Consider the following 144179-nt stretch of genomic DNA (forward strand, 5'->3'; position numbering starts at 1 on the left):
CAGAAAGCAAAATGGTTTTGAAATATGTGGTGAGGTAACAATAATCTCCAGGGGTGCTTTGGGGTTTCTAATAAGAAAGGAGCAGAAGGGAGGTGTAGCTAAAGGCCTAAAATTCTGGCTGTTCACCAATGGAAGCATCAGATTGACCTTAAATGGAAGATGGACATAGCTTGGTCTTGTATAAAGAAAGGGACCCCAAATTAAGAACTGATTTCCAATTCTATTAAAACAAAAGTAGCTGGTGACTAATTTTATATCATGCAGTTCTGTAGAATTCCACCACTGCCTAACATCCATGAGATGATTTAAACATTTGAGATACCTCCAAAGCGAAGGATTCAGGTGCTAGATATAGCATTTCTTTTGGAGTATTAGCCACACTGATGACTGTTGTCCTTTAAGAAGAATGTTTGAATAGATTGAAGAAAAGTGCAAATTTCACATCTCGAAATACATAAATGGAGGGGGGGTGTCCTTCAAATGCATAGCTCCAGATTTTATTCTTACATTGATGCAGCACTTCTGAATGTGCTGTTACAAGTCAAATGTCTTTTTTTTCCCTGACCTAAAGTATAAGCAACGGATATTGCCTATATCAGTTGAGATGACCTTAATGGACAATTGATAAACTGGTTGAAAATACTACCATTAGCATTGCACTGCTGCATAATGTGCATGTGTGAGAGAAGAAATCATGGGAAGGAGACTGTCTGAAGACTGGGGATTATAACAATGTTTTTTGGGACTGACTTTTTCATATAGATCAGGTTTTTTTCTTAATTGGATGGCAGTCTTCAATCCATTATCCCTCTCCTATTCCATCATGCTTAAAGTATATACAGTTAGGGTTTAAGTAAGCCTCATCTTCCTCGCTGATTTCTCCTGTTTTGCTGCCTACTTTTGTTCTATACATAACTTAAAAATATCTTTAAAAAATTGTGACATAGAATGCTTAAGCTAAAAACTCTGGGTAAAGAATGTTTACAGTACTTGATCAGCCTTGTTCTGATGGAGAACAGTATTTAGATGGAAAATCTTCAGGGCTTAGGCTAGGTTAGGAAATTGAAAAAAAATTATCATCCAGAGGAAGACAAGGGTAAAATTCTATTGTCAAGAAAAGGAGCAACGCTCAATTTTATAACAAAAAGGTATTCCAAAGGTGCTTTCACAAAGGCAACTGAACTTTCTTTGTTTTTTTTTCCCCATGAAAACATTTTGCTTCTGATCCAACAAGCTTCTTCTGTTTTTGGATGAGAAATGAAATGTTTCCAAGTTAAAAAAACAACAACAAGAAAGTCTAGTTGCCTTTTGGAAAAGCATCTATGGAACAACCATGTCCTGGATGATTGAGAATCTTCATAGACGAATAAAAGATATGTTTTAAGATATATTTTAACATAGACAATATATTACCTCCCACTACAGAACAAACAAAATTAATAGTTGCTTGATTAATAATACCTAACTTTCTATCAATCGTGGAAGTTCATAAGCAAAACATTTCTTTTACCATTCCCTGAGCATATAATGTTTGTGTTCTTTTAGCTAGTCTCACATTTTACTGCCAAACTAACAATTACTCAAGCAACAAAAGGAGAAATATTTTGTGGCTTTACCAATTGAACATACAAGTTGTTTGTGTGTTTTTTGTCCTACAAGACAATACTGATTTTTCTCATTAGTAATTATCCCTTCCTTCTGAAAAGTTCCCAACATTTATTACAGGTTTATTTAGATCAGGGGTCTTCAAACTTGACCCTTTTATGACTTGTGGACTTCAACTCCCAAAATTCCTCAGCCAGCGTCCCTGGCTGAGGAATTCTGGGAGTTGGTCCACAAGTCATAAAAGGGCCAAGTTTGAAGACCCCTGATTTAGATGGATTTTGTCTATGGAACACTTCAAAATAATTGTGGATCACATTGCAGTAATGTTGCTTAGGTAAGAGAGCTGAGCAAATATATATGTTCTCTCCAGTTATTAGTATTTGTGTTAGATACTGTATTTTTCTGATAAGAAGATAGAACTGAATTTAAGGTAACTATGTGCTGGAGACTGTATAAACCAGATAAGTGTTTTTCAGACTTAGCAACTTTAAGATGTGTGGACTTCAACTCCCAGAATTCCTCAGCCAGGTGAATTCCACACGTCTTAAAGTTGTGATGACTTCTCTGATCTCTTCCAACTCTATATTAGGAATCTATCTCTTTGCACCCATGAGCTCTTTTGACCACAAGGGTAAATATTAAGAGATTTAGATAGAGACAGATGGGGAAAAAGTCTTTCCCATGTCTATTTCTCACCTGGCCTATTGTTAGTTAAATTAGCCTTTATATATAAGAGACAAGGGAATATGTTCTCTTTTGGTCTTCAGAAAGTAAATTAGATTGAAGGAAGGTTTTCTTGTCTTATGTGTTTCTTAATGAATCATAATTTTACTTTACGTTTACTTTAAATATTATGAATATTTGCTAGCATTCATTAATAGCCGGGCTAATAATGGGCAAAATAAATACAAAGTTCTCAAAATAACATTAATTAATTAATTCTGTGCTATTGAATACTTTATATCATTTTAAAATTATAGAACATTATTAAGATTAAATCAGTGACAGTAATCAACTTAGTATATGTGAAAATGAAAGATTGCCATCTTATCTAGTCAATAAGAACTTTATCCTTATTTAACAAATTTCAGTTGTGGTATAAACCCAGAGGTAGAATAATAGTCCAAAATTGACTTCTGCATTAAATTAAATTCTGTATAGATTTATTTTTAAAATATGATGCTATTTTCAGCATAGAGACATACTTCCACAATTTAATTTCCCTTTCTTCTACTGAAGGAATTTGGACGAGGGGATAGATTTGGACAAGGAGATAGATGGAGAACTCATTAAATTTGCAGATGACACCAAGCTGGCAGGGATAACCAACACTCCAGAAGACAGGCTTAGGATACAGGTGGATCAGACAGACTTGAACACTGGGCACTATCTAACAAAATGAAATTCAATGGTGAAAAAAGTAAGGTTCTACATTTAGGCAAGAAAAACCAAATGCACAGGTATAGTATAGGGGGTACCTTGCTCAATAATAGTAACTGTGAGAGGGACCTTGGAGTCCTAGTGGACAATCACCTAAATATGAGCCAGCAGTGTGCTGCAGCTGCCAAAAAGGCCAACACAGTGCTAGGCTGCATGAACAGTCGGATATAATCAAGATCACGTGAAGTATTAATACCACTCTACAATGCCTTGGTAAGGTCACACTTGGAATACTGCATCCAGTTTTGGTCACCACAATGTAAAAAAGATGTTGAGACTCTAGAAAGAGTACAGAGAAAAGCAACAAAAATGATTAGGGGACTGAAGGCTAAAACATATAAGGAACGGTTGCTGGAATTGGGTATGTCTAGTTTCACGAAGAGAAGGACGAGGGGGGACATGATAGCAGTGTTCCAGTATCTCAGGGGCTGCCACAAAGAAGAGGGAGTCAAGCTATTTTCCAAAGCGCCTGAAGGCAAGACAAGAAGCAATGGATGGAAACTAACCAAAGAGAGAAGCAACGTGGAACTAAGGAGAAACTTCCTGACAGTTAGAACAATTAACCAGTGGAACAACCTGCCTCCAGAAGCAGTGAATGCTCCAACACTGGAAGTTTTTAAGAAGAAACTGGACAGCCATTTGTCCGAAATGGTATAGGGTTACCTGCCTGAGCAGGGGGTTGGACTTGATGACCTCCAAAGTCCCTTCCAACTTCTTTCTTCTTCTTTCTTCTTCTTCTTCTTCTTCTTCTTCTTCTTCTTCTTCTTCTTCTTCTTCTTCTTCTTCTTCTTCTTCTTCTTCTTCTTCTTCTATTATTATTATTATTATTATTATTATTATTATTATTATTATTATTATTATTATCAATCATCGCACAGTCAGCCAGATGTTCAGACTGGATTTGGCATTTTGTCTACCTATCGAGTCCTTACCCAGGACCTGGGATAGGCAGATGTGGATGTTTGATGGTATTACAGATATCGTCGCAGGATGGAAGCAGTTCCTAGTAAGGCCGCCTTTTGCAATTGACTAATAGCGAATTTGTCAATGCCAATGGCAATTATTATTATTATTATTATTATTATTATTATTATTATTATTATTATTGCCAATGCCTATTATTATTATTATTATTATTATTGCCAATGCCTATTATTATTATTATTATTATTATTATTATTATTATTATTATTATTATTATTATTATTATTATTATTATTATTATTATTGCCAATGCCTATTATTATTATTATTGCCAATGCCTATTATTATTATTATTATTATGGATCATCGCACAGTCAGCCAGATGTTCAGACTGGATTTGGCATTTTGTCTACCTATTGAGTCCTTACCCAGGACCTGGGATAGGCAGATGTGGATGTTTGATGGTATTACAGGTATCGTCGCAGGATGGAAGCAGTTCCTAGTAAGGCAGCCTTTTGCAATTGACTAATAGCAATTTGTCAGTGCCAATGGTGTTCAAGTGGTGCTCCAGTTGTTTTGGGATTGCACCCAAGGAGCCTATTACTATTGGTACTACCCTTGCTTGCTTTTGCCACAGTCTTTCTATTTCTATTTGTAGGTCTTTGTATTTTGTTATCTTCTCCAGTTCTTTCTCATCTATTCTGCTGTCTCCAGGCACTGCCACGTCCACTTTATTATTATTATTATTATTATTATTATTATTATTATTATTATTGTTGTTGTTGTTGTTGTTGTTGTTGTTGTTGTTGTTGTTGTTATATACTTTGCAATGAGGTTTTTGGAGCATCCCAGCATCTATTAACATATACAAAGCAAGTTTAATATACTTCATTGAAATACAAACTTTGATAATATTTAATAGTTGTGGAAAAAAATCTGTGAGTGCTAGGAGTTGACAGTAACTTAATGACACATAATCCATCAATCAACATTTAATAGGAAGGTGACAGGCTGAAAAGAGAATTGAATTTTCAGAATCTGTTTCATTCTACTATAAATCATTTTCCAAAACTTTATAACATTATTTTCAAATATGGAAGAAAGATAATTATATTTCAAATAGTTTTTAGAAAATGAATTATTAATTTTACCAATCAATACTGAAGTGATATACCATTGATAACATACCAGCTTCTTTAAGTGTGATATTCTCTCTAAATTTAATATATCACTGATTTTTTTCATTGAAATTCCCACTGTTGTATATCAATTATTCCATCTAAATTCTGTATCTATTTAATCATAGAGACTTTAACCATTCAGTTTCTGATTTTTATTTCACCAGTAATTTATAAATAAGAGCCAGGAAATTCCTAGGTATGTAGCTTTCTATTAATAATGTTAAACTCCAGGTACTTACTGTAGATACTGCTTTTCTATTTCAGATAAGTTTCATGTCAGTATTTGACTGTTATTCTTATTAAACTGATGTCCTGATATACTGAACCATATTCACATTCATAATGAAACATTTTTCTTCATAACTGGATTTTTTGCTTCTTAAATACTTGGTATTTTGCAAATGTTCAGGTGCATATTCTCTAGCAAAGACTCATATCTGATTTAAATCTACAATCTCTATTCCCTCACAAAGCAAGTTATACCAAAAGCAAAGACTTGGATTCTTGGGTAATGTCCAGGTTCTGATCTTGTCACCTCACGTTCACTAAGTCCTTCTGAAGCCAACCTTGGAATCCCCCCCACAAAATGTGGCACTCATATTTATGTGTATCAGTGCAGACTAATTGGAGGACATTCAAAAGGGCAGAAATAAAACTAATATTAACTGAATGTACAATTACTAATTAAAATTAATTGCTTGTTAAATACAGCATCCTAAATGCAAAATTAATCTCCATCTATATGTGCATGAACAACCAGTCACTCTCACACATGATATGCATACCCAAAACACTTATAGGCACACACACATACACTTCTTCAATAAAAAAAAGAGAGAAGATGGGTGAAGGAAACAGCTATGCTGGAAAGGGAGGAAATGGGAGAATTCAAAGAGAAATGAGAAGAAGATAGGAAAGGGAAGGGAAAGGAAGGGAAAGGAAGGGAAGGGAAGGGAAGGGAAGGGAAGGGGGGGGTCAAGGTACTTCTATGCTGGATTCAACAAAGATTAATTGATATGTACGTTCTTACTTCCAGACAAATACTTTTTAAAAAACTCATCCTGATCAATTATTATGAAATCCATCTGCAATCTTCTCCCATAAAAATTGGGGTGGAACTTGAATATATTAGCACAATTCCACTCCCTCTCCATCTTTTATGTGTAGAACTGAGAAGTGAAGCAGGAGATGGGGAGAAGTTGCAACCACTGTCGGAGAGGATGCTAAAAAAATGTCCAGTGGAGTCCATTGAAAAAAATATGCTCTCTGTCCATGGAGTGGATGCACTTTTCTAGAATCTTCATGCTTATTGAGGAGCTATTCTGAAGATGTAAACCAAGGCTCCCACTTCCACAGATATTATGGAACTACAGCTTTTGCATAAAACCACAATAACATTCTTCTATAAAGCTCCATGGCTTTACAGAAGATTTATAGAAGATTCAGGGGGAATAGGATTTTATGATGGTCAGTTTCTACTCCTTGGGCCTTAAATAAATCTTCCATGGCTCTTTCAACACCTACTCTTTTAAAGTTCCATGGAACTCAATGAAGAATAACCCTAATCAACCCAAATAGTCTATGATGATTTTCTCCTGAGAGAAAAGAGAACTTCCTTGGATGTAATTTTGTGAGTAGAAGAGTCATCTGGACTATTTATTGAAGATGCCAACTTGAACCTCTTAGCTTTATAAAAGCTCCATGACCAAAAGATTTTTTGAACTAAGAAAAACTAATACCCTGCCAACTGCAGACTAGCTTATTGTAAATTGAGGGATTTATATGTGTACCATCCTGTCCTCTTCTGAAGACTTTTACACCATTTTAAGAGCTGGACTACATTTTTCTGCCCTTTGGGGAAATGACTTAACATCCAACACCCTTCTTATTGGGGAGATGGGTACCAATGTTCCAATGTTCTTGATGTTCTCTACAAACCATTACATTCTAGTTAATATTCATCCTTGAGATTCATGAAATTCGAACTGGAAATCAGATTTAAATCATTAGCACACATCAATCTTTCTTTTCTTCTTCCTTCCCCTATTTAATTCAGTAACTTAGTCAATCAATATTACTTGAGCTCAGTGTCTCTCAACCTTGGCAACTTTAAGATGGGTGGACTTCAACTCCCAGAATTTCTCAGTCAGCTGTGCTGGCTGGATAATTCTGGGAGTTGAAGTCCACCCATTTTAAAGCTGCCAAGGTTGAGAAATAATGCTCTAGCCCAGAGATAGGCAACCTTGGCTCTTTTATGACTTGTGGACTGCAATACCCAGAATTCTTGAACCAGCCATGCAGACTCAGGAATTCTGGGAGTTGAAGTCCACAAATCATAAAAGAGCCAAGGTTGCCTACTCCTGCTCAGGCCAAAACAGACCTAGACAAATAAGGCCAAATAGCCCATGTAAACGCATCCTTTACTGTTGCCAGCCCTCATCAAACTATTCCAAGATAGGGTATATTTGTCTTCTAGGTCTATGACTATTACCATCCCTCCTGCATTAGTGATATGGAGCTGAAAACCATCTAGAGAAGTTGATGGCAAGGAGACTTGGCATGAAGTTGGTAATCAAGCTGATCACATGATCTGCAGGCCATGTACATTTCTCACCTTACTGGAAAGGACTGAATTGTAAAGCATGGTTAGTAAAGCATGGTTAAGTCATCCATTTCTGTTGATTGTTTAGAAAACCCCTTATGGATCATTTTAGGATACAAGATGCATTCACCCAGTGCAAAAGGCTGTAATCACAATATGAAACAATGCAGTGACCTGGAACATTTCTATGGATGAACAAACATATCCAGAAGACAATTCACTTGCTTCGTGGGGAAGAAAATTTTCCATGTGCTCTCTGTACCTGCAGTACAAAATAATAAGTAAAAAGGAAGAGTCACAACAAGGTAAGAAATGTCTGCTGAGTGTGGCTTATGGTGTTCTTTCCAATTCCTGTATTTTCTTCTATGCAAAGCAGTGTCTCTCTGTGATGTTCTCCTCTTGTGTTGTATGCATTTGTGTCTGAGCAAGTTCTTTATACTCTGATTTGTTCATATGTCTGGAAAAAAAGGAGGAGAGGAGAGAGCATTTGGCAACATTTCAAGCCACTACCAATTGCATTCCCATAGGAATGCATCAAGTACATTTTTCTGGAAGTTTTATTTTTCTTCTCCATAGCTCTTTACCTGCTCTATTTTATTTTGAAACTCAACATTTCTTTTGCTAGCTTATCCCCCCATGCCATATTTTATCCAATTCCCTTGTGGACAGGCAGATAACAAGGACTATCTCTTCTCAGCTAGGACTCTAACAAAAATAAAATAAATATTGTTTAGTTACTCAAATTTCCAGAGTTAAATCATCAAAGCAGAGAACTTGTAGATTCTTTGGAAGAATCCAGTCCTGTGTATCGTAGAATACAATTCTGTACCCCAAAAGAAGAGTCCCCCTCCAGGAGGCAAAATTTTGCATACCTAAATTAAATAGGGATATGCAGATTTTGAAATAATTGCAAAATTTTCTTATTTTAACCTTGGTCAAATGAACCAATTTTATATTCCTTCATTTTACCTCTGAAAATCTTAATCTTTAGTTCATTCAAATATTGTCACAGGGAACAATCTCTATTCAATTTTTCTTTGTATAGATAAGTATAATGAAATATGGGACGCATCTTCACAAAATTCAGCAGTTTTTTTTTTAAAAAAGCAACATAATTGTATAATTGTATTGGAAGTCCACCCACCTATATTTGCATAATGTTTGCATTAGATAAGGGGCACGATGGCTCAGTGGTTAAAGATTCTGAGCTTTTACTTGGAAAGCTGCAGCCTAAGTTCAAGACCCGAGCATGACATGAAGAGGTGAGCTCTCATTATTTGCCCCAGCTCCTGCCCACCTAGCAATTTGAAAGCATGCAAATGCAAGTAGATTAATAGGTACCACTTCAGTGGGAAGGTAAGAGCTTTCCATGCCCTCAGCATATAGCCATGCTGGCCACTTGACCATGGAAAATGTCTGGCTTTCTTGGCTAAGAAACGGAGATAAGCACCGTGCCTTGGAGCAGGGGTCTCCAACCCCCAGTCCGTGGACCGGTACTGGGCCGCGGCATGCCACCCATGGGATGCAGGCAACACACAAAGCCACGCACTCTCCTGTCTGTGGAAAAACCTTTCTCCATGGAACTGGTCCCTGGTGCCCAAAGGGTTGGGGACCTCTGCCTTAGAGTGAGACATGACCGGATAGGGGAAAATGTATACTTTCTTTTTGGATTAGATAATTGTGTATAGAATTATATCTGATTGCTATTGGGTCAACATTTTATACTTAATATTATTTTTCTGTTTTATTTTTCCACTTATTTTAAAGTATTTATCTGTTTTTGATAGCATGTATTCTTGAGTTTTGTTCCTTTTCCTTCCCCCTCTCCATCTTTCTGTTTGTTATTTAAAAGCAATAAAGCAATAAAAACGCCTTCACCAAAAATGGCTAGCTCACCAATCCTCACCGGGAGGCGGACCTCAAATGAATTCTGCTCCTAACAAGCTTTAGCCACCCAAACAGGAGATCTAAGAGGTCTCTTTGAATTCTAGGCACATCCTTTTACTTCCATGTCATTTCCTTTTGTCTCAGTAAATGTTTCATCCGAATCCATAGAAATTAATAGGCTCTTGTCTCAAAGCTGATTTTAATCGCAGCTTTTCTTCACTTTTTAAATGAATATGTCTTCATTGGGGGAACATTATTTTTTCCCTCTCAGTCAATGCAGTCATTTCAAAGTTCTTAAGGATAGTAAACAATCTCAACACAGATGCAATTTTATATATTAGGAGCCCTGTGGGTTAAACGATTACAAAGCAGCTTATCTCAAATGCAAAAGCAATGAAAATAAATTATCATTGGAACATGGGAGTTTTACATTGTTCTAAGTGTTATGCAGTCTTCGGTGGGGAATTCTTTCCAGAAGAGATTGTCAGGTAAAAATCAAATAACGATCTTGGTTGTGTCATTCAGGATTAAACATTCGCCTGGGGGGGGGGTGTTAATCTGCCTAATTCCAGAATGATTGGGAAATTGGTATGGAAATATCTCTAGCAAAAGAATCAGTGGTCATCCTGGAAAATACAAATATAAGATGGTTGATCATAGATGGCAGAAGATGATTGTAAATGAAGCAAGGTATTGAATTATATAGCCTTAATTTGGTTAATCTACAAGGTTTTAATAAAACATATGGGGTAGTGAGACTTGCCCAAGGACCTCAAGGTTGAGAGTTATGCCTGCACAGGTCCCTTTGGCACTTCTTTATCAATAGGCACTTTTGCAAAATCTAACTTGTTCTTTTTATTTAAGCATCTCAGTGGTTCTAGAATCCTCATTACAGCAAAATGTGGGGATTTCATTATAGCAAAAAAATACATCCTAAACCCTTTCTTTTGTATGTTAAGCACACAGCAGAAAGCCATTTTGGGCACATTATATTCAATTGTTTATTTTTCCCCTTTGAGAGCTATGTAGTTGCCTTCCCCCAGGTAGTTAGACTCACAAACACAGTAAAAACGAAAATGCACATCTGGTCATATATCATGTATTTATGTTTTAATTAGTGCTTATTTTCTTTAAAGCAATTTGAGCTATTTCTCTCTCTGGAGGGGAAAAAAACACCCCAGGCTTTGTATCTTTTAAATGGTATAGAACACCATTTGAAGACCAGATCATAGGAGTAACAAAACATTGGGGTATACAAATCAGTTAAGCGCCAGTTTAGATTTGAGATTTCATGATGGCATGGTTCAATTTAATTTGAAGGAATATGATTTGATTGAAACCCATTTGACTAAACTAAACTAAACTATCCATTCATTGTTCCTAGATTTTTTTTAATCTGATACTGCTTGGAGAGTAATAATACTCTGTGAACTTAATCTTTTAGGATGTGGTGGAAAACTCACCTATTTATCCAGGTCTTTCAAGTTTCAATGATAGAAAAATGTCTCCCCATAACTACCTTTTTAATGAATTGATTTTAGTTTTAGTCAATATTGTTATATATTGGTTTAAAATGTTTTAATTAAGTATTTGTACTCTTTTTTATTGTAAATCACTTTGACAAGTGGAATGTAAAGCTACTTAATGAAGTCAATTAACTCAGGAAAATGTTGGTTTTGTCCTGGACCATTTTCTATTCTTGGAGTGAATTCCCGCCAGTAGCAAGGTGGATGAACTCAGTTACAGTGGTGATGGAAGACTTAAAGGACCAGGGCGGACACAGATCATCCTGGAGAAAATCTATCCATGTGGTCACTAAAAGTTGGCCCCAGTTTAGTAGCATATAATCAATTAATTCAGGCAATGCTACTCCATCGTCAGTGGGGGCTCTCCATCATCCCAAAATTATAGTTTTGATTTTGGCTTAGTGTACCATTAATGGGGAAAGCATAGATGTTGAAAGGACTCTGGTAGGAAAAAATTATTGATCTATATTTCTATGGCCTAGAATTCAGGATTTTTTCCCCCTCTTTCAGGCATCTTCTTTGTACCTAGAATTCTTCTATCTTTCTAATGGTACCCTCAATGGAGTAATTATTGATCCATGGTGAAGCAACAGAAGATGGACTGTTGACCCAGATATATTGAGACCACACAAGGGAAATGCATACAAAGACTGTCACAGCAAATGTTGACGTGTTAGAGGAAATTCACAGAGTTTCATCAGGCAAGAAGGAAGATGATGGATGGAGTTACCACCCAACCTGTGACTTTCACCTCCAGTTGTCTCCGCTAACAAATTGCTTCCCTATTCAGTTCAACCAGTTTCTTTCAGATGAGACCCCCTTTGCAATGCTTCTTTCCACAGACAGGATCTTTACTTTAGTTAGCAAAAATCTTCTTTTTCAGAACATCTCAAGGGACCACACCTTCTTCTGCCTAGAGAAAAGAAAAGTTACTTTGACAAGTTTCAGCTGTTTTATAACACATGCCTGTATCAAATTTTAGAAATTTCAGAATAGGTGGCAGTACCTACAATGGGCATCTAGAAAGAGAGTCAAATGACAAAATATGCGTTCTGACATTGTGTTGCATCCCTAAACCACTTGCATTGCAATATTGCACAGAAGCATGTATTGTGCAAAGCTTGGGTTTTGAAAAAGCTTGGTTTGATGCAGGTGCCCCTACCTAGTCCTATTACTAAAGATAATCAAATGCATCTAGTAAATCAATAGGTAGCAGTAATAGTAGTAATAATTATTCCAGAAGGCAAAATACAATTGTTTTGTTTTGAAAGCATCATGAAAATGATAAGGAAAGCAACAAATAGCCAAGAATTTCTGGGGCATAAGTCATGTAATCATACAGGTAGTCCTCAAGTTATGACCACAATTGAGCCCAAAATTTATGTTGCTAAGTGAGAAATTTGTTAAGTGAGTTTTTCTTGCCACATTTGGTAAGTGAATCAATGCAGATGTTAAATTAGTAACACAGTTGTTAAGTGAATCTGGCTTCCCCTTTAACATTGCTTATTGGAAGGTTACAAAAGAGGATGACATGACTCCAGGACATTGCAACCGTCATAAATGTGACTTGGTTGTTAAGCATCTGAATGTAAATCACATGATCAAGGGAATGCTGCGGAGGTCATAAGTGTGAAAAATGGTCATAAGTCACCTTTTTCATTGCTGATGTAACTTCAAATGGTCACTAAAAGAACTGTTGTAAGTTGAGGACTACCTGTGCTTATCTACAGTTTTAAATTGGTTTTGTACTCCACCCAAAATCTTTTAGATAGGGATAGTAGAAAAATATTGTTCAATAAATAAGACGCATATACCAAATCTTCAGTAGGAAGACTAGACTGTACAGTCAGTGCATGTTTTAGACAGAGATCTCTTTTTAGAAGTAGCCTAGATCCAAAAATAGCCTCCTTGCTGATGCCCTCAATGAGACATAACCTTGAAAGTACTGCTATTTATTTCCCATTAATCAAAGTCTTAAATCAGAGTTCTAAATCCCAGGATTGTCTCAGGTGAGTCCCACTTGTGTTTCTCAGTCCTAGAACAATATATAGGTCTATGAAGTGGCCCTCAACACTTAAAAGCCTCAGAAAGAGTTTATCACCTGCAAGTCACAATTAAATGTCAAAGGAGTTACCGGGTATCACACTGCACATCTTAATGAGGAAGTCAGCCATCAATCACTTTTACAATGGGTATACAAAAGATTTCACGGCACAGTAGAATGCTTAGAAAAATATTTGTCTTCTGAGATTTTTTTTTCATACACATTGCAAGAAATGTACGGCGATTTTTCTATAACGATCTACAAAAGCTACTTCCCTAAATCCCTAGTCAGAAAAGCCAAACTTTTTATGAGCTAGTGAGTCTCTCGCTTCCTAATGCAGGTAGCAAAACTCCCTTCATTCAACTATCGCTGGCATATTAAGAAATGAGCCATTTGTACTGGAAAAAACATAGATGAATGTGAGATTAGATAGACGTCTATTAATTGTTTATTCCAATCAATGCTTCTTATGGGGACTGCCTTTGCTAATTATTGATCTGATTTTGACAATGGTTTTAAGGTCCTGAATTGATGTAGAAAGACCAGAGGCTAAAGTTTAACAAGACTCATCAGGGATGTTGATGGTTATTTTTCTCTCCATAAACACACTCACTTTCTGATTACTTGACCTACAAAATGTCTATGTTTTTGCAGGAACAGATGTACTTGGGGGAGTAGCAAATGATTAAGCATTTATATGGTATCTTTTGTGACAGAAATGTGGGGGGGGGAACCTTAATCACCAGCTCCCAGTGTACAGTTGAGGCTGAGAGTTACTCCTAAATATGACCCATTTAGAATGGCAAAGAATGATTTCCCAAAAATAATTTTACTTGACACGCACCTGAAAATAAAAACATACCCCTTAAAGATTAGTGTTTTATGCTTGGGTAGCCAGGAAGAAGGTTGATGCTTTAGGATTACTGCTGGGAAAAGCTTTGCTGCTATGTAGCCTCCAGCTCTATATCTTCTATAAATACATATATTTATCCATTTATCTATATTTTTGGAAGATTATATGGCATTTTTATACCTACTCAGTGTTCAAAGTTATATATCAATGTTTCTGAATGTAGGCAATACCACCCCTGGAGGACCTTTGAATTAATCAGAGAGGTGTTAGACATTAAGGGGATGGGGGGTGGACATTTGATGGCAAAGGGATGACAGAAGGGGTGATTAGGATTAAAATAACAGAAGATTAAGCATAATTTACTCAATACATTTTATTGTGTAACATACACACATATATGTGTATATATGTGTGTGTATATATGTGTGTATGTGTGTGTGTGTGTATGTTTATGTGTATGTATGTATACTGTAAATATAGTAATGAAGCCCATTTATTATCAGAAGTCAAGGAACTTCAACAGCTAGTGCAGTCCTTGTTGACTCAGGCAATAACTGATCCAGTATGGGTTTCTGTTTAGATCGGATTTGACATTTTTGTTCACCTAGAGTCCTCACCAATGAGTTGTTGTCTGATGGTGTTAAATGTTTTATTGCAGGATGGAAACTATTCTTATTATTTTTATCTGTTCACAACACCAACCTCTTTGGGAAATGTTTACTAAGCAGAAGGCAACAGAATTGATTGTGGTTTAAATAAAAGAATTTGGAGGGAGAGTTATGTTTGCATTTACTGAGTGTCAAGTTTGGATGACTTGACATCAGCCAGGTGGAGAGATATGAACATACACAGAAAACTATAGTATTGGGGGGAAACCATACTAGGATTCTTCCTTTGATGTAAGAGTCTAAAGGTTTCCTTTTTGTATAGAGAAGCATTTGGCCACATAACCCCACACTGGCAGTTAGAAGTGGTATGTCCCAGGTCTAGGTTCCCTTGCTACCCCAGCAAGGAGGTCCTCTTGACAATATATGGGTGGGCTTCATTCCCTCTTATTCCCTACTAAGCATGTCAACTATTTCCTTTAATTCTGTATCAATACCATGGTTAATTTACAGGGCAATAAAAGTTAATTAATGCTGTAGTTACAAGCCCGTTACAATGTAATTATTGTTTAATTGGATTATAACTTATGTAATTTTCAACAAAGTGCTTATTGTTTCTGTAGTAAAACAGAAGAAGATATTTACAAAGTGATTAATTGTCACTTTCTGCAAGCAGCCAGTGATGCTTAGAAGAGGCACAAATGCTCTGATTTTGAGTATTTTTATTATTTCAGACAGTAAACCTCTTCCAGACATGTTTGCAGTCTGTTCCTCCAGCTCAGAGAGCAAGTTTTTTTAAAAAATCCATTTCTATTAATGGATTGTTCCTTATGCTAACATATTTGTATACTCCCAGAAACCTTGATAGAGCATTTCCCTTGATAAGTCAAGCTGTTCACGTAATTTATTTTTAGAATCCTAAGAAGTTATTCAAACCGAATCCCAAGTAGTTGGGCTCCTCTCATATTGCTCAAAGCTGATGCATGCATGGACTCACAAGCATATATCCTCGTGAACAGAGTCCAAAGATATTCATGTTGGTAAAAAAATTCCAGCAGGGTTTTTATGCATCTTGCAGTTTCTTTTAGGTCATAGTTGATTCAGATTATTCAAGGAGGAGGACGAGGAGGAAGAAGAGGAGAAGGAGGAAGAAGAGGAGGAGGCGAGGGGAAGGAGAATGGATGGTGTTGGTGGTAAAGGTGAAAGAAGTAATTGATTTTTGTAAGTGCCATATGACGACAATGAAAGAAAGGAAATCTCTCAATAGAACTAACAGTTTTTTACTCAGTTAGACCTTTCTAAATGTATGAGATTCATTACTCATTATGCAAATGTGTCTTGTCCCCCATGCATTAAGAAAAGAAAGAAAGGAAGGAGGAAAGGAAGGAAGGAAGGAAGGAAGGAAGGAAGGAAGGAAGGAAGGAAGGAAGGAAGGAAGGAAGGAAGGAAGGACAACGGGCACAAATTGGGTGATATAGGTAGTCCTCAAATAAGGCCTCATTTGGGACTGGAATTTCTGTCATAAGTTGCTGTGGTCATAAGTCAAATCAACCTGTGACCTGACCTGATTTTTTTTAAAACAAGTTTTATTAGTTTTTTCATTTTACAAACAAGTGCTTAAGAATCAAGATGGTGGCAGGGTAGTCAATTGTACAAAGACAAAGTCATACTCATATAGTTCAAATTAAATCATTAGAAACCCCCTCTCTATTCCCTCTAATAATATATTATATTCAAGTTAATATATTTCAATACAACTAAGTCAATCAAAACAATCATCAATAACATTTCATCTAAATAAGTCCAAATCCTGTATTAAGCTTTACTATTTCAATTGCTATATTCCATATTGCTAATATAAATACATAATTAACACTTCAGGTATCTCTCCATTCCCTTTTTCCTTAACATAATCAATAATCATTTATTAATATCATTACTTCTTTTTTCTTATTCTTCTTCCATTACAAAATAACTAACATTTCTAATAACAAAAATATTAGTTCAAAAAAACAAAGAGAAAGAAAACAAAAAACAAAAAGAAGAACAAAAAAGAAAAAAATACCTTTCTACTCTATTATACTTTATAATCTATCAATCTCTCAATATCTGTGTCAAACTCCTTTAACCCTCTCCCAAAGACAAACATCTTCTTATTAAATTCAAATCTTTAATTAATTTTGTTCAATGTAACATCTTATTTAACTGTCTTAAACCATAAATCAATCCATATCTAATAAGCCTTTTTATACCCGTTATATGGAGCCTTGATTCACACTCTTAAATCTTATTCTAGCTTTCTTTTTATGCCAGACAGGTTTCCATAGCAACGCCTCTAGATCAACGCACGTCATTTTTTGTGCCTTGTAGTATCCTTTGGGTCAAACAAAAGCGACCCCTTTTCTGTTTTAGAGACCTAGCTCCTTTGTAAGTAATCCCTTGTTGTTTTAGAGAGTCAAGTCTCCACATTTGAAACTGTTGAATAACAAACTCAGTTATTTCCAACTTTGTAGTTAATAGTTGCTTATCCAAACTACCATAGTTCTTGGTTAGTTGAGCTTGTCTATCCATTTCTGTTGGTTTTTGGAATTGTAAGTGGTTTAATTACGGTCCGTTTTGGTTCCTCGGAGATCTCATCAGGATGCGTATGAAGTAAAGTGGAATCTTCTTTAATCTTAGTTGGTTCCACTTCTGTTGTTTTTTGGTCTGTAGAATGCTCAGATAGAGTCTGGGGATCAATTTGTAGATTCAAAGAAGAATTTCAGTTTTTTATTGCTATAGTGCATTCTTTTATTTGCAAATGTGTTTGGTCAGTAGCTTCATAAAGTTTTTCCAGTATGAGTTTATAGTCAAGTTGAACATAGGGTTTCTCCATTTTAAAAATAATTAGAAACAGTCTATATGTTTTAGTAAGGGCTGTGTTCCAGGAACATTTAATCAGTATCCACCCCCACAAATACAGCTGTTAAGTTTCTTTGTGTTTTCCCTTTTATGGTAATCTGAAGGTCAAAGTCGACTCACCATCAGAAAAAGAAGTGGTTGCAATTTTGACTTTTTCCACAAGATGTCCTCAGTAAAATATAAAATCTCCTTCCAGACACCAGGAATAACATTAACAAGATCAGAAAACACGCAAAAAAGGAGAATTCTTAAGATGTAGACAAAGTCCAGTAGTAAATTCAATATTAAATTTTTTTTCCCAAGACCCCAAAGTGAATAAAAAAAATAGAAATAGAAAAAAAGTCACTTTAAATTAATTCAGTCCATTTAAGCTTCTTTTCCCACACTCACAAATGCCGCTTTTTTAGAGCAGGGAAATGATTTCAAAAGTGCTTTTTACAGGCACAAAAGAAAAAGGAGAACCAAGAGAGGGAGAAAAAAATGTCTCACCCGGCTCAGCCATGGTGGTTCCTGCACTTAGATGTTCTTCTGACTTCTGGTTACCGCAGCAAAGTGAACGGCCATTTTACTGGGCGGTCTTTCCACCGTCAGCCCAAAGGAGCAATCTCGGGCCGTGGAAGAAGCTGCCACTCTCCCACAGACGACGAGGACTTCCTCAATGGTAGCTGCCCCTCCAGGGTGGCTTTTCGACCCGATTAAGGGTCTACCAGCAGTGGAGAATCAGCTGGTGAAGAGAGCAGTCTCTTCACACAGCTGCATGCACCGCGCTCTGGAACCGGAAGTCTCCTGACCTGATTTTATGACCATATTCAAAATAGTCATAAGTAAAGTCATTTCAGTCATAACTCAAATTTTGTGGCCATAAATATGAATCTGGATTAATCAAAGGTTTCTGCTTGGGGGAGGGAGACTTGGGGCTATTAAGAAAAACTGGGCATGTTTTTCTTCCTCTTTAAGATCCTTTGAGGAAATATAATATTCTGTCCTTTTAATATTTCCTTCTGGGGGGGGGGCTGACTTCCCACACCTGTTTGGTGAGGAGGTGTTCTCTTTTTCAGCCAAACAACAAAACTTTCAAGCTATTACTTCAACATTACTCTGGGAAATTAACAATTTCCTATACAATGCCTGAAGTGCATTGTTGAGTGCATCACCCCTGCCAACCTCCCCTACACCATTTATCAGAAATTCATCCACTTGTAAATATGATGTGTGCTGTTTACTATAAGCAATACTCCTCTGTTGCTTACATAGACCAAGCAAGTCGAGCTCCAAAGAACAAATTGTTACTCACCGTGCATTAGCATAGCCACATTTGAAAATAATACTTTCAGGCTCCTGGAAGAGAGATTTCTTCATTTTGCTGGGTGAAGCTTATTAACAAATTTGGGATTATGGAATTTAGAAGCACATAATATTGGGATGCTCGTTCTCCACCCCCACCCCAAAATGTCTTTTTGCTTGCTTTGCTTTTTGCTACACTTCTATAGTAGTGAATGGATGAGCTATTGCTCTACTTTCACCGTCAGCTGTCAGCCCCAAAGGCCAGACATGTTCAACCATTTGAATCAATGCCTTCAAGAGAGACAGATGCTTACCTGAGGAAACTCATCCTGCCTCTTCCCCTTCTGGAAAGAAAGAAGCCAATATCTTGTTACTAAGGGCCCAAGAAAAATAACTGAGGTAAAATTATTCTTGAACCTCTCATTAAAGTAGGGAAATCCAGAAAAGGGGAAAAAAAGTTGGTTTCAGGAATTATTTTTGTTTCTGAGGACCAGAAAACAAGATAAATTTGAAATCAACATTATAATTTTATGCTTTAGTTCAGTAAATGTGTGTCTGATTTATAAGACCCAGTTGATGTAATAATTAAACACAGGCTAGCAGTTAGGAGACTGTGAGTTCTAGTCCCACCTGAGATACAAAGCCAATTGGGTGAACTTGGGCTGGTCTCTCTCTCTCAGCCTTAGGAAGGAGGCAGTGGGAATCTACTGTTTGAAAAAATTTGGCAAGAAAATTTCAGGGAGAACCAGTCTGGTGTAGCATCAGGCAAAAAACCAGGATAGTGTGAGTTCTAGTCCTGCCTTAGGCACAAAACCAACTGGGTGACTTTGGGCCAGTCACTCTTTCTAGCAAGAAGACAAGGGCAAATCATTTCTGGAATCTTGTCAAGAAAACTTGCCTGAACTAATCCACGTTCTCACCTGGAAATCACTTTACAGTCAACACTGATTGGAAGACAGAAGATGAAGTTGATGATAATGTCTGATTTATAGCCTCGAGTGTTTTATTTTCTCTGGGTAAATTCACTTATTATATGTTTGTTGCATGTTAGATTCTCTGTGCAACAGAATCCCCTATGGAAATTGTCTTTAAGATGCCATCTGTGGTTTCTGCTATATATTTAGTCCCTCTAACAGTGATTGTTTTTCTATACAACCATTTAAAGGTCAAAAGGACTCTTAAATGTCTGTGTTTCTCTATAGATAGTTTTTCAATAAAGATTTCTTTTAGTTAACCCTTGTGAGATCAGTGTAACTCCCAAGGGAGAAAGGCTGAGTTTATTAATCAGAGACCTCAACATTCCATAAAGTCATGCTGCATAATTTATTTCAGCTTTTTAGTTTTTTCTGTTTTATTTGCCAATAAGGCATACAAACTGTGATATGGCAACCTATTTCATATACTAGAATTAAAGGGGAAAATGCTAGGTAATATCATTCCTCCCCCCAAGACATGTATTCAATTATAACTGTAGCTGTGCTATACATCAGTTGGTTTGTTTCTTATAGTGAGATGGTAGTTACATTTGATGTTATAGCTTTGCAACAAATTTCAATGCAGGCAACCTTATTCTGTTGTTTTTGTGTTGTTCTAGATCAGGGGTGTCAAACTGGTAGCCTGTGGGCCAGATGCATCACGCACAGGGCATGCCCACCCCAGTTCCGCAAAGGCAAAAAATGTTGCGATATGTCATGATAGTCACATGACACGATCGAGTTTGACACCTGTGTTCTAGATGCTCAATTGTTCTTCATTTCATTTCTTCTTGGTTTTTTTGTAAAGATTTTATTGGGTTTTTTTTTCATCAACATATGTTAATTTTGGACAGAAAGACCTGGAGGAAGGTTGTTCATGGGGTCGCGATGGGTCAGACACGACTTCGCAATTAACAACAACAAAATGTTAATTTTTCCAGTCAACAAGCTGTCTGGAGTTTGCTATGCTAATACATGTTCAATTCCTAATCCTTCATTCTTTCCTCTAGCCAAGAATAAAATAGGTCCCAAATTTGACAGTAGTCTGTATCTTCTTTATCTTTCAACCTCATAGTTAATCTGTCAATCTCTGCACATTCCAATATTTTCCTGATTATTTCTTCTTCTGATGGCAATCCTTCATTCTTCCAGTATTGTGCAAAAATTATTCTTGCTGCTCTAGTGATGTGTAAGATTAAATATAATTTCTGCTTATTAGTCTTTTCAGGCATAATACCTAGTAAAAAAAGTTCAGGTTTAAAATCCACTTGTTCACCCAATATTTTTTCTAACTACATATGTATCTTTCTCCAATAGGCCTTTGCCTTACCAGATGTCCACCAAATGTAATAGTACGTGCCTATGTTATGTTTACATTTCCAACATCTATCTGACATATTTTTAAACTTTTTTGCTAATCTTGCTGGCAGCAGGTGCCATCTATAAAACATTTTATACAGATTTTCTTTGTATGAAGTTGACATTGTTAATTTGTAGTTTCTCTCCCATAACATTTGCCATTTTTCTAATTCTATATTATAGCCAAAAAAAATTGCCCATCTTGTTATTGTTTCTTTCACTTGTTCACTTTCCATATCCAAAATTAACAAAAAGTTATACATTTTCTTAATTGATTTCTCATCTGAGGTTAACAAAATCTTATCAAACACAGTTTGATCCTTATAAAATCCATACATTTTTACATCTTTTTCATATCTATTTTGTATCTGTAAATGTGCCTGTTATGTCCTGAGCCTGTGGAAGCAGGCTTGGGGCATTGCAACGGTCCTGGGCAGGTGCAAGCTGCCCGGGACCACACTGGCTGTTGCCAGCACTCGCGCGCCAAATGTTGCAGTTTGGCCCAGGAATCGCCTATAAAAAGAGGCAGGGAAATTTGGGCGTTTTCGGCGTCTTGTAACCAGTATGCTGAACAGAAATAAAGAGTTCCTGAGAACTACAACTGCTTCTCGTGTCATTGCCATATCGCGAAGGACTTAACACTGGCGACGAAGGTGGGATTGCCTTGCATTGACTGAAGACAGGTGTAAGCTTACCCTAGAGTCCTGAGCAGTAGGAACGACGTTGATTCGGCAGCTACCCGCCAATCTAGCGAGCATCGGGGGTAGGCTGGCTGATAGACCCTTCCTTTTCTACAAAAATGGCAAAAGTTGGAAGACTTTCAGAATTCAACGTCTCGCATCCGGAAAGATGGGAGTCCTACGTAGCCAGGATGGAAAACTATCTTAAAGTCAATCAAGTAAGAGAAGATAGTTTAAAACCCGCCACCCTGCTGTGCGTTTGCGGTCAAGACGCATTCGAAATCGCTGAAAACATAGCAGCACCTGTACCTCTAGAATCTGTTAACTACACAGATCTCAAAAAACTACTCAAGGAACACTTCCAGCCCAAGTTGTCCATCATCGCTTGGCGCCACACCTTTGAACAGAGGGATCAGCGACCCAGAGAATCAGCCAAAGAATACAATGCTGCGCTGAGAAAAGCCGCTAAACACTGCGAGTTCAAGGATCTAGAAGAACGACTGAGAGACAGATTTGTATGCGGACTGAGGCATAGAGAATTGCAGCAGAGACTTTTTGCTAAAGAAGACTTATCATTCCAAGATGCCTTGAGAGAGGTTACTGCAGAAGAGGCAGCGGGCGGCGCCATCAAGAACATGAGGCCGATCAAAAGCACTCCAGATGCTGTGTCCGTGCACCAGGAAGGAGTACAAAGGAACCCAGAGGAGGATCCTGACGATGAAGTAGACCGTCTCTACCCCACAAAAGAAGGGAAACAGAAGGAAAGCTCTTCAGCTCTCCCCAAGTGCCTCGGTTGTGGAGGTCGCCACAAAAGGACCGAATGTAGATTCTGCTCCACTATCTGCAGGGCATGCGGAAAACAGGGGCACATTGCAGCTGTGTGTCTGGGCCGTCCGAAGGTACAACCTCGGGAAGAATTGCGCCTGAAAGGTACCAGGGTCCCCAGCCAAAACAAGGTGGGTTTCTGTGCTTCGCGAAGAAGCATCTATAGGACAGGCACACACAAGCCCATCAAGAAAAAGCTGTCACTTAAAGTGAAGCTACAAGGGGTTCCATTGGCTATGGAACTGGATACGGGGTCTGCACTTTCAATCATTTCCATGCACACGTTTAGGAAGATTTGTTCTGGCAGCGGATTTCAGGCCAAGCTGAGGCCTTCCGACATTGTGTTAACAGACTTTCAAAACTCCAGAGTGTGAGTTAAGGGGGAGGCCACCCTTAATGTACAGTATAAGGATTTTGAAGGTCCACTAGATGTAATAGTAGTAGGGGGGGAACGAATGAGTCTCATAGGACTCGATTGGTTTGAGGCCTTGGGAATACACGTCACAGGGCTCAATAGCTTGCAAACAATAGACCTACAAGAAGTCTGCAAAGAATTTGCAGATGTTTTCAGCCCACAGCTGGGCACGTACAAAGGACCCCCTGTGTCACTGAAATTAGACCCCACTGTCACCCCTATTAGAATTAAAGCAAGAAGGGTTCCTTTTGCCTTGAAAGGTAAAATTGACACTGAATTGGACAAATTGATTCAGCAAGGAGTTTTAGAACCTGTCGACTCCAGTCCTTGGGAGACCCCCATTGTCACGTCTCTTAAGGCAAATGGGGACATTCGCATCTGTGCAGATTACAAATGCACTCTGAATAAGGCATTGCAGCAACATGCCTATCCTGTCCCAGTGGTCAGTCATATTCTGGCCTCCCTCAAGGGGGGGGTGCATTTTTGCCAAGCTTGACCTAGCTCAGGCGTATCAACAGCTGCCTGTTGATGATGCTGCTGCGGTAGCTCAAACCATTGTGACTCACAGGGGGGCATTCAAGGTAAAGAGGTTACAATTTGGAGTAAATGTTGGTCCTGGGATTTTCCAAAGCATAATGGAAAACACACTACGGGGTATACCAGGGGTTTGCCGCTATTTTGATGATGTCTTAATTGCTGGAGACTCTACACACAACTTAGCTGAGAGATTTAGGGCTGTCCTGCTACAGTTCAGGCAAACGGGCCTCAAACTTAAGAAGGACAAATGTAAAATTGGGGTGCCTTCTACAGATTTTCTGGGATTCAAAATTGATGCTACCGGGATTCACCCTGCTGAATCCAAATTGAAAGCTATTTTGCATGCTCCTAGGCCAAAGTCCAAGGCTGAACTACAGGCCTTTCTGGGCCTTCTGAACTTCTACAACTCCTTCCTTCCAAACAAGGCTAGTGTAGCCGAACCTCTTCATAGGCTCTTGGACAAACAGGCAGTCTGGCAGTGGTCACAAAAACACGAAGCAAATTTCAATGAGGTTAAGGCCTTACTCACTTCTAACAGTGTGCTCACACATTTCAATGAATCCCTTCCTGTGTGCATCGCTTCTGATGGGGTGGGAGCTGTACTGAGCCACCTCAGACCAGATGGAACTCAGGTTCCTGTTGCATATTACTCCAGAACCTTGTCTTCTGCAGAGCGAAATTATGCTCACATTGACAGGGAAGCTTTAGTTGTTGTTGCTGGAATCAAAAAATTCCATGACTTCCTATATGGTTCACTGACCATAAGCCTTTGTTGGGGCTGTTTACTACACATAAACAAACTCTCCAAATCATCTCCCCCAGGATGCTGAGATGGTCTATCTTTCTGTCTGCCTATGATTTTTCCTTACTTTACAAACCTGGGAAAGAAATGGGCCATGCTGACAGCCTCAGTAGATTACCCGTGCCAGTAGTAGAAGCTGACCCTGCACCAACAATCAATATCCTCTCCATTCAGGCCTTGCCTGAGTCCCCTTTAGATGCAAGGGATGTGGCTGCTGAATCAGTCCTTTCTTGGGTTTTATCTGGATGGCCAGAGAGCTGTCCAGGCACTGAGTTTCAGAGTTTCTGGTCCAAAAGGAACGAGTTGTCCACCTTCCAGGGTTTCTGCTTTGGGGGAGCAGAGTTGTCATTCCTGCCTCAATGCTGACTAGGGTCTTAGGTTCCCTCCACAAGGGTCATCCTGGCATTGTACACATGAAGGCGCTTGCGCGCAGCCATTTGTGGTGGTCTGGGTTAGACAGAGACATTGAAGCTAAGGTGCATGCATGCCACCTTTGTCAACGCTCGCGCCCTGAAATGCCCCAAGCTCCTGTACATAGATGGGAGGAAACACAGTCTCCATGGTCTAGGGTGCACATTGACTACGCTGGGCCCTTTCAGGGTCAATTCTTCTTGGTCCTAGTTGATAGCCATTCAAAATGGCTTGAGGTTGTACCTGTCTCTTCCACCACCACTGCAAAGACTATTCAAGTACTGAGGGGGATTTTTGCTGCACACGGGCTTCCTGATGTCCTCGTATCTGACAATGGCCCTCAATTCACTTCTTCCGAATTCCAAGCTTTCTTACAGGCCAACATGATTCATCATGCCACCTCTGCGCCTTTCCACCCGTCCACCAACGGTATGGCTGAACGCATGGTTTGCATCACCAAGGACGCCTTGAAGAAAATTACCTAGGGAGACTGGCATCACAGGTTGGCTGACTTCCTCCTTTCTTATCGCACTACACCTTCCACTTCTACCGGGAGGAGTCGAGCTGAACTTCGTTGGGGGTGCAAACTGACTACCAAGCTTGACCGGTTGCACCTGGACAGACTACCTTCCACAATCACACACCCCAGGGCACCTAGACAACTGCTTGTGGGTGCCCCGGTTTGGACTCGTAATTACGGGCCTGGTCATTCATGGGTCCCCGCCACTGTATCCAGGGTATCCTTTGTCCTACGAGGTGTCCCTGGATGACGGTCGTGTCCTGCGATGACACATCGACCAGCTCCGCACTAGACGGGACCTTCCCATTGAGACTCCTGGTTCTTTTCCAGGGGGGGAGGCGGACCCCTTTGGGCAAAGGGAAGAGTGCGGGCTGCTGCCTATCATTAACGAGGGAGCTACAGACAGCTCATTCCGAGATTCCGCGAGTGCTCCAAACAGGAATCCATGGAGCCCAACTAGAACTCAGGCACCAGTGCCTACTCCAGCCAGGGAGTCACCCCGGGGGCATAATCACTACTCACCCGCATTACTCAGTACTCCATTCAGGGAGGATATCCGGGAGCATCCAAACAATCCACACCTGCAAGAGAGCTGGCACACAGTCCGTCTAGTTGGCCCAACACTACCCCTGTCCCTAGAAGGGGGCAAGCACACAGGGAGGTGGTCGAGGAACCAAATCCTGACTACAACACCTCTGACATCACTCAAGGGACAACTGAGTTTTGGGACAGCACTGAAACCCCAACAAGCCCGGGGACAGAACGGGAACATGGGGAAAGACAACCTCTTGACAGGTCTAGGACAGACCTTGGAGGTTCTACAGAATTGCCCAACAGTGACAGTCACTTAAGAGGGCCAGAGAGCCTGCAGCTAGGCAGGACAACCAGGTCAAACAGAGAAAGAATTCCTGGCCTGACGAGCCCGGTGGGCAAGCAAGCAGGCCAGGCATTGGAGCACAGTCCTTGGAAATCACCAGGGTTTAGCAAGGGGGACAAGCATACATCACCCCTCAGTCAAGGGGTATTTGGAAGGTACCCAGAAGTTAGGAGGTCACAGAGAGCTAGAAGATCTCCTAAGTATTTAGAAGATTTTGTAACCCTACTGGCAAAACAGAGTTAACAGAGAGTATTCCTGTACACATAGGAAAATAGAACACTGGGGGAACAATAGAAGTAAAGGGGACAATTGGTACAAGTAGTATGTGTACCACTCTCATATTGGGTTGCATATTATTATTGTATGATCATAGTCTTAGCCGGGGGGGAAGGGGTGTTATGTCCTGAGCCTGTGGAAGCAGGCTCGGGGCATTGCAACGGTCCTGGGCAGGTGCAAGCTGCCCGGGACCAGACTGGCTGTCGCCAGCACTCGCGCGCATGCGCGGGTGCGAGCGCACCAAATGTTGCAGTTTGGCCCGGGAATCACCTATAAAAAGAGGCAGGGAGATTTGGGCGTTGTCGGCATCTTGTAACCAGTATGCTGAACAGAAATAAAGAGTTCCTGAGAACTACAACTGCTTCTCGTGTCATTGCCATTTCGCGAAGGACTTAACAGTGCCCACCAGGACAAGTCATTTCTTCTTGTTTTTCAATATGAGAACTTTGTTCTTTCTGAGGAAAAGATAGAGGAGAGGTGCCTGGTTTGGGAATGAGAGCAGTTCAACAACAATGCTGACTTTCTCTACAACCCACTCCCCCTGGTTTGTTTTAATGGTTGAGCTACTTCTAGAAAAGCTTAGATTCTTTGCCCTGTGTGGGCCTTTGCAAGTCTTCCAATTCTACTTCTATGAATGTTTTATTTCATATTATAAATCAACGCTGATCTGCTAGCTAACCACACAATGAAAAGGCAATGTTTCTCCTCTATTGAATTTCAACAAATATTTTATGTGGAGCTTTTTGTGGCTGATAGGGGAGATAGATTCCTGATTGCCACAAAGACCAGCCAGTGACTCAAGTTCTTAGTAAAACAGGAAGAGGTCTTCAACAGATTTTGATTGTTGTGTATATCTAGCTCTTTATATATTTAATTTGTTGCTCTTTTAGAAGATGAGGCCACAATCTGCTGGTTTTTCCCAATTACTTTTGTTCTCGATCCTGCTCTATCATTTCAGAATCATGGAAGAGAGGAATGGAGAGGAAAATAAAGCCTAGAGAATTTGCAATTTTCATTTTTAAAGATTCTCTAGGTAGCATTCAGGCTAATCTCCATCTCTGATATTTTACTTTCCCATTCAATATCGGGTTTGATCATACCAGCATCTCTATTAGTATTCTCTTCTTTTAGTGGAAGTCAAATAAGTTACAGGTATTTTAACTGAGTAAGAATATTTTTGAGACATTCAAAATGTCTGTAGTTCCTAAAGTTTTATTCTGATACTGGTACTCCTCAATTTTTCATTCTTGATGAAATATTTTGTTACATCTGGTTCCCTTGAATGAAAAATAACCATTGAAGGGGAAAGAGAGAGAGAATAATCTAGTATCCCTTCAATTGCAACTCCAAAAATGTCCAACAGACTAAACAAAAGCAGGGAAATCTGAAAGTTACCGCTCCAAAACTTTTATTTGACTATGGTTTTTATTAAAACTTTTAAACAAAAAGATTACTAACACACACTAATATAACACACTAAAGAAGAAAAAAGAAAAGCAAAAAAGTAACAGTGCATGGAAAGAGAAAAAAAGAAAATTAGAAAAGAAGGTAAAAAGATGTAAAAGTGGCTTCTTATATTTTTTCACAGCAGTTGTAGAGGTGAGAGACAGGCGAAAGTCGTGTGCGGAAAACTGCCCCCCCAACGCTTGTATCTTTGCTATGCATCTATCTTCTCCCCCCCCTCACATCACCATGGTGACGTGAAAGTACGCAGGTCTGTGTGACCTTGCCAGTTTGATAAGGCTGGCTGGTGGAACAAGTTTCCCTGTTTATGGCCTCTAGCTTTTTACTCTTGAGGATTGGTAAAGGATTTTAGCCAATGAAATGCTATTGCCATGCAGTATCTTTTGCTATTTGTAAATCTCTATTTAAACAATAAAAGGCTGCGTAGAAGGTAGCCATTTCTTTGCACCCTTCAATGACTAAGGAGTGATTATTACAGCTGGCGCCCTCAGCAGGGACATTTTGTTTTGGGACCCCTACGGGAAGAAGCAGCTGCCAACATACTTACCATCGTCTGGAACAGACCTCTAAGTGCACTTTCGTCTTACGAGACCCCTCAGTGAGTAAGTATGGGCTGCAAGTTATCTCAGCCCCCCGCAAAACCAAGGACAGGCATGGAGGAACTCAGATTCCTCCTCTAATCTGGGGCAAACACAAGGAAGCTGGTGGGCTGAGATAGGAAAACAGTGTTCTTTGAATCCTGAGCATCGGACGCTTAGGCTAAAAGATAGAGCATAAATTACATCTTGAACCTTGGTTTCAGTATATACATCTATAGTGTTCACTCCTGTCAGGAAGGGAGGAAAAAAATGGACCCAGCAACTAAGTAAAATTTATTCCTTCTAAAAACATCTTTAATTGGATTTTCAGCTTCTTCTGAAGAGGCTAATTCTTTGTTGATTAGTTAAACATAACTCAAAATGTACTCCCTCAGAGTGCTTTGAAAGTTTGTAATATATTAAGTTAGCCGTCAGACAAATGTCTGGTTGTGTTTTGTGTTGTGTGTGTGGCCACTCAGAACATTATGCTTGGGCTTGGAATGGTGAGAAAAATGGGAAATGATTAGGGCCCTCAAACCACTTTTTGGTTGAAATCACCTTGTCATTTTTCTCGCTTCTTGCAAGACAAGTTATATGTCTAAATAAATGTTGTTGTAATAGTATCTGTGTATATATGTTTGTCTGTATTGTTCTGTGTTATTCCAAGACTTGGAAGAGGCTCAAAGCCCTCTCTGATAACAACAATACAAAAAGGCCTTGCTAAGAATATATGGTTTGCCTGGAGAAAGTATGAAATGAAATATTTGTATGAGAACAATTTCATGGAGAATGTATGAGAGAATTTATTGCAAAATGCATAGGAAGGAGGTGAAATTATTTTTGGGTGGTGAGATTTCCCCCCCCCCTCTCTTTCGGCTGGCTGCGTTGCTTAAAGAGCCAGAGACAGGAAGGGGGGGGAACTGTTTGTTTAAAACTTTTTTTCCCTCTGCTTGGAATTGTAATCTGAGAAGAGTGGAGTGAATCTGAAACTTGACATTCACCTATGCAGTTTCGGCAAATAATTTTTTTTTACTCAAAAGAGAAACAGTAAATGTTGGATAATATTTTTTATATCCAACAACCAAAAGAACTAACTGAATTATATTGTTATAGATTTATACATATTTAACCTATTTATATAAAAATTGTTTCCATCTGAATGGACTTTGCTTAAATTGAAGCACCAAAGATACAATTTAATTGGCTTTCAGAAAATATAAAATGATTTAGGATTGCAATAAGTCCCAGAAAAAAATATAGTTTCACAAATTGATGACATCATGAATACTCAATTTGTGGACAGAATTCCACACTCTTGATTTTTTTTCCTACTAGTAAATTACCGTATTTTCCGGCGTATAAGACGACTTTCTAGGCCACAAAAACCTTCTTAAAAGTTGGGGGTCGTCTTATACGCCGAGTCGTCTTATACGCCGGAAAATACGGGTATTCTATTTTATTCCTTTACACATGTGGTTTGGTATATTACTCATCAAGTTTTCTCTCCCCCCCCCACTCAAAAAGAGTCCTTGATTGGTAGAGTGGCAGTGGGGAGAGCAATTAAACTCTAAGCTGTTTGTTTCAGCAATCCGTCCCCGCGGCTCACCTCTAGCAGGGGCTCACCTCTAGCAGGCGTATGGTTTGCAGCTGCTTTTTGCTAACTTGAAGTCACAGGCTGGTAAATGACTGTGGGTCTCAATCTGTCTCCTCGCTGCTGCTTCGCACTTTCCGAGCTGGAGATCAGGGTGGGAGGGAAGGATTGGAGGGAGAGGGAGGAGGGAAAGGAGGCGTGTGTGTGTTGTGTGTGTGTGCACACGCTTCTCGCTGCTTTCTGAGCTGGGAGGATTGGAGGGAGAGGGAAGAGGGAAAGGAGGACACGCGCACACACACACACACGCTTTGCATTTTCCGAGCTGGAAATCGGGGTGGGAAGGAAGGATTGGAGGGAGAAAGGAGGCGTGCGTGCGTATGTGTGTTTATGTGTGTGTGTGTGTGTGCGCACGCGCGCACACACACACACTTCTTGCTTCTTTGCACTTTCTGAGCTGGAAATCAGGGTGGGGGGGAAGGATTGGAGGGAGAGGGAAGAGGGAAAGGAGGTGTGTGTGTGTGTGTGTGCGCGCGCATGCTTCTCGCTGCTTTCTGAGCTGGGAGGATTGGAGGGAGAGGGAAGAGGGAAAGGAGGCCACGCGCACACACACACACACACACGCTTTGCATTTTCCGAGCCGGAAATCGGGGTGGGAAGGAAGGATTGGAGGGAGAAAGGAGGCGTGCGTGCATGTGTGTGTTTGTGTGAACCAGGAGTCTCAGTGGGAAGGTCCCGTCTAGTGCGGAGCTGGTTGATGTGTCATCGCAGGACACGACCGTCATCCAGGGACACCTCGTAGGACAAAGGATACCCTGGATACAGTGGCGGGGACCCATGAATGACCAGGCCCGTAATTACGAGTCCAAACCGGGGCACCCACAAGCAGTTGTCTAGGTGCCCTGGGGTGTGTGATTGTGGAAGGTAGTCTGTCCAGGTGCAACCGGTCAAGCTTGGTAGTCAGTTTGCACCCCCAATGAAGTTCAGCTCGACTCCTCCCGGTAGAAGTGGAAGGTGTAGTGCGATAAGAAAGGAGGAAGTCAGCCAACCTGTGATGCCAGTCTCCCTAGGTAATTTTCTTCAAGGCGTCCTTGGTGATGCGAACCATGCGTTCAGCCATACCGTTGGTGGACGGGTGGAAAGGCGCAGAGGTGGCATGATGAATCATGTTGGCCTGTAAGAAAGCTTGGAATTCGGAAGAAGTGAATTGAGGGCCACACACACACTTCTCCTCGCTTCTTTGCACTTTCTGAGCTGGAAATCAGGGTGGGGGGGAAGGATTGGAGGGAGAGGGAAGAGGGAAAGGAGGCGTGTGTGTGTATGTGTGTGCGTGCGCGCACGCTTCTCCTCGCTGCTTTCTGAGCTGGGAGGATTGGAGGGAGAGGGAAGAGGGAAAGGAGGTCACGCGCATGCACACACACGCTTTGCATTTTCCGAGCTGGAAATCGGGGTGGGAAGGAAGGATTGGAGGGAGAAAGGAGGCATGCGTTGCTGACTTGCCAGGGACTTGCCCGGCACTTGCTCTTTCTATTGTTTTTTATCTTCCTCCTATCATCATCAGTTCAGTTTGGTTGACAGCTTAGAAAACAAACAGCATGGCAGCTCCCATGGTTTTATTGTCTTATCCTTCCTTTCAGCTTTAGAGTGAATTAGGAAAAGTTTAATCCACTTGCACTGTTTTATGTTTATATGTTTGATGACAGCCTTATGTTTATAAATGACAGTTTTTCTGCTAAGTACCTGCATGTCATAAGCATTTGAATTAAAATTACCATATTGAAATCAAATCTGATGTTTTTAAATTTTTATTTGGTGTGCATTGGAAGAGGGGTAGTCTTATACGGTGAGTATAGCCCAAACTCTATATTTTAACTGGAAAAGTTGGGGGTCGTCTTATACGCCCAGTCGTCTTATACGCCGGAAAATACGGTACCTAATGGAGTATTAACTGTAATAGAAGTGCAGAAAGTATATTGAATTGAATAATATTTACCTATCATATCCCATCCCAAAATGTTTTATTTTTTATCCAGGTGGTTGCTAAAATGATAACCTTAGGATGCACAAGAGCTTGCAGTCGAAAAGGAACTGATTAATTAATATTGTTTTCAAAAATAACTTATCTCTTTAATGTGCTTTAACTGACTTTCATATCATTTGCCTAATGATCTTTGACTTGCTTGTTTAATGACTTTTTCCTTTCCAGTCCAGCCACTATTTTCTTCCTCTTTCTCCCTTGCCACAAGTTATTGCTTTTTCTGATGGAGGGTGAATGAGAGGAGCAATTGTTTACAAGGATGATACCTGGAAAGTGTCCCACACTGCAATGCAACCCTTATCACAATGCTCAGAATTATTTTAGCTTTTAAAATCTTTTCTCAACAGTCTTTTAACTTAATCTCTGACTCTCATTATGTGTGCCAACTTACTTTTACTCCTTCAGGTGCTTACATCACGCCCAGGATTGGCCCCAATCTTATGACTTTGTTTTTAACTTTGCAGCAGCTCCTCCATAACTGAAAGCATTTATTATTTTGTTTCTCATATACACAATCACTCCTCCCTTCCTGGGTCTAATTTTTTTTTGTATGTCTTTTTTATGTCTTTTATGTGGTTTTGCCTCTAATCAACTATGACAAATGGATATTATCCATGTTTTCTTTTTTTGGCTTCCTAGAAATGTATATTGATAAATAGGTATTTAGGAACAATTTCCCCCACCTTTATGAGGGGAAACAGCTTCACATGTTATTTTTCATCTTTTTTTGGCTGTTACAGCCCTGGGTTAACCCTCTTCCCTAAACGCTGACAATGGACCAGCCTATTTTTCAGTGGCCTTTTTACAATTTTATACAACCTAAAATATTGTTTTTACTCATGGTCTTCTCTATAATTCCACGGGTCAAGCTATCGTGGAACGTGCTAATTGGTTTTTCAAGGACTGCCTTCACAAACAAATAAAAAAGGACGGATTATCTAGGATACCCAATTTGTCGTGGGTAATACAACAGGTTCAAAAAATATTATTTACATTACACCAATTGAATGTTTTTATTCAAAATTTGACTGCTTATCAGAGACACTTTCAACAGAAAACAAGCTTGCCTCCACCTCTGGCATATTATCGGGCATTACCAGACAAAGCATGGTTGGGACCAGTCCCTCTGATCACTTGGGGGCGGGGCTACACTGCTGTGCTTGCTCCAACAGGACCTTTGTGGATTCCAGCGCATTATGATCACCCAGCCAGGGATGTCATTGCACCAGTCCCTGGACCCAGTCCCAGAAATGGCAAGGGTGACTCTACAGATGGCACAGCAAGTAATCCAATCCTGACATGCCAGGCAGCCAGTGACGTGGGGAGATGTAAAGAACTTGATCCCCGAGAACCTGTGTGCTGCCATTTTTGCGGTTTTAACTGCAAATTTCTTATCCATCATTTGTTTATGTCTGATCGTTAACATCTGCCCTTTGACAACTGTAACTGTCATCCCACTCAAACAATCATTCGAACAACGAATGAAGCAAAATCTAACATCACACAAAATGACTTCTTTTGTTTATCTGAAATGTATTACATGTAATTTGCTTTCTACATGTTTAGTCTTTGTTTGCACCCCTTCTGCAGTAATTCAAAACTTCACTGACTCTGGGAGGTTATTGCTTAAAAAACCTCACTGTCATCGCATTGGCTCACCTGCTTTAAATTGCACAGCTTCAATAGAGACTTCCTTTCATTTTGGACATGCTTGGCTATTGCAAGGAGGGTTTTTTACGTGTGGTCAAGAAAGTTTAAATTATATTCCTGCTAATATTAGTGAAGTGCAATGTTGCCTCAGCCAGCTGATTCCTGTTTTGCTTTCCAAACAACAAGTTCACATGAACCATTCTTCACGTGGTATCACGCTAGACAACACTTGTGACTCTGAGACAATCTTATTTTGTAGCATTGGCTATATCTCTAGTGGGCGTGCCAGGACTTGCTGTTCATGCTCACCTCAACGTTAATGCTATTATATGAAATTTGGCAAAGACAATTAATACTACTTCTTCAACTATTTCAGCGATCAACCATGAACTGCAAAATTTGAGAACTATTTTGCAAAATCACGCTGCAATTGATTATTTGCTTCTGCACCAGCATTTGGGTTGTAAACGTTTTGAGGAAATGTATTGTTTCAATATTTCTGGTAATTCATGAACCATCCAGCACCAGATTTATATTTTATACAATTTGGCCTTTGATTTGAAAATTGGTATCTTAGGATCTTTATAGATGCTGTTTATGTAATGTATTTCTTTCATTTTGCAATATATGTATTAGAGCTTTAAATCCCAGTAGATCCTCTCTCACATTGCCTCAGGGTCAAGTTTTGGCCCTATATTAACAACTGCAAGGATGCTCCTCTCCTGATTATAATCCTTTTATTAACCCCGCTTATGGCGATATTTCATCTAACAAAACAAAAAGGAGTGAGATGTAGAGGTGAGAGACAGGCGAAAGTCGTGTGCGGAAAACTGCCCCCCCAACGCTTGTATCTTTGCTATGCATCTATCTTCTCCCCCCCCTCACATCACCATGGTGACGTGAAAGTACACAGGTCTGTGTGACCTTGCCAGTTTGATAAGGCTGGCTGGTGGAACAACAAGTTTCCCTGTTTATGGCCTCTAGCTTTTTACTCTTGAGGATTGGTAAAGGATTTTAGCCAACGAAATGCTATTGCCATGCAATATCTTTTGCTATTTGTAAATCTCTATTTAAACAATAAAAGGCTGCGTAGAAGGTAGCCATTTCTTTGCACCCTTCAATGACTAAGGAGTGATTACTACAACCAGTTATGAGTACAAATATATTTTAATTTCTCTCTCTCCAAAGTTACATCATATTGCTCTTCTTTCTATAATCTATCGCAGGGGTCTTCAAACGTGGCCCTTTTATGACTTGTGGACTTCCAGAATTCCTCAGCCAGAATATCTGGGAGTTGAAGTCCACAAGTCATAAAAGGGCTAAGTTTGAAGACCCCTGATCTACTGTGTCTCAAGCGCAGGAAATCAGGAATCCAGGCAGTTCACTTGAATATAGGTTTATTGTATGTTAATGCTCTCTATAAGAATTTCACGAAGTTCACTAATGGTCAAAGCAAATTGGCAGTAGGTAAGAGTCATTGAAATTCAAGGTGGGCTGGACTTCGATCTCTTGTGGATACAAAGGGTTGATGATGCGTTTGACCCCTCTCTCAAGCTCAACCTGGTCCTTTTCTATATCCTCTCTAATTATCAAAACCATAAATCACAAGTTCTTTTTTTTATGCCAAAACTCAGTAAGAGGCTTCCAGTTACCAATAGATGTAGATCAGGGTCTCCAACCTTGGCAACTTTAAGACTTGTTGACTTCAACTCCCAGAATTCCTCAGCCAGCTTAGCTGGCTGAGGAATTCTGGGAGTTGAAGTCCACAAGTCTTAAAGTTGCCAAGGCTGAGGACCCCTGATGTAGATATTGTCTTTTTTCTGATCAGAAAAAAGCCCCAACACTTCAAGGGTGCCAAATTGAGGAAGGTTGACATACAAAAACAGCAAACTTTGCTTCTAATTTCAGAAAACCTATGAATTCACTAATGCAATATCTGCTCTTAAAGAGATAGCTCAGTCCTACCTTATTTAATCCATTAAATTTATGTGAGCAGCAGTCCTGCATGTAGTTATTTATGGACCATTTCTCAACTAGTGACTGATAGCAACTTCTAAGGTCACTCAGCCCATCTTGAGGTACATTAAAATTTGTCCTCATTACTGTTTTAACAGCACAAAGATGGTTTCTGGAAGACAACTACCAGCCCCTAATGAGGATCTTTTCATAAGTAAGGCATTTTTTCAGTAGAATGTCCTCCATATTAGCATGTTGTTTTAGCATGGAATCTATTAAAATTAAAATTATGAGCCGAGGTGGCGCAGCAGTTAGAGTGCAGTACTGCAGGCCACTTTAGCTGACTGTGTTCAGCAGGTCAGCGGTTCAAATCTCACCGGCTCAAGGTTGACTCAACCTTCCATCCTTCCGGGGTAGGTAAAATGAGGACCCAGATTGTTGGGGGCAATGTAAATATATATACATTGCTTACTGGTGTACACCGCTTAGAGAGTGCTTGCACTTAAAGCGGTATATAAGTCTCATAAATAAATAAATAAATAATCTAATTGCATCCAAATTATACCTTAAATTGCAATTCCATATTGGTCCAAACATTCCTCACTTTTAAAAACAAATTTTATTTACTGAATTGGTGGTTTACCTGGAAAATAAGTTGAGGCATGGGTTGGAAGCAATCTCTGAAAACATGCCCAATCCTTGACAGCACTATTGATAGTCAAAAGTAACCCTTCACACATACACACACACAAACACCAAAGCTGTGCATTCAAACTTTAAATGACCCTCATTTATCTTAAGCTACATGTCAGTATCACATATTCAGACAGGAAATTCTATAGGAATACTCAAAATCCAAAACACTGTATGGCATTGCATAAAAAAATTACCTTGATTATTCTTGGGTAGTTCACAATAATAGAGTCCATTTTTATTATTTTTCCAACTTCAGACATATCTAGTTCAATCCTGATAAAATAGAAATATCATCCGTAATTTATTGTCTTGACTACCAGTCATAATAAAGGAAGCACACTATACAGTAGTTAAGACAGCAATTTTAATTACATATATTTCACTGCATGATGTGGTCACTCAGTGAAGAGGTTTTTGAAGAGAATTAAATGTATGGGAGATATGTCTTTCAATGGCTGCTAGGGATAATAGCTACATATTGTTTCCAGTTCCAGCATTAGAGGGAATAAATCTTGGAGCACCAGTTTCTAGGAGCAAAAATTGAAGATTTCCAGTTTGAGGACTTCCAAAGGCTTCTGACTGGTCCTAGTGGAAACAATATGTGCAGAACTAAATAGGCCTTCGGTTTGGCATCAAAGGAATCTAAAGTCTTACTGATCTCATAGAAGCTAGAAAGGGATCTCAAATCAGAAGACTTGAAGATACATCTCTGAAAATATCTTACCTAAGTTACTGAGTTGTTTTCCTTCATGGGAAAGTTCAGGCTACGTTGTTGGGTATCCCAGCAGGCATTATCAGCATCTTCTTGAAGGTATATTACAGACTATCCAGTTATACCCCTTTGACTACCCAGTTATTTCAACCAGAACTCTGCAAAGGTCACAGAAGCTTTGTTGAAGATGTGATTGGTTCTTTCACTGAGAATAAGAGTAGTAGGTTGCTTTGATTAAAAGTTTGCAAACGTCTAGTCTGCAAGATAACTTTTATGAGAATAAAAAAATAAATAAAGGGGTGAAGTAATTAGGCAATAGCTGAGTCAACCTTTAGGGTGAACCACCATGGCAGGAAAGGTTCAAAGTTAAAGCCACATGGGTTCATTCTTGCAAAGGTTCTTAGCATGAAATCTAGTCAGAGGAAGGCAATAGCTTGTGCTTTGTTTATCTATGAATCAAGTCTCTGACAGTATTAAAGAGTGACCTTAGTACAAAATATGAATTCACTGAACACATCACTAACCTGCACACTCAGTAAGAAAAGAGAAACGCTGTTCATTAAGTGATTTGTTATTGTCCATTAAATCAAAAGTGCCAAATATAAGAGCAAGGGACATTCTCAGCCCCTTTTGGAATCTCAATGAAAACTGCGTGATACCACATGCATTATCAAATCAACTTCAGAGGCTGGAGTTTCTATGCCCTTAATAGATAAAAAGGTGGATGCAATTCTTGGCTATTATTGTCTGTAACAACACTATATTTGCATGCATCCTGCAATGCTGTGTTTTATCTTAACCATGTGTTATAATGGTCTGATTCATTCAATGAACCATGAACTATGAATCATGAATCATGAACTATGAACCATGGCTTACAGACAATAATGTTTTAGTTTATTTTACTATGTTGCTTTTATTATAGTATTTTAATAGATTTCAGAAGCTCCTAAGATGCCTTGAAAATTGTCCAAGTGGCTAGTACTGATGGGAGTTGATGTCCAAAGTTACTAGAAAGTATCATGTTGTCTACTGATCAAGTGAGGCATATTAATATCTTTTCATTTGTATTAGTTTACTGCAGGGGTCTTCAAACCTGGCCCTTTATGACTTGCGGACTTCAACTCCCAGAATTCCTCAGCCAGCGTGCCTGGCTGAAGAATTCTGAGAGTTGAAGTCCGCAAGTCATAAAAGGGCCAAGTTTGAAGACCCCTGATTTACTGTATTTGCAACATAATATGTACTTTCAGAAAAATATTTATTTATATGATCTCCCATCATATGTGCCATAACCCTCCACCATCATCCTCATTCAAAGATGGCAGACAAATCCCTCCTAGCTCAGCCCACATTCCAATGAACAGTCCACCAAATAGTTCGTACCAGTGCAGAACTTTTCACTCTGCCTACCAGCGGCCACAATGGGACTCAGCCACAAATGTCAAGCTTCTTCACTGCAAGGTTGATCAATCCATCCCAGTTCTGAATAAGATAGAGGAAGCCATCAAAATGGCCACTGCACCATGTGGTTGACTGAGTGGCAGCTTCAGGATGCAAACTGGATTTCCCACAGGACCATCTCCTTGCTGCTACACCCTATGCTAAAGTATTGGTATAATGTGGCCGTGTTATTAAAGATCCCTAAGAAATCATATTAAATTATTTAAAATTATTTTTAAATTATTTAAAAGCTATTTAAAATTATTTAGAGTTATTTAAAAATTATTAAAAATACTTTGAAGGCATTGTGAATTAAGCTTTCCCAATAAAAGTACAGATAGTCTCCGACTTATAATAATTCATTTAGTGACCATTGAAAGTTACATTGGCACTGAAAAAAGTGACTCATGACTGTTTTTCACACTTACGAATGTTGTAGCATTCCCATGGTCACATGATCAAAATTCAGACGCATGGCAACTAACTGATATTTATGACGGTTGCAGTGTCCCGGGATCATGTGATCACCTTTTACGACCTTCTGACAGGCAAAGTCACTGGGGAAGCCGGATTCACTTAAAAACTGTGTTGCTAACTTAACAACCGCAGTTATTGCCTTAACAACTTTGGCAAAAAAAAGTTGTAAAATGGGGCAAAACTCACTTAACAGATGTCTCACTTAGCAACAGAAATGTTGAGCTCAATTATGGTCGTAAGTTGAGGACTATCTGTATTCTGAATAAGTACCATGTCTGCATTTGTTCACAGTTCCCCACAGAAATGGATAAAGCCATCCATTTTCACTTTGTAAAAACTAAATTAAATCAGTGCAGAGGTAGGCAACCTTGGCTCTTTTATGACTCGTGGACTTCAACTCCCAGAATTCCTGAGCCAGCTCAGGAATTCTGGGAGTTGTAGTCCACGAGTCATAAAAGAGCCAAGGTTGCCTACCCCTGCAGTAGGGAATGAGAAAGCCAAGAGGACAGAAAGAGGGAAGGAGAAGAGTAACTGTGGCAAGCTTCTCATGCCCAAATGGTTGCTTATGTACAGTATGTGATGGTTGCTACTTTTTTTTCCTACTAGCAGTCCATTGACTAGGATGTAAAATGTTTGCCTCTGGGGACTGAGGCATATTATTGTTGCTGGTTGTGTAGAATGGAACTCCATTAAGGGTGTTACAGACAGAAGTTTGTACAAGATGACTTCACACTGGATAAATGGATTTAATAGTTTGGCAGGGACTGGCTGAGAACTGCTAATGGAAACACGGAAACAGTGGTTCCAATCTAATCTACTGTACATGAGTGGAAGCAATAAGACTACTTATAGAAGACCTTATAGCAGGGGTTTTCAAACTTGGCCCTTTTATGACTTGTGGACTTCAACTCCCAGAATTCCTCAGCCAGAATTCTGGGAGTTGAAGTCCACAAGTCATAAAGGGGCCAAGTTTGAAGACCCCTGCCTTATAGAGTTGATGCATCTAAAATTATCATCATTTTCTACTAGGGCAGTGGTGGCGAACCTATGGCATGCGTGCCAGAGCAGCACTCAGAGCCCTCTCTGTGGGCACGTGCACCATGCCCCGGAGATGGCAACCATCCCTCTTCAACCAGCCGCCCGCTAACTTGCCAAGGTCCCACATGGCTGGATGCATCCCAGCACCCATGCGCTCACTGGCCTCTGTGTGCAGGCGCCAATGTGTCAGGCAGCAGCTGCCCCAGCCCCTGCCTCACCTTTCCCTGTGACAATGGCACCCCCGCCCTGCCTTGCCTTGCTTCACCTCACCCAGCAGGACGAGCCTCCTGCCCACCACCCCACCTGCCAGGACCCCCTGGATCTCCCCCAACCCTGCCCGGCCCCCACAGACATCCCTCCCCATGAGCAACATCGAGGTGATCACACCCACCTTGGCCACACCCACCCAATCTGCCATGACCACCACAGCCATACCCACCTAGTGGGTCACGCTCACCTGACACCTGGTGATAAATAAGTGGGTTTTGGGTTGCATTTTGGGCACTTGGACTCTAAAAAGTTTGCCATCACTGTACTAGGGTAAAAAAAAAAAAAGACTTCCCTGTTTTATTTAAATGCCTTTCAGGGTTTAAAGGCAAGAATTTGGCCACCTCTCTGGAATAGTATAGGGGCCTGGCAGCATCTTTTTTCCACTCTATGACCATCATGTTGACTTTGTCTGCTCCTCAGCCTGTGAGTGAGATGGCTGAAATTGTTTTTAGCTGAGCTGATCTTTGAGCACAGAGCTTTCAATGATAGTCATGAGTTATGTGAAATCTGATGACTAGTGGGATCAGAAAGACACTCATTGGCCATTTCAGGCTGATAGGGGCACATTGCTCTGGTCTCTGGTCAGCTTCACTTGGTACCACCATTTTCCACTGAAAAATCAATGATTTTTCCTTAAAGAGCCATCATGATATGGGAAACATAAAGAACCTTAGTTGAAATGATGTTGAAGTGAGGCAAATGGATGCTCCATCACTGCAGGCTTTTAAGAAAAGACTGGGCAGCCACTTCTCTGGAATAGTATAGGGGCCTGAGCAGGGGGTTGGACTAGAAGACCTCCAAGGTTCCTTCCAACTCCATTATTCTGAAATAGTAGAGCAGTGAAATAGCATAACAGTGAAATGATGAGACCAAATCAACTCCTATCTACCTTACTGTGTCCAGGACAGAGCAGAGTTTGGAAATTGGTATTTGCTGTATATTTTAAGAAAAGAAAAGAGGAGGGAGAGGGAGAGAAATCTTAAATAAATGCAGTGCTTGTGACTCACTTCTTTGGTGACCTAAATCTCTGTCTCTGTATTTCCAAGATTCCAGATAGACATTCCCCATTCATGCCGCAGCATGGTGCATAACAGATGATTTTCTATTTGACAGGAGACATATTGTACAGAAGCCAGAAAGCAGCAAAGCTGGAAGGTTCAATCCATTGCTTTGCTTATCTTCTATTATATATGCATAATCAGGACAGCGTCATTTGGCATCAGTCAGAACAAAAGCACGAGAGTCAAAAGAAGGATCACCTTCAGGACAAGAAACATCCACCAATTAGACTGTGGCAGTAGGAACAGGAAACCACTTATTTTAGAATTCTGCTCATCTTTTCTAGCCAGTTAATGTGCATCCAGTTAAATTGCATCCATTTTTGGTCATCCCATTACAAAAAAGATGTTGGGACTCTGGAAAGAGTGCAAAAAAGAGCTCAAAGATTATTAAGGGCCTGGAGAATAAAACCTATGAAGAATGGTTGCAGGAATTGGATATCTCTTGTCTAGCAAAAGGAAGGAGTAGGGGTGACATGATAGTGTTTCAATATTTGAGGGGCTGCCACAAAGAAGGTCTGTTCCAATTCTGCTATTCTGTTCTGTTTTCTCTGCTTCACCTCCTGTATATTATTTGGCATCTCCCAAATTCATTTATCAAATTTATATGGCCATCCATCTCACAAGAAATTATGGGCAGTATACAGCAAAAAAGTATAAAAACAATAAACATATCCAATGCTGTCTCATTGGTTAAAGTGCAGTATTGAAGATAAACACTGCCTACTGACTGGAGTTCGATCCTGACTAGCTTAAGGTTGACTCAGCCTTCTATCCTTCTGAGATTGGTAAAATGAGGGCCCAGGTTGATTATCCTTAACTCCAATTTTCCAGGCAAAATTTTGACCATTTCTCAAGGCCAGTATGGGGGAGAGGTTTAAGATAAGAACAGTTTATTTTCTAAAGTCCTTATAGTGCCATTCCCATTTTTAATGCCAACCCCCAAACACCACAATAAAATGAACCCTCTTCCTCCCCAATCCACATGACATTATGGCCTCTTGCAATCTCCAGAAGACCTAGAGACCCTAACTCAGGAGTCTTCAAACTTGGCCCTTTTATGACTTGTGGACTTCAACTCCCACAGTTCCTCAGCCAGCATGCCTGGCTGAGGAATTCTGGGAGTTGAAGTCCACAAGTCATAAAAGAGCCAAGTTTGAAGACCCCTACCCTAACTAATCACTGAAGCAACTAGATGTGCTAAAATCCTGCTCAGCTTTGTGGTAACCATATGAACAAAGAGACCACTGATGGTCATTGTGTTAAGTCCCAACCTCTTGGCCAAGTTCTGTTGCTGCAGTCTGCAGTAAATTTCAAACCAGAAAGGAGCAGGGAAGCTTTGGGAATGAAACAAACTCAGGAAACTGAATGCTAATGAAAAGGGCAAATACTGGGAGAGAAATTACTCCAGTGCAGGCTAGCTAGTGATCAAAGGAAATGGGAAAAGATAAGAGAGTCAGAATATTAGACCAGATATGAGAGCCTTTCAGTTTGCAGTTCAAGGTCAGTCTTGAAACAGGTTGAAAACTCAGGGCATTTGCTTATGGTAGATCCAGTGTCAAGTTTTACCTACCATTCAGGGATAAAGAAAATATTATTTATTTATTTATTTTAATTAAAATTTTTTAAAATTTTACAATAAAATTCCCTTCCCCAAACCCTCCCAACCCACCCCAATACCCTCCCCCCATCTTCCCAGAGCTGAATACAGGCTTAATTAAAACTTAAAAGAAAAAAATTAAACACCAATAAACCATAAACAAATTTGATTATAGTCATTAAACAAATTATAAAATACTTTAACACCAATATATATATAGAAAACAGAAAGAGGAAAAAAAAGAAACAAGAAGAAAAAAAGAAAAAAAGGTAATAATAATTATACTTCTAATTATACTTCTAAATAATATCTTAAACTTTAAATATAAATTTTTCAAAAACTAAATAATATTTTTTTATATCGTACTTATATTGTATGAAATTTATCCATCTTTTCCACACCAAAAAATACTTCTCTTGCGATTGCTCTTTCAAGAAAGCCGAAATCTTTGCCATTTCCGCTAAGTAGGAAACTTTAAAAAACCATTCTTGCAAGGTAGGCAAAGATTCCTTCTTCCAACACTGCCCTATTAACAACCTAGCCGCTGTAATTAAATTTAACATTAATATAATCTCTTTGTTATCACAATCCGAAACAATACCCAGCAAAAACAGTTGTGGGGTAAATTTTATCCTTCTTTTAAAAATTCTTTAATATTCCACTATATCTTAATCCAAAAAGCTTTTATATTTTTACATGACCACCAAATATGATAATAAGTAGCATCCAAGCAACCACATCTCCAACCTTTAGGCTGCAGGTTTGAATACATGCGAGACATTTTCTGTGGGTCAAGGTGCCATCTATAAAACATTTTATAAAAAATTTCCCGTAAATTTTGGGCTTGTGTAAATTTAACATTCCTCACCCAAATAACCTCCCAAGTATCTAATGGAATCGGTTCATCAAAGTTTTGTGCCCATTTAACCATACAATCTTTAACTAATTCTGCTTCTGAGTCCAATTCCACTAACACCCCATAAATTCTTTTGATGTGGGTTCGACTTTGATCTCTAATTTGTTTTAACAAATTCTCATCCTGTCTAAGCAGACCCGCATTATAATCTACTTTCCACCTATCCAATAGTTGTGGACTCAAGGTACCGAATCTGAAATTGTATTATGATGCTGTGGCATTAACATTAATTAGTGATTGGGTTAATTTAACAAATGTAGATATACTCCTCCTGGAGGGATGGGATTTACTTTTTGGATGGCATGCCTATTTAATTTTTAATAAGAAGATGGATAGGGTTTTTAAGTCTCATATTTTAAGAACTTCCTTACTTCGGGTTTGGAAGAAATATTATAGAAGTGATTCAAGAATTCCATTATGGGCTATCCCATGGCATGCAATAGAAGGGATAAGGAGAGGAGTTAAGATGGATAGTATTTCTTATGCACAATTACTTCGATGGGATGGTAAAAATTGACAATTAAAATGTATGGATGAGCTAGCACAAGAAAATATTATTTATTCATGGTTTCAGTATAAAGAAAATATTATTAAAATGGTGCCCAATTGTAGATGATCCATCTTCTTTGAGCTATTGGCAAGGATGCTAATATCCTGTTCCTGAGCAGTGCAGGTCAAGCAGATGGGATAACAGGACCAGTAAAATCATAAAAGTAGAGAGACATTGTCCATAAGGAAAGTCAAAAAAGTTAAGATCAGGTCTGCGATCCTGTGAGGCTCAAACTCTTTTTTTATCTGCATTATGCCTTGGCACAGCTTTTCAAAAGGGGGTATAACTGCCATCTTGATTTTCAGCCCCCATTACACCCCACAGATACCCTGATGAAGGGTACTGCTTCTCCAATTGCTTAATACTTTGGATGGTGAAGGATGATGCCCTGGCTTGTGCTTAGCTCCTAGTCCTGGCCCTGGATTGTTGTACCAGATGTCTTCAGCTTTGTTTGCGCCATGGCTCCTTCAGCATCCTACTAAACTAAATAGGGAGGTATGCTGTGCTAGAAAACAAATTATCAGGGATGTCCATATGGAGAGGGCAAAAGTCAAGGAGGCAGCTGTGATCTCTGACTGAAGTCTTGCCCTTTTTTTATTTACGCATAATTCATGTAAATGACAGGCAGGGCTTTGCTGTCTCAAGGACAGTCATCATCTTGTTTTCACTCACCTTGTAATTGTCTCTGCACCTGGTTCTCGTGAACTTGACTGAACCAGCCCAGTTCAACACTGAAATGAGGATTATATCAAGGTGGACATAGAGAAATTGGGTGCATCAAGAGTGGAAAACGTATATGAGGGGTGTTCACCTTTACCTGTTTAACCTAATAAATATATTTTCTTCTTTCGTCCATCCACTTTTGTATAATCCAGAATTATTAATTTACTCAGCTAAGAAAAGGATGAACAAATAACTGCAACTCTGAGCTGTAGGCTGTGCTTCTAGGTCAGGCATGTCAAACTGTCGGCCCATGGGCCGGATGCATCATACTGAAACCATGCCCACCCCATTGCCGGCAATGGAGAAAAAGTCACGATACATTGCATGATATCACATGATGTCACAAGTTTGACATACCTGTTCTAAGTCATGGATGGAGATGCTGATGGGTCAGATGGACATGCAACTTTCTTTCACATATATATTAAAAGACTTATTGCCAATACAAGAAAGTTATATATAACCATGATTCTTATAATGATATACCTATAGCAATATCTTAAGCTGAAAGGTCATTCTGCCTTCCTGTCTTTAGCTCTAGTTGCATTACATTTACATGCAACCTTTAGAACAACATAATTCTTTGAGTACTTCAGATAAATATGAGAGTTTGCAAGTGAATCTCCTAAAGCCCTGTCCAGGTCATGTTGTTAATGTAGAGGTGTCATTTTGTTGTTGTTGTTAATTGCGAAGTCGTGTCTGACCCATCGCGACCCCATGGACAACGTTCCTCCAGGTCTTCCTGTCCTCTACCATCTTCTGGAGTCCATTTAAGTTCATACCTACTGCTTCAGTGACTCCATCCAGCCATCTCATTCTCTGTCGTCCCATTCTTCTATTGCCCTCAGTCTTTCCCAGCATTAGGCCCTTCTCCAGTGAGTAGAGGTGTCATTAGCTATGGTGATAGCAACTGCAGAGTAACATTCCAGCTCTCGTGATAGAGGAGACACAATTCTATGTACAGTATGATGGTGTTCTTCACATCTTCTGAACTGACATTTGGTTCTCCAACTTTGTACCAATCATTTATTTCAGAGCATTTATTGCATCCCAAAGGATGTGACCATGATACCTTTCATTGTGTTCAAAGATGTGTGGATTGAAGCACATTGCAACAATGTGGATTGAAACACTATTAATACCAAAGAGGTAGAATATCTTCTATCTTCTAATGTCAGATAGCATTAGAACAGAGCTGCTGCTGTGTTCAAATCAAGTTGATCAAAGTCAGATTAGTGATCCTCTAATAAAGGACAGTAAGTCCAACCTGAGGCTGGGACAAAAGCCTCCATTTGTTTTAGGATCTGGATTGTTCTGGAAGTGTACAGATGCTCTGCATTTCCTATGGTGGGTGTCTCCCGTGGTTTGAGGGCTGTAGTCCAACTACATATATAAAAATCCAGGTTTTAGCTATGTTGTCTCTATGAAGCCCAGGAGGCAGATTGGATAAAACTTTTCTTTAAGAAAATGGTTTGTAAATGACTGCAGGAGAATATCAACATCACTGCCACCCCCCTCCCTACAAAGACATGAAAAATATCTCCAGAGTTCAATATTTGGGAGCATTTTGGTAAGTTTTAAGAATAAGAACGGAGGGTGTAGGTCCCTAGGACAGGGGTAGGCAACCTTGGCTCTTTTCTGACTCGTGGACATCAACTGTTCCACGAGTTCCATGGCTGGCTCAGGAATTCTGGGAGTTGAAGTCCACGAGTCAGAAAAGAGCCAAGGTTGCCTATCCCTGCCCTAGGAAGAATCAAGCCAATCACTATCTTCCCATCTCCAACCTCATTAAATTATCAACTGCAATTTTCTGGGCAAATTTCTGACTATTTCTCAAGACTGGGATGAGAGAAAGTTTTAAGATAAGAATAGTTTGTTTTCTAGAGACTTTATACAGCCATTCCCATTTTCTAATTCCAACCCCCCAAATACCACAATAAAATGAACCCTCTCTTCCTCTCTGGTCCACATGATGTTATGGCCTCTTGCAATCCTTCAGAGGCCTAGAGGCCCTAATTAACTGATGAAGTAACTAGCTGTCTGAAAATTCTGTCCAGTGTTGTGATAAAGACATTGTTGATCATCATTGTGCTATGTCTGAACCTCTTTGCCAAGTTCTGTTGCTGTGATGTTCTGGATTTGTTTTGGATGCCAGCGCACTGCTGGCATTATGTTTTTACCTCAGTCATGCTTTTTAAAGCATATGGTGCTAATCTTATTATTTTCCTAAAACTTTATCAGGTATGTTTGCATAAGATAGAATAATTTATCAAAGACCAAAATGATGGCTTTCACTGCTTAATGTAGTTTCATATTCAGTTTTACAATGAAACTCACTATTCAGGCTATTCACTGATTTAATCCAAGTGAGGACAGATAGTCCTTGAATTATGACCACAATAGGGATCAGAATTTCAATTGCTAACAAGGCAGTTATTAAGTGAGTCAGGCCCAATTTTATGACCTTTTGGCCATTGTTGTTAAGCGCATCACTGTAAACATTAATTGAAGTACACAGTCATTAAGTGAATCCAGTTTCCCCATTGATTTTGCTTATCAGAAGCTGCCTGAAAAAGTCGCAAAAGGTGATCACATGACTCCAGGATGCTACAACTTTTGTAAATACATGCTGGTTGCCAAGTGCCCATATTTTGATCATGTGATTGTAGGGATGTTGCAATAGTTGTAAGCATGAGCAGCAGTCATAAATATAAATATTTTTAGACCAGTTGATTTCTACAGTCCTTAAGTTCACTTAACTGTATATTGCACAGTGGCCAAAGGCTCTCAGAAATAGTCCATAAATAACTGATTTATTTACCTCATGAAAATGCCTGCATCTATCTCTATGTTACACTCTTCAAGCATGCTGCATCGTCAGATTAATGTTTTAAGCATTTGTATGTAGTGTCAGGGTGTTTTTTTAACATTCCATAATTTCCCCCTCTTCAGAAAACAAATTTATTAAAGGAATCTTTCAGACAGCTTAAATTAAATAATGTGGCATTAACAAATAAAGTTTTATATCTCAGGATGCCACAAGAAAGAAATTGCTGCAATATAAATAGCTATTTAATGCTATAACAGAAGGGGAGAAAGTCCATTTTTCTTTAGCTCCTGACAGCCATTTGTTATCTCTTCCCCCTAGTCCACCCCCAGCATCCCCATTGCAAATTACCCAGCAACCCTAGAGCAGAAATATCACAAATGTAAAGCAAGGGAATGTCATCTGTTCTCTGAGATATGGAATAGTGCATTTCTCAAGCAAATAACTCTCCCCTTCTTCTAGTATGAAGATGTAAAAGGCCACACATGCACACACACACATTGATTTGTCATGCTTATTTCAGAGAACTAAATCAAGATGGTTTTGATTCAACAAGACATGGACAGCACAAATCCAGTTACTATGAATTCTATACATATTAGAAGCTTGATCTGCTTAGTCTTTTTTGATCAATATCTCTTGCTTCTAAGTCCAGGGGTGTCCAAATTTGATAACTTTTAACACCCATGGACTTCAATTCCCAGAATTCCCCAGCCAGCCATGCTGGCTATGATATTCTGGGAGTAAAGTCACCAAGGTTGGACACCCTTGTCAGAAGCAGCTTTATTCTGCACTTCTCTCCTAGCTTGTATCTTTCACACATTTTGACAGGTGATTCCATCTTGCACCTCTGCTCTTCTAGCCTTCTCCAATCTGTTGAGTCTAGGCTGTTGTTTCTTTGGATTCTGCTCCATCAAACTCATAGTCTTGGCTCTTCCACATATCTGTTCTGTTGTAAGGTCTCCATTAGTTTTTGGTCTTCAGCTTAAAGGACATATTAAATCTGCATAATAGTGCACTTAAATAAGAATAAAATATTTCTACTGCCTGTACAGAGAAGGTAGACATCTCTATATTTCATTGCTGCCATTACTTGCTCCAAGTATAGCTATGTTGACCATAATTAAAAGAACCATAGTTTGGAGAATAAACTCACTTTTTAAAGATATACTGTATTACCTGGGTTGGGAATATCATATCATGCATTCCTAAAATATGATTGTTTAGTTCAGTGTGTGCTCTGAATCCAAATTAGACTATATCTTGTCCCAATAAAGGAGAATATTTGTTGTACAGGGTTGAAATGAAGGGTCTTGGTGCTCTCTGAGCTTAGCTGTTTTCTTGCAGATGTTTCATTGCCTAAACTAATTAACCTCATCAATGCTAGTAAGGAGTGAGATTTACTCTCAATTTGTATTATAGTATACAGTATATATTATAAGGGCCTTCATTTCAACCCTGTCAGTATTGGTGACAGTGGTCTTGGAGGTTCCTCTCCACCAGCAATCAACATCCAGATGAGCATAGATTAACACCAAGATTAACAATAAAGAAGTGAACAATATCCCAATCAAGGAACTGTCAAACAAGCTAACAGTAAACAACCCAAACAAAGGACCTCTAAGACCGCCCCCATCAGTGCTGACAGGTCAAGACACTAGAACATAAACTGAGAGCAAACCTCATTCCTTACTAGCACTGGTGATGTTACCTAGTTTGGGTAATGAAACATCTGCAAGAAAACAGGCAAGCTCAGAGAGCACCAAGGACTCCTTACATCTTGTCCTTCCTGGGAGTTTTTCCCGTTTTTGATTTGCCTGGTCTTGAACAGCTCTTTCATTTTTCCCAAATGTACTGAAATGATCACAATTGTCTGCCAACCATAATTTAGTGTCATGATGGAGACATTCAGTGAAATCTTTTACTGTTTGTTGATATCACCTCTTTTTGGTCGCTGCTTCAGCTTGAGCTACCACATCTGAGTACTACCAAATACACTGTAGCAATAGCAATAGCACTTAGACTTATATACCACTTCTCAGTGCTTTACAGCCCTTTCTAAGTGGTTTACAGAGTCACCATATTGCCCCCAACAATCTGGGTCCTCATTTTACCGACCTCAGAAGAATGGAAGGCTGAGTCAACCTTGAGCCGGTGAGACTTGAACTGCCAAACTGCTGGCAGCTGGAAGTCAGCAGAAGTAGCCTGTAGTACTGCATTCTAGCCAGTGCACCACCAGGGCTCATATGCTGGCTGAAGAATTCTGGGAGTTGAAGTCCACAAGTCTTAAAGTTGCCAAGGTTGGAGACCCCTGCTGTAGTCCATCCAGAGCAGGATTCTGTCTATCTACATCCATAACCAATCTACATGCCTCAGTTCTGACATACTCAAAAACGTAGGATAAGCATATAGTATTTGGGAAGAAAACTTGATTTTTATTTCAATTGTTGAAACTATATTTGAATCTTAGCACAGAGACCAAAAATGGTCTTGAGATAAGATAGCTCATTAGCCAGCTAGGCATGTGTTTCCAGAGCAGTTTCCACATACAGATGAAATTCAATGCCTTTCTCACCATGTGACAGATTTGTTATCCATGGCTGCTTCTGCTCTTTCCTTGAGCCATTATTTTATTTACCTCTCTCCAGCTGGGAACCAGCAAAGAGAAGATCTTCTCCTTTGACTTTGGAGTGTTAGGATTTAAAAGAGCTGACCTGGGCAAGGATCAGATTTGACCCTAAACTGTTAAGCATAGACAGTCTTATACTTCCCTAACCAGCCTCTCTGCTTTTTCCCAAGACTTGAGTATATTATTGCTGATCCCTTGAAGCATTCAAGCCTTCTTAGAGCCTGACATCAGGATACAGAGGTAGAATTTATATTTGGAGATACTGAGATTTGTGAGTCAAAGGAAGGAAAAAACAAACTAGAAGCGAAAACTGGGAAGGGCTAACAAGAGGTCATCTCTATTAGAATTATATATTGTAAATTAGTCGTTACATTAAATATATTATATTGATTCATGCAATTGTAACTTAATAGCAGAGAAATTAACAATTTCATTTTAGACACATATTCTCAGAAATAATTCATGTTATTTTTAGTGGAGCTTTATCCCGGGAAAGTATGTGTAAACGTCAGCTGTGGCTGAGTTGATCTGCATAAACTAAAGTTTCATGTTTCTTCAGTTGTTTCTTCAAAAAAAAAAAAAAAAAAGGAAAATATAGAACTATAAAGGAAGCATAACTTGATTTTAAATTCTTCCACACTGTTACCAAGAAAGGACATTTTAATTGTTTTTAAATGATTTCTCATTCTCAGACGTCTCAGTTTAATTCAGTGTAATTAAAAGTAACAAGAAAAACACTGAACAAACCAGATCTGAAATTATTTTATTCAACTCTTTTGATTATTTTAATTTTTTTTTCTTCTGGACCTTTAATTCTCTTAGCCTTTAATTGAAGCCCAGTTAACCATTATATTATTATGCTGAAGAAAGTTTTATTTTGCTGAATTTCTGTCTATCATATATAACATGATCTAGAACAGGGGTGTCAAACTGCCGGCCTGTGGGCTGGATGTGTCATGTGGAAGCCGTGCCCACCTCATTGCTGGCAATTGCAAAACAGTCCCGATACGTGGCGCGATGTCACATGACATCGTGAGTTTGACATGTCTGCTCTAGAATCAAGACCAGCCTGAGCAGATGTATAAAAGTGTTCCCAACTCCTTACAGGATGAACATTAAAAGATAAATACAACAAATCAATAACAAACCAACTCACCAACAAAAAAGTGCAAAGAACTCAAGTTATGTTCCTAATTCATTCACAATTAGGAAAAAAAGAACATAGGAAGGGAATAATACGTTTTCCTTTTCTGCTTAAGAAAACACACTGTAATCTTATAGTCTTGTTTACTCATAGGAAATCCGTATCGAATTGCTCATACAGCTAGCCCTCTGAGTAAAGTGCGCATAAGGTTGTAGTGTAAAGCTCATTAATTGCATTAACATTACACGATTTTTCTCACGGTCTCAAAACTTGCAGTTGAGAAAGTTGGATTTGAATATGTCAAATAGTAGCACAATTCCAAGAACTGAAATTTTTCCGGCTGGCAGATTAAAATCCTGTGAGGCCAGGTTTTGCTATGGTATATTTTTGCATTTCACCATCATCGACACATCCTCTCTGCGTGAATATGTGTGTGTATGTGTATAGAAAAAAAGGGGGGGAGGTGTTTTTCCTCAGCCCCTTTCCCTTAGCCTGTCTAGGAGGCACCTGCAGCTGGGGAAAGTAATGGTTGACAGGGAGTGAGAAGATATGGATGAAGAGAACTTGGCTGTGTGGGTACTTTGCTACCTCATTATCTCATGGATCTCCCTGCTTTTCAAAGGGCCCCATTATTTCCAATCCCCTTCATTTGCCAAAAGTAATTTAAGGACTTATTATTAAGACCATATGGCCCTTGACCTCCTCAACCTCTTTTGGGGGATGGGCCCTGCTGCCTCACTCTGTTCCAACTCCCCCCTCCCTTTTCCTATTCACACTCCTTTCTTAGCATGGGGCCTCTTGCCTCTATGGACAAAGCCACGGAGCAGCCTCCTGCAAACAGAACCTTGGCCCCAATTAGCAGCCTTTCCATAGGGATAGGAATTTTAATTAGTAGACAAGTCAATTATATCAATGGACAGCCGTACTCCTCATTATTTCTCAGTGCTCTGTTTCCAGTCCTCTAAGTGGGACAGTCTTGAGGGACTGAGCCCTCCCAATCACATCTCACCCACAACACAACTTCATATCTACTCTCTCCAATCTGTTTAGGAGGAACAAAAGTGGCCTGAAAGCCCCATTGTTTGTCAGGGAGCACCTCCTTGTTTCCTAGCTTCCTTTCTAATATTAATACCAGTGGAGACACAGCTTCAACTTTCATTTAAGGGGTTTTGTTTTTCCCTCAGTGGGAAAATTTCAGAAGTGAAAATAGCATCCCTTGTCCAAAACTGAGACTTCAAACTTCCATGAGAAAGTTATTCTGCAGGAGGTTGTGTTTGTCTTCCCAAGAATGACTCTGTCCATCTGGTCCAACCCTTTGGGATGGCTGCTGAGGCTTCTACTGTGATGAGAGGCGTATAGAGTTTGTTTCAGAAACAGGTTTTGGAACACACATCCAAAACACATAGGGGTCCTATGGTCCTGACCCTGCTTGCAATTTGCAAAGCTCTAAAACCCATCTTGTTTAAGTGGGCCCTTGTTTTGGCAGCCCTTGTTCACAGGATGCACCGTTATATGGATATTCTGTTATTTATATCCTGTTGACCATACATTGATGTACACTGCCAAGGGTCTATGCAACAAACAATAAATAAGTAAACTCATCCATGAGCAGCAACGCCATGGTTAAGTGATTGGTATTTGCACAATATGCTAAGCCTATGATTGACCACACTGGCTTACACTGTGCCACAGATGAGCCAATCCCATGTTACTTAGCAAGTAAATGAGCCCCTCCAAAAAATGCCACAAGTGTTTGGAAAATGCTACTTGCTCTCTTTCCGTAACCCGAAGATCAACTGCCTGAGTTGCTGTTTCAAAATCGCTACCTACAAATAACAAAGTCAATGCAACATCAAAGGTGATCTTATATCTGATTATCTCCACTTGATGTTATGCTTTTTGGCTCTGTTGTCTGCTTTTGTTGATCTGAGTGGTATGTCCAGGCTATGATTTAAGAAATTGCTTAAAGATGCATCAAAGACTCTAGTAGTCACCATCCCTGGGGGATATTTAACTTCCAATTGATAGTCTCCCATGGCAAATCACAACTTACTTGTGGAGCTTCATTTGAGGATTTAGAACATCTCCCAGCTGGGATGCTCCCACTATGCAATCCAAATTTCATTTAGAGAACATTAGATACAGTAACTCCATCAAAGCAAATCTGACAATCAAAGCAGGAACTTCAAATCGAATTTGTGATAGGCTTCCCATCAAAGCAGAGGACTTTTCTGCTTTTTCTGGTGTTGTTATATAAACTGTATTGAAACTTACTTCTAGGGAAGATCTGGTAGGTTGCTATGCTCCCTAACTCATACTAGATTAGCACTCTGGGGTAATCCAGATCTCAGAATTTATTCAAAGCTAGTTTTATGGAAGATACAGATAAAAGCTGAGTTGTTTACATTAATTCAACTAGCAGATAATAACAATCAATTAGCATCATTTTCTATATTAAAACATCAGTTGTCACACATCCATTGGCAGTATTGCAACATTTACTGAGCCCTCCATTTGGACCAGCCCTCCATTTGGACCATTTTTCAGCCAAACAGAACCTAATATAGATGTTTTTCAACTATCACAATTGAGATCCAAATTTCTGTCACTAAGAGTTTTGCTCCATTTTATAACCTTTCTTGCCACAGTTGTTAAAGTGAATCACTGCAGTTTTTAAGTTAGTAAATAGTTAAGTAAAACTGGTTTCCCCGTTGATTTTGCTTGTCAGAAGGTTGCAAAAGGTGATCACATGACTCTGGAACCCTGCAACCATCATAAATATGAATCAGTTGCTAAGTGGCCAAATTTTGATCACATGACTTAGGGGATGCTCATAATGTGAAAAATGGTCACTTGTGTTAACTTTGTGTTAACTTTCATACCCAAAAACCTCATTAGATCTTAAATTATATAACAAAAATGGTGTTCGGGATATATTTGAATCCCATTGCATTTGTATAGAAAAGTAACTAGTTGTTGGAAATACAGTTAGAATAGTCCTTCTTTAAAACAATTATTTTGCAGTCTCCTGGGAAGATGTAATTACATATCTTTGCAAAGATAAAGTGTTAGGCTCAATGCTGTATGGCACCCACTTACATATTTTTAACCATGCTGCCAAGTTGGACGCTATCCAACCCCCCCAAACTTTAAAGATTTTAAAACCTATAACTCCGATTTCTTATTCAACTCTTCACTTCCTTATCCACCTGGAATTAAGCTGCAGCATCTCAGGTGTCCATCTGAGTCTCTGTCACCTGAGATACTGATTGAAGTAAATGCTTTGAAGGAACCCTTTGCTCTTCTTTTCCAGCATTAGCTGATCTCACTCTTGATATAGCTGTGGTTACCCTTCAGCTATGTATTGAATCTGGGGCTTAACTCTTTGAACACATAGAACCAAAGTTTCTCATATTGAATCAAATTAGGGATCATAGACAGCATCCATTACAGGTCTGTTATCCCCTTCCTCTAACCCAGAGATGTCAAACTGCCGGCCCATGGGCCAGATGCATGAAAACGAAACTGTGCCCACCCCATTGGCAAAATGGCAAAAAAGTTGTGATACGTCACGACATGTCACGTGACTTTGCGAGTTTGACACCCCTGCTCTAAATCATCCCCAGATACTTTTATAACATTTTACATAGGAGATTCTTCTTCTTGGCAAAATGTTGCAATTGGTACCCCTTGGAAAGATGACACTTGAACATGTTCTGATGCAGAAGTAAAATCTGTTTCACATGTACTGCAAGACAATGCATGAAAGACAGTCCTAGTGGACAACCACTTAAACATGAGCCAGGAATGTGCTGCAGCTGCCAAAAAAACCAATGCAGTCCGAGGCTGCATTAACAGAGTAATCAACATCATGTGAAATATTAGTACCACTTTATTATGCCTTGGAAAGACCATACTTGGAATATTGCAACCAGCTTTGGTCTTCATGATATAAAAAAGATGTTGAGACTCTAGAACAGTGGTTCTCAACCTGTGGGTCAGGACCCCATTTGGGGTTGAACAACCATTTCACGGGGGTCGCCAAACAACACAGTCCGCCATTTTCCCCCCCTTTTCCTTAGCTGTGCTACTCCCTTTTATTCTACTGGCTTTTGAAAGCCAATAGAATAGACTCTCTTGAATAGAGTCCAATTCTATTGGCTTTCAAAAGCCAATAGGAATTGTCCAGGCTGTCTCTGCCCTGCTGAGCCTGCCAAAAGCCCCAGTCTGCAAACGGTGTTGCAAGTTGTCTGCAGCGAAGGCGAGCTGTCTGGAAGCTTCCACCCCTCCCTGCTGAGCAGCTATTAAAAATGTAAGTAAAAGAGGGCCAGGGATGGGAGGTGGGAGGCCAGCGGGCGCAAGGAGGGTTGCTGGTGCGCATGGGACCCGGCGGATGCCTTACCTCCCTTGGGCTGGGCCAGCTGGTGGCCCAGCCAGTGGTCGGCCTGCTCTGTGTCTGCTGCTTGCCAGCTACGCCTTGGCCGGCGCAGGGGGCGGCACCACACATGTGCGGCACTCCCGGGCAGGGAAAGTCCTCGACTTATGACCAGTTTAGTCCTCGACTTACGACTGGTTGTTTAGTCCTCAACTTACGACCGGTTGGGGGTTGCAGCATTAAAAAGGTTGAGAACCACTGCTCTAGAAAGAGTGCAGAGAAGAGAACAAAGATGATTAGGGACTGGAGGCTAAAACATATGAAGGACGGTTACAGGAATTGGGTATGGCTAGTTTAATGAAAAAAAGAACTAGGGGAGATATGTTAGTACTGTTCCAATATCTCAGGGGTTGCCACAAAGAAGAGGAGGTCAACCTATTCTCCAAAGCATCTGAAGGCAGGTCAAGAAACAATGGATGCAAACTAATCAAGGAGAGAGAAAAAAACCTAGAACTAAGGGGAAATTTCCTGTTGGTTAGAACAATCAGTGGAATGAGTTGCATCCAGACATTGTGGGTGCTCCAACACTGGAAGTTTTTGAGAAGAGATTAGACAACCATTTGTCTGAAATGGTATAGGATCCCCTGCTTGATTGAACTAGAAGACCACCTTCCAACTCTGTTATTCTGTTATTCTGACAGAACACAAAACACCAATAGTCAAAATCTTTATTGGAATAATTGGAAAGGCATATGTATAGCGCAATTATGCAGTGAATTGAAAACATGATGTTAATTGCACCTACAAATGAGTTATCTAAAGAGACAGATTATGGTTAGATTTTATTCCTAGGAATTCAAAGTTCAGCTATTTCCAAGAAGATTTTTTTAAAAGCTTTGACAAAAAACATGTAAAATTCAACCGGTACTTCCCTTACTACTTCACATTTCTCTCTATAAGCTCCATTTCATTTTAGTTTTACATGATTGTTTGATATGTGTTTTTTATCTTTTATTTTAAAAAAATGGTCATGGACCCTTCATAAATAAGTACATATTGTATATCCATTTGACTTTGACACAAAGTATAATGTTTTTGGACACATGCATTCTCTTAAACCCTATACCTACTATATGGAAATTGATAACTGGACAGTAGAAATGGTTTCTCCAGGCACTTACTATGACTAAGAGATTAGTTCTTCAAAAAATTGGAAAGGCATATGTATGGCCCAATTATGCATGGAAAACATGATGTTAATTGCACCTACAAATGAGTTATCTAAAGACACAGATTATGAATGGATAATTACAATGAAGTATAGTTATCTTTCACTGAACTCTTTAAAAATATTTCATATATATATATATACATATTTATATATGTATGAGAAGCACTCATATAAACATTTCTCCATGTTATTGCATTTTCAGCTATTTTTATGCATTTTCCTCTTTTTTTCCTCTTCTTAAACAAAGCAATAAAAGCATGAAAAATGAAAGAGCAATCTGCTCCGTTTGCCTTGATCATTGTAGCATCAAAGCATCAACAGTGCAATAAAAATAAAAAAAGAAAGGACCTGTGCTAGTTAGTACCAGAAGAGAGAATGTAAGAAGAGGGTTGAAAGACATACATGTATGAAAACATCTGGGAAAGCAAAGGAAAAGAATGGGGAAGAGGAGAAAGGAACAATCCCTAAAAATAAAAGGCAGGCATTGGTACACCAGTCAACATACAGGCTAGGCAGGGAGACTATACAAATGGGAGGGGCAAGTAGCAGGAATTGACCAATGAGGGACTCTGGTATCCATAGTCCAATGAAATCTGGAGAGATGGGAGTTTAAATGATGAGAGTTAATCAGTTTAGAAGGACATCTTTGGTGCATAACAAACATTTTGATGTGAAACGTTCTTTTTCAATGTTACAGTCAATTTTGAGTGAAAAAGCTGGGCACTTTTATGTTTGCCATCCTAAATTATAACTAACATTGATAAACTTTCTAAGCTATTTAAATAATTGAATACTAATCATTTTTAAACATATTTTACAAACATCAGTGTATGGAAACAACATGATATACTAAGATTTATAGTACAGCAATATAATTTTTTAAAATGATGACAGCTGCACATTTCTTTAAATGCACCTCAAGACTTACCATATTTTAATTTTTTTTAATCTCTTCTTTTCTCTTTCCCAACATTTTAACTACAGCAGCTTTCCTAATCTATTCTCACCTTACCTTTAAAGGATATTCTTGTGGAAAACAAAAGGACTTTTACGAATTCCAAAGGGTGTAACAGAGACGTTTATTTGCGCAAGGTTCAGAAGCCGGTTAACAACAGCAAATTCTGAACCAAGGGGGTGGGTTCAAACTACAATTTTATAGCTCTCCTTTTCTCAGGAACAAAGAAGCTCACATGGAATCTACATTGTATATCATTCGGTTAGTTTCTCACAGGCATACAATGAAGAGAGTTTTACTTTATATAATGTTTCTCAATGTGCATTAGGTCAATCACGTATTGTTAACACAGCTTTTGCTAACACAGCTTTCGTCCAGGAATTATGCAGACACATCATTTTACTTGAATAATGATTTTTCATCATCATTATTATTATTCTACTTTATTCTTCATTTTATTCTATGTTATTCTACTTTATTCCACTTCAATATACCATTACTTTTATCCCAACTGGTCAGGATTTTCTGCAGAGTGTGGTCAAAAAAGTTAATTTAGCAACCACAATGAAGTCATTGAATTTTGACCTGTATTTATATGCACATAAAAAACACAGCTTTAATCAACCCATTCATAGCTGCCCTCTTGACTTTTTTGAACATATCCTGCATTTTGCCAAAAAAAAAATTTTTTTTTTTTTTAAAAAGAAAGCTTCAGGTGTTTAGGTGTTTCCCTGTCATAGCCTGGGAGCAAAATTTCTTTTCTTCTTTTTAAATCAAATCTTACATTTGGAAACAGGAGAGATTAAATGGTTACACTCCAACTCTTTTGAGTTCAGTAGAACCATTCTCTCTTTGATCCTCAAATCTCCGATCTGAACGGAATCAGGAATGGTTCTCTCTGTAGTATTTGGAAATTAGAAAATAGATGTTGCTGCCATAGTAATTGTTTCTAAGGAAAGGAAATTCAATATGATCGAAAATGACAAGTAAGAAAAGATGCGGCTGCTGATCATAAAATACAATTTGGATTGGTGCAAAAAAGGGATTGGTGGATAGAATGTCTGTATAAAACTTCTAATTGACCAAAGAGAAAAACCCACAGATTAAAATGCTGATGAGGAAGAAGATAACCTAACTGATTATGGTTCTGACTTTAAATCATTAGGAGCCAGAATTAAGGTTTTAAGGTCAGGCTTGAGAGGAAGATAACAAGCAGCTAATATTAGTGCACCTGGCCCGATTGTTAAAATTATTCTTAAAAAAAAAAAAAAACTTGGGGAAATGTTCTGGATTGGGATTGTTATGTGTAGGCTTTTCGCATTTCATTTAATGCTTATTTCTGAATCTTTCCCCTTGTCTCTCAGGAGCGGTTATCCATTTAAAAACAAAATCCATTAGTGTCACTGGATGTTTACTTAGTTAATGGATATTAAAGAAATAATGGACAGTCATATATTGACAATTTGCCATTTGCCATTAAGAAAAGCTGGGATGATTGTGTTATTGACCAAACCAGGAAAACAACAACCCAGCATCCTACTGCCCATTGTTGTTTTTTTCTAGTACAAGTATAAATATTTACATTGTCTCCAACATGACAGCTATGGTAAAAGTGACAAAGTAAGACCAGACTGACTCAGAATCTATACATTTCTTGGTTCTGAGAGGTTATTAAAATGAAGGTGGGCTTTCTCTGTGATGGCGCCCACGTCTTGGAACCAGCTCCCGCCCAGAGATTAGGACCGCTCCCACCCTGTTGGTTTTCCGCAAGCTGCTTAAGACCTGGCTTTTCCGGCAGGCCTGGGGTTTATAAAATCTGACCCCTGGATGAATGTTATTGTATTGTTTGTTTTGTTAAGTTATGTTGTGTTTTTATTGTTAGCCGCCCAGAGTCCTGCGGGAATGGGGCGGTCTATAAATTTTAATAAACAAAATAAATAAATAAATAACAGATAATTTTTCCAATTTATGTGGAGGACCGAAGTGCTGTCCTCCCCAATATGTATTTTCCAAATTCCAATGGATGGAAACTAATCAAAGGAGAGAAGCAACCTAGAACTAAGGAGAAATTTCCTGACAACAAGAACAATTAAACAGTGGAATGCCTTGCCTCCAGAAGTTGTGGGTGCAAGTTTTTTGAGAAGAGATTGGACAACCATTTGTCTGAAATGGTAGGGTTTCCTGCCTGAGCAGGGGGTTGGACTAGAAGACCTCCAAGGTCCCTTCCAACTCTGTTATTCTGTCATTCTGTTATATCTCGCACCAGTTTCTTTCATCCAGTTTCCCAATTTTTCATCAAGCAGTTATTGCACTCTGTTTTTAAAATTCTACTCAAGTTCAAAAATATTCTGTCACACCATGGAAGAAACAGTCAAATTCCACTTGGTAAGCTTAGAATTTTTCCATTATACTATGGATCTGTCCACAGTGATTATTGGAGACTATCTACAATATAAATCTTAGCGCAGAGATTCTATCTTCCCCATCACAACTCAATTCAAGAATCAAAAGTGACTATAGTGTCACTGCAATTTGGGGTCACTGATACTGTAGGAAGAGAAAAAATAGTAATGCTATCACTGTCCCATCCTAAATGAGTTTCCTATTTATCTTTCTCTATTTCTGAAAGTATGAGCTGGCACCTGATCCCCAACCATATCAAAGGGGACATAAAACATCATTGAAATGTATTGATCTTTGGGTATTATTGACTGAATGCATCTTATGTGAGCTCATTATCTATAGCATACTCTTTCATCAGAAAGACTAGGGGGTATTTATTTATTTATCTTATCCAAATGAGGTTGTCATAATGATTTTCACTTTTCAGGCTTCATAGTATTGGAATTGCCTCATTTAGAAATGTGCTACTGTAGCAAAGTCTGGCGACTAATGGATGCTGGACAGCATATAAATAAACATAACAAAGTTCTCCCATTTGTATCAGTTCATTTAGTCTGGCAAGGTCACTTGAAATTGGCCCATTTTTCCCCCTTCACCAGAAGGCTTCACTTTCTGTGTTCCCTTTTATGAAGCATGCCATATTCTTAGTGGATCAGTGTAATCTTCCTTTAATTATAATAGTCAAAGGCGATGATCAGATCAGGACAATTATTTCTACGTGCTTTTTTTCCACTGCCAAATAAAAACAAGGATAGTGGGGTGCCTCTATCTCAAACATGAAAAAGAGGATGGATGGAATGGAATGGAATCCATTTTTCCGCTTTCTGACCCCATTGTACTTTATTGCCCTAATTTCTCTCTTCTGGGTTACAGCTCTGCTTTTTATATGAACATGACAGTTATGTTGATAAAGCTTCTCCATCAGTTCTACTTTGGTCCTGGGACCCTTAAACCATTTATTTCCAAGTGTGATCACAGCATTCTTGGAGTATTTGATGAAGGATTGTTTGGAGATGCAGTGGGAGGTATCTGAGAAAAACCCAGAAGTAACAATCACTCGTCTACTCCATTTTCCATTGTTTGCTTATATGTCAAGGCATGACATCTGAAGTCAGAACTGAAGAGGCTTCTTGGATGAGAAGTGAAATGACTTCAAGGAAAAACAAGAAAGTCCATTTGCTTTTTGAAAAAGCACATTTGAGACAACCATGACCTGGATGATTGAGAATCTCCATAGACATTTAGAAACCAGGAAAGTTTCCTTTTCAGCTTCCTAATTATAGGAACAGCGATGCATAGAGAGGATAAGACGGTGGATAATTAAATGCAAAGAATCCCAAGCCTTCTTTAGATATGATTAAGGAATATGTGAGAGGACTTTAGTTGAGTAGAAGATGGAGCCATACACAATGCATTCAACTCATAGATTTATGCACCCTTCCCATCTGCATCTTTCTGTGTTGGGTGAGATTTAGCTTCAGGGGGTTTAGAATCATGAGGCTAGTGGCACATGTCCTCAGAATCTCTCCAAAAAGCGAAAAGGATTTAAAGAGAGATACTCATCCAGAGATAATAAAGATACAGTAGAATAGGGGTCTTCAAACTTGGCCCTTTTATGACTTGTGGACTTCAACTCCCAGAATTCCTCAGCCAGGCACACTGGCTGAGGAATTCTGGGAGTTGAAGTCCACAAGTCATAAAAGGGCCAAGTTTGAAGACCCCTGCAGTAGAACAATGGGAATCAATACTCCCTTTCTCTTTTTCATCTTGGTGGCATACAACCCCTTATTGTGCCAAATGCATTGGCTATCAAGCATTTTATGTAACGATGCACTGTAAGTACACTTTTCTACTCTGACACTGATAAGTAAGAGCTGGATGTAGTCATTTTCATAGAATGTTCTCACACATTGGGACCATTCTTGATGACTGATATGTCTGTCTTATTATACCACCTGTTAGAACTTAAGAAACATTAAGGGAATTAAGGCCGAACAAACAAGGGGGTGGTCAAGCAATTGAGGCTGGAACAAATAGTTGGTGGGCTAAATTCAGCTCAGAATATTTAAATCTTATTTTATACAACTATTTGAAAATTATTAACCTTCGCTCCCTCACTCTCTTTCGCTGTCTTTGTCTTTTTTTTTTCTTGTCCACACTTCATCAGATGTTTTCCACGTTAAGACCAGAATCACGTTTTCTCAACTTTGGACCTGTCAGGACCATTTACGCCAGACATTCAGTGAAATGTCTAGCAGTTTCTGGCTGCAAGGATAAGATTCAGGTAGGATATTAAGAATTTGTTACATAATATACCGCTGATACCTCAACTTTGGCTTGGGAAATCACAAAGAACACAGGTCTTGTGTTAATGAAAAATACATTTCTATTGACAATTTCTCATGATGCCATCTTCATCCATCCCCAAAACATCCAGAAATGTGTGCTGAATATTTTCTTTTTTGGCAAACCTGTTTAGTTGGCCCCGTTCTCTTTTTTTTATTAATTTTTTTTTATTTTTTAAAACATACAATCATTTATAAAAATACAATAAAATTTTAAAGTAGAACCCACCCTTACCCTCCCTCCCACCCCCAACCCCCCTCCCTTCACTTCCCAGAGCAGAATACAGGGTTAATAATAAGAAAAAAATATAATAATTAAGAAAAAAGAAAAAAAGAAAAAAAAGAGAAGAAAAAAAATATCATAATTAACCTTTAACTCCATAACCTATAAAACAATTCTCTATAATATTTAATATTCACTCATAAAATAAATGAAACTTTTTAATTCCATACTTTTTCTGAATATAATCTATCCACCTTCCCCATACAGTAATATATCTTTTTTGTGTATGATCCTTTAAATAAGCAGAAATTTTTGCCATTTCTGCAAAAGTAGATACTTTAAATATCCATTCTTCTAAAGTAGGCAAGGAATCTTTCTTCCAATATAAACCTACTAGTAACCTTGCTGCAGTTAATAAATTCAACATCAAAGTAGTTTCTTTTTCATTTAAGTCAACAAAAATACCAAGTAAAAATAGTTGAGGAGTAAACTTTATCTTTTTTCTAAAAATCTTTTGAATGTTCCACCAAATCATAATCCAAAAAGCCTTTACTTTTTTACAATTCCACCAAATATGAAAGTATGTCGCATCATTATTGCCACATCTCCAACATTTGGGCTGTATATTGGAATACATACAAGATAATTTTTTAGGATCTAAATGCCATCTATAAAACATTTTATAAAAATTTTCTCTCAAATTTTGAGCTTGTGTAAATTTAACATTTCTTATCCAAATTGTCTCCCATAAATCCAATGAAATCGGCTCCTGTATATTCTGAGCCCATTTAATCATACAGTCTTTAACCAATTCTGTTTCCGAATCTAACTCTAATAAAACATTGTATATTCTTTTTATATGAGCCGGACTTTGGTTTTTAATCTGAATGACCAATTGTCTATCTTCTAGTGTTATTCCCTCTTTCTTGTCTACAGTCCATCTATCCATTATTTGTAAATATTGAAACCATGACTGTAGAATATTTTGTTGCCTTAATACGTCTAGGGATTTCAAATGCCAATTCGAACCAGAGCAAATTAACAATTCTTTATACGAGATTTTGTCAAAATTTGTCACCTTAGAAGTTCCCTCAATTGCATGTCTGGGAATCCCCCAGATAGGTATTTTATAATTTAATCTATAATAATACTTCTTCCAAACACGAAGTAAGGCATTCCTCAAAATATGTGATTTAAAAGTCCGATCAACTTTCTTATTAAAAATTAAATATGCATGCCAACCATATATTAAATCCCAACCTTCCAAAAAAAGAATATCCATATTTGTTAAATTAAGCCAATCACTTAACCAAGTTAGGGCGGCTGCATCATAATATAATTTCAAATTAGGTGCCTTAAGTCCCCCTCTTTCTCGAGCATCCTGTAATATCTTAAATTTAACCCTTGGTTTCTTCCCGGCCCATATAAAATTATTGATACCCTTTTGCCATTCCTCCAAATTTGCCTCTTTTTTAAGAATAGGTATCATCTGAAACAAAAAAAGAAACTTTGGTAAACATTCATTTTTACAGCTGAAATTCTCCCCAACAATGACAATTGCAATTTTTTCCAATCTCTTAAATCCTTTTGGACTTTTGCCCATAGTGGTTCATAATTGTTCTTATACAATTTTCCATTTGAAGCAGTTGGATATACACCCAAATATTTAACCTTTTTTACCATCTGAAAACCTGTGGCTTTAATCAAACTTTCCCTATCTTTAACTGACATATTCTTAGATAATATCTTAGTCTTATAATTATTAACTTTAAAACCAGAAACATTCCCATACTGTGTTATAAGTTCTAATAAACCATCAATCGCCTGATTCGGCTGTTCCAAAATTAAAACCAAATCATCCGCAAATGCCCGCAATTTATACTCATTCTTCCTTATCTTTACACCCTTAATTAACTTTGATTCCCGAATCTGAATCAATAAAATTTCCAATGTTAAAACAAATAACAATGGGGATAATGGACATCCTTGTCTTGTCCCTTTTTGAATATTAAAATTCTCAGTCAATCCCCCATTTACAACAATTTGTGCAGATTGCTGCTGATATATAGCTTTAAGTGCATGTAAAAAATTATCCCCAAAATTCATTTTCTCTACCAAAGAAAATAAAAATTGCCAGTCCAATTGATCAAAAGCTTTTTCAGCATCCAAAAAAATAAAAGCCACAGGAATCTGATTATTCTTATCCAAGTACTCAAAGTTGGCCCCGTTGTCTAACAATGCACCTTTTAAAAAAAAATGCTCTGCCTTCTTTTTCAAAATAAATAAATAAAATTCATTATTTTCCCATTCATTTTCCATTTAAGCTTTCTTTAGCAATCCATAGAAAAAAAATAACATGCCATCCACTGGTCCAACAGGAGCTGAAATTACAACTCAAATTACAATTCGCACTTGAATTGCAAGTGTAACAAAATTCGAAAACGGTATTTTCCAGTAATGAGTGCGTTCAAGGCAATCACCATGTGTTTGTAGCTTAGCTGAGAAGGAAAAAGGAAGACAAAGCTATTGCATAACATATTCATTGTGAAATATTTGCTGTTTCTGTCAGCCAACATGAATTTGGCTGGCATATAAAATGTCTTCCATCATTTAAAGTGTCTGTTGGTGAAATTCAGCAAAGGCTGAAGATGATAATTCAAAATGGCAGTGTGTATTGTGTAATGGCTTTTGTTAGGATAATTTAATTGTAAGTCACAATCTTACAACACATCCAATTTCATAAACCATTATAACCATAATTTCTCTAATACAAAAAAAAATCAGAAGAGAAATCCTTTGATAAAGTGAACTACAACTCACAAAAGTTTATGCTTTTTAATAAAATGTGTTAGTCAGGAAAAGGATTGGGTTTTTTTCCCCCCTATCATATGCTAACACGATTCTCCTCCTACAGTTATTCTCCCTCTCTTTCTTGTTTGGAAGTAAGAAAGTAAAATAATTCTTCCAGAAATTCTATGGGACTATATCACCTTGATGCTGTCTGCAATTCTCCCATCCAAGCTTTAAGGGAGGCAATTCTGCAAGTTCTAACAGTGTCAGCTAGGTACAGCCACTTTCTACCAAAAGAAATCAGAAGGTTTGTATCTGAGAGATATCTATATACTACTAAAACTCTGGGTGAAAAGGTCCATCAAAGGGCAAATATTTTTGAACTAAAGTACTTCAAATGGACTAACTTATAGAATGTGTCCAAAATCTGGGACCCCCCGAGGCAATGAAATTTCGGAAAGTTGTAGTTGCTTCAGTGCTACAGGCTGCTGCTACTCCACTATTGGGATGCTACTGCAGTCATGTGATCATTTTTTTTAAAAAAAATTAAATTTATACATTTTATTAAATACAAAATTAAAAACATTGAACGTACTGTATCATCCTTGACATATATCTTTGTCATTCCATACTGTACATACAAGAATAAATATTATATATTGATATGCAGCTATACATTTCTAATATTCTTCCTCTACTTATATCCCTTCTATTGACTTCCTTCTTTTTTCCCTCCATTTGTAAAATTTATTCCAAATTAAGTAGTATTCTGTTTCCTCCTGGTTTTTTCTTTAGTCATCTTATCCAATTCTGCGCAATACAAAATTTTTCTTATTAGCGCATCTCTGCTAGGCACTTCAGTTGCTTTCCAATTTTGGGCAAACAAAATTCTTGCCGCCGTTATCACGTGTATGATACCTTTGTTTCTAATATTCCTAGTAGTAGCATCTCTGGTTTATATTGGATTTTTTGACCTGTCATTTCTGTTGTGTGATCATCATTTTCAATGTTCCATAAGAGTTTCCAATCTTTGCTCCCCTCTCCACCCAGCAGCAGGCATTTATCTCCCTGTTGGCAGGGAAGGGAAGAGAAGGGAAGGGAAGTTTCTGATGCTCCCTGCAAGATTCCCACAAGGAAACTCAATGGGGAAACCAGCAGGAAATAGGAAATTGCTGGAACTTGAATAAAGCTGTGGTGGTGCAATGGTTAGAATTCAGTATTGCAGGTTAATTCTACCAGCAGTTTGATTCTCACTGGCTCAAGGTTGACTCAGCCTTCCATCCTTCTGAGGTTGGTAAATTGAGGAACCAGATTGTTGGGGGCAAATATCCGGACTCTGTAAACTGTTTAGAGAGGGCTGTAAAACACTGTGAAGCAGTATAAAAGTCCAAGTGCTATTGCTAGTGTTCCCACTGCTTTTTTGCCCACCCATGGTCATTCAGTTTCTCTGTTTAGGTAAAAAAATATATCTCTGAAATGATGACCAATGGGCATGGGTTGTCTAGTGCATTTTAAAAGCCTTCATCAGAGAAATTTCTCTAGCAAAAAATAAAGGCTGTTTGCTCTTTAAAAAATAGATAACATTTATGTAAACTATAGGGCACTGCATAGAAAACCCTTCTTCTTAGAGATACTGTATGTTTGAACTGGAATACTGCCTTAGTGGCAAAGACAACAAAGAACCCATATTTTTAGCAATTCAGCTGAGTAGGCAGCACTGAAATAGCTCTGATAATATTGTAGCCTTCAGAGGACTTCAACTTGTGATTTGCAGCAGAATGAAATAGGTAGAAGGCCTCCATTTGGTCTTAGGGATAATGCTAAAGGTGGATGAATGAAATGCAATGGGCTTTTCCTTTAACTGCCTGGAATTATGGTGCCAAGAAAAATGCCTTCAATTTCCAGCCAGGTGCCTGGATGAAAAGGGACGGGATAGAATAGAGTGGGAAATAACTTTCCCCCATCTGACGCTTTCTAGTTATGTTGGAGACCAAGCTGCTGGAAATTATAATCAAGTTGGAGACACTATTCTAAAGGACCAAATAGTTTTGTTTTGTTTACTGGCACACACTATTCCTTACCATTTTGTTTTTGTTTTCAAGGCAAATAATCTGTATTACAATAAGAACTACTTCCCTTATCCATGAAGACAAACACCTCTGACATTGTGGTTTTTGGTTTTTTTTTTTTGTTTTTTTTTTTTGGTGTGTGTGTGCATTTCTCTTAGTTGTACACAGAAAACTTTAAGCCAGCATGAGAGTTCTTAGTGGGTTGCACAGAACTTATGTTTTTTGCCTCTTATGTTCTCAACCTATGACTCCAATTCATCCTCTCACTCATGAGAACTCGGTCTCTTTATTCTTATAAACAAATGAATATTATGTTCATAAAACTTGCACAACAGAAATATGAAAATAGTGCCACTATTGATATTTTTCTATATTTTCTATCATGAAAGCATGATTTGTACATTGCATTCAAAAAGGTGAGGCAAGGACAACTACACAGAATCCCTATCTCTGAAAAGCCCATGAACTCTTCCTTAATAAGTAGCTATGGGAACAATGTCATGAAAAGAGGAGTTAGTTGCAAGAATGATCTTGATTTGCAGTGTGAGTGGCTCATTCTTAACATTTTTCTTCTGATGACTCCAGAGATGGTGAAGATATTAGCAAATGGACAGCAACCCAGTTGTAAAATCAAGTCGGTGGTAGGAATGAGGAGTTTCATGTAGTTTACATCTAAATATGCACCTACCAAACTTCATATTTTCACACCTATATACAAACCAAAGTTCAATTATTTTTTATGTCATCTTTCTCTGAATTTCTCAATGGAGGTTGCAATTTTTAAAAAGTACAGAATTAGGGAAAGGCCCATTTGAAAATTCTTATTTTAGTAATAATGTACAGAAAAGTAGCAGTGTGTTAGGGGAGAAATGGGCAATTTCTGAAGAATCACAGTGTAACTTAACCTTCTTACTTTGTGGATGGTATTGGGAGAAGGGTCATACAATAACGCAGTACATGTTGCAGTGTTTATAAAAAAAGGGCAGGGCCTCATTTGCATGGCTATAGTTGCCATCTTGACTTTTTTTAATCCTGTCCTGTGGAAACTTCTAGCTTGAAGTATATATTTCTTTCATATGTTCATCTGGGAAAGAGTCTTATAATCTGTGAAGAGAGGTTGTGCAAATGTGAATGTAATCACTGTCACCCTGTGTCAAATTGCCACATTCATTTCTGAAGGCCCCTTTATGCAAAGATGATAAAATCAAAATGTTCCCTTTGGATCCTAGTTTAGAATATTTGGCAGGCAAAAGGCAGAACCCAAGTTCATTTTCCACAATGTTGGAGGTCTCTTCACTGAGCAACAGAAATAATGTAGAGGAGTGCTTTTTTATTCTATTTTTAATAATAAAAATTTATTAAAGGCTGTTTTGTGCAATCTGATGAGATATAATTTGCATTTAAGGTCTGTGGGTTTTTTTTTAAAAAAAAAAACAAGTTGATTGTATATACATGCAAAGAAGTTTAACCAAATTTAAGCAAGAATAGTTCCCATACTCTCAATACATCAGTCAGCATTGCAAAAAATAAAATATAAAATCAAATCAAATCAAATCAGTTTGGCTTCCAAAGAAGTCTATATGTATATAAAGATTGCAGATGCATAAAAAGTCAAAACCTAATAATTCTTTTAAATATCTGTCTGTCTATCTAATCATCTAACATCTATCTATATCAGGGGTGTCAAACTTGCAATGTCACGTAACATGTCACGACGTATCGCAACTTTTTTTCCATTGTCAGCAATGGAATGCGTGCAGTTCACTATGATGCATCTGGCCCTAGGGCCACCTGTTTGACACCCCTGATATATATCCTCTATCTATCATCACTCTCTCTCTCTCTCTCATCTATCTATTTATCTATCTTTTTATCATCTATCTTCTGTCTTCTCTCTTTTTTCAACTTTTTAGTATTTTCCTTTTTGGTTAAATTTGTATTGTTCATTTATATTTCTTCATTTCATTAACATGAAATACACATACCCCAAGAACAATATAATAGTAATGTTAATATTAAGTAATTTAGCTTAAAGAATAAAACCTTTATTATATAACAATACTTTGTTGCAAATCACAGGGTGGTTTTTTTTCTGATTTTAACTTTAAATGAAAAAGCCAGCTAATTTTAATGCTAGTAGTATTGATATCTTAAATTGTAGATATCAATTACATATATTGTAAATGGTAGATCTACTTTTCTGCTTCTTGTTTTTCTTTTGTTTCCAATGCTTCATGTTGGAACTAAGACCTGGATGACTAAGAATCTCCACAGACATTAAGCCCATATATATGGTACACTACTAAAATCAGTTCTTTGAGATTCACAGAAGTGGATCCCTTTCTCATGTATGATAACAAGTTAATTTCCCATAGTTACTAATGTGTTCTAGAAATATCCTTTTTCCTCTCACATCCCTATTACACAGTGTCAGATCCCCAAAGAAATGCATTGTTTCCCTCCTTACAGTGTACTTGCTTTTGTACAGTGTACTGTGCTTTTGAGGCCTGCCATTCTGTTGGAAGGGGAGATACTTTGGAGATGCTTTGCATTGTCTTGCCACTATGGAGACAAGGAGAAGGATGCATCACCCTTATCTAGGAGACTCTTGAAGCCAGAAGGTAATGAAAGTGGGAGAGACCTTGAAGAGTGTGCCAATGGAACCAGTTACCAAAACACTATGCCACCTGTGGATTGGCTGAAATTCAAACAAACACTGGGACCCTGGTGGGGGGGGAGTAATGACATTGCTTTTAATATACTGATTGCATGGGTTTTTCCTCAGATCTCACCTTGTTTTCCCTGCTATCGCTAGCCCCTAATAAAAGTTCCTTTTGAGACAATGCCCATTTCAAGAGTTCTGCTTTCTTGGGAGGCTTAAATGAGGTAGGTCCTTACACACAGCTTGCACTTTCTTCCTTTATACATGAGCTAGCCTACTAACCAGTTGCAAGACACATGAAATCTGTTGGGCTCTGTCACCCATTATCTTGAAGAAAACTCAGGTGCCTGGCAGTGAACAGAGAGAACAGAAGTAGGTGAGGACATTTAATTTCTTGCCCCTGTCATTTTCTGCTGAATCAAGGATGAGTGGAGAACACTTCAGTTCACCAGCAAGGAAAAGCCCTTTGTTTATATCTTAAGACATTGTTTAGTTTCTGTGCTTTCCTTGGAAAGCAATATTGATTAGAGCCAGTAATTGTCTTCTAATTGGCTGGAGATGCTTGTCTACTTCAGATAATTAAACTGAAGAAGAAAAAGGGGAAAGAAATGGGAGAGAAGAAAAAGGACTCTTCTTAAACTCATTAACTGTGATGATCAATAGCAGAGAGAAGATCTGTACCTAAGACAGATGAGCAAAGGAGAGCTCGCTCAAAATGGATAGAGGATTCCAACAGAGAGTTTCAAACTTTTTTCAGGTGACAGAACTTCCTAGTTTTTTTAAAAAGAACAGAATCCCTGATCAAAAGTGGTAGAAAATTAACTGTATCTTCCCCCCCCCCTTAATCTCTCATGGAACCCATCAAGTTATAGCAGAACTTTAGGGTTCTGCAGAACACAGTTTGAAAAACCCTGGATTAAAAAAAACATGAATGGCAGAATTATCCTTTGCTACCCTTAATTCAGAAATAGAGCAGGGCAGCCTTAAGATTATAAAACTGATATAGAAGGAAATCTCCTTGTCCCCAATCCTTGACAGTATATGTGTTTGTTGCTCTCTGTACCCAACCATTTAGCAGGCCAATAGGCAGAGAGGACATAATAACTCTGTCCTTGAATATAATTCACCATGGTTATTGTCAAAATGAATTTCAAATATATATTTTCTTCTGCTTTACTAGAGCAGATCCTCAATTCCTTATCTCAGAACTTCTTTATAGGTAGAGTCTAGGCACAAATTGAGTCTTTCTTCTCTTCCTTCTATATTTCTGCTTCTCAATCCTTTAGAATGAAAAGGAAAGAACACTGAGACTTCATCATACATTGCTCTGATATCCTTAAATATGGATAAGTCACTGTGTGATGTTGTGGAGGAACCCTGAATGTTGATTGTGCTTTCAGGAGAATTGACACAGTTCCTCCTAGTTTTGGTCTATTTCTTCCTGATCAAATAATGGAAATTCCCCCTACTGAATTAAAAGAGATTTCCACCTCTCATGATTTTGTATTTTGTATTTAATTTTATTTATATGCCGCCCAATCCCAAAGGACTCAGGGCGGCATACAGAGATTAAAACAATCATAAAACAATAAAATAATACAGTCATACCGCGAGTCCGATCATATCCATGTATATAACCATCCTCTCCCTGAGCAAAGGCATTCCAGTAATAATACTTGCAGAAGTATTATATTAAAGATGATTAGGGGACTGGAGGCTAAAGCATATAAGGAAAGGTTGCTGGAATTGGGTATGTCTAGTTTAATGAAGAGAAGGACGAGGGGGGACATGATAGCAGTGTTCCAGTATCTCAGGGGCTGCCACAAAGAAAAGGGAGTCAAGCTATTTTCCAAGGCGCCTGAAGGCAGGACAAGAAGCAATGGATGGAAACTAATCAAGGAGAGAAGCAACCTAGAACTAAGGAGAAACTTCCTGACAGTTAGAACAATTAACCAGTGGAAAACCTGCTCCAGAAGCAGTGAATGCTCCAACACTGGAAGTTTTTAAGAAGAGACTGGACAACCATTTGTCTGAAATGGTATAGGGTTTCCTGCCTGAGCAGGGGGTTGGACTAGATGACCCCTAAGGTCCCTTCCAACTATTATTATTATTATTATTATTATTATTATTATTATTATTATTATTATTATTATTATTATTATGATGTATCTAGCTGTCATCGTGGGTTCGGTTGTCACCTTCTTATATGCCTAGATGTCCTAGTAAACTAAATGCCTTCTGACTAAAACAGAAGTTTCCATCCATCTCCTTATTTTTGCAGCAATTAACTTCAGTCACTTTAGTGATTTTGGATGCAAGCACAATGCGTGGGAGAAACCCACATTTTGCCAACTGTAAATGGAAATCAGAGATGTTTTCTACAGAATGTGGAAACTGACTGACCACATGGGCTTCCAGCATCTGAAGCCAGGAAGCCACGCCTATGTTATTACTGAAAAGAGAATGAATACATTTGTTCTTGCACTTTCTTTAGTGTACCAAAAGGCTGGCAATGCTCACTTACTTGCAAAGAAAATAATAAAAGGCAAGCAAGATCTGGATCCAAAATATATCTGCCCCAATTAAAGAGACTTTTAAAATCATCATCGATACACATTTGCATCTAATGGATGCTAGATATCCTATAGTGTGTCACTAACATTTCTAAAGAAATATCAGGAAAAGTGGTAGGCTAAATAGCTTCCTCAAAAGTTAGCTACCTAATATGTAAAAATTGATTTCCAAGTAAATGGCAGCAAAATCTAAAGGTTTCCATAAAATCCTCTTAATTATCATATTTAGGAAAGTCAATTTGTGTTGCATCATAAGTGGCTCCTGCTCCCCAGTTTAGGAGCTTACAGTGAAATAAGGTCATAAAACAGCTCTATGTCTCATATGGACTCCATTATGAGAGGACAGATTAAAAACACTGTGTCTTTCAAAAGTATTATACTTCAAACCCCATGAAGTCCAACTAGCATGGCCAGTAAAATGTCTCTCAATTGTATAGCCCTTCAGCTACAGGAGATCCATTAAAACCCAAGTTTCTCCTTTGTATTCCTTCTTCTTAGTGGTTATCAAACCAGAATAGAGTAATCAGAGGTCAACCAAAGCATAGTAGTTGCTAAGATGCAAACTTATTATGAACCCAATCCTATGATCCATTTTGATCCCGACTAAATCTATCTCTCCTTTGCAAGATAATTTTGTATAAATTTGTGAAAAGTTAAGAAAACATTAGCATGATGGCAAGTAAAAGACAAGCACATGTCAGTTGTCATCACCCCTCCTGTTTATATACAGCTGACTACTTGGAAGCACAAAAGTTTTATATCTAGTTCAAAGACTGGCACAACTCATCTATTATCTAAGAGTATCCCATTCAGACAAGAACTCTTTAAGGCAGGGGTATTAAACCCGAAACGTCATGTGACATGTCACGATATATTGTGACTCTTTTGCCATTGCCTGCAATGGGGTGGGCGCAGTTTCGCTATGATGCATCTAGCCCTAGGGACAGCAGTTTGATACCCCTGCTTTAAGGTCTCTTTCCCATCGCATCCCCTATGGTTTGGCTGTGTACCAGGAGATGGCCAAGAGTTTCTGTCTGCAAAGCCCTACAAACTGTATATTCCACAAAAAACAAAGTATTCCTAAATCCATTGTAAAAAAAAAAGTTATAATGCAAATATGTATTCCTTTGACATAAGATAACCTTTATTGTCCTTTTTTTTACTATGAGCAGACTGGCCCACATTAAAAATGAAATTCTGTTGCCTGCTCTCAAAGAAAATATGTATCTACCCATACACATACATAACACATATACACATGCTATATACATATATATATATAAATACACACATATATATGTGTGTATATGTGTATATGTATAGTGTATATGTATATACTATGTGTATGTGTATGTGTGTGTGTGTGTATATATATATATATATATATATATATATATATATATATATGTATAGTATGTATATGTTTAGCTAGCAATAAATGCAAGAACACCAGGAAATTATAAAACTATAAAAAGTTTGACTCCCAACAAGTGGAAAAACGTATTAACAGCTGTGAGCCTACTGCCAGTGAATCTGAGGTCTCCCCATGCCGTATGAATAATTGTGTAATGACACGGTCCCTTATCAGCACCCAGACGCGAGACAATCGTGAATGGAAGGGCTGTAACATCGCCCCCACCCCCACCAGTGGCTCCATGATTAACCCCATCCACGATGGCATCTTAACAACGTGGTCTCACCTCGATAATGCGAGCGAACCATGGGAGGCTGAAGAGGAGATCGCTCCCAATGTTGCAGCTCCCACACACCCCAGGAAACATCTCAGAAGGGGGATTCCCCCCGGAAATAGGCAGGGAGTGAGAAACCAGGAACTGAAAAACCCACCCCCTTCCCTTCCCCTGAAGACGATCGCTCACCCTCAGGGAATGGAGAGGAGTATGAGCCATGGAGAGGGGATGACCCCCACACCGAGGATTTTGTGCGAAGGGGGGAGTGACAGCCAGGCTAAGAATGTTACAAACCCTGACGGTATTGTTGGAAATGCCCCCATTGACAAGAAAATGAAAGTTAGTGAAGTAACATCAGAGAATGGAAGTCACGATAAGACAACTACAATGAAAGCTGGCTATGTAGGAGAAAGCAATGAGGTGATAATTGTGAATAAAGACTATGGAAAGAGGGAAGGTGGGAGGAGAATGAGGAGGGGGAGTAACAGGAAGGAGGATAAGGAAAACAAATAACAAAAACATGCAAGCTCCCCCAACCCACGACCACATGAGGAGAAAAAGGATGAGAATGTTGGTACAAAGGAAAGCAAGAAAACAACAATCAGTAACACGGAAACTAGGATCAAAGTGCAGATGGATTGGCTGGGTCCCGTGACGAGATCCATGAGCCGGGCGCAAAGAACACCACAGCTATAAATAGCCTCTCCCATCGACTGGAAACCACCCTGACGATGTCGGCAGTTGCCGGCAAAAGCTTGGTGTTTTAAATTTATTAAAACTTTTTATAGTTTTATAATTTCCTGGTGTTCTTGCATTTATTTTTATTTTTAATATTCTTAAGAACAGTATGTATATGTATATATATGTATATGTGTATGTGTATACAGTATGTATATTTATATGTGTATGTCTATGTATATTGTATGTGTATGTGCATATGTATACACTATGTGTATGTATATGTGTATGTATATGTGTATACAGTATTATATGTATATGTGTATGTCTATGTATATTGTATGTGTATGTGTATATGTATACAGTATCATAGAAATAAAATAGTCCGAGCACCAGGATAATATTAAAACAAAAACCATTTAATATAAAAGCTAAAGCTGAGCTTTCGTCGGCTAGCACTACCGACATCATCAGAGCATAATGCAAGATTGCTGGGAGTCCTTTTTATCTTTGATCTAGTTATCGGTCTGTCCGTTTTCTCTACTTGGTTTGTTCTTAAAGAGCACACATCTCTTATTATACTGGTGCTTTCTGGCGTTGCTGTTTTCTTTTCCTTGGATTCAATCATTCTCTGTCTACTAGCGTGAGCCAGTTGCTTTTGCTCACTTGCCCTTGTCCCCTTTTTTGGTTCTATTCTGGGGTCCATCTGGCCTTCCTTGGTGGAATTGTGAGCGTGTGTGCTCGGGGGAGGGGGTATGTTGGGTGGATCCGGGCGCCTATCAGGGCAGTCTCCGATGGATATGTTCCTGCGTGTGTTCCTCCACTCTGGGACGCTGCCTTTTTCCATGGATATCCATGAGTATACTGATCCACTTCTGGTTGTCCCCATCATCTTAAGGTCCTTTGCTGCTTGATCATACATTGAGTTTGCCCTTCTTGCGTGTGTGCAAGGTCCCGTAGTGTAACTTTCCATCATTGACCCGTGGATTTCTTGTATACAGTATGTATATGTGTATGTGTATATATATTTAAGTGGATAAATACCTCCTTTGAAAGTTGCATAGCAAAATCCATATGCATTTTTCCCTAGACATCCTAGGGAACTACCTACCATTAGTTGTAGCTCAGGAAGAAAGTTTTGCTGTATAGTAAAATATAGTAATAATTTATTGTGCAGCAAACCGCAAACATTCCCTTAGTTGTTTGGGCATCACAATTGAGATCTCTGGACTTTCTTCTCAGAACCAGATGCAGAATTGATTAACAACAGCTGCAGCCATTCAACATCTATCTCCATACAAGGCAAAATTTACAGTAAAAGCAAATTTTGACAAAAATTGGGCATTGCCCTAGAGATAGATTCTTTCCATCTCTTGAGCTGTGCTATTATCCTAAAAAAAATCTCACTAGAGATGAGAGCCTGCAGAGCTGACAGACAGAACTTTAATGCAACTACCCACCCTGGTGTGATTTCCCACTATCTCTACAGGGTCATAGATATTTGCACACTAATTCATTGGGGCACTTTGAATTGCACTGTATGTTTTAAAGGTGCTAAAAACATAAGGCAGTCGAGTAAAGCTCTCTATGTTGCCTAGCACTTTTGAGCTGCTCTTTTTTTTAATAGCTAAAATATTCCAACTCTTTCCCCACTTTCAATGCAAATCTACTTGCAAGTGTTCCAGGCAGGCAAACTTCCTCTGTGCTTACTTAGCTAGGACATGCTAATTCAGTTTAGCAATGAATTTTTTTAACTGGCCAAATTGCAAAGGCTAGAACATAGATTTCACAAGCAACTGAGGGCTTGGATGAAGTGATGCAAATCAATGCAAAACATTAAATATGTTAGCTTCTGTATCTTTTGCAGATCTTGTCTTTGTTCCAGAAGGAGGCTGTATGCAAAAGATAACCACTTTCTCTATTTGTACAATTTATTAGTTAATCTGTTTCTAACTGAGAACTAATTAAAGGAAGTGAATGCTTGGTTGGAAATGAGGATTAAACATGGATAATTATTATAAATGCTACATTTCTGGTTCCACTCAGGTTTATTCATTCCCCTGTGCCCTTCCCTCACCTCTTGCAGATTGCTGTTGATAATATACCAATGGTCTCTTGTGAGTGCTTGTTTCTACAAGCCTTCGTTTGGTTCTGTTGGCAGCTATTCCCTTTGTCTAAGAACATTAGGGGAAAGTATTTTCTTCTTGTAAATTTTTTTGACTGGCTGCAAATGAAAGTGGGGAAGTGGCAGCTGCATAAAACCTAGTGTTACAAACAATGCGTGGGAATCAGTTCATGTGGTGTAGACAATCCAAATGTACTGTGAATATCAGGAAAGTGGGACCTTTTTTTTCCTTGAGATTTTTCTCCATTACTTGGGCCTGTCTGTCAGCCACAAAGAATCAAAACCATTTGAAAGGTTATAGCAGGAGTCTTCAAACTTAGCCCTTTTATGACTTGTGGACTTCAACTCCCAGAATTCCTCAGCCAGCGTGCCTGGCTGAGGAATTTTGGGAGTTGAAGTCCACAAGTCATAAAAGGGCCAAGTTTGAAGACCCCTAGGTTATACCATAGATTTATTCAAGGCCCACACACAAGAATATCGTCAGCTAACAATAACACTACATTGGTGCTAAATAAGGATAAATGGAATTTGGGGGGGGGGCTGGACTTGGATCTCTTGTGACAATGCAAGGAGTCTAAATTGATGACATGTCTAACTCCACACACACACAAACACACCAGCATGGCCTGCTCTTCTCCTGCACTGTCAGGCCCAGCCCAAGAATGACATAAAGCAATCCAGCCAAAGTTCAGTTCCTTATTTGCAAGTGCCATATGGACAGAATCTTGCCAGACTAAGCCATTATTATTGTCACATTAATGGATACAACTTGGGAGATTCTAGGGAACAGCTATGTTGAGGGAAAAGTCTTCATCGTGGTTCAGTCCAAGCCGGGAATAAACAACATGGCGACTGCTTTAGAAAGAATGTTGCAGTTTATTGAAGAGGAGAGCCAGACAGAAAGATAGCTCTGGAAGAAAAAAGAGAGAGCACATGTAGGGAGTGGGTTTTTATACCCTCTGGAGCCTTTTGTTTAGAGTTGTTCCTATGGCATGAACTTTGACCTGTGTCCCTTTGGCATCTGCTGGTTTCTGCTTGGGGGAGGGAGACTTGGGGCTATTAAAAAAACTGGGCATGCTTTTCTGCCTCTTTAACATCCTTTGAGGAAATATATTTTTCTGCCCTTTTAATAGTTTCTTCTCTGGGGGGCTGACTTCCCACAGCTATCCTAACTCTCTTCCTCTGTCTCCTATTCAACCCTGGGCTGTGTTGCCTCTTGCTTCACCTCCCTCCTTGGAATGTGAGTTCTCCATCCTGGGAAAGTGCTGCTTGAGAGTAGTCCTTCACATCACCCCTCCCCTCCATAGGCACAATCCATTATATGACCTTGCTTTTTCTGTTTTTATAAGACACCCTCTTCCACAGAAAATATATTGATTATATGAAAACAGCTGTTTGAATCATTTTTGCTTGGCAGACTAATTGGGTTATGGCTCCAAGTTAGTATGTACGTTATACTCACTCAATTGCAGTCAACAAGAAGTGACAAAGTTTGCTTCTGGTTGCCTGGGTATGAAAACCAAATCATATCAATTACATTGATCTCTTGTGTGGTTCCTTTTCACCTCATTGAAAGCTTCTGCACTGGAGATAAATTCCTTATGTGTCTAATCATACTTGGCCAAATAAAGTATTCTATTCTAGTCTAGTCTAGTCTAGTCTAGTCCAGGGCTTTTCAACCTTTTCCCCCATTGTACCACTTTTAGGATATGGCAACATCCAAGTACCACTAGTCGCCTAGCAAGGTGTCAAAAACTTGATGACCAAAAAAAAAAAAAAGGAAAAAAGTGATGAAATACAGGTAGTCCTTGACTTACAACCAGTTCGCTTAGTGACTGTTCGAAGTTACAATGGCACTGAAAAAAGTGCCCCCCAAGCCACAGCCGAGCAAGACACCTGCCTGCCCACCCAGCGGTCCTCTTCCTCCTGTCCAAGGTTTTCATTGTTGTGAGCATTTCTGTTGAGGATTGGCAGAGGGGGTGATGTGGGGGGTGTTTGGTTTTTATTCCCCCCCCCATCTGCTGGGTGGTTGCAGCCAGTTTTGGTCATTTCACATGACCCTGGGACACTGTGACCATCATAAATATGAATCAGTTGCCAAGCATCTGAATGTAAATCACAAGACTCTGGAGATGCTGCAACATTCCAGCTGATTGGTGGTTCTTCTGGGCTCAGCAGAAGCACCAGGATCAATGCCGAGCTCCAGCTGGAGCCTGGCACTGATCCTGGTGCTTCCGCTGAGCCCTGACAGCCCTGCAGCTCCAGCCATCTCTCGCTCAGGCTTGTGCGGTGCTGCCACCAGTTCAGCTCATTCCCCTCCCCTGCTACCATTTTTCTAGGATGGTCACGTACCATCTGCCAGGTGCCAATATACCACAGGTGGTACTGTACCACTGGTTGAAAAGCCTTGGTCTAGTCTAGTCATCTATTCTTTTTGTAGCCAAGGAGAATGACCAAATGAGACAAAAGATTTATAAAATACCTTCATTTGCAGTGATGACTTTAGTTTTAGGTTTTTCAATCCTATCAAATCCCACCTTATAGGCTAATTTCTGCATTGCTTTCCACATGCTATTTTACAAAAATCCTGTGTCTTTTATTTGATGAGTAGTAATGAGAATATTAGTTTTTTAAAAAAACCCAACAACTCTGAACTAAACAGAGTGGGGAAAAGGATAGCAGAATGGCTAGCTTTGTTGAAGAGATTAATGTACTTGATGTACCATAGAGAACTGGACATTATATATAGAAAGACTAGGACACATTTTGGGGACAAATGAGATAGCTACTTGGGTGGGGAAGTGTCTGTTTGAAGAGTGTTGTGAAAGGCAATATATGTAGTTAATTAAGGAGTTTAATTGCTCCATAAAAACTCTTCTTACTCAGCTTTGGGTAACTAATAAAAACAATGCAGGAACATTTTGACCCAGCACCATTACTAATTCCAGAGTAGTGCAGGTTACATAAGTATAAGTAAAAAAAGGGAAGCCCAATGCAGCATGTTCAGTTGTATTTTAAAAAGATACTGATAATTATAAATGTAGTGAAGAGCTAACTGCACAGTGAGAGATTGGCTAGTAGTGGGTGAATTCTAAAGAAAATATTCAAAAAGAAATTATCAACACAGCTGGATTTAACATTCAACAAGGTATTTTAAAATGGTATCTCTATGGAAACTGTTGCTTGAAATATTATACAGACCAGGAATGAAAACTGATAAGAATATAAATAATTTTATAATAACCTACAGACAAAGATGGGTGGAATCTTCTCTTGGTGATAATTTTGCTTCTCTTCATTCTATTGATCCTAGGATGTCTTTAGAGGCTTCAAATCCTTCATATCCTTGGGATTCTGCTTTTCATTTTCTTTCTTTTTGTTCCTTTCCTTCCTAGCTTTCTTCCAGCTTTTTTTCCTTCTACCTCCTTTTTCCTCTTCTTTGCAACATTTGCCTCCACCAAGCTATGCTGTGAGCCTCTGTTGTCAACAGCTTCCTTTCAAAGGGATCTGCTGCAGACTCTTTTTTAAACAGATCTAATTTGTAGTGTAGTGGGTGGTGAGAATGACCTTGGGAGGAGGAGCTGCAGCTAGACAATGATCAGATAAGAGATATCTCAACCCAGAGCTTCCAAATGAGAAATGGCAAACTAAGGCATCTCCAAGTAAGCAGAAATGATGAATGTCTGAAGCATGGCAAGTAGGCCAGTCCTGCAGAACCTCTCTGAACAAAGAGAGGATGGGAGATTGTCCACTTATGCTCTGGATGATTGCTTCCATAGAGGTGCAGTGGTTAGAATGCAGTACTGCAGGCTAACTCACTGCTCATTCTAGGAGTTTGATTCTGAACAGCTCAAGTTGACTTAGCCTTCTAGCCTTCCAGCCTTCTGAGATCTGTAAAATGAGGACCCAGATTGTTGGAGGCAATATACTGACTTTGTAAACTGTTACAGAGGGCTGTAAAGCACCATGATATAAGTCTAAGTGCTATTGCTATTACTATTCTTGCAAGGAGATGCAGGTCAGCACTATTATCCTGCAAGTTTAAGATCCAGGAGACTAAGGAAACTATAGCAAAGCCTTTTAAAGGAGACTGGGATCACTAATCTCATTTTCTAATCACAAAAAGTACCTATTTAACTATTGTAAGGCTATTAAAGATCTTCAAAATGACCAGTTTGAAAACCTGATGAGTTTACTTTCATTCTTGTATAAAAGAAAAATTAACCGTAAGAACTTAAAGAATTACAAATAAATGACAAATAGCTAAATAATAATTTGATTCAAGAAAGTTATAAACAAATTAAGGGATCGGACAAATTTAGCATAATGGAATATTAAGACATCATAAGTGTTTGGAAATAATTAAAAAAAATAAACATCATCTTTGTGGGAAGTAATTTGTTTAGTCTATCTTAAATCATAAAAGAAATGTGACACTAGCTTTGAGAGTACAAACACTAAAGGGGAATAAAGATTCCAGGCAGAAAAAGCAAATGGGAAAAACCTGCCTCTTGTCTTTGGTCAGCACTGGAACTGGCAAAATGACAGAAAACGCTAGGGCAGTGATGGCGAATCTATGGCATGGGTGCCAGAGGTTACACTCGGAGCCCTCTCTGTGGGCACGCACGCCATTGCTCCAGCCCCACCTCCCCCATGGCCCCCTCCTCACCAGCAGCCCCCCTGGAGGAGAGTCGCCCCCGGGCAACAGGGACAAACTCCGCCCTCGCACCCCATAGCGTGCAGATGCTGCTGCAGGGTGTGGGCAGAGGGCATGGCTGCCATGGTGCTGCAGGGCTCCCTGGCGATCTTCTGCAGCAGGCCATAGAGGCAGTGCGTGGCCCTGTAGGCAGGTGGGGCAGAGCAGGCAGGGCGGGAGGTGGAGCGGGGTGGTGGTTTTGGGGCATCTCTAAAAGGTTTGCCATCACTGCGCTAGAGCATTTGAAGGAGGTCTTTGAAGAATGGGGTTAAAAATTATCAGCTTCAATGTCAGCAGTGATATTTGCTTCTATGGATAAACCATGTCCAAAAGATATTATAGAAGAAACCACTTGTGTGAAAGAAAACATTTTTAAGATCTACAAGATAAAGATGTAAAACAACCTTTCCATATGCAAAAATATCAGAATATTAAGAACTTGCAGAAATACCGGAGAAAACACACACACACAAACAAAAAAAAAATAATGTGAACAGTCTTGTGACATCATGCTGCAAGATGGCTCACCTCAGGTATAGGGAAAAGAGCAGGATTCACATTACATAATAGAAAGATGCTTGTCTTTCTCTGAACTCTTTTTCATCCCTGCCTCTACTTGTTAGTGAGGTCTGGCACATATGCTTTGGCACAGGTCCTGTTTATTCCAGTAGGATTTGTTTAGGAGAACTTCCTAAAACCAGATTTCCAGTATAGCTTTTAACAAGTTCCTTGATTCCTTTCTGGGCAATATTGGAAAAAGTCACGAAGAATTGCCATTTTGGAGGAAAAGCAAATGCATATAAACATATTTGGGAGAGAAACACCAAGAGATTTGTCCCTTGATCTTTCAGAATTCTTTGACTTAAACATGACTGACAAACATTTCTGGGACTATCAGGAAAGAAAGAAAGAAAGAAAGAAAGAAAGAAAGAAAGAAAGAAAGAAAGAAAGGAAGGAAGGAAGGAAGGAAGGAAGGAAGGAAGGAAGGAAGGAAGGAAGGAAGGAAGGAAGGAAGGAAGGAAGGAAGGATCTATTTGTTTCTTTTTCTTCAGTGTTTTGGAAATGTGATACAGAAGGCACAACCAGTGCAACACCCTAAGATATTGCTTAAACATCAGACTGCCTTTGTAACTAAAGCCCATTGTCACTGCTTGGCTCTGTCTTTACATGCCTCATGTTCCTCTTCTTCTGCAATACTCTCCCACACACACACACATACATACACACAGGCCATGCTAGAAGCTTAAAAACCAACTGTTATGTTGGGTGATCGGTGAGGTATCGACGAGGCAGCAGGTGAAACCACATCTCTTTATTAAAGGTTTAAACAGAAGCCTGGTTAACTGCTGCTCCACCTCTATTTATACACTCAGCAAGAGGCGGCAGCCAATAGGATTCAAGTATCTTTCCTGCTTTAAACAGGAGTTAATGAGCATGTAGACAGAAAGTCTGGCACCTAACAGACACAGTCTTATGACCCTTTTTTCAACAGTTCCAAGTAATTCACATCAATACATTACACCAACATCCCCTTAAATCATAGGAATGGCAATGAGACTGGGATAGCGAATATATAAAAAGTGGCACAAAGCTGCAACGTCTAGGATTAGGTTAGCTTCAGCTGCTGATTTATCTTTTCCTCCCTTGCCAAGGTCAGTGTCATCATCTTAAACCACAGGATCTTGGTGTCCTGTCCAAACACCAGCCTGCACTTAATAGACTTCTGTGTTTCAGGAGAAGGTCTCATGCCATCACCTACATTACAATATAAAGACAGAGCTCTGAAAGGACATGCAGAAGTGAAAATAGCCAAAGCTTCAGTGTCTACAAAAATATCAAAGAAGATATGAGCAATAAATGAAAGATGAAGGAGCCAGTTTCTACTCAATCTTTGTTTTCTCTCTTTCTGTTCTGTCGTGTCACATTCTTGGAAACTGCCTGGATGAGTCCTTGCAGTTTTCGTGGCAAGGTTTTTCAGAAGAGGCTTGCCATTGTCTTTTTCCTAGGGCTGAGAGAAAGTGATCGGCCCACGCTCACCCAGCTTCCTTTGTGCCTAAGGCAGGAGTAAAATTCGTAGTCTCCTGGTTTCTGACCCAATATACCAAACTGGTTCTGAATCCAATCATTAATAAACTGGTATGTCTATATGTTTTCTGAGGTTTTCGCAGGTGTTTGTATGTAGGTCTTTGGTTATTTGGGTTTTCTCCCACATAAAGCTGCTCGAAGCACGAAGCTGAAAACACCAGCCTGAAGATGACGAATGGGACTTCGTCGAAACGTCGCCATGACACTTCCAATTTTACGCGGGAGAAAACCCGAACAACCATACATATATATATATATATATATATATATATATATATATATATATATATATGTGTGTGTGTGTGTGTGTGTGTGTGTGTGTGTGTGTGTGTGTGTGTGTGGATGGCTCTAGTTTGAGCTGATACAAGGCAAAAGATTTCTTTCTCCCATATTTGGGTCGACAGGTTGCATCAAAAAGCACTCAATACACACACACACACACACATAATATTTGTTTTCGTAAATTTTCACAGGTATAAGTATGCAGGTCTTGGTGTATTCAGGTCTTTTCCCATCACCAAGATACTCTCAATCTTACATGGGAAAAGACCCGAATACACCAAGACCTGCATACATACATACATACATACATACATATGTTTGTTTTCTGAGGTTTTCGCAGGTGTTTGTATGTAGGTCTTTGGTTGTTCAGGTTTTCTCCCATGTCAAATTGGAAGTGTCTTGGTGACGTTTCGACGAAGTCCCATTTGTCATCTTCAGGCTGGTGTTTTTGGCTTCTTGCTTCTAGAAGCAAGAAGCTCCTAGGACACACCATCTACCAGAAGAAAACACACACAAACCGCTATCTGCATGCTCTCTCACACCACCACCCAGCACAGATCAACTCAATAGCCAAGACACTCATCTCTAGAACAAAACGCTTAGCTGATGAACAACACCTAAAAACCGAACTACACACTCTCACTAATGTACTTACATCCAATGGATTCCAAAGAAATAAGATTACCAAACTAATCCAAAAAGAAACCCCCACTAAAATCCAAGACAAAGAACAAGAAACAGCAAAGCCCTCCTCCCTTACATAAAAGGCACCACAGACAGAATCAGCAAGATTCTCCACAAACACAACATTAAGACAGCATTCTGCACAAACAGAAAAATATCCACCATCCTAAGAAACCCCAAAGACAAAATAGAGTTAGAAAATCAAGGAGTATACGAAATCCCATGCACCGCTTGCCCCACCACATACATCAGACAAACCAACAGAAGAATAAGTGCTCGCATTGAAGAACATAAGAACTCAGTCAAAAAAGAGGAACCAACTTCTTCCCTGGTCCAACACCTTAAAATCACAGGACATGAAATTGACTTTAAAAAGACCAGAACTATCATCAAAACTGAACACTTTAATAACAGAATAATCAGAGAAGCCATCAAGATAGAAAAATGCCCACACAGCATGAACAAACGAGATGATACCTCCTGCCTACCAGCCATTTGGAAACCCGCCCTTATTGACAAACGAGTCCCTAACACAAAGAATTACACCAGACCCACACTCACGAAAGCCACACAGGATGCCACCACCACACGTCCACACAAAAAGCAAACCCAAACCCACACCGATGATAAGGCACGACCACAAACCAGAAACCAGACCATAGCTGCATCATTAGCCACTTTAAACCCCTCCAATCCATACATGAAGCAAACTGACACCCACCATGAAGATGAAGCACGAACATGAACACAAAGCCAAACAATAGCAATGCTTACCATCTCACATCCCCCTGCAACTCAGATTAACCTGTGCACAACAAAGCCCCCACCCAAACAGAACACTCCCCCAACCAATCAGAGAACATCCAACCCCCCATCCAATCAGAGCACAGCCAAGCTCCTAACCAATCAGAACACATCTCCATTCAATCAGAACACAGCCAAGCTCTCATCCAATCAGTTGATACTCCCACTGGCAGTTAAAAGGAAGAAACAGCTACAATCACACATTGCTCCTAGAAGCACGAAGCCGAAAACACCAGCCTGAAGATGACGAATGAGACTTCGTCGAAACGTCGCCAAGACACTTCCAATTTGATGCGGGAGAAAACCCGAATGACCAAAGACCTACATACAAACACCCACAAAAACCTCAGAAAACAAATATAGATATAGATATAGATATATAAATAAAATGTAGCTAGTTACTATTCTGGCTTGTGAATGAAAATAAATTAAAAACATTTTGCTTCACTTTTTTGTCTGTTCCTGTTCTTCTAGTCATTGCATATGGCCATTTCCTGTAGTATGGTCAGAAAAATGTTAAGCTAGTCTTCCCATGGCAATGGAAGATGATCTGAAGGGAATGGAAAATGTGTATTAATAAACTTATGGTGTTCAACCTCATGGAAAATGTAATTATTTCTGTTGCTGATGAAGATGCCATAAACATTCTCTTAGGGAAATATAAACCCATATGGAATCAGTAGCATAAAATAGCTGACTTTATGCTAGTCCATAAATTCACATTTATGGAGGGAAAAAACCCTTCTGAAGGGTTATTTCCTGAAAAATTGGAATAGCTGTCAAGTGAGGTGATTTACTCTAGGAATTGTTTTGTATAATTAAATGAAAAATGTGCAGATTTAATGGTCTGTGCAATTTAGCCATCTGAAGTGCAGTTTGGGTTAGCTGTGCAATTATTAGGTTGGGCGAAGAAAAGATTTGTATATATTTAAGTGGAGATTGTATACACAGTGGGAAATGCTTTTGTCTTTGAGTGTATGTACACATATACACGCATATTTCATACAAAATTCACTGTAGAGTTAGCATGTTTTTTCAAAGTGATTTCCAAGGGCACATGGGTTTTTAATTATGTGAACTCTCAGGATAGCAGAATCCAGGGCTGATCCAATATCTGGCAAAATGCCCATGTAGGTCCACAATCATGATTGTGATATCTAATCTCTCCCGCCCCCCTCTCTCCAGGCATACGGAAACTGATGTAGATCCCTTTTCTTGCACTTCACAAATACAAATGTAAAGCTAGGAGGAGTTAGAGGACAATGGCAGACCACTTGAAAGGATGTGGGTGTTAGCAGATGTTTCATGGGTCTTCTGCAGACATATGGGCCATGTGTATTTCTAATATTTAATATTAACAGAATAACAGAGTTGGAAGGGACCTTGGAGGTCTTCTAGTCCAACCCCCTGCTCAAGCAGGAGACTGGCTGTCCAGTCTCTTCTTAAGAGCCTCCAGTGATGGAGCACCCACAACTTCTGAAGACAAGCCATTCCATTATTTAATTGTTCTCACTTTTCAGAATTTCTTCTTAGTTCTAGGTTGCTTCTCTCCTTGATTAGTTTCCTTCCTTTTTTCTTGTCATGTCTTCCGGTGCTTTGGAAAATAGGTTGACCCCCTTCTTCTTTGTGGCAGCTCCACAAATATTCGAATGCTGCTATCATGTCACTCCATCCTTCTTTCCATTAAGCTAGACATACCCAATTCCTGCAACCCTTCTTTGTATGTTTTAGCCTTCAGCCCCCTAATCATCTTTGTTGCTCTTCTCTGCACTCTTTCCAGAGGCTCAACATCTTTTTATAATATGATGACCAAAACTGGATGCAGTATTCTAAGTGTGGTCTTATTAAGGCTTTATAAAATGGTACTAATACTTCATTATAACACATTTCACTTAAAATGGTGAAATGTAACATATGGGAATGAAAGGGAGTTGTCATACTTTCTTTTTTACATATTATATGTCGCTCTAATCCAGGAGGAGACTGAGCCTCTTAGTTCCATGTAAATGTTAACACAAGTACCCATTATATGAGTGTTCCCTACAATTAGAACAACTCAAGTACTAGATGGTCAACAATGGAATATTTCATAAAAGAAATCTCACTGCTTCTCAAGGACATTGCAATAGCCACATTTTAATAGCTTTCCAGAAAATCAACAGGATATGTAACAATCTGATATGAGGGAGATATGCTCCAAGGAAGGGGAGGTCAACCCTGTGTGGTCCTTCTTGTGTTGTGCCTGAGGTCCTTATTGATAGCTTTCTCTAAGGGTAGGATAAGAAGAATGTTCACCCTCCCATATCTTACTGAATGGACAGAAGCCATTTACTTAATGTCCTGGATGTATTTAGGTCCCAGGCCAGGAAGGACACGTTGAATTGCACCTGGAAGGAAATTGGTAACTAAGCAGGGATGTTACATGGGAAAATCTAATGCTGCTGCATTCTGGACCAGTCAAAATATTTGCACATCTTCAAGAGAAGTGCCCTAGAATAATCCAGATGAGAAGCGACTGAGCCAGGTATTTTCTCCTGCCCCTGAGATCAGAGACTCCTGCTTAGAGTTTCCTGGTCTCAGGGACAGGAGAGAAACACATCCACAAGGGTGTGTGGGTAAGCCCATAGTCCTGATTTACTGACATAAATTCTAATCTAGTGAGAACCACTTCCAGATTCCCTGAGTAGATTTTGCACCATGTTGAAACTCTTGGGGTTGGGGCCTAAGGGAAGGACAGCACAGAGGGAGTGAGGCTTGGTCAGATGGAAAAGCATTCTATTTTGGTCCCAGTCACGTATTTGTAAAATGGAAATAAAAACAAATGGATCTCTTGGGATTTGCTTGAAGCTGGAGAAACAAGGGCTGAGTCATGCTTAATAAAAACAAGTCACTTTCTGAATAAGATGCTGCTAATGTGCCTTTCTCTCTTTTCACCACCTTTGTGGTGGGAGAAATATGAATAGCATAACCGGTCTATGGTTCAGCCCCCAATAAAGTATGAATAACAGTTCCTTTGACTCATTTCAGCTGAAATCATAGGCAGCTCCTCCAGGAAAGGTGACTCACATATATCCACATCTATTAATTGAAATGGAGCCTCCAGCATCATATTCATACCGAAGTGTGATCAACACTGTATTTAAACCAGTGTGTGAAAAGAATACTCAAACATTTAACTCAAGTTTTTCACCTCTCTCTTCAAACTCCCTGTTCCTTCCTCCTCTTCTTTCTCTCCATTATGTAATGATCATGCTATAAACTTTTTTAAGATAACATTTTATTTTATCCCATTCTTCCTTTGCTTCTTCCTTCTCCCCATTATATGATGGTGATACTGTACACTTTTTTAATGTTTTATTTTATCTCATTCAACTTACAGGTATCCCAGGCTGACTCAGTGAACTGTCCAGGGTTTCAAGTAATTTGCCCACCAGACTGTTTCATAAAACCCACATATAACATTTCATGGGATTGTTGTCTACACTTATGAAGCTTATTAGCATCTTTGTGTTTATGATATTTTATTGTGTGCTTTCATTATATTAATTGTTCACTGTGTGTTTGAAAGGATGGGAAAAATCTATTTAAAATGGGCATCTGTTGCTCATCTGGCCACCTCTGTAAGCCAAAAAGGGAGAAAGACACCCATATTTCCTAATTTCAATTTATTTTTTCCACAATTAAGTTAATTTTAATGCATTGCTGTGTCGTTTTGAAATTGAAGTTCACATGAAAAATACATGCAGGTTTTTATGCACATTTCTTCTAATATGCTCATTTTACATGCACTTTTCTGTACATGCATGGGGATTTTATACACATTTTCAATATATACATTTTTGTGACACCCTCCCCTGATAGCTGATTGATAATTTGCAGATTGCATCACATGATTTAGAAAATAATTATTTTTAGGCATTTGGCAAAGAGAAAATAAGGTAAGCTTATATGAAACTGAATGAATGAATTTCTCCTCCATTCCAGTTGACAAACAGGAATGATCAGACTAACCAGATAAATGCCATAGATATGCTTAAACCATCTGCCCAGATAATTCCATAGTTTAGAATGATACTCTTCTCTATGTTAATATCAACCTTCTTTTTCTATTAAGATCATGTAGCATCTCCGAGCAATTTCCATATTTAGCATTGTGGTCACAGAAACTCTCGGCCCAGTCTTCCTATTAGAGTCTATGATCTAAGACATCCCTTCCATATCTAACAGGGGGAGAGATATAATTTTAATATCACTATAAGAATCATGGTAGAGCTGAATCAAACAGTATTGTGTCTTCTATTTAATTTTTAATTCCAGTATAATACCCATCTATTTTTCCTTTCTTGGAATGCATGGTCTTTTCTATCCTGAGATGGAAAAATTGAGATGTGAAGGAAGAAGCTGATGAACTTCAACAGACATGAAATTTCCTACCATTTTGAAAAGTTATTTGCCCAATTTAATTGGTTAGACAGATTTACCAGTCATTCACAAAGAACTTGCCAAGCCTATAAGTGCCCTGATGGGAACACATCAGATGAATGAGATAGAATGAAATGTGAAATGTGTTCAGCTTCTCTCATGGACTTTTGACAGCTATTGAGCCATACTGTATATGTACAATTCCTTGGAAGAAAACCATTAAACTATGCCAATAGTGATGAGCAGATTTTTCTAGTTCCATTTGGACGAACATAGGAACTTTTCAAGACCTGTTGAAATCTAAGGATAGAATGCTCATTTGAGCCTTCCTCACTTTTAACTTCAAATTGTAGTAGGAAATTGTGAAGAGTTGGTTCATGTCATTGGACTCCAGCGTGGGCTTGATTGAAACAATCAAGGAATATTATTGACTTGACTGACTTGGAAAAACCAGGTATAGATGGTCAGTATCAAAAAAATATTGAAAAAGTCTGCTAATTGTCTGATCCAACCTCTCTCCATTATCTTGAAGAAACCTAGAAGTACCAAATAATAACAGGAGAGTAAAAAAAAACCTTATCATAAATAAATAATAACATGGATTTGTGAATTAGAGACCGGCTTGACTTCAATAATTGGGAAGATTTTAGAGCAGATTGTAGAACAATTTATCTGTAAGCTGCTTTAAAAAATACAAGAATAACTAGAAGTTGACATGGATTTACAAAGAATTTATTTGCTGATGGATTTGTCAAATCATTTTTCTTTCTGATTGGGTAACTTCTACATTATGCATATTTTTCAATGAGATGCCTTGCTTGCCCCTCTGGATCGTTTTCAAGGCCTTCCTAATATTCGTAAGTTAAGTAAATGGATATACAGTGAGCTTCCAAACGAAACTTAAAGAGCATTCATAAGTGGTTCCTCATCAAACTGGAATCAATCAAGATTCCATTAGATGTTCTTCAATGTTTTCATTAATGACTAAAATGAAACAGGGGATAGAATGCTTATCAAATTTGCTGATGACAGAAAATTAGTGGCATAACTAATTGTCTTGTTATATTAGAGAAGTGGGTTGAAACTAACAGAATGAACTGACAAATGTAAATTCTTCACTTAGGAAAAAATAAATCAAATGCATAGGTTTAAGACTGTGAAAGCATCAGTCCATTCTATTTTGGATTTGATCGGATCTCATATTGAGTATTATGGCCAAATCTGCTCTCCATGGCTAAGAAAAATTCAGAAAAATTAAAACAGGACAGAGGGAGATAATAGGAATACTTAAAGGACTGGAAGAAATGAAATGAATCTATGTGTTTACTCCTCAGTAATGACAAATAGTGGGAAATTACAATAACCGTTTGAATATATATATAATTTTTCAATGTAGTAAAATATACAAAACAAGAACAAAGAAAATAAGAAATAAACAAGAAAGAAATTGAAAGGGGAAAGGGGGAAAAACCATGCAACTGTGCCTTCAGACTTTCTTTCTATTGAGTAATTATTATCTTAAACTTTTCTCCAACCACGCTGTCTCATTTTTAATCCCCATTTCATTCCCCTATTCTTTCAACAAAAAGTCCATGTAAGGTTTCAGTCATTTTTTTCTCTCTGACCAAGCTGATCAATTTCTGCAAGTTCAATGCCTGTGGAGATTCTTAGTCATCCAGGTCTTACTTGTCTCAAAGGTGCTTTTTCAAAAGGCAACTGGACTGTTTTTTCCTAAAGGAAGAAGAAGAAAACGTTTCGCTTCTCATCCAAGAAGCTTCATCAGTTCTGATGGTGGGGGGATGGAAGGTGTAAGGACCCACCCCACTTTGCATCTTAAGAAGACAGAACTCTTGGAATAATTCTTCCAACAGGAATCCTTTATTAAGAGAAAATGGTTGCAGGCCTGCTAGACAGGACTTGGGGTTCAAGCTCTCCCATTCAAGGTTTTAAGGGGTTCCCCAGTAGTCCCACCCAATCAACCCCCCTTCCAGTGATAGTTTCAAGTATCACAATTCCACCCCCTTTCTTCTTTCTTCTGTCTGGATGGAGACTTCAGGTAACTACATGAAAGGCAAATACCCTGCTTTGTTATGATAAGGTCCTCTAGTGCTAACGCTTTGATGTTACAATAAACACACATTCAGCATTCAGCTCTTTGAAGTGTACTGAAGGAAGTGAGGGCCATAAAGCCCCTTTGTTCTCCCCCTTCTCTCCCTCTGATGGCAGAATCCAGAGAAGGCAGAATTGGGAGTTTCTATATTTGATAATTAAAGATGAAATATAATTGGATTCTGACATCCGGCCCCTCTTAACAATAAGAGAGATCCACCTGCAAGAAAACAAAACAGGTATAAAAGTTAGTTAGGCTTGTTGGGATACTCTGTGTGAAACTTCTTCAATAGTTTCGGGGCTCTGACATGACGTTTATGGACCCACTCGTTTTGTGAGGCAGGGAGGTGTTTCCAGGCAACTAGGTACTGAGTTGCTCCATGATATCTCCTAGAGTCAAGGACTTCCTTTATTTCGAAGTGTTGTTCACCCTCCACCATGATTGGAGGTGGTGGGGGGGGATTTTTGGCCGTAGAGGTGACTGATGCTCTCTTTTCAGCAAGCTGCAATGAAAAATTGGGTGTATTTGCCTGAGATTTTTGGGTAATTCTAATTCTACTGTTACTGGATTTATGATTCTTTTAATTGGAAAAGGTCCTATATATTTTGGTCCAAGTTTTTTACAGGGCTGTAGGGACTTTAGGTATTTTGTAGATAAGTACACCATTTCTCCTATAATGAATGGTGTAGGCTCAACCCTTTTTTTATCGGCTTGTGCTTTGTATGCCCGCCTAGCTTCATCTAGTGATTTTCTGACTATTGGCCAGGTGTTTTGTAGGTTTTCCATCCATTCTTTCAGTGAAGGGATCGTTGGTTCTTTTGGGGTTAACTCTGGCATAGGGTTGAAACTTTGACCGTTGGCTATTTGAAAAGGAGTGTAGCCTGTGCTGGAGTGGACTGCATTATTGTAGGCAACTTCTGCAAAAGGAAGTAAGTCCGTCCAATCACTCTGTTGGAAATTTAAAAAACATCTCAAATATTGCTCAAGTACCGACTGGCACGTTCCGCTTGTCCATCCCCTTGAGGGTGGTGGCTAGATGTCAATCCCTGAGTGGTCCCTAAGAGGGATAAAAATTCCTTCCAAAATGCAGACGTAAATTGCACTCCCCTATCAGAGATGATGCGTTGGGGTGCCCCGTGCAATCTGTAAATGTGCTGGATGAAAAGTTTTGCTAAGGCCTTTGCAGTGGGAATTTTTTGGCAAGGGATAAAGTGCACCTGTTTGGAAAATAGGTCCGTGACTGTCCAGATAACAGTATTCCCATTGCTTTCTGGCAATTCCACTATAAAATCCATGGCTATTTCCCTCCAGGGGGCTGAGGGACTTGCCACTGGTTGTAATAGCCCTGGCGATTTCCCTTGCAACCTCTTTGCAGATGCACATGTTGGGCAGCTGGCAATATAACTTTCTATGTCCTTTTTCATGAATGGCCATCAAAATTGCCGTTTAATTAAATGTAAAGTTTTTACAAATCCAAAATGCCCTGCTGATTTTGTGTCATGGCAAAGGTGCATGAAAGTTAGTCTTTGAGTTGTTGGTATATATAACTTTTCCCCTACCCAAGGCAACCCGTCTCTCATTGTGCACACATGTTTGTTTTTCTGGAACCATTCATCTGTTTCCAAACTTTTTCTGAATTCAATCCCAGTTTGGCTGTCCAGTTGTGGTTTTATTTTGGCTTGGGTTCTTGTGGTTACTGGCGCTGCCAGTTGTGACTCTGCCATTATTGGTCTAGAGTCTGTGGTTCGTGCGCTGTTATATTGGGGCATGCGAGATAGTGCATCTGCCAGGAAGTTCTTTCTTCCTGGTAAATGTTTGAGCTTAAATTGGAATTGGTGAAAATGCTGGGACCAGCGGGCTTGTTTGGGATTGAGTTTCCTGGAAGTTTTCAGGGCTTCTAAATTTTTGTGATCAGTCCACACCTGGAAGGGGATTTTGTTGCCTTCCAGGAACTGTCGCCACGTGAGTAATGCCCAACGTATCCCATAAGCCTCCTTCTCCCATACGGGCCAGCGCTGTTCTGTTTCCGTGAGTTTCTTGGATGTATATGCACAGGGTTGCAATACTGCATCATCATTTTCTTGTAATAGCACAGCCCCCACTGCCACATCACTTGCATCTGCCTGTATTATGAAGGGCTTGTCCATGTCTGGGTGCCTTAGTACTGGTTCGGCAGAAAAAAGTCTCTTTAGTCTCTCAAACGCTGCTTGGCACTCCATTGTCCATGTTAGTGGCTGGCTAGGTTTTACTGAGGATGTTCCCTTCGTTTTTAGTAAGTTAGTGAGGGGCAAGGCTATCTGTGCAAATGAGGGGATGAATTGGCGGTAAAAATTTGCAAAGCCCAGGAAACTTTGTAGTTGCTTTCTTGTGCGGGGTGGTGCCCAATTTAGTACTGCTTTGACCTTTTCCGGGTCCATTTCAATGCCCTGTGGGGATATGCGATAGCCTAGGTAGTCTATCCTTTCCTGGTGGAATTCGCATTTTGAGAGTTTGGCATATAGGTGAGCGGCTCGCAGCTTCTTTAAAACCGCTCTGACAAGTTTGACGTGTTCTTCTTTTGTTTCAGTAAAGATAAGAATGTCGTCCAAGTAAACAAGGACCCCCTTAAACAGGTGCTCCCTTAGAACGTCATTGATTAATTGCATAAAGACTGCAGGGCCCCCTTGTAATCCAAATGGCAAGACTTTGAATTGATAGCACCCCATGGGGCAGTTAAATGCAGTCTTCCATTCGTCCCCTTCCTTGATTCTCACGCGATAGTAAGCTTCCCTTAGGTCTAGTTTAGAAAAAATTTTCCCTTTCGATAGGTGTGACAGCATGTCTTTCATGAGGGGCAGCGGGTATAGGTTGCTTTCACTGATTGTATTCAGGGCCCTATAATCCACGCATAAACGTAAAGAGCCATCCTTCTTCTCTCTAAAAAGGACCGGGGCAGCCACTTTAGGCTTGGCTGGCTCAATGAAACCTCTCTCCAGGTTTTTTTTTATAAATCTTTCCATTTCCTCCTTCTCCTTTGGGCTCATGGAGTATAATCTGGGCTTCGGGAGTTTTGCCCCAGGCTTGAATTCAATGGTACAGTCTGTGGGTCGGTGGGGGGGAAGCTCATTCGCCCTCTCCTCACTGAAGACTTCAGCAAGGTCCCTATATTCCTCTGGTATTTCTGTTAATCTTTTTTCCTCTCCTATGGATGCTTTTTCTATTCTTGATTCTGGTAGCCTCCCTTGGGGTTTTAAGTCCATAGGGTCCCCCTTCGGGAATTTGATTTCTGTCGTCCTCCAATTTACCCAGGGGTTCCATTTTTTCAACCATTCCATCCCTAGAATCATTGGGCATTCCATACCTGGGGTCACCACAAACGTTAAGTCCTCTTCATGGTTGCCCAGGGAGAGGTGTATTGGCAGAGTGGCTAGGGTAGCTGGCACCCCCCCTGCTATGGATCCATCTAGCTGGCCAAATGAGATTGGTTGTTCCAGTCTCCTGGATGGGATGCCCAGATTCCCCACTAGTGTTGGGCTAATGAGGCAGCGGGTGCAGCCAGAGTCTATTAAGGCTTTCACCTTCACAGCTTCGGGCATGGGGGGGATTAATATAGTCACTGTTTTGAAGATGGGTGTGATGCATCCACTTACCAGGGGTTCGCCCTCCGAGCTGTCATCTGAGGCATCCACCGTCCCTGTGGTGTAGGCTGGAGTTCTTTCCCCTTGGTGAGCAGAGGTGGGGGTTTCTGCAATTTCCATCATTCTCATGGCTGTTTCTTTTGGCTTAGCTGAATACTCTCTGGGTTTGTTGATTGGGGATCTGTCTGGGTTGTGCTGGGGGGCCTTTGAGCGGCATTCTACAGCTCGATGCCCTTCTCTTCCGCACTTGAAACACCCCATTTGCTTCTTGGCTGTATCCGATGATTTCACCGGTTGGTGTGTCAGCTCAGGCGGGGGGGCGGCTCCATTGTTTTCTTCGGCGGTGCCTCTTCAATATGTCGATCTCTGCTTCCTCTGCCAAGACGTACCATTCCTCAAGTCGATGTGGGTCCCCTCGGGGCAGGCAAGCATCATATAGATCATAGTTTAGTCCGTCTTTGAAACGGCCAAGGAGGATGTCTTCTGGCCAATTCAGTTTGCTGGCAATGGCCCGGAATTCTTGTGTATACTCAGCCACTGGGCGTTTGCCTTGCCTCATCGTTGTTATTCTTTCACGGGCTTTGCGATCAGCCAGGGGGTCTTCAAATCGTCTTCTCAAAGAGGACATGAAACGGTTGAAGTTACTGAGTTCTGGGGCATTGGAGTCATGCAAGTTCACTACCCAATCCGCAGCTGGTCCATCCAGGGCAGATTGCACGATCCGGATGCGGGCTTTGTCGCTGGGAATGTCCTGCCCATATTCCTCCATGTAGCTGAGTACTTGGGTTAGGAAAAACCCCAAGCGTGTTGGCTCCCCTTTGAATTTCACCTCCAACGGTGGACGTCTTGGAATGGATCGGTGCCTCCGTTGTGGGTGGTAGTGTCTTCCGTCCAGATTGCCATCTGTGGTCCGGTAGGGGGTGGGGGCTCCTGGATCAGTAGATGTCCCTGGGGTTGCAGGTTCCACGTCCCCCTCGGTGTCTCTCCCTTTGAGGCTCCAGGAACTGGGGCGGCTGTAGGGCTCAGTATTCTCCTCTCCTAGGGAGCTGAGAGTTCTTTTCATCAGGTCAATAGCTTTCTCTAGGATCCAGTCTGAGTACGGTACCCAGTTTCCTCCCTCTTCACTTGCGTGCAGGGATTTCTCCATCTCCTGCTTCCATTCTGGTTGTTTGGTCCCCCGTCTCAGGGTCACCTTTCTTGATTCCTTTCTCCACTCACTTTTCTTTCCAACGTTCATCGACCAGCGAGGCTTGTGGTCCTGTGTCTCCACCACTTCTTCTCCCGAGGAATCTGACCTCTCAGATCCCAACATCTGGCAAGGTTCCAACTGGGTCAGCGGCTCTCTTTCCAGGGAGTTTTCCCCCTCTCTTTCTCCATTGTCTGACATGGTAAATTTTTTGCAAAATCCCCCGGCAAGGGTCTCCCTTCCAGGTGGATTAATTTTGCAAGTCCTGTCTAATGTAAGGACCCACCCCACTTTGCATCTTAAGAAGACAGAACTCTTGGAATAATTCTTCCAACAGGAATCCTTTATTAAGAGAAAATGGTTGCAGGCATGCTAGACAGGACTTGGGGTTCAAGCTCTCCCATTCAAGGTTTTAAGGGGTTCCCCAGTAGTCCCACCCAATCAACCCCCCTTCCAGTGATAGTTTCAAGTATCACAATTCCACCCCCTTTCTTCTTTCTTCCGTCTGAATGGAGACTTCAGGTAACTACATGAAAGGCAAATACCCTGCTTTGTTATGATAAGGTCCTCTAGTGCTAACGCTTTGATGTTACAATAAACACACATTCAGCATTCAGCTCTTTGAAGTGTACTGAAGGAAGTGAGGGCCATAAAGCCCCTTTGTTCTCCCCCTTCTCTCCCTCTGATGGCAGAATCCAGAGAAGGCAGAATTGGGAGTTTCTATATTTGATAATTAAAGATGAAATATAATTGGATTCTGACAGAAGGATAGGTACTGATGGTTGAGACTGCATGCTGGGGGGGGGATGGAAGGATAGTTTCTGATAGGATGGTGGCGGAGGGATGGAAGGATTGAATTTCTTTGCAGCCATCTGTTCATTAGCACTCTCTCGAGAGCTATTGAGGCCACTTGGGGGTTTATCTATGCCAGGGGTAGGCAACCTTGGCTCTTTTATGACTTGTGGACTTCAACTCCCAGAATTCCTGAGCCAGCCATGCTGAGGGGAAAGGAGAGGTTTCCAAGCTGAGCCATGCAGGAATTCTGGGAGTTGAAGTCCATAAGTCATAAAAGAGCCAAGGTTGCCTACCCCTGATCTAGGCCCTTAGAGTCACCTTAGAGTTCACCTGAATCAGAGTGCAATTGGTTGTGGAATCTTCTTGGAACTGCTGCAAGGGTTTTGTGATACACTGGAGATAGACGATGCCTTATTCTTCCCCCTCTGTTGAGGGAGGAGTGTTCCATTCTAACACAGATGGGTTCTTTTACTCCTCTTTCAAACCAATGGTCCTCCCTATCCAAAACATGGACTTTGCTGTCTTCAAATGAGTGGCCTTTGTCTTTCAGATGTAGATGGACTGCTGAATCTTGTCCTGATGGGTTTGTTCTCCTATATTGTGCCATGCATTTGTGAAGTGGTTGTTTTGTTTCTCCAGTGTACAGATCTGTACATGTCTCACTGCCTTGTACTGCATATGTCACATTGCTCAATTTGTGGCTGGGTGTTTTATTCTTGGGGTAGACTGGCTTCTGCCTTGATGTATTTTGGGGTTTAAAGTGTGTATGTATATTGTGTTAGTTGAAAATCCTCCTGAGCTTTTCAAATATACCTGCAACATATGGGATGACAACATTGCCACCTTTATTGTTCTCTTCTTTGTCTGTAATAAAGGAGCTTTTGCTGGGTCTTTCTTTAGATTTGATGAAGGTCCAGTTAGGATAACCACAATTTTGTAAATCCAGTCTCCTACTGTAGAAATTTCATTACTTTTCCAACTTTTTGCATACAATAATCTTGCCAGTTACCATACATAATATTAATTTCCCACCATAAACAATGGTAGAAAGACACATCTAAATTTATACAACAGTAGGGGGAAAAATCATGAGTCAAATAAAGAGGAGGATTGTGCTTACCAGATTTGAAATTAATTTTGAAGCCTGCAGTTTGGTCTGGATAAAAGAATGGATGTTGCTGAGAAACAGATTTTTTTTGACTAGAAGGCCATAGCTTAAGATTCAAATGGCACTGATAACTATAGTACAATAAAGTTAAGGCTAATGCAGATTTTAAAAATCATTTTGTTAGAGTGCCATACTGAGAGTTCAGAATAGATATAAATATAGGTTGTGCCTGAAAATACTTTTGTGGGTCTCAGCACAGGAAGCATTTTACAGAAGAGAAATAGTTACTAAATAAAATGGTCAACTTATTCTAACATACTGATTTTGTTAAGGAGAAGAATATTATTAAGAAGAATATTTCTCTTGACTTTGTAACATAATATATATCAGGAGGAGGAGGAGGAGGAGGAGGAGGAGGAGGAGGAGAAGAAGAAGAAGAAGAATCAGTTGTCTATATTAGCAATCAATACTAGATATTATATTTTAATAGAAGAGCAAAACAAAAAGAGAAAATATTTTTATTGAAATAAAGCATTATGGAAACAGTGATATGTTGAAGACCAGAATTGAAATAAATTGTACTCTCAAAGCTACTGTCAAAAAAAAAATGATGAAAAGGAAGTAATACAAGACCAAGAATCACTTTGGATAGTGAGATGGGAGGTATATAAAATAAAAATAAAAAACGAAGTACTGTAAAAATATTGAAAAGTGGGAAGTCTAGAGATCTTGATGGTGTAATTGGAGAAATCCTAAAATACAAATGTGGTTTGTTTGGAATGGCTCAGCCATATATGTAAGGAGTGGATCTACTGTGTGCCTGGCAATTGGAAAAATGCAGTTATTGTTCCTCATACAAAACATAAATCTTATCTAAAGTGTGCCTGAGAAGGTTTTGGCAATCAGAAGGCTATGAGACATGACAATAAGCAAAATAAGGGAAGTGCAGGGAAGCAGGATATGGGCAACGCAGATGGGGGAACACTGGGAAATATCTGAGTATGAGACATTTTATGGTGTGTTTGTTTATTCAGAGAATGTATCTAACAAAGTAAATGAGATTGCATTATTAAGATTAGTGGTTGAATGTAAAAAGAATGGTGAACGATAGAAACAAATTTGCAAGAGAAAATGGAACATTTAGCAAAGCGCTCAAGAAGAAATAATAATAACTTAGTCATGAAAGACCAGCTGGGTGACTTTGGGCCAGTCACTCTCAGCTCAATCCACTTCACAGGGCTGTTGTTGTGGGGAACATAGGAGAGGGAAGGTGTATTGGATATGTTTGTCACTTTGAGTTATTTGTGAAAGTAATCAAGGTGGGATACAAATTAATAAAAACAATTATTATTATTATTTGTTAAACGTGCATACCACCCAACTCTCAATTACTCTAGGAGGCTCAGAACAATCAAAGAAATTACAGTGAAATCAATTAAAGATAAAAAATAGCCAGCATGTTTCTCACCGAAGGCCTGGGTGAAGAGCCAGGTTTTCATCACCCTTCTAAACAACAATTATTGGGGTTATCATGTTCTCAGCAGAGTTGGGGATATCTTGAGCTCAGAGGGAATCTTATTCCAGAAATCAGACACTGCTGCACAGAAGGTAAGACTATTTAATCAAAAACATCCAGACTGTGCAAACCCTGCAGGGCTGAATCAGCTGGACAGATATTTTGAGAGACAGATAGCCCCTGGAATAACCAAGCTCTATATTATATAAGAACAACAAAGACCTTAAATCTAGAAAGAGTACAGAGAAGAGCAACAAAGATGATTAGGGGACTGGAGGCTAAAACATATAAGGAACGGTTGCTAGAATTGGGTATGTCTAGTTTAACGAAGAGAAGGACAAGGGGGGACATGATAGCAGTATTCCAATATCTCAGGGGCTGCCATAAAGAAGAGGGAATTAAGCTATTTTCCAAAGCACCTGAAGGCAGGACAAGAAGCAACGGGTGGAAACTAATCAAGGAGAGAAGCAACCTAGAACTAAGGAGAAACTTCCTGACAGTGAGAACAATTAATCAGTGGAACAGCCTGCCTCCAGAAGCAGTAAATGCTCCAACACTGGAAGTTTTTAAGAAGAGACTGGACAGCCATTTGTCCGAAATGGTATAGGGTTTCCTGCCTGAGCAGGGGGTTGGACTAGATGACCTCCAAGGTCCCTCCAACTTTACTACTATTATTATTATTATCTTATCTGGAAGCAAACCAAGAAAGACAAGGATGTGCAATAGCTTCTTTATATCTTAATGAGTTTACTGATAAATGGGTAAATAGCAATAACACTTAGACTTATATACCACTTCACAATGCTTCACAGCCCTCTCTAAGCTGTTTACAGGGTCAGCACATTGAACCCCACAATCTAGGTCCTCATTTTATTGACCTGGGAAGGATGGAAGTCAACCTTGAGCAAGTCAGAATTGAATTCTTGGCAGTGAGCGGTAAGTTAGCCTGCAAAACTACATTCTAACCATTGTGCTACCACGGCTCCTAAGAAGCTTGTGTGATGATCTTAGGAGTGTGTTTGTTGGGAATGCAAATATGTATGTTTTCTTTAAATGCAGATGATGCTATACCGTTGGCTGAGAACTCAAATTATTTGCAGTAAATCTTATATTTTATGATGCATTGAGAACAAGAGATCTGAAAATTAATGCATCGAATATCAATATTTTATATGGACAAGGAAGAAATTAATAATCGCAGTTTAGTGAATTTGTGTTCCTTGGTAGATTTGTGGGAAAATGCATGGCAAAGCTTTCTGAATGTTATATTTTAAAACATCAGATGGGGTGAGTGTCCAACTTTGCTCAAAAGAATGAAAAATTCAGTACTGAAACTTTCTACTTTAGGCTGCTTTTGTGAGGATTGTTTGGGGCAGTGTCATCAATTGGTTCTCTAATTAATAGAGGAGCAACTTTTTCCAGGCTGGACGCTGTCCTTGATTTTTGAATGGCATGCCAGGGGCTAGAATCAAAATAAAAGATGAAAGTTAACTTTGATTTCATTTACATTTAATTAAAGTTAAATGCAGATAAAATAATTACTCTCTGGTTATATAGTTAATATTTTTTCTACTTCTGCCACATTAAAAAATCCAATCAGGTAACAAATTTAGGAGTATCCAGCAGCAGTATCCAGTTTTTGGTGGTCATATGTAGCCCTGGGGCAGCAGCTTGTTCACCTCTGCTCCAATATACCATAAATTGAAATCCACTTATCTGCAGGCACTGACAGTAGTAATTTTCCATATTTCTTGAGAAATATGTTTCTAATAAACTAAGCTAAATCCTAGAGGATAAGCTTTTAGTTATGTAAACTGATGGAAATTACAGGTCAGTAATTGTAGTGACGAAGCTTCAGGTGACTGCTGCAATCCACAATTCCAGCATGGCATCCGTGTTGTCACATCTGCATTTTTTTTCCTCCTCACCTCTCTTTGCTTCCATCAATTCCTGAATTTGTTCTTGGTCTGTGAGATGAATAGTACAATATTAATAACCTTGGGAAAATGATGAGGATGTTCAAGAGGTGACTCAATTAGGCTGCTCTATTGGGAACAATGACATCAGCTGGAACTAATAGCTGCTATGGACTTCCAGAAGCTTCTTATCAGACGAAGGTTCATTCATTTAACCTAGGAGCAAATAACTTTTGTTGCTATGAGAGTTTGATTTCCAACCCTCCCATCCTTTTTTGTTGTGGTTGTTGTACATTCCAGCATCTAGTGTATCCATGGTTCTCAGAAGTTGGGGAAATTCCCAAGGTCTGCTGCAGCTTTAGCTCCACCTGGAGATGGCAAAGTCTTTGACAGGATTCTCCTCATTTACTGAGAAGCTGCAGGGGAATAAGCAACAGAGGAGGCACCTAGAGAAAGGCTGACAAAATGTGATAAATGAATTCAACTGAACATGGATGAGAATACAGGCACTAAAAGTACAGAATTAATGTTTCTCTTAATGCATCCACAGAGTATCAGTGAAGGCCAGCAGCCCTATTTAAAGGGAAGTGGATAAGTAAGAAAAACTCTTTTTTTGAGCCACTGTGAATTGAGTTGAGTTGGGTTGGGATGGGATGGATTTGATTGATTGTTCAATAGTGTTTGGGCTACTTTGTTTTCATGTACAGTTTTAATGCATTATTGTATTAGGTATCTACACCAGTCAGAGTTGATTAAGAGTGGAACAGCATGCAAGCCTAGCAAAATAAATAAATAAAACAAACCCAGTTAACATACCAAAAGTTAGATTGCATTGAAATACATGTACAACTTGAACTCCATTTTGTATGGTTAATGAAAATTCATGCCATATTGTCTTCTCTGGCATTTGGATGACCATTTTGTTTGATTCACTGTTTGATTAGTATTTACTGATGGATAGGATAGGATAGGATAGGATAGGATAGGATAGGATAGGATAGGATAGGATAGGCACTTAGGAGGTCTCCTTAAAAAAATCCAAAGAAGTTAGTAGAAAATATCATGGCACATCCATCCATATCTAGTTAAAAACAGAATGAGATGAAACACAGATTCCTTTATTGTGGGGGGGGGGGAGGAATGGAAGAATAGTACATCCATTCTAGGTCAGAAAAGATGGGATTTCTGACCTATGGAGATAGGTCTACAAACATTTCAGTCTAGATTCCCAGGTGGTCTCCAGGTTATGCCTCTCTTAAACTGACTCTAGATCAACCAGGCTGGCTAAGGAATTCTGGGAGTTGAAATCCACCCAACTTAAACTTACCAAGGTGAAGAAACACTGCTTCAGATCCACTGATGCTGTTTCATCCATTCTGCTTTCTCTTCTAAGATGAAACTGAAAAAGAAACAAAACTTTCAGAAACTGTATTCTTGCGTTCTTCCACCTCCTTTGAGATCTAAACATAGTTACTACAGATTTTAACAAAAACAGTGAGGATCTTTATAAGGAAAACAATCCCCACTTCTACTTTCAACATTAGAAATGTTGTTTATAATACTGAATGATCAGGTGCCTCCACAAACCTTTACAGGCATGATTCAAAATGTGCAGTTCTTCTAGTTGTTCACAACCTTTGCTAGCAGTCATAATAGTTCAAAGTTTGTGACTCCTGTTTCACGAGGAAGACAGATGTCTCCCATTTTTCAAAGGCTGTCATCTTTCTACTCATCTTTTTGACTTTCAACTCACCCTTTAGATGTTCAGGGTTTTGCAAATACAATAAAAAAGCCAACCAGCGGGAACTGAAAAGAGAGGAAGAACCAGCAGTTACTTCGTCCAGATGGGAGGTACTGAAACACAAAAGAGCCACATACACATAGGTATTTTATAGGAGGGATAACCTTTTACATAAATGTCATCAGTTGCTTTAGATTGCATTATCCCCATCTTATCCCAGAGCAATGTCTATATTACTGCTGTTGAACTAACTAGCAGCATGACTCTCCCCCTGGTCCCTAGCAGCATCTTTCTCAGTCCCTCTTTGTGGTGATTCCTCAACCTGGACTGACCTGATGAATGGGTGGTGGCTGCATGACTGGCATTCACTGTGCACTGATTGGCTGTTGGGAGCCACATACCTCTGGGCTGAATGGACTCTGGGCAGGCTGGCTAGCTTGTGCACAGACCATCAGCAGATTGGCAGACTGTTTATGTCCTCCATGGTTACCACAGCAGAATGCTTTTCTTCCCCTCATCTTGGTCTGTGCAGCAGCCACAGTGTTGCCACTCACCATGCCCTCCCATGCGCCTCTTCTGTTTCCAGCCTTTTTTGATCCATCCAGACAGCATAAAAGAAAGGAGATAAGAATGGGTACAGTTGCTGACTGAACAAGGAATGCGGCAAGTTGAGAAGGCAAAACAGTTCAGCAGCAGCAGGAGGAAAGGGACTGTTGCAGCAGACAGAGCCCAGGGGGGTGGAATAGGCATTTTTCTCAAGACCCAGCACAGCTACATGTACTGCAATCCTTTAAACTGACCCTGGAGACTCATGGGCTTCCCTTGAGGGCTTTCAATGCTGCTGCAAGTATGCCAGATGATTTTGCTGAAAATAGTAAGTGAAAAGAAAAGAAAACTGAAAACCAGCACTATCTTCTTACATCAGTCATGTCAAACTGCTGGTCCAAGGGCCAGATGTATCACGCCAAAACCTTGTGCACCCCATTGCTGGCAATGGGGGAAAAGTCATGATACGTCACATGACATTGTGAGTTTGACATGCCTGTCTTACATGCTTTGAACAGTATCCCTCATCTCTTTACAGGTTGTCATGTTTAGATCCAGATAGAGAGACATGGTGGCACAGGGATTAGAACACAGTATTGCAGGCTAACTCTACCCACAGCCAGCAGTTTGATCCTGACCAGCTCAAGGTTGACTCAGCCTTCCATCCTTCCGAGATCAATAAAATGAGGACCCAGATTGTTGGGGGGAAATATGACTCTGACTCTGTAAACTGCTTAGAGAAGGCTGTAAAGCACTGTGAAGCGGTATATATGTCTAAGTGCTATTGCTATTTCATGAAAAAATCTAGATATAAATCTATAGGAATAGAACTCTGTCCTCAATACAAAATGGATAGTAAAATGGGTCAGATTTACCTGGCATTGTACTGTATATTCTTAGCACACACCTGGGATTCAGAGAATAAGGCATCAAGTCAACTGGTCAAATATCCAAGAAGACTTGCCTGCTTCAAGGCCTCTTGCTTTAAAAATGAAGTCCTGCATTATGACTGCACAGGAACCTAGACAGACTCTTCAGGAATAAATAGAAAAATATAGGCTCTTTTATTACTATCACATCCGAAATTTGCCCAGGAATAGGGAAAAGAAAGAGAAAGAAAAGAAGATTTAAAAAGCCCATAGACAATAGATATATTTGTTTCTAGGCTTGGAGTTTATTTCTTGATTAATTTTGCAACCTGCAGCTCATTTGCTTCTATTTATGTCCTGCTTAGAATTTAGAAGAACAGGCATTACTCAAGCTTGATGAAAAAGAATTTTTGGCACGAGCATCATGTGACGTGGGGACCAGCAAAGTAATAGCCCTGAAAAAACAAAACAAAACAGAAAGCTTCTTGGGAGAATATTAACCTAATCTGAAACCCTTTAAAGATGGAAATAGCTGTAGATTCCCATTATCGCCCAGCAAAAAGTTGCAGAATATAATAAAGAAGCATTATTAGTACCATCTGGTGCTAAAATGCACACATTTTCCTTAAAATAATAATGAAAAAGCTCTGTGCATAAAATACAGATGCAAATAAAGATGTAAACTGGGTTTGCAAATTATAGGCTTTCATATTCCTCTATTTTATAGTGTGATATCTTTGACATTAACAGAGCAATATATCATTACAAGTAGGTTGGCTAGCAACCTTTAAAGCAGAAGCTTCAGATATGCATGGAGCCGCTGTTCATCCTTCAGCAAATTTTAAAAAAGAAAAGTTATTGGGAGTGTTGATCTCTCAAAGGGACAGAAACTTGACTCTAATTCAAATAGGAACCAGAATCCTAAGGATAATGCCCTGGATTTGGGCAAATGTCAAGCGTATTTGGATAGCTCAACATTGCTAGAAAGAAGAGCTGAGTTCCCCTTTCTTCCTTATTTCTGGTTTAGCTCAGAATGTCTGGGTCCAGTTGGACCAATAACAGAGCAGTGTTATGGATTGTGTTGAAAGATGACCTTTTAGGAAGAACATTTTTTGCCACAAGCTAAATCTTTGTTCTGTATCTTTGTCTGCCTATGCCTTTTACAGAGAAGAAAATCAGAGGATGCTGCTCCAATAAAGTTGCAATCCAAAATATGGCAATACAATCCAAAATATTCAGAATAACAGAATATCAGAGTTGGAAGACCTTGGAGGTCTCTTAGTCCAACCCCCTGTCAAGCCCCTCTACCATTCCAGAGAAGTGGCCCTATATTATTTTAGACAAATGGCTGTTCAATCTCTTCTTAAAAACCTCCAATGTTGGAGCACCCACAATGTCTGGAGGAAACTACTTAATTGTTCTGTGAGGAAATTTCTAGGTTGCTTCTCTCCTTGATTAGTTTCCATCCATTGCTTCTTGTCCCGCCTTCAGGTGCTTTGGAGAATAGGTTGACCCCCTCTTCTTTGTGGCAGCAAATATAATAAGACATCAAACCTAATACTCTTTGATATTTTGCAAATGACCTAGATGAAGAGTTTTATCCTTTAGTAAATAACACCAAGGAGCAGGAGATTGCTAATCCCTTAGAAGACCAACTAAGAGTTCAAAAAGATATTGATAGACTGAAACATAGGGTGCTATCCATCAAAATGCAGTTCCATGGCAAGAAATTTAGGATTCACCAGTTAATAAGAAAAATCAGATACACAATTACAGAATTAACAGCATTGTTTAGGAGAAAGATTTGGGCATCCTGATGTGCCATAGATTAATCATGCAGCATCAAAAGAGATACCGTATATAGCTCACAGGACGTGGTCATTCTGCTCTAGGCTACTAAACTCAGATGATATCTGATTGCTGTGCTTAGCTTTGGTTGCAGTAATACAAGAAGAATGCAGATTGTAGAGAAGAGCAAATAAGACAGTGAGGGGCTTGGAGGCTAAATTTTATGAGAATGGTTTAAGGCAGGAGTCCCCAACCCCCCCTCCCCAGTTCATGGACCGGTACCGGGCCACAACATGGGCTGCACAAACTAGCAAAGCCCCATCCATGGGATGCAGGCAGCACACAAAACCACGCACCCTCCAGTCCGTGGAAAAACCTCTCTCCACGGAACCAGTCCCTGATGCCCAAAAGATTGGGGATCTTTGGTTTAAGGAACTGGGTGTGTTTACCTTAAAGAACAGAAGGCTAAAGGGAGACATTTTAACAGTCTACCAATACTTGAAGGATTGTTACTATGAAGAGGCTCTGTATGTATATTCTTCATAGTTCCCAGAATAAGACAAGAAATGGTAAGTAGAAGAGGAAGATCTAAACTCACAATATGGAGAAATTTTCTGACAGCTATTAAGCAGTGAAAGATTCTATCTCCTGGCATCATAAATGCTCAATCCCTGGAGATTTTCAAGCAAAGATAGACAGCCACTGATCTGGAATGGGACAGGGCATTGGACTAGAACAGTGGTCTCCAACCTTGGCCACTTTATGACTTGTGGACTTCAACTCAGCTGGCTGAGTAATTCTGGGAGTTGAAGTTCACAAGTCGTAAAGTGGCAATGGTTGGGGACCTCTAGACTAGAAGATCTCTAAGCTGCTTTCCAACCTTTGATTCTATGACTCTATAGACATGCTTTATGGAATCATCTGCAATTTGTTGGGCTTACTCAATCCACAACAAGTGCTCGCAAATCATAATCACAGGTAGTCTTCGAGGTACGATCACAACTGAGCCCAAAATTTATGTTGCAAAATTTATGTTACGTTAAGTGAGTTCACTCCATTTTTCTTGCCACCATTGTTAGGTGAGTCATTGCATTTGTTCAATTGTTAAGTGAATCTGCATTCTTCCCTATTGACTTTGCTTGTCAGAAGGTCACAAAAGCTGATCACATGACCCCAGGACACTGCAACCGTCACAAATGTGAACCAGTTTCCGAGCATCTGAATTTTGATCGTGTGACCACGGAGGATGCTGCAAAGGTCATAAGTGTGGAAAATGATCATAAGCAGGACTTTTTTTTTTTTGTCATAGAATGCACCAGAACAGAGTTCCGGCACCTTTTTTCAATGGATTTTCCAGAGTTGCGTGCTTTTCCTATTGTTTCCCTTCCTATCTTCATTTGTTTTTGAAAATGCCCCGCTGGCGGTACAATGTGAGCAGGGTCCCCTCTGGTTCTGTCTGCCTCCTCTAGGAGAAGCCATGAGGCGCTGGAGCACCACAGCCAGAGCGTGGCTTGATTGGCTGGGTTGGACCATGTGGTGTGAAGACATGTGGTGGCGGTGGGAGACACATAAACATGGAGGGCATCTTTCACAAGAGGGTGAGTGAGCCTTTTGCCTTTCCTTACAGAAGGTGGGGTGTGAGGTTAAAAAGAGGCAAAGTGAGAGGAAAGAAGCTGACATGGAAGCTTGCCCGACAGCGAAACTTTGCTGTTTCAGTTCTTTGGGTAGTTCAAAGACTGGGATGTCTACGAAAAGCTCTTTTTTAGTCTTTTATACTTTATATTCAAACTGCAGAGGGGAAGAATAAGAATAAAGCCAAGTGATTTGGAGGTATTATTATTAATAATAATATATATTAATTATGTATTGGTCAAAGGTAGACCTACAGTATGAGGTTTAATCAGATCTATTTATTAAATTGGGTTTAACTTAAAGATAAATTAAAAGTAATCTGTTCACTGATAAAGTTTCAACTTTAATTTGTTTCAAGTCAATATCCATATTAAACTCCAAATGTAAATTTTTCCACCTTGTTTGACAACTTCTTAAAAATAATTCAATCTTTTACAAGCAACCAAATTTTGTTTTATTGGTCCAATTTCATTCCACACAGAAAGCTGACATTTCCATCATTAAACTATATGGGTATGCCAGTGCTAAATGTCCCAAAAGATTAATAAAATGCCTTCTTGTAATTTAAAGCCACACAGTGCATGGTAACATTAATAGTATTAACTTACCTTGAACAAAATCCTAGTCTTTCAGATACACTAAAAATTGAAGGGTTTTTTTTTTTTAACCACAAAGCTAAACCTTGTAGGGTAGGCAAGGCAGATTGTATGACGTGTGTAAGTTCCGGCACTTTTTTTTTTACAAAAAAAAAAGCACTGATCAAAAGTCACTTTTTTCAGAGCCGCTGTAACTTTGAACGGTCAATAAATGAACTGCTGTAAATTGAAGACTATCTGTACTGCATTGACATAACTTGTGTTGCCTAAGCAAATAAACTTGATTTACAGATCTTAAGGGAGGATTGTTGAGTCTCCACATTATGCTAAATCACAAAATACCCACTCCAATATAATCAAGCCTAAAATGACAAGTAAACCAGACATTATAGTTTGTTACAATTTGTGAACCTACGCAGCCACTGAAAACAACAGAAGAGGAGACATGCAAAAAAGAGGGACGTGGGACAATGATCAATACATATTTATATCGAATTGTTTTGCATGGATAAACAACTTCTCAGATCAAAGCAGTAACGTTAAAACAAAAAAAATCTGCTTTTGAAAAATGACAGCTGAGTCATACAGATGAAACAAAGGGAATAATTTAGTTTTGTCTTCTAGGATAATTCTAATTCAGAGCTTAATGTACCAGAGAATTCATGTGTAATACAAGGCATGCAAAGCTGATGATTCTGCTAACCTTTCATCCCTACTGCTGTACTTTCCTCAGCTCTGCTGATACTTAACTCTTTTTATCAAAACAGCCTTATCAAGTAAATTATCTTGTCTTTGAGTATTTCCATACTCCATCCTTCAGATGCCTGCCTTCCATACATAAACTAGCTGGAAATGAAACCAGCTTAGGAAAACTCTTCAAAGATTTTAACCCCACTGTTGCGTCCTTCACGAAATGGCAATGACACAAGAAGCAGTTGTAGTTCTCAGGAACTTCTTTATTTCTGTTCAGCATACTGGTTACAAGACGCCGACAACGCCCAAATTTCCCGGCCTCTTTTATAGGCCATTCCCAGGCCAATCTGCAACATTTGGCGCGCCAGCACCCGTGCATGCGCGCAAGTGCTGGCGACAGCCAGTCTGGTCCCGGGCAGCTTGCACCTGCCCAGGACCGTTGCAATGCCCCGAGCCTGCTTCCACAGGCTCAGGACATAACACCCCTTCCCCCCCGGCTAAGACTATGATCATACAATAATAACATACAACCTAATGCGAGCGTGGTGCCCATACTACCTAGTGCCAGTTATTTCCTTTGCTTCTATTATTCCCAGTGTTCTAATTTCCTATGTGTACAGGAATGTTCTCTGTTAACTCTGTTTTGCCAGTAGAGTTACAAAATCTTCTAAATACTTAGGAGATCTTCTGGCTCTCTGTGACCTCCTGACTTCTGGGTACCTGCCAAGTACCCCTTGACTGAGGGGTGATGCATACCTGTCCCCCCTGTTACACTCTGGTGATTCCCAAGGACTGTGCTCCACTGCCTGGCCTGCTTGCTTGCCCACTGGGCTCGTCAGGCCAGGGCTCCTTCCTCTGTTTAACCTGGTTGTCCTGCCTAGCTGCAGGCTCTCTGGCCCTCTTAAGTGACTGTCACTGTTAGGCGATTCTATAGAACCTCCCAGGTCCGTCCAAGACCTGTAAGGAAGTTGTCTTTCCCCTTGTTCCCATTCTGTCCCCGGGCTTGTGGGGTTTTCAGTGCTGTCCCAAAACTCAGTTGTCCCCTGAGTGAAGTCAGAGGTGTTGTAGTCGGGATTTGGTTCCTCGACCACCTCCCTGTATGCTTGCCCCCTTCTAGGGACAAGGGTAGTGTCGGGCCAACTAGAGGGAATGTGTGCCAGTTCTCTTGCAGGGTGTGGTTTGTTTGGATGCTCCCGGATATCCTCCCTGACTGGAGTACTGAGTGATGTGGGTGAGTAGTGATTATGCCCCCGGGGTGACCCCCTGGCTGGAGTAGGCACTGGTGCCTGAGTTCTAGTTGGGCTCCGTGAATTCCTGTTTGGAGCACTTGCGGAACTTTGGAATGAGCTGTCTGTAGCTTCCTAGTTAATGATGGGCAGCAGCCCGTACTCTTCCCTTTGCCCTAAAGGGTCCCCCTCCCCCCCCTGGAAAAGACTCAGGAGTCTCAGTGGGAAGGACCCGTCTAGTGCGGAGCTGGTCAATGTGTCGACGCAGGACACGACCGTTGTCCAGGGACACCTCGTAGGACAAAGGACCTGTGACTCTGGATACAGTGGCGGGGACCCATGAATGGCCAGGCCCATAGTTATGAGTCCAAACCGGGGCACCCACAAGCAATTGTCTGGGTGCCCTGGGGTGTGTGAGTGTGGAAGGAAGTCTGTCCGGATGCAACCGGTCAAGCTTGGTGGTCAGTTTGCACCCCCAACGAAGTTCAGTTGGGCTCCTCCCGGTAGAAGTGGACGGTGTAGTGCGATAAGAAAGGAGGAAGTCAGCCAACCTGTGATGCCAGTCTCCATAGGTAATTTTCTTCAAGGCGTCCTTGGTGATGCGAACCATGCGTTCAGCCATACCGTTGGTGGACAGGTGGAAAGGCGCAGAGGTGGCATGACGAATCATGTTGGCCTGTAAGAAAGCTTGGAATTCGGAAGAAGCGAATTGAGGGCCGTTGTCAGACACGAGGACGTCTGGAAGCCCGTGTGCAGCAAAAATCCCCCTCAGTACTTGAATAGTCTTTGCAGTGGTGGTGGAAGAGACAGGTACAACCTCAAGCCATTTTGAATGGCTATCAACTAGGACCAAGAAGAATTGACCCTGAAAGGGCCCAGCGTAGTCAATGTGCACCCTAGACCATGGATACTGTGTTTCCTCCCATCTATGTACAGGAGCTTGGGGCATTTCAGGGCACGAGCGTTGACAAAAGTGGCATGCATACACCTTAGCTTCAATGTCTCTATCTAACCCAGGCCACCACAAATGGCTGCGTGCAAGCGCCTTCATGCGTACAATGCCAGGATGACCCTCGTGGAGGGAACCTAAGACCCTAGTCCTCATTGAGGTAGGAATGACAACTCTGCTTCCCCAAAGCAGACAACCCTGGAAGGTGGACAATTCGTTCCTTTTGGACCAGAAACTCTGAAACTCAGTGCCAGGACAGCTCTCTGGCCATCCAGATAAAACCCACGAAAGGACACGTGCAAGTGTGAGATCTGTGGCTGATTCAGCGGCTACATCTCTGGCATCTAAAGGAGACTCAGGCAAGGCCTGAATGGAAAGGATATTGATAGTTGGTGCAGGGTCAGCTTCTATTACCGGCAGGGGTAATCTACTGAGGCCATCAGCATGGCCCATTTCCTTCCCAGGTTTGTGAAGTAAGGAGAAATCATAAGCAGACAGAAAGATAGACCATCTCAGCATTCTGGGGGAGATGATCTGGGGAGTTTGTTTATGTGTGGTAAACAGCCCCAACAAAGGCTTGTGGTCAGTGAAGACCGTGAAATGCCTGCCATATAAAAAATCATGGAATTTTTTGATTCCAGCAACAACAGCTAAAGCCTCCCTGTCTATTTGAGCATAATTTCGCTCAGCAGAAGACAAGGTTCTGGAGTAATATGCAACAGGAACCTGAATTCCGTCTGATCTGAGGTGGCTTAGTACGGCTCCCACCCTATAAGGAGAAGCATCACAAGCGATGCACACAGGAAGGGATTCATTGAAATGTGCAAGCACACTGTTAGAAGTGAGTAAGGCCTTGACCTCATTGAAACTTGCTTCGTGTTTTTGTGACCACTGCCACACTGCCTGTTTGTCCAAGAGCCTGTGAAGAGGCTCGGCTACACTAGCCTTGTTTGGGAGGAAGGAGTTATAGAAATTCAGAAGGCCCAGAAAAGCCTGTAGTTCGGCCTTGGACTTTGGCCTAGGGGCATGCATAATGGCTTCCAGTTTGGATTCAGCAGGGTGAATACCAGTAGCATCGATTTTGAATCCCAGAAAATCTGTAGAAGGCACCCCAATTTTACATTTGTCCTTCTTAAGTTTGAGGCCCGTTTGCCTGAACCTCAGCAGAACAGCCCTTAATCTCTCAACTAAGTTGTGTGTAGAATCCCCTGCAATTAAGACATCATCAAAATAAGGGCAAACCCCTGGTATACCCCGTAGTGTGTTTTCCATTACGCTTTGGAAAATTCCAGGAGCGACATTTACTCCAAATTGTAACCTCTTTACCTTGAATGCCCCCCTATGGGTCACAATGGTCTGAGCTACAGCAGCAGCATCATCAACAGGCAGCTGTTGATACGCCTGAGCTAGGTCAAGCTTTGCAAAAACGCGCCCCCCCTTGAGGGAGGCCAGGATATGACTGACCACAGGAACAGGATAGGCATGTTGCTGCAATGCCTTATTTAGAGTGCATTTGTAATCTGCACAGATGCGAATGTCCCCATTTGCCTTAAGAGGCGTGACAATGGGGGTCTCCCAAGGACTGGAGTCGACAGGTTCTAAAACTCCTTGCTGAATCAATTTGTCTAATTCAGTGTCAATTTTACCCTTTAAAGCAAAAGGAACCCTTCTTGCTTTGATTCTAATAGGGGTGACAGTGGGGTCTAACTTCAGTGACACAGGGGATCCTTTGTACGTGCCCAGCTGGGGGCTGAAAACATCTGCAAATTCTTTGCAGACTTCTTGTAGGTCAAGTGTTTGCAAACTATTGAGCCCTGTGACGTGTATTCCCAAGGCCTCAAACCAATCGAGTCCTATGAGACTCGTTCGTTCCCCCCCTACTACTACTACATCTAGTGGACCTTCAAAATCCTTATACTGTACGTTAAGGGTGGCCTCCCCCTTAACACACACTCAGGAGTTTTGAAAGTCTATTAACACAATGTCGGAAGGCCTCAGCTTGGCCTGAAATCCGCTGCCAGAACAAATCTTCCTAAACGTGTGCATGGAAATGATCGAAAGTGCAGACCCCGTATCCAGTTCCATAGCCAATGGAACCCCTTGTAGCTTCACTTTAAGTGACAGCTTTTTTTTGATGGGCTTGTGTGTGCCTGTCTTGTAAATGCTTCTTCACGAAGCACAGAAACCCACCCTGTTTTGGCTGGGAACCCTGGTACCTTTCAGGCGCAATTCTTCCTGAGGTTGTACCTTCTGACGGCCCAGACACACAGCTGCAATGTGTCCCTGCTTTCCGCATGCCGTACAGATAGCGGAGCGGAATCTACAGTCGGTCCTCTTGTGGCGACTTCCACAACCAAGGCACTTGGGGAGAGCTGAAGAGCTTCTTTTCTGTTTCCCTTCTTTTGTGGGGTAGAGACGGTCTACTTCATCATCAGATTCCTCCTCTAGGTTGCTTTGGGCTCCTTCCTGGTGCACGGACGCAGCCTCTGGAGTGCTTCTAATCGGCCTCATGTTCTTGATGGCGCCGCCCGCTGCCTCTTCTGCAGTAACCTCTCTCAAGGCATCTTGGAATGATAAGTCTTCTTTAGCAAAAAGTCTCTGCTGTAATTCTCTATGCCTCAGTCCGCATACAAATCTGTCTCTCAGCCGTTCTTCTAGATCCTTGAACTCGCAGTGGTTAGCGGCTTTTCTCAGCGCGGCAATGTATTCTTTGGCCGATCTCCGGATCGCTAATTCCTCTGTTCGAAGGTGTGGCGCCAAGCGATGACGGACAGCTTGGGCTAGAAGTGTTCCTTGAGTAGTTTTTTGAGATCTGTGTAGTTAACAGATTCTAGAGGTACAAGTGCTGCTATGTTTTCAGCGATTTCGAATGCGTCTTGACCGCAAACGCACAGCAGGGTGGTGGCTTTCAAACTATCTTCTCTTACTTGGTTGACTTTAAGATAGTTTTCCACCCTGGCTACGTAGGACTCCCATCTTTCCGGATGCGAGACATCGAATTCTGAAAGTCTTCCTACTTTTGCCATTTTTGTAGAAAAGGAAGGGTCTATCAGCCAGCCTACCCCCGATGCTCACTGGATTGGCGGGTAGCTGCCGAGTCAACGCCGTTCCTACCGCTGAGGACTCTCTCGGGTAAGCTTACACCTGTCTTCGGTCGATGTAAGGCAATCCCACCTTCGTCGCCAGTGTAGCGTCCTTCGCGAAATGGCAATGACACGAGAAGCAGTTGTAGTTCTCAGGAACTTCTTTATTTCTGTTCAGCATACTGGTTACAAGACGCCGACAACGCCCAAATCTCCCGGCCTCTTTTATAGGCCATTCCCGGGCCAATCTGCAACATTTGGCGCGCCAGCACCCGCACATGCGCGCAAGTGCTGGCAATAGCCAGTCTGGTCCCGGGCAGCTTGCACCTGCCCAGGACCGTTGCAATGCCCCGAGCCTGCTTCCACAGGCTCAGAACATAACACCCACCTTGATATGCAACTCTCAAAAATGAGGTGGCTGCTGAATTGATGGCAGACTCCATCTCCCCCCCCCCTTATTCTCTCCCCTCTACTGATCCACCTTTCTTTTTTGGTAATCATACAGTTGTATTTTCCTTTGTGTGAATTGTATTTTATTGCTCTGTTATCATATTTCTATTGTCTTCATACTCTTTTCATTTCTTCCTTGTTATTGTTGTAAGCTACCTAGAGTAGCTCTAAGGCGACATAGATAGCAAATAAATTTAACAAATAAAAAATAACAAATAAAGTTCTGGTGTTGGTGCAACTGACTATATTCCTGTGAGACCACTCAAACTGATTAGATGAACATATCTGCTCCTTTGAATGCAGCCACTAGTTCTTTGATTCATGGCTGGGATTGAACTTGAAGGTTCCAACTAAAAGGTTTGCCTCTGGGGCTCAGAAAGAGATCTACTCACTCTCCTGATCAATTGCTTGTGAATAAAATAGCTCGAGCTTAACAATAACTACCAGCTCACCGGTTTTTCAAAAGGATATGCATAAATTAGGAATCAGTACATCATACTCTTGTTAGCTTCTCCCAACAGACGTTCCACTAGAATAATCCTGACAAGCCAGTATACATTGAGTCTTGATTTTTTTCTCAATTACATTTCTATCTGCTTGCCTAAAAGGGCAGTGGCCAATTCAATAAATGCCTTAGACTCTAACTTGGCTCTTACCATAATTTATACCTACCCTTAACATTACAACATGACTTCTAACCCCACCCATAATATTGCTTTGAATTGCAATCACAGGAATGGACGTTCAATGTTCATAGAAAAATGTTCAATGGAAAAAATGCTACCTTGTGAGTGAATAATTGCTTTCATTTACCATTTTCAGAGTGCTAGAATATACCAACAAAAAGTATTTATCTTTGAGGCACCAAAGCATCTCTATTATAACAAAGCTTTCCTAGGTTGTTCATGGTGTACAGCTAGAAGGGAGTCAATTTCCCCCTTGTATAAGCCATAATCACCAATCGTCCAGCTTTCCTGTTTTAAAAAGTAGTCATTCATTCCCAGACAATAAGGTAGGACGTAAGTGGTCACCATGCTACTTGCTTTGTGGAAAAAGTGTTTCCCGAATTTCAGTATTTTTAGCCAAAGAATGAACAGTATAACATACTACATGGAGAAGGAAGCTCTTCATTTGTTTAAAAAATTCTTCCCTAGAATGAAATGACTGCTGAATATTTAAAATATGTAAGGAGTTTGATGTACCTATTGCTGGACAATACATAGGAGTAATGTCAGGGCTTTGTAGGATTTATAATGTAGGTTTTAGTAAAGAAACCTGCCAATGGTAGCAAATAAAATCAATCTTATTATATATATTCATGGAAAAGGTGGTTGCAAGATATAAAGAGAAGGAGGAAGAATCCACTATTATTGGCTTTACCCTAAGGGAGGGAAGGATACTTACATCTTTTTTATGGGTTTGTATAACTGGCCTCCACAATTGTGGCTAACAAGCATGACAAAAAATAAGTTATGAAATAGGGCACAGCTCACTTAACAATCATCTTGTTTAGTAATGAAAATGTTGGTCCCAGTTGGCCCCGTAAATTGAAGACTTCCTGTATACCATTTTCCCAAGGTGAGACCAAAAGTGTTAAGCTTGTTCTCTTACCCTATTAAAGACTTTCTTGAGTTTACCATGCAACCAGGCACAAAGTCTGCATTCCTGGACCTGAAATACAATCCAAGAGTAGCAAGAGACCATATGAAATTCTTACAATTCAGTAAAGAGATTTATTTGTAATTAATGTAAATATGGACTGAGATGTCTGTCAAATGTTGATTTACCATGTTCAGTGTTTTTAATTCCTTTTTTTTTATTCAATAAAATTTATAAAAAAAAATCTTACAATTCAAAAGTTGTGTTACGTTAGCCAGGAGGGAGAGACCTGTTCAACAATGTGGAGATAAGAGAGATCTAAACCTTGGCCAAGGATAACAGATTCTCCCTGTAGATTCCAATCTGAGTCAGACACCGGGACCCAGAGTTTTGTCTTCCGACTTGTGCTGGAGCCCATCTTCAGGGAATATCTCTCTAGCAGAGTGTCCTGATGAGTGGTCCTGGTGACTGACCCAGATTGGACCCTGCAACATTTTCCTGGGATGCATATATTTGCCTTCATTGGTGAGATTCTCCCTGTTCCCATTGCCATTTGCTACAAAATGCTCTCTAATATTTTGAGAAATATTTGGAAGGAAGAGGCTCTAGATCAGACATGTCAAACACAAAGCCCGGGGGCCGGATGTGGCTATGAAGTGGTTTCATGTGGCCTGCAAACCCACCCCTGGAAACAGTGAGGGAACGGCCCCCGCTGCCTTGGCCTTGGCCCAGGCCAGCTGGGAGCCAATGTACAATTTTGTGGTGGCCATCTATGCTGAAATGCATTCAGTCTTAGCTCCACAAGGCCATCTGGAAACAGCGAGGAACCAGCCCCTGCAGTGTCAGCCCCACCTCCTGGGTGTATGCTGGGGAGGTGTCACCCTTTGTGAGAAATAAAGAAATGGACTATGCCTTGGCACTTGCCCTGGTCCCACCCCCTTCTGCCAGAGACCCTCAGATCTGTCCCACTCCTGCCCAGGCGCCCACAGGCACCCTTGACGCAAACGATGTAGAGCTGACCATGCCCACTCAGTAGGCCACACCCACTCCATCCACGCCCACCCAGTAGGCCGCATCCACCCTGGCCACACCCATCCGGCCCCCCTAGGGCAACCACAATGCTGATGTGGCCTTCAATGAAATTGAGTTTGACATCCCTGCTCTAGATCAATGACAGAACTTCTGATTCAGCTGCAAAGATTCTTAAATTGAACTGCAGGCTATTCAAGCCTCTGGTCTGATGCCCTATAGAGCTGCTGCTAAACAAAATCAGCAAATAGAAATAGAATTAGAATAGAATATAGCTGGAGGAGACCTTGGAGGTCTTCTAGTCCAACCCCCTGCTCAAACAGGAGAACCTATACCATTTCAGACAAGTGACTGTCTAGTCTCTAGGTGGATCAAGGCCCGACTCAGGATAAGGCAACTTCCCAGTTTTACTTGAGGACATGAGACTCTTGCCTTGAAAAATCATGTGACGTTGCCATATATTTTTTGTTTTCAAAAAGAGTGTTTCCCCAAATATTTTGTAGTAGACATGCAATCTATCTTCCTGTTTTTCTTGTACCAGCATACCGTATCTTGCAATTTCTCCCTCTTTTCCAGCAAAAATTAAAAAATAATACAAATGCCCAGGATGACATTATGTTAATCAGCTCACCCATGCAGCAGAGTCTTTGTCACACCTGACAATTGTTTTATGAATGGCTGCTACTAAGAAGCTATTTATCATTGTCTGTAGCTTTTGCACTTTATTTCTTTCCTATTGTTGAGATTTTTTTTCCTCGAATTTGGTGAAACAATTCCCACAACTGCCATGTTCTTGGCAAACATGGTTCCTATTATCTATGCCAGTGTTTCTCAATCAGAATTCTGAGAGTTGAAGCCCATATCTCTTCAAGTTGCCAAGGTTGAGAAACACTGATCTATGCTCTTGTTTATTCAACAAAGTATACTTAAGCAAACAGTGGTTTCATATGCTGTATATATTGAATGAAAGTTCCTTAATCTGTAGGATTCTGATGTTCTAAGCTATAATGCCCAGCAGTCCAGCTGATCTGGCTGTGGTAGTTGACATTCAGGATGCCAAAAGATCTACCTGCCAAGGCAAGTAAGTAGAAAAGCACAGCAATATTAAATATGGTTTATCTCACAAGAGTAAAAAAAAAACCAGATTCACTATGACTAGAAAAGCTGTTTAATAGTTCTTTTGAAATACAGTATTAATTCAATATATTCTCCTTCATGCTCATATAGTCAATTTAGAAGTTGTTGTTTTTTTTAAAAAAATGAAGACATGCTTTGGAATCCGTCTCAACTCCTGGCCATTGTCTGACTGCAGCTTTCTTGGCAACGGTTTGCCATTGTCTCTTTCCTAGGGCTGAGAAAGAGTGACTGGCCCAGAGTCACCCAACTGGCTCCATGTCTAAGGTAAGTTCTTTCAACATGTAAAAAACAAGAAAAAAGTGAAGGAAATGGCTGGTCTGTTAGTGGGTGGAAGTGGCAAGAATGTGACAAGCAACAGGGAGAAAGCAGAACTATTTAACTCGTTTTTTTGCATCTGTCTTTACACAAAGGGAAAAAACAGACCAACCTATCAAAAATAGTGCCATAAAAAACAAAATAGAAACACAAGTTAAGATAGGCAAGAAAATGGTAAGTGAGCACCTGTCCAGCCTAGATGAGTTCAAATTGCCAGGACCAGATGGATTACACCCCAAGGTTCTCAAGGAACTGGCAGATGTGATATCAGAACCACTGAACTATATTTTTCAAAGATCCTGGAACACAGGGGAACTATCAGAGGACTGGAAAAGAGCTGATGTAGTTCCCATCCTCAAAAAAGGAAAAAAAATGGATCCAGGAAATTACAGACCTATCAGCCTGACCTCAATACCTGGGAAGATCCTGGAAAAGATAATCAAACAACGAATCAACGAACACCTAGAGGCAAACAAAATCATTACTAAAAGCCAACATGGGTTTGTCAAAAATAGATCATGCCAGACAAATCTTATTGCATTCTTTGACCAAGTGACAAAATTAGTGGATCAGAGGAATGCTGTGGACATAATTTACTTGGACTTCAGTAAGGCATTTGATAAAGTAGATCACAACCTACTACTTGATAAGATAGAAAAATGTGGGGTAGACCGAATCACCACCAGATGGATCCATAGCTGACTGACGGGCCGTACTCAGCGAGTGGTCCTCAATGGAACTGCATCTATATGGAGGGAAGTGTGTAGTGGGGTGCCCCAGGGCTCTGTTCTGGGCCCAGTGCTCTTCAACATCTTCATCAACGATTTGGACGGAGGGATAGATGGGGAACTCATCAAATTTGCAGACGACACCAAGCTGGCAGGAATAGCCAACACTCCAGAAGACAGGCTTAAGATACAGAAGGATCTGGACAGACTTGAACACTGGGCACTAACTAACAAAATGAAATTCAATGGTGAAAAAAGCAAGGTTCTACATTTAGGCAAGAAAAACCAAATGCACAAGTACAGCATAGGTGGCACCATGCTCAATAGTAGTAACTGTGAGAGGGACCTCGGAGTCCTAGTAGACAATCACCTAAATATGAGCCAGCAGTGTGCTGCAGCTGCCAAAAAGGCCAACACAGTGCTAGGCTGCATTGAAGTCAGTAATACCACTCTACAATGCCTTGGTAAGGCCACACTTGGAATACTGCATCCAGTTTTGGTCACCACGATGTAAAAAAGATGTTGAGACTCTAGAAAGAGTACAGAGAAGAGCAACAAAGATGATTAGGGGACTGGAGGCTAAAACATATAAGGAACGGTTGCTAGAATTGGGTATGTCTAGTTTAACGAAGAGAAGGACAAGGGGGGACATGATAGCAGTATTCCAATATCTCAGGGGCTGCCATAAAGAAGAGGGAATCAAGCTATTTTCCAAAGCACCTGAAGGCAGGACAAGAAGCAACGGGTGGAAACTAATCAAGGAGAGAAGCAACCTAGAACTAAGGAGAAACTTCCTGACAGTGAGAACAATTAACCAGTGGAACAGCCTGCCTCCAGAAGCAGTAAATGCTCCAACACTGGAAGTTTTTAAGAAGAGACTGGACAGCCATTTGTCCGAAATGGTGTAGGGTTTCCTGCCTGAGCAGGGGGTTGGACTAGATGACCTCCAAGGTCCCTTCCAACTTTACTATTATTATTATTATTATTATTATTATTATTATCATTCATCGCACAGTCAGCCAGATGTTCAGACTGGATTTGGCATTTTGTCTACCTATCGAGTCCTTACCCAGGACCTGGGATAGGCAGATGTGGATGTTTGATGGTATTACAGGTATCGTCGCAGGATGGAAGCAGTTCCTAATAAGGCCGCCTTTTGCAATTGACTAATAGCGAATTTGTCAATGCCAATGGTGTTCAAGTGGTGCTCCAGTTGTTTTGGGATTGCACCCAAGGAGCCTATGACTATTGGTACTACCCTTGCTTGCTTTTGCCACAGTCTTTCTATTTCTATTTGTAGGTCTTTGTATTTTGTTATCTTCTCCAGTTCTTTCTCTTCTATTCTGCTATCTCCAGGCACTGCCACGTCCACTATCCAGACTTTTTTGTCTTTCTTATCGACAATTGTTAAGTCTGGGGTGTTATGTTGCAGGTGCTTGTCTGTTTGAATTCTGAAGTCCCAGAGCAGTTTAATTTTATCATTTTCTATGACTTTCTCTATTTTATGATCCCACCAGTTTTTGCTTACAGGCAAATGATATTTTTTGCAGATCTTCCAATGCACCATTGTTGCTACTTTGTCATGCCGCTGCTTGTAATCAGTCTGTGCAATCTTCTTGCAACAGCTTACCAAGTGGTCCACTGTTTCTTCAGCTTCTTTGCATAGGCGGCACTTACTGTCTGTTGCTGTCTTCTCAATTTTGACTTTGTATGCATTTGTCCTTAAGGCTTGGTCTTGTGCAGCCAGAATTAGTCCCTCGGTCTCTTTCTTCAATTTTCCTGCTCTTAGCCATTGCCAGGTTTTATTATTATCTGCTTTCCCAGCTATTTTTTTCATGTATTGGCCATGTAGTGCTTTGTCTTCCCATGCCTCTATTCTGTTCTTCATTTGGTCTTTCTTGTAGGCCAGTTTGGTCTCTCCAGTAGTTAGTAAGCCTTCCTGATATACTAATTTCAGTGCATCTTCATCATTGTTCTTCAGATATTCTTCCAAAGCCATTTTTTCTTCTTCAACCATCTGATGTACTTGTAGCATTCCACGCCCACCTATTTGCCTTGGTAGATAAAGTCTATCAATGTCACTGCGTGGATGAAGGGCATGATTCATTGTCATTATTTTTCTGGTCTGCCTATCCATTGCTTTTAGTTCTGCTTGAGTCCAGTCCACTATTCCAGCTGTGTACCTAATGACTGGGATTGCCCAGTGTTGATTGCCTTTATGGTATTTCCTCCATTGAGTTTGGATTTTAAGATCTTCTTCACTCTCTTGATGTATTCACCTCTAATCTTTTTCTTGACTTCAGTGTGCTTGATGTTGTCAGCTTGAAGGATACCCAAGTATTTGTAGTACTCTTCCTCATCCAGACTCTTAATGTTATTTTCGTGGGGCATCTTGATTCCTTCAGTTTTCACTATTTTTCCTTGTTTGATAGTAAGTGTGGCACATTTGTCCAAGCCAAACTCCATTACAATATCTTGGCTATATATACGGACAGTGTTGAGCAGCGATTCTATTTCAGATGATGTTTTTCCATACAGCTTCAGATCATCCATATAAAGGAGGTGGGATAGTCTGGCAGATGTTTTTGATGTTTGATAGCCATGTCCTGAGTTATTCAGTATTGTTGACAGAGGAAACAGTGCAATAACAAATAGTAATGGTGATAATGAATCTCCTTGAAATATTCCTCTCTTGATATTAACCTCTCCCAGCTTCTCACCATTGATCTGCAACTGTGTCTTCCATTGTGCCATCGATCTTTGCACAAATTTTCTGATGTTTCTACTGACTCCTGTTATTTCTAGGCACTTGATTATCCAATCATGTGGCAGAGAGTCAAATGCCTTTTTGTAGTCAATCCATGCCACATTCAGGTTGGTCTTCCTTCTCTTGCAGTTTTCCAAGATCATTTTGTCTATTAGGAGTTGATCTTTTGTTCCTCTGCTATTGGGGCGGTTTCCTTTCTGCTCAGGTGGAAAGAGATTGTTTTCAACTAGATGCTGTTGTACTGCATCAGCTACCACACCAGTTAGTAATTTGAATGTTGTTGGTAAGCAGGTAATTGGCCTGTAGTTACCTGGTGTTGCCCCTTTTGCTGGATTTTTCATTATTAGGTAGGTTTTCCCAGTTGTTAGCCACTTTTCAATTTCTCCTCCTTGTAGTATATTGTTGAATTGCTTGGCAATGAGTGAGTGTATAACAGTTAGATGTTTCAACCAAAACCCATGCAGTTCATCTTCACCTGGTGCTGACCAATTTTTGATTTTCTTTGCTCTTTTTTCTACCATTTTTGTTGTTATTACTAGTTCTTTCATTTCAACTTCTGTTTTATTTGCATCCACCTCTTTTAACCAAGCCGCATCCTTGTTGTATTTCTTTGGGTTATCCCATATCTGCTTCCAGAACTGCACTGTTTCTTCCTTGTCAGGTACTGACTGATTCCTTGCAGTTTCTCCATTGATGGATTGGTAGAAACGTTTCTGATTGGATTGAAATTGGAGGTTCTGCCTATAGTTTGCAATTCGAGCTTCATATCTACTGATTTTCCTGGCTATAGCTGTTATTTGTTGCTTTATTATTTCCAGTGCTTCCTTGATCTTCCTTGTTTCTAAGTGGTATTTCTTGATTAGGTATTCTTTGGTCTTCTTGTTCTTCAGCTTCTTTTCTTTCATCTGTTCTAGCTTGCTTGCATGTGATCTTAACTTGCTGATCTTATTTTCTAGTCTAACCTTCCATTTTTGTGGTGCACTGTTTGTTTGTTTTTCTTTTTTGTTGATTTTACATCCCAGGTATTCTGTTATAACTGCAGCTGTGCTGTACATTAGTTGGTTTGTTTCTTGCAGTGAATTGGTGCTTATACTTGCTATTGCAGTATTTGCATCTTTTAATGCTTGTGCTAGCTGTTTCTTTGGAACAAGCTTCAATGCAGGCAGCCTTATTCTGTTGTTTTTGTGCTGTTCTAGATGCTCAGTTATTCTTTGTTTCAATTCTTTTATTTCTTTAGTTAGAGGGTTTTGTTCTTCCTGAGGAAGAGGTGCCTGGTTTCCAAATGAGAACAGTTGTATATCTCTACTGGATTCTTTCACTGCCAACTCCCCCTGGTTTGCCTCTACATTCTGAATTACTTCTTGTAAGGCTTTGATTTCTTTGCCCTGGGTAAACCTTTGCAGTTCGTCCAATTCTGTTTCTGTAAATACTTTATTTCGTGTTATAAATCGGCGTTGATCTGCTAGTCTCTGTTCTGTTATTTCTGATTCTGGATGTTGTTCTTTCCAGAATTCGTGCATTCGTTTTAGATATCCTCGTCTTGTTGGATTATTATTATTATTATTATTATTATTATTATTAGACTAGAACTTTTGGTCTCCCACTTTTTAGCCTGATGCCCTAACCACTACACCACATTGACTCTCTTAATAATACAGATGCAAGTCTATGATACTTGCATCTGTATTCTTTACCAGGACCAGTTTTGTCAGTACCACTGTGGTTTTTTCCTTTTCCCCTGTGTTTCTCAGTTATTTTATTCAATACTTTGTTTCTCTTTTTTCAAAGTGATTGTTGGCAAGTAGCAACCAAAACACTATCATATAGACTACCGTCTTTCTAAGCCTTCTTTATCCTTTCCATTGTCTCCATCCTGTCTATTGAGACATCTTGGTTATACTAGAAGAGTTCTGTCTGAAGGAAATTGAAATCCAATTATTTCTTAAGACACAGGAGATACTGGGAAGAAAAAGCTCTTGAGCTCAATAGAGGAAGATTTCTGAGCAGATACACAAAGTCTGAGGAAACATTCTATGAACTACAACTTGGCCAACTTACTCAAACTCAGTTCCTGGAGATTACAGAGGCACACAAACTATGGCAACAATATAGAAATGGTTTGTTCTTCTGGATGGTTTGGTTTGATGACTACAAGCAAACCACAGCCATTGGTTTGTGCCTACAGTCCTGAGCTTTACTGGTATCATCTATCCATGTATCAGCCAGGTTTAACTCTGTCCTTGCTTAGCTTGCCAAGATCAGCCATGTGATGCCATCTAGCAGGGTGGAGCATACCAAAGAAATCATAATTTCTTGTTCAAAGTAGCTTGTAGAAGACGGGACACATATTTAAAGAATGCAGTGATAGATAATGCCATGCTGCACTCAGAAAGAAGCAAAAGACTTGTGTAAACAGTAAAGATCATCTTTCAAGCAAAGGACATTCAATAATCACACTGTACAGATAGTCCTCAACTTACGGCCCCAATTGAGCCCAAAAGTTTTGCTCCTAAGTGAGACATTTGTTAAGTGAATTTTGCCCCATTCTATGATCTTTCTTGCCACAGTTGTTAAGTGAATCACTGCAGCGGATAAGTTAGTAATACGGTTAAGTGAATCTGCCTTCCCCATCGATTTTGCTTGTCAGAAGGCTGCAAAAGGTGATCACATGACCTTGAGACACAGCAATAGTCATAAATATGAACCAGTTGCCAATCATCTCAGTGTTGAGCACATAATCATGGGGATGCTGCAAAAGTTGTAACTGTGAAAAACAGTCATAAGTCAAATTTTTCAGTGCTGTTGTAACTTTGAACAGCCACTAAACGAACTGTTGTAAGTTGAGGACGGTTAAAAATGCCTTCCTTGATATCTTCTATAGCTCTCTTTGCCTGGTCTCTTTTTTCCAAATAGTAGAATGACAAGAAAGGGATAGCTAGTTCTCCATGGATGTCTAAACTGAACATTTGCCGAGAAACTACACCAGGAGTAGGCAACCTTGGCTCTTTTATGCTGGCTCAGGAATTCTGGGAGTTGAAGTCCATGAGTCATAAAAGAGCCAAGGTTGCCTACCCCTGAACTACACCCACTTTAGTAACATCAGGTTCAAGGGAGCAAATTTATCTTCCCAAGAAATTTGAGGTCCTTGAATTCATATTTAGAGCATATTCCAGTCCCTTCCTTTCGTTTTCATCCTTATGAAAGCATTTTAGTTTGATACAGGAGAGCTTTATCACAAATACATATCAATGTCCTTTTGGGATTATCTTTCATGTTTCAAAAATTATTCTTTTTCTGAAATCAGAAAACCAAATAAATTACTTTATCAAACGTAGTAGAGACAGACTGGCATATCTGAGGCTTTACCTTTCATATTTGGAAAAAAGATTTATCTATGCTATCCATATTGATGTATTGATATTCTCAAGGCAGTAATGCGCTGCATAATGTTAGTTCTTTGCTTTATACTCTTTGATCTTTTTTAATGTGTCCTATCAATAAATTTTTGTTTTGAAAAAAAAATTGAATGGAAGTGTTCTTCTATTGATTTATTCTACATCTACTGATATTGGCAGATGTCTGTAAGCAAGTCATTTTGTTGAAATCGTTTGGGCAAAGGGGTTTTTGTAGAATTACATTTCCCTTTGGGCATCATTTAAAAGGGTTTTTTTTCACTTTGTTTCATTGGTTTTTTTAGATATTAATTGGACTGATCTAGACAACTTGATATGATGCCAAAAACAAATGCAGGCCCAACAATGTTTATTTATTATGGCCTTTCCAAACACATGATACTCTTACTGAATATCACTGAGTTTAACATTTTATTATTTTTAGCTCATGTTTTCATGTTTTATTAAAAATGCAACCTATACCGGTTATAATAAAGACAACCCTTTTATTTCCGTTGGAAAGCAATTGGGATTTTTTTTTCTCTGTCCATCAGCAGGATAACTCTCTGAAAATTAAATTGGGAGTGGTAGAGGAAATCACAGAAGAAAGATTGAGTTAAAAATAGGCAGGAATGAGCTGGGAGCTACAGGGAAAAAATATGTTAGAAAAATAATTCCCTAACACACCCATATGAGAGAGGGAGTTAGAGAATGACTCATAATATTGGTAACTGCTCCATTCTAACCTTCCTCTTGATCATGTGATCACGTGCAAGGCATGTGGAGCCTGACCTGGGTTTCACACCAAACATACACAACCCACACCCAAGAGAAAGGAAAAGCAGAAAGAGAGACACACAGGTAGAACATATAAATACAACCCGGTATGTTCATGGGGAGAAAAAAAAAGTGTATGCACACGAGCATAAATACATATTTCTTTATTACACAGAAGAGAATGCAGGCATCTTCTACAGTGTGTGTTGGAAGAAATTCCAAAATTCTGATCTGTTTGCTTCTAAAACACTATGTTCTGGTTTGCCCTGGGATTGGTCACATGTTATAGTATTTTATGAATAGAATAGAATAGAATAGAATAGAATAGAATGGAATGGAATGGAATGGAGCGGAGCGGAGCGGAACGGAACGGAACAGAACAGAACAGAACAGAACAGAGTAGAGTAGAGTAGAGTACAGCAGAGCAGAGCAGAACAGAACAGAATAGAATAGAATAGAAGGGGCCTTGGAGGTCTTCTAGTCCAACCTCTGCTCAAACCCTATACCATTTCAGACAAATGGCTGTCCAGTCTTTTCGTAAAAGTTAGGTATAAATATATAGATATAGACAGATACTGTAGATAGATATAGATAGATGGAGAGGTGGATAGAGATGATGGAGATGGATAGAGATAGAGATAGAACCATCAGCCCAAATGCAAGTAAAACAAACTGCTTTTTCTCTTTTTAAAACCTCCAATATATTTTATTTATTGATTTGATTTCTACAGCCACCCAACTCAACCAAGTGACTCTGCTAACTGAACTTCGGATCTTAATAAACATGAAGCTATCCATGTTTTTGGTCACATTCACACACAGAGAATTTAGCTGTGTTTTTTTTAAAAAAATATCAATCAGCTTTCATAAAAAATAAGAATGGAGGGTGGGGGTGTAGAAATATCCTAGATATTTAAATACTATAAATGTCAGTTCTTGATATTTATTGGGCCTTTTAAGCACAGTGTAGTGCTATGCCAGCACATAGCATAGCACTGGAATTATTAGTGGAATAGTGTGGTGGCTTATGGTAATACAAATCGAGATTGAAGAATCCACCACTCAGGGAACCAAAGATTTCCACTCTTATATGACAGCAGTGTTCCCATATTTGAGGGGCTGCCACAAAGAAGAGGGGGTCAACCTGTCCTCCAAAGCACCTGAAGGCAGGACAAGAAGCAATGGATAGAAACTAATCAAGGAGTTTCTATGGGGTCTCCTGCTTGTGCAACGGGCTGGACTAGAAGATCTCTAAGGTCACTTCCAACTCTGTTATTCTGTTAAACACCCATGGCCCACTTTTCCATGCGGTTTCTCTGCCTTCCTAAAGCCCAGTTAAATCCCAAGGGATTGCATTAGTTAACTTTTTTTTAAAACCAATTCATACATTACTATTGAAATGTCATTATATCACACAGTAGAAGTGTTGCAGTAATGTTAAGTCTGAATTGTGATATAGCTACGGGAAAAAAATTAGCTTGTTTCATCTATACTGCCAATTCCAGACTTAGAGAAATTAGCCTTTTTCTCAGTTTTTAGATCCAGTGCCCCTACAAAACCAAGCAGAAACAGTTTAAGCCTTTCAAGGCTTATCATGTCCAAGTTTGAAAAGCCTTTTAAAAATTGATTAACTATGACACATTTAAAATGATTGTGCAAATTAATTTCTGAATTACACCATTAGAACCTAATTAATTTCTCTGCTCTGCAAAATAAAGATATCTCTGATGAGCACCCACTGTCTAAATCCATAAAAGAAAGAGAATGCTGAACTGAAGACTCCATTAATGTGAAAATTGATTTTTCCATTTAGGTTCCTTGTGAGAGGTTTCCTCCCACCCTTCAGCAAAATGCATTTATGCTCCCACAGAAATGAGGAGTAGGATGAGCAGCCTAATTTATACTTCCACTGCTAATCAAAAGATCATAAATGCTCATTTCAACCCAATAATGTCATTATCGAGGTGGTTAAGGCTGATGTTGCCTTGGAAACATAAAATACTGATGCCTTAATTTGGACACTTCCTCTCCTTCATGTAAACTCAAATATGGAAAGGTTGAATGTACACTGTCAGTTCCATGATCAGAAAAGGTGCCACACTCAATTCATTCATATGGATGCCATGCTCATGAACCCAACTACTTCCGGTCTCTTGAAGATCAGTGCTTCTTTGCTCTTCCAGAACCAGTCTGGAGATCATACAAGATGTGGCCTCTCACTAAAGAGCTGTGGTGGCGTATTAGTTAGAATGCAACATTGCAGACTGCCAGGAGCTCAATCCTGACCAGCTCAAGGTTGATTCAGCCTTCCATCCTTCCGAGGTCAGTAAAATAAGGACCTAGATTGATGGGGGAAATACACTGGCTTTGTAAACCACTTGGAGAGAGCTGTAAAGCACTATGAAGTGGCATATAAGTCTAACTGCTATTACTAAGTGCTATTACTATCTTGTGTTTCTTACACGCTGAGAGGTCCCAAATCAGAACATTAATCTGAGCCCTTTGTCACGTCTCTCTGTATTATTTCACTTCCAGATTTTGATTTTTTTTTTCTCCATTGAAATCCAAAGAAACACATAGCGGTATCTCTTGACTTATGACCACAATTGGACTAACATTTCCATTGCTAAGCAAGAAAGTCGGTAAGTGAGTCGTGCCCAATTTTACGATCTTTTTTGCCACGGTTGTTAAATGAATCTCTTCAGTTCAGTGATTCATGCAGTCATTAAGCCAATCCGGCTTCCCCCACTGACGTTGCTTGTCGGAAGTCAGTTGGGAAGGTTGCAAATGGTGATCACGTGGCTCTGGGATGCTGCAACCCTCATAAATACATGCCAGTTCCAAGCGCCCAGATTTTGAACATGTGGCCCTGGGGATGCTGCAGTGGTGGGATTCAAATATGTGAACAACCGATTCTCTGTGTGGATGCCGCTTCCGGAAGTCCGTTCTGGGCCTGGGCCACAAAAAATTAGCTACCGGTTCTGCTGAAGTGGTGCAAACCGGCTGAATCCCACCACTGGGATGCTGCAATGATTGTAAATGCTAGGATTGTAAGTCACTTTTTCAGTGTCATTGTATAACTTTGAATGGTCACTAAACAAGTGGTTGTAAGTCAAGGATTATTTGTACACACAGTGAGACACATACACACACACACACACACGTTTAGAAAAACTACTCTGAATATACCTTTGAATTAAAAGTATTTATGCATTTTAACATCTTGAACAAGGAATCCCCTCCTTAGATGGGGCATGAGGAAATTGCTCCTCATGATTTTCCCCGAAGACCATCTGCCCAACTGTTCATTTTGGGGAGCAGCCATCTCCAACCTGGTGTTGTCAAAAGGAAAGATGGTCCCTAAGAATTTGGAAAATTGCTTGCAAGCACCTGGCTAGAGAAAATTCCTTCAGAATAGTTTCTGAGTGTGATAAAACATATGAAGAATGGTTGCAGGAACTGGATTTGTCTAGCCTAGTAAAAAGGATTGGGAGTGACATGATAGCAATCTTCTGATATTTGAGGGGCTGCCACGAAGAAGAGGAGGTCAACTTGTTTTCCAAAGCACCAGAAGGCAAGACAAGAAACAATGGATGGAAATCAGTCAAGGAGAGAAGCAACCTAGGAATAAGGAGAAACTTCCTAATCATGAGAACAATTAATCAGAGGAACAGGTTGCCTTCAGAAGTTGTGGGTGCTCCATAACTGGAGGCTTTTAAGAAGAGACTGGACAGCCACTTGTCTGGAATGGTATAAGGTCTCCTGCTTGAGCAGGAAGTTAGACTAGAAGGCCTTCAAGGTCCCTTCCAGCTCTGTTATTCTGTTCCCTCGAAGAAGAGACTTGGAATATCTCATATGCTGTGTTAGATTTTTCTGGAGAGGACAAAGAGACTCATGCATGATCTCTTCATCTGTGTGCCTTCAGTGGTTTTCCTTCATTACCGTACGAAGCATCTCTACAGGACTAAAGACATCAGTTCTTGTATCACATCCCTATTTATAGTTGCACCGTACCATTTAAGCGGGTTGACTTTTTTGACTGATCAAAAAAATGCAATATATGCAGTGAGCTATTTTAAATGTTATGTGCTGCTCTAAAAATCTGCTTACTTGCAGAGTCACTGGGATAAGATGGATGCAAATGCTTTAAAAAAGAAACCAGGTACTCCATCTTGTTGGAAAAGTTTGCCAGGCAAAACTGCTGTCAGAAGCACTGCAGGGGGAGTCCCACAGGAACCACCTGTGCCAATTTTGTAAAACTGAAGTACAAGGTGAACCAACGTCTTAGTTTACAGAGGAAAATTCTCTAACTGGGATGCTGGAGATGGTTTCTCTATTAGAAGGCACCGACTTTCCATAGAACTGGGTAAGAGAGGGGTGTCCAATCTTGGCAACTTTAAGACCTGTGGACTTCAGTTTCTAAAATTCCCCAGCCAGCTAGGCTGGCTGAGGAATTTTGGGAGTTAAAGTCCATAGGTCTTAAAAGTTGTCAAGTTTGGGCACCTCTGGTTTAAAATGAACAATTCTCAGAGAGAAAATTTCCAGGTTGGATGTAGTCAACAATGACCATTCAGACAGCATAGATATCACCTGATCACTCTTTTTCACAATATATTTATTCTAAAGCAGGGCTCTTCAAAGTTGGCCCTTTTATGACTTGTAGACTTCAACTCCCAGAATTCCTCAGCCAGCCATGGAATTCTGGGAGTTGAAGTCCACAAGTCATAAAAGGGCCAACTTTGAAGACCCCTGTTCTAAAGGCTATTGACACATACCATTACAATTGCTGTATTTTCTCCATTATGATAACCATATTTTTCTAGTCAGCTTCCGACTTCTAATCTCTCCCTCTGTTCTCATATTTTCATTTAGATATTTATCTGCTAGACGCTGGGAACTTTCCCTTCTACATCGATTCTTCTTTGCCAGCAGTGCTTGCTATAGCTAGTACCTTCGTCCATGTGCTTGGATTCTGGAGTCCTTTTTGAAGATTCTCTACCTAGCATAGAGGTCTCCAATCTTTCCAGGTTCACGGCCTGGAGGGAAGGAAATTAGTATGTATGCGCACACTAATTAGTGTGTATGCACACACACAAACTAGTGTGTATGCGCACACACAAACTAGTGTGTATGCGCACACACAATTAGTGTGTATGCGCACACACAAACAGGGCCATGCACACTAACATGGCACTAGCAGCCCCATTTGCGCATGCAGCACCCCCCCAGGGCAGCTAGTGGCACATGCACAAACGGGCCGTGCACATCTGCCTGATGCTAGTAGCCCATTCACACCCTTGCACATGTATAAACGGGTTGTAGGCGCTAGCGTGCGGGGGGAATGCACACCCACGCATGCGTGCACCAGCCAGCCATTTCCGTGGCCCACTGGCTTAGAGCCCATAGCCCAGTCCCAGGCCGCAGTTCATAGGCTGGGGACCCCTGGCCTAGGACATCTGTTGCCTGTCTGTTTTGAAATGATGCCTTATCTTCTTCTTAGCCTTCACACTTCTCCAGAAAGTCTTGGTGTTAATTTTTCTCCATCTCTGATGTCTGGTTGCTGTTCCCTTTAAGAAACTCTTTTGCCCATTCACTAGTCACTTTTCTTCTCTCATACAGAAATAAATGTTTGTTAGGGCTTCTGAGTACATCCAGATATTCCTGAATCAGTGAAGGTAGAATGAGAATATGATCTCTATTTGAACCATGTATTCCTGTTCTGTCTGGGTTCTTTTCTGTCCTGAAACTTCTGTGCCTCAGACAGCTCTCTTTCACAATCACACACACACAGACACACACACACAAAAAAACAACAACAACACAATCCTTACTTTCTCCTTCACCTGGTTTCAGTGAGAGTTCTTTATGATGGATACCTCCTTATCTCACTGTTTCATCTACTGAATATATATTCATTCACTATTTCCCGAGCATTCAGTTACTGGATTTTTCTGAGATTTCTCATTTACTTGTTCTTCTCTCTCTTTTTTGGTTCTTCTGTCTTTTCTTCACTTCCAACTACTGCCAGCAAACCATTCTGGCACTATAATGAACTTATTAGCTCCATCTTACACCTTTTAGAAAGGCAATTAAGAAGGTTCCTCTAGACATATTTTTCTGATGGTTGAACATCTTTGTGAAAGTCAGGCGAAGGTTGTTCTCTCACATATCCATTGGAATTTCTTCTGCATCCATTCTGTTACCATATGTGTTCAGTATTTCCCTCAGTAATTTCACATGTTAAGAAGATCACCAATTAAAATGGATGGGGTTTTTTTTACAATCTTTTTTTTTTAAAGATAGACAGGAAAACTTGCTTTCTTAACTCAGACAATGAACAGAATAGATTATCACTGCTCCAGTCTCCCTCTTCATAGCTTCTCCATTGCATCCCATGCATTTAACTTTAGCATTAACTTTCTACATTTCTAATATTCCTCTCATGTATATACATATGGGATTAAGAATAGAAGGGCTTAGGCTAAGTAGGCTGGATAGTCCTTGTGGCTGAAACTAGACATCAAAATGGTTCACATTCTTTTGTCGTTAGAATCATGGAGGACACACACTGCATTTTAACAGATTGTTGTCTTGTGCACCTGTTTCTTTTAAAAAAACCCTTCATCTGCTGTGCTCTGCTTTGCTACAATTATTCCATTTCAGTGTTCTCAGCATAAACACAAGCAGCCATTCAGAACAATAGTTTAAAATTAATCAAAAATTAGCCTCCATTTGACTACAGCATTTCACATTTGTATCTCTGCCATCTGCTCATTCTTTCCCAGTTACAAAGGAAAAGAAAGCCATCTATCGATCGATTTCATTTTTGGAAAAAAATATTGCATTTAAATCCTGCTTCTATTGCACAAAGAGCTCACAGAATGCTTCAAAAATAAATTAAGACATCAACAACAATTAAACACATGCCAGATATTCAGGAAAAAAACAGAAAAGCACCAGCAACCAGGAAAACAGCTTGTATATCATGCTAAGTTATAGGATAACTCAATGACCAGAGTTCCTTCTACAGTTTGTTTAGTGCAACTTCTCCATCAAGATATCTGACTTGTTCTTATGAGTGATGGATATCAAGAAGAAACTAAGGCTTCCAACTCTGGATTGTTACTCAAGGAGCCAAAAATCCTTTTCATAAATCATGTTAAACATAATATGGGGAAAGTTTCCATATTACATTTAGCCACTTCCATTGTAGAAGAATATATATTAAATCAAAATTCCAGAAAAGCCTTGCTTAACTAATCATACAGAAAAACCATGAAAACAAAAAAGGACTCCAACTCTCTTCTCGGTACAGAAATTCAAATTAAAATATCCCCAATAGACTAGACATAAATCTAGTGAAGGGCTCCCACTACCTTTCTGGATAACTGTTTCCTCTGCTGAAACATTCAGTCACAATTTTTCTTCCTATAATTTAAATTCCTTATTCTATATCCTGCACTCTAGAAAGAAAGACAACAGGTTCTGGCCTTCTTCCAGATGACATCCTTCCAGCTATGTGCCAATTTTCCTATTTGTTTGTTGGTTTGTTTTATCTTTTTAAAGCCTAACATTCCCACTTGCTTGAAATTGTCTTCATAAAACTTTGTTTCTAGTCCTAGATCATTCCAGTTGCCTTTCTCTGAACCATTTCACTTTGAATCTTTAAAAAGGATTGCCCAACACCAAACATGGTATTCACTGTGGCAGTTGACCAGTTTTCTGCAGCCACATCATCTTGTTTTGCTGCTCTTCAGTTTTCCCTCATTAAAGAAAAAAGACCTTGTTCATCTTGAAATCTTTCCTCCACTCATTTTTCATACTATGGAATCCTACTTATGATTCCTCTGAGTTCATTGAAATGTGTCCTGTGTTTTATGCATTCTACTGCATTCAACTTTATTTCTCTTAAAACTAAGTACTCCAGCAATATATAGCATTTTGTCCAAAAGTTCTTACCGCTTCTGCTTGCTCAACTTAGTTTTCCCTTGACTTACAACCACAACTGAGCCCAAGATTTCTGTTGGTAAGTGAGACATTTGTTAAGTGAGCTTTGTCCCATATTATGACCTTTCTTGCCACCATTGTTAAGTGAATCACTGCAGTTGTTAAGTTAGTAACATGGTCGTTAAGTGAATTTGGCTTCCCCATTGCCTTTGCTTGTCAGAAGGCAACAAAAGGGGGGGTCACATGATCCTGGGGCACTGCAACTGTCATAAACGTGAGTGGCCAAGCATCTGAATTTTGATCACATGGCCACGGGGATGCTGCAATGGTCATAAGTATGAAAAATGGTATGTTACTTTTTTCAGCGCTGTTGTTGAGTGTAACTTTGAACTTTATCTCCCTTTCTTATCTCTTCTTCCTCTGGAATCTTGTTAGCTCTCCCGCTTTCTTAGCTCATTCAAATATTGCACAGATGCCTGCCACAATGGCCAGTGCTTCACTATCTATTTGTGTGTAATTGCGTTCTGCAGCAGAAAGAGTTCTGGAGTAATATGCTATAGGGACTTGTGTCCCATCAGCACTGAGATGACTTAACACAGCTCCGATCCCGTAGGGGGATGCATCACACGCGATGCTGACTGGCAATTACTCATTATTGGTGCTATTGAAGGATCTAACCGTAATGCAATTGGAGGCCCTTTGTATGCCCCTAAGTCTGAGCTGAAGACATCAGCAAACTCTTTACACACCGCCAAGAGGCTCGACGTTTGCAAACTATTTAACCCAGTCACCTGAATTCCCAAAGCATCAAACCAATCGAGTCCAATTAGCCTCGTGCGGTTGCCCTCAACAACTATGACTTCCAAGGGACCCTCAAAATTCCTGAACTGCACTCCGAGTGTGGCCTCCCCTTTGATGTTTACCGGGAATTTTGGACATCAGTTAAAACGAGGTTCAACGGCCTGAGTTTAACTCATTTGCCACTTCGACTACAAATCTGCTGGAGTGTCCTTTGGGACATTATCAATAGAGCGGAATCTGTGTCACCTTGACTTTGAGGTGTAACTTCTCCTTGACCGGGCGATGGGTACCTGTCCTAAACATGCTTCTTCTACTCGCGCAAAATCCTACCCTGTTTTGACTGGGGACCCAGTACCTTTCTGAGGCAACTCTTCTGAGGAATGTTCTTTCCTGCGACCCAAACAAACACATGCCCAGCAAGTTGCTGTGAGGAACTGGCAGTCAGCCCGTTTGTGATGGCCTCCACACTCAAGGCAATGAGACAAAGAAGCTGCCTTGTCAGGTTGCCATTGAGGCCTTCTTTCTGGCAGTTGCTGCAACTGATCGACTTTGTGGTCTGATTCAGAGTTTTCAACTCTCTTGGCATCCTCTTGGTGGACGGCCCCCAGCCTTTCTTCAAGATCTTTGAATTCGCATTGCCGTGCAGCTTGGCAAAGAGCAGCTATGAAGTCAGCGGCAGACTCGCCGGGATGCTGGTCTCACTGTTCGAAGGCGTGCCGCCAAGCGATGACCAAAAGCTTGGGCTCAAAATGTTCTTTGAGCATCTTCTAAAGCTCTGCGTATGCAATGGACTCAAGTGGTGCTAGTGCAACCAAGTTCTCTGCGATGTTGAATGTTGCTTGACCACAAACACACAGCAGCATCACGGCCTTCAATCCATCATCTTGAACTTGGTTTACTCGCAGGTAGTTTTCAACTCTCGTGACATAGGAGCTCCACCTCTCTGGATGAGCGACGTCGAATTCAGAGAGTTTTCCTATCTTTGCCATGGTGAGTCTTTGGCGGCCTTTTCAATGCCTTGTGCTGCACAGGTTTCCATGGGACTTCCAGGGCAGATCCTTGGAAGCACTCTCCTCCAGCATTTCCGTACTGGCAGGATAGAGTGAGGGGGTAGAACGCCATTCCGACCAAGTGCTTGCTAGGCCTTTCTCCCATAGTGACTCAGCTCTTTGAATTGCGGCAGCATGATCCCACCCTTGTCGCCAATGTTCTGTTTTTTGCTTGGTTCAGCATTGAAGAGGTAGCAATAGAAACAAGTACTTCTTTATTGAAGATCAAAACAGAAACTAACAAGCATTGCTCCACCCCTATTTATACATTCAGCTTTGAGCGGCATAAGCCAATGAGAGCCCAGTATTCTCCCACTCAAATGCATAATAAACAGCCTTGTAGACAGCAAGTCTGGCTAGCAGGCCACGTGGTCTGCTAACTGTTCCTGCACAGATCTCGGCCATCTGCTTCATAAGTTTAATTCAATACATTACAGTAGTCACATTCTGCAATTAAGAATAGGAGCAAAGACAGATGTTTGTTGCAGTTTAGAAATGTTGTCCTTCCATTGTGTCACTTTCTAGCTGGAAGGAATTGTTCTAATGTTAACTTCCTCTACTAGAAAGGAAGGCATGTTGAATTTCATGTTTTTTCTATTCCTAAATGTACTGTGTCTAATATGCTATAGAGAACCTACCTCCCAAAGTCCCACTGCAATCTATATGAATGATGGAAAGTGCCACCTTAGCCAGTTGCTCAAACTCCCATCAGCCCAGGCTGATAAATGGCAGCAATTCAAGTCAAACGCCTATTTTATTGAAGCAAAGACCCATTCAGATTTGTTTAGCCCACTAGCTACATGGAGTGTGCAAGATTTCATGCTGCAGAGATAGTCTTGACACTGGATCTTAAGCTGGCAAGTTAGGAAACTGAGAAAAAAGATTAATTTAGGAGAGGCCAATATGTCTAATTTGTGAGTTCAAACGTCTATGGCTTATAAAAATCATGTCGTTAGTTATAGTAAAAGGAACTACTCACTCACTCACTCACTCACACACACACACACACACACACACAGAGAGAGAGAGAGAGAGAGAGAGAGAGAGAGAGAGAGAGAGAGAGAGAGAGAGAGAGAGAGAGAGAGAGAGAGAGTAAACTGAGGGCTACCAAACAGATATCCCTGGTGGGGAAAGAGTTTAAAGCAGGGGTCTTCATACTCGGCCCTTTTATGACTTGTGGACTTCAACTCCCAGAATTCCTCAGCCAGCATCCTGGCTGAGGAATTCTGGAAGTTGAAGTCCATGAGTCATAAAAGTGCCGACTTTGAAGAGCCCTGCTCTATGGTGTAGAGATGCTTCTATCAGAGGCAAGAGGTAGGCAAAGACTGCAAAGGATTTCTTGTTAAAGCCAAGAGATTCACAGGAGAAGGAAGGAGATATTTGACAAGGTCAGTCACCATTCATTGAATGAGAACTTTATTCCAGCTAACATTAATTTTTTTGTTGCAGAATCGGCAACATAATTATTGCATAGTATTTAATTGTACCTATATTCTAATTTTTGACTTCTTGAAAAACTCTAGTGAGATGTCTTAAGATTATTCTTAATGTTCCCTAGACGTGTTCCAAATGACACGAGGCTGGGCTAATCAGAATTAAAAAGCTATGATCTATGCTTATCAGATGTTAAGTAAGAAAGCAGGCAGGTTAGTTCCTTGGTCATATGAATAAGATAACTTGACAATATATTGGCTTTGATTTTGATTAACCCAGCCTCAGAATCAGAATGAGCAAATTTAGATATCTTGGTTTCTAATGAAGAATATTTCTTATTTTCAGTTAGATAAGACTAAAGAGGTCATCAAGCAGTGGATTCAGGAGATAAAGTGACAAAATGGCTGAAGACAAATTACAAGGATCTAGCATCCTCTTCAAAATCCAGAAAAACAATCCTTGAAGCATATATATTTTGAATTACTTGTCCAATGGGTAATCTCCAGTACTTGTTTTAATCCCTTACTTTCAACATTTTTAAAAGGTAGTTGAAGTCCCAACCTTTTAAAGACTAGATCCCTGAAAAGCATGGGAGATTAAAGTCATCAAACATTTCCTTTTACACTGTGATTCTCAGCTAAGGCTAATTCAAGTTATTATTAATCAATTGTCCATATGAATTTTATATTTATTATTTATCTGCTAACAGGGACCAGAGGTTAACTTCCTTCAGTGCTAATATTTGTAGGCTTTTTTGCAGTGACAGTCCAGTATACTGCCATATCCTCCATGAGAATGGATAGCTAAGTATATCATCTAGACCAGGGGTGTCAAACTGCCGCCCTGCGAGCCAGATGCGTCATCCCAAAACCGCGCCCACACCATTGCTGGCAATGGAGAAAAAGCTCCGATACGTCGCCCAACAATTACTTACAACAGGATTGTAATGCTTTTGTGGGAACAATCCAGAGAAAGAAATATTTTAGGAATATTAAAAAAGGCAGAATATATTTCCCCAAAGGAATAATGAGAAGATCTTTAAAAAGGCAGAAACTCCTCCACACACACACCCCAGCCAGATAACTCAGCAGAAACCAGTTTTTAGAAATGCAGATGTAAAAATCCATTCAGGAAGTTTGGAGCCCTCCAGTTAGAAGCTGACGAGATCAGGAGACAAAGACTCTTAAATTTACATACCCCACCCAAACTCTAAGACAGGACATAATAGGATTAACCTACCACCATCAGAATATCAGAAAGGCACACTCAGACTCAAGTCAAAGTTCATGACACAGGAACAAACAAAAACCTAAGAAGGTATAAAAACCCACTCCTTACTACATGTTCTCTCTTTTTTTTTCCCAGAGCCATCTGTCTGGCTCTCCTCTTCAATAAACTACAACCTTCTTTCTAAAGCAGTCACCATGTTGTTTATTCCCGGCTTGGACTGGACCCCGATGAAGATTTTCCCTTCAATACTTTCCTCCAGTATGAACCTCCTTTCCTCCTCCCCATTACCTTTCAACCTGCTGAGAGAATAATATCAGAAAAAGGAAGGAAAGAAGAGGGAGAGAGAGAGAGTCTTTCTGTATATGCATTAACCATAGCCCAGCAGCATCTTCCCCTTTGATCATGTCCTCAAGATGTTGCCCTAATTCAATATTTCTCAACCTTAGCAACTTTAAGATTCATAGATTTCAACTCCCAGAATTTTCCAGCTAGCATGTAGGCTGAGAAAATCTGGGAGTTAAAGTCCACCTATTTTAAATTTGGTAAGGTTGAGAAACACTTCCCTAAACAGTTCCCCTGTCCTTTAAGTCATTCTAATTTTTTACCCGTACTAAAGCAACATTTGCTTCCTTCTCCCTGCACAGGTCTTGTCATGGATAAAATCTGAAACACACTACTGGCCATTTTGTCAATGATACAGTCACACCTAAGGGTGGGAGCACCCCAAATCCTATTGTGCATTTTATGCATGTCTGGGCATATTGTCTCCCCTTCATTTTCTGGATAAGGTCTTCTGGGAACATTCAGCTTTCAACAAAGGGAAAATCCAACTATTTCAAATTGAGTTCTTCTCCTGAAATCCACTAGGCCTTTGAATCATCTGCCAGCTTGGAGGTTTACCTATCAACGTGAGTAGCAGCTAACTGGCAGCAGGGGAGCAAGTGCCTCCTGTCTACTCTGCCCACATAGCCCTACTACTACTACTATTAGTCAATTTTGAAAGAAATTTAATTACAGGCTGGTAGTCCAGCGTCCTCTGAGCATATCCTTATAAAACACTTGTGCAAAGCCAGAGTAGGTTTTGACAGATGTCTAAGACATCAGTCTATCTGTCATAACTCAGCTTCTTCCCAAGCCCAACTCATGTTAAGGAGACTCTGCCATATCCTGTATGCATACACTCTGAAAGGGGAGAAAACAGAGCTAGAGAAATTTACATAAATAAGGGCAGCATTATTTGCCCATGGGCCACAATGTTATGCCTGAACAGTGTTATGCAGGGTCAACTAGTGGATAGCATTGCAAACATGAAAGTACAATTTTATAATCCCTTGGTAAGACCAAACTTGGAATATGGCATCCAATTTTGATAGCCACAATATAAAAAAACATGTTGACACTTTAGAAAGGGTGAAGAGAAGAGTAACAAAGATGATTAGGGGACTGGAAGTGAAAACATATGAACATTTGCAGGAATTGGGTTTCTCTAGTCTAGTGAAAAGAAAGACTAGAGGATGACATGTAGCAGTGTTCCAATATTTGAGGGGCTACCACAAAGCAGCTATTTTCCAAAGCACCAGAGGGCAGGACAAGAAACAATGGATGAAAACTAATCAAGGGGAGAACCAACCTAGAAATAAGGAGAAATTTCCTAATAGTGAGAACAATTAACCAGTGGAATGGCTTGCCTTCAGAAGTTGTGGATGCTTCATCACTGGGGGCTTTTAAGAAGAAATTGGACAGCCATTTGCCTGAAATGGAGGCTGGAGTAGAAGACCTCCGAGATCTTTTCCAACTCTGTTATTCTGGTTCAAAGAGGAAAGAATGGAAAGCCGAGCAAAGACATCAGAAAAAAAATATATATTCCATCTCATTTTTGCTACATCATTGTCAATTTCTGCCCTATCTAACCCCAGTGATGAAAATATGGTTTTCAGCTTTGTTGTACATTGCCCTTTTGGTGAGATGGGCTGCCATATAAATTAGATAATTTTTTTAAAAAAATAGTTTTCTACAGCAAAATAATATGTGAGCCATCTATAATGCCTTAGTGGTTGAGCTGAGTTTTGAAATGAATTTGGCTGTCCCTTTCATCATCTTAACCACTGACCTGGCAAGTCCCTTATCCACTGAGATCATGGCATTTATAGAACCACTTTCAGGGCAGCCAACCAAGAGGTTGAGAATGAATCATCTTCCCACCACCCAGAAGAATGTTATGCCATTTAAATGCTGAGGAACTCAGTGTTGTCTGTAAACCAACAGTCATCCTTAACAAGTGACATCTGGGTCCCAGTGGACAATGCCGGTCTCTTTGTGTAAGCAAGAAAAGTCTTTGGTAAGGGAAACAACTGTTTTCAACTGTAAATGATCAGATTCCTTTTCTCCTTTGTAGCACTTTATAGTTAATTACATGTCCCAAAACAAGTGCTTAATTTCAGCTATATCAAGGCTGAATTTCGTAATCTGTTATTATATTTACTGCACTAATTTCAGCATCATGGTGGAAATTACACCCTACAATTCCTTTATTTTGAGATTCATTCCTATGATAAACTTCCTACATTCATGCCCTTGTCATTTTGTTTTTTTTTTATTTTGTTTTGTTTTTTGACAAGGGTACGGAGAATAACATGTACACATACATAATTATATTTGTAACTGTTTTGACATGCATTTTAAAATGAGATCCATGCTGTAGGAGCCTACATTAAGAATGATTAATTGTATGCCAAAGAAAGCAGTGAATCATTTTATTTTTATTTTTTTTTTGCATGTTATGGAATGAATGTATAACTAAGGGAGGAAAATGAAAACCTGAGCAACATCAAGCTTGACAGATTTCTAGGCTGTATGGGACAATCTCCATGGAGACAGCAATGTATATGGGGTATGTTTTTTGCAAAATATTTGCATGGGCCAATGGTTCAAAATTAAATTGGCTGTAAGAAAAGAGGCAAAGGAAAAGGGGGGGATAAAAAAAGAGGACATAAGGAGTTGATATTGATTTCAGCCACTTCTTTCATTTTCTAAAAATTAACATCAAGCAACTTAAAGTAAGGTGAAGGTTTCCCCTGTCCATTCATGTCTGACTCTGGGGGGGGGGGCAGTGCTCATCTTCGTTTCTTAGTGGAGGGAGCCAGCATTGTCCAAAGAGTTTTCCATGGTCATGTGGCCAGCA

General features: G+C 39.9%; 1 long non-coding RNA gene across 1 annotated transcript; it reads left to right on the forward strand.

Annotated features, from left to right (window-relative positions):
- The first annotated feature begins 28295 nt into the window (after positions 1-28295).
- Positions 28296-71687, forward strand: LOC120297659. Its single transcript, XR_005553855.1, has 3 exons — positions 28296-28594; positions 63014-63130; positions 70762-71687. It is a non-coding gene; the product is annotated as an uncharacterized LOC120297659 (long non-coding RNA).
- Positions 71688-144179: the final 72492 nt, after the last annotated feature.

Source organism: Crotalus tigris, unplaced genomic scaffold (assembly GCF_016545835.1).
Source record: "Crotalus tigris isolate CLP2741 ecotype Arizona unplaced genomic scaffold, ASM1654583v1 scf7180000023654.2194447, whole genome shotgun sequence".
NCBI lineage: Eukaryota > Metazoa > Chordata > Lepidosauria > Squamata > Viperidae > Crotalus > Crotalus tigris.